The sequence below is a fragment of the Myodes glareolus genome, chromosome 10 (genome assembly GCF_982192425.1).
Source record: "Myodes glareolus chromosome 10, mMyoGla1.1, whole genome shotgun sequence".
In the NCBI taxonomy this organism is placed as follows: domain Eukaryota; kingdom Metazoa; phylum Chordata; class Mammalia; order Rodentia; family Cricetidae; genus Myodes; species Myodes glareolus.
Genome location: NC_142035.1, coordinates 48784827 through 48920836, shown reverse-complemented (window position 1 = coordinate 48920836; position 136010 = coordinate 48784827). Strand labels below are relative to the sequence as shown.

The 136010-nt window shown below is 43.9% G+C and overlaps 1 protein-coding gene and 1 long non-coding RNA gene across 3 annotated transcripts; one reads left to right on the top strand and one right to left on the bottom strand.

Annotated features, from left to right (window-relative positions):
- Positions 1–71424: 71424 nt before the first annotated feature.
- Positions 71425–81517, bottom strand: LOC146892561 (uncharacterized). Its single transcript, XR_015004016.2, has 2 exons — positions 78095–81517; positions 71425–77914 (listed from the first exon to the last, which is right to left on the bottom strand). It is a non-coding gene; the product is annotated as an uncharacterized LOC146892561 (long non-coding RNA).
- A 152-nt stretch (positions 81518–81669) lies between these two features.
- Positions 81670–114660, top strand: Stk35 (serine/threonine kinase 35). 2 transcript variants are annotated; one of them, XM_048459505.3, is made up of 4 exons: positions 81670–82170; positions 82734–83334; positions 92342–93090; positions 110037–114660. In XM_048459505.3, the coding sequence occupies exons 1-3, from the start codon at positions 81670–81672 to the stop codon at positions 93052–93054; spliced, it is 1815 nt and encodes a 604-aa protein (XP_048315462.2). In that variant the 3' UTR covers positions 93055–93090; positions 110037–114660. The 2 variants fall into 2 exon arrangements, with proteins under 2 accessions (XP_048315462.2, XP_048315463.2); XM_048459506.3 differs by lacking the exon at positions 92342–93090.
- The last annotated feature ends 21350 nt before the right edge of the window (positions 114661–136010 follow it).

Here is a 136010-nt window from a genome sequence, read left to right as displayed (position 1 = left end):
CCCTACCACTGGACAATAACCCACCCTGAGAACTTGGCTCTAGAATGTCCACCTCTGAGACTCAATTGGTTTGCCCAAACAAGGTAGACGAGCAGCTAATAACACTAGAAGTCTGGCTTTAACTTCTGCTCCTGCCACTCACCAGTGCAGAGTCCTGAGACAAGTTAATAGATTCAACCTCTGTTTGCTCATCTGTAGAATGGGGAAAAGAGTCCCCATTGGGAGCTTGCCATAGAGAAAGGAGGAAATGCCCAGAACGTCTGCCGTCGCTGGCACATGGCCAGCACTTCCTCACAGCTGCCCTCGTGGTTGCAGTGATTAGCTTAATCATGCTCGGTCTGATGCACCAGCCACGCTTCACGTTTCTCTGGGGCATCAGCCTCTTCCTGCTACTGGGTCATTTCATGTTCTCATACATTCAGGATGACAGAAGAGGCCATTTGGTGAGTACCTCACCACATCCCAGACATTGTCACTTGTTTCACCGGAGCCTCAGCAAAGCCACCCAGTGATGTGGTTGTCACAATGTAGCCGTGCGTGACTAAGCAGCTGCAGTGTGGTGTAGTGCCAGTCACGCAGGGAGGGTGCCAGATGCCCCTGTCCCCCGGCCGTGATTCCAGTCCCCCTGCTCTTTCTCATCTCCACCTTCAGCTTTCCTCCTGCGGGACTCCTCTCCCACGGTGAACAAAGGGCTGGCTCTGACAGGCAGGAACATAAACTTCCAGGCACTTGCCCGGCATCTGGTAGCCGTGTCTCGGGCTGTCTTCCTGCTTGTCGAGCTGGAGCTCCTAGTGTCTCTAGTCCCTGCTACCCGAGGATCTCACAGCCTGAAAAGGAGCTGTTTCTTCATCCTCAAGGTCTAACTCTCAAGTCCTCTGCTCCTATTCTCTTTAATTCCCCCTCCCTTCTCCTAATCTCTACCTACAGAAGCTCTTCCCAATAACCTTGGAATAGACCAAGAATCCTAGAAGAGATGGGGCGCCGTCACTCCCATAGCTGGAAGTCAGCAGATGCTAGAGAGAGAAGTGGGAATGCAACATAGTTTATAAAGAGATACACAGGCAGGCAGAGATGCTCAGTGTTGAGTAGCCTTCGCCGGAGGCCATCTTAGCCTCAAAAGCAAATATTTCCGGCATTTATTTTTCCTTTATTTGCAATGTCCTCTAAATACACACACACGCACGCGCACGCACACACAAACACATACACATACACACACACACACATGCATGCACATGCCCAGGCACACACACAATTATTGCTCACATGTTGCAGGAGAAGGCTAGAAACAGACTCTCCTTATCTTATCCCTCAAGAACCCTAACACAAAGTTTGTCTCCCTTAGGCCTGGGACACACACCCCTTCCACTTGAGGTTCTAATGCAGGACTCTGAGCACCATTGAAGGGGAAGAGGAAACCAGGTTCCCTGGACTCGCCTGTGGGCTGACTCTACTCATCACAACCTACAGACACCTCATTTAGATGCACAAATGCCCGAGTCGCCCTCTGAAGGCAGGAAGATAGTGGCAGCTTTATCTAGCTATCAGAACTGATCCCTGCGTTCTCTCCTGCGCCTTGCTGCCTGTCCTCCTTAAATGATGATCTCCAATTCTGATCGTGAAATGGACAAGAAACAAAGAACAAAGGGAAGGAAATGCTTGAAACAATCAACCCTCAAGTTGTACTGTTAGAAAGGTTTCAGAAAGATCACGTTAGAAACCAGAAAAGGAAAGGAAAGGAAGGGCAGCTCTTATTGCTGCAAACCTCACTCATCCATCAGCTGTCCTGTGATCAGCTGTGCCCTCGCCTTCCGCTCGCAGACTGGGAAACAGGCTGGGAGATGGAAAACAAACAAATCACCTTGGAGTAAACCCGTCCCAGGGTGAAAAATAATGAAGACTTTAAAACACCAAAGGAAAAAACCAGGAAAAGACACTAGAGGATGAAAAGACTTTCCAGGATCACTGATTGGACGAATCAATACTGAGAAAATAGCTATCTTATCAAAAAGCAATATCAGAATCCCGAGGTAGTTCTTCATGGCAACATAAAATACATTAAAATCCCTGTGCGAGCACAAAAGATTAAAAGAGTATTTCTTGGTGTATTACCATAGCTGACTTCCGTTATGTGCATGGGACTGGCGCAAACACCAACACGTAAATCTGAGAAACACAGTGGAGGACCAGTTACAAATGCGTGTAGCGACAGCCGCCAGATCCTTGGCAAAGATGTAAAAAGACACAGATCAAATGTAACACTTTCAACAAATGGTGATGGGAAAACTGGGAAGAGTCTTCTCTCTTACCCTATGCAAAAATCTACTTTGAATGCATCGAAGACCTGAGTATAAGACCTGCAACTCTGAAACTTGTAGAAGAAAATGTAAGGAAATGCCTTAGTTCCGTTTCTGTGGCTCTGGTTAAACACCATGACCAAGGCAACTTAAAGAAGAAAGAGTTATTTGGGCCTATGGTTTCAGAGGGACGAGTCCATCACAACAGGGAGGCTTGGGAGTAAACCATCAGGAATGTAACAGGAGCCAGAAGCTGAGAGACCACCCACACCTGTGAATATAAACACAAAGCAAGGCAGTGGGGAGCAAGTAGGAAATGGGGTGAGACTGCATAATCTCAAGGCCCACACCCAGTGATTTACTTCCTCCAGTAAAACCACATCCCCTCAACCTCCCAAATAACACCACCAACTGAGGATCAAGTTTGTAAATACCCAAGCCTATGACGGCCATTTCTCATTCAAACTGCCATTTCTCATTCAAACTGCCATATTGTTCATGGCCAGTAAAATGCATTTAGTCTAACTTCAAAAGCCCCCATACTCTTTGGCAGTCCAAACACTGTTTACAAATAACAAAGTTCAGAGTCTTTTCTGAGACACAAAACAATCTCTTCAAATTGTAACCCCCTGTAAAGTAAAAACATACAGTGGCATGGAATATATATTACCAGTCCAGAACAGAGGAATGGGAGCATAGTGAGGAAATGCTGGACCTAAACCCAGCAGGGCAAGCACCACATTCTGTAGCTCCACATCTGATGTCTAGGACATTTTAAAGAGCTTCGATGGCTCTGGCCCTCCAGGTTCACTGCCTGCAACATGCATCTCTCTCTTGGGGTGATTCCTCTCCCCGTACGGAGCGCTCCTCGGCAGATATCTATGGTTCCGACATCCCCAGTATCTTGGGGTCTCCACTGAAACCCAGGCTTTAGTTTCCCGGCTTTCCACAATGGCTTCTCATAGCCTTTCCCCCTCTCTCGGGGCCTTCAGGCAGGACTCCCCTGCCCCTGCTTGGCCTCAGCAGCTCCCCCAAGCCATAGAGGACGAACTCAAGAACCCCTTCACTCTTCCATTCTTTATGCCTTTAAAGCCAGCACCACATGGATGACACTATCCAGTTAAGCTACCAACTTGGGATGGGCCACTTTGAACTGTTAGTGACAGCTTTTGTTTGGTGTGGCCAAGGTTGTGTCCTCAGAGACCTGAAGGGTGAAAGAGTGGAGGGGGCGTGGCTTTTTCCTTCACAGCTGTGGCATCTCCAACATCATGGAGTCTCCACCACAACTCTGGATTCACGTTCACAGTTTCACACAAAGGCCATCCACATTCTCTCTCCCTGGCAGGGTCATCAGGCAGGGAACCCCTTCCCTCAGGCTGCCCTTCCTCAGCAGCTCTTCTTCCCAAGTTGGAAGCTCATTCAAACCTTCATACTGTTCTTTCCCTGAGGGCGCTTTTCTCCTACTCCAGTGCTGAGCAGATTTCTTTTTTGTTTTGTTTTTTCTAGACAGGGTTTCTCTTTGTATCCCTGGCTGTCCTGGAACTAGCTCTGTAGACCAGGCTGGCCTAGAACTCAGAGATCCACCTACTTAATGTTGCTAATCTTCTTAACAATTACAGGTCTCTTCAGCACAAGCCTCCGCTGTGATATTAAGCTTCTTAGTGTCTTTTGTGTCTCCAAACTGTGCATTTTACATTTCTTTGTGACCCACTTTTTTTTCCATTGTAGGCTTACATAAGGGTTATCAGTAATTACCATACCACAGATTTAATATCATAGAGTCTTGAAATTTCCTCTACCAGCAGGAAGATTTAATTCCAGCACTCAGGAGGCAGAGGTTTGTGAATCTCTGAGTTTGAGGTCAGCCTATAGAACAGTGTCTATAGAACAGAGTTCTAGGATAGCCAGGGATACACAGAGAAACCCTGTTTTGAGAACGTAAAAAGAAGTAAACAAAGAAAGAAAGGAAGGATGAAAGAAAGAAAGAAAGAAAGAGAGAGAGAGAGAGGAAGGAAGGAAGGAAGGAAGAAAGGAGAGAGAAAGAAAGAAGGAAAGAAAGAAAGAAAGAAAGAAAGAAAGAAAGAAAGAAAGAAAGAAAGAAAGAAAGAATTTCCTCTACCAAAGAAATTAGTTCATTGCTTTTCCATTTATTTTCAGGCAAGTTCTTAGGACATGAGCAAAAGGCAGCTAACTTTTTTTTCCTGTCAAAGTAGGCCCAGTTGCTGTTAAAATCATTGCTTCCTTATGAAACTTCTTGAGCTTGGCCTCTACAATCTATATTATTCTCAGAACTACAGTCTTCCAGCCTCCTGCTCTGCTTACAGTGTTCAGTCAGTTTTCTAGACCAAAGTTCCAAAGTCTTCCACATTCCTCCAAAAACCAATATGATCAGATTCTTTATAACATACCATCCTTGTACCAATTTAAAAAAGGTTAGCTTGCTTTCTATTCTTGTGATAAAACACTGGCCAAAACCAACTTGGGAAGAAAAGGGTTTATTACTCATTACAAGTTAGAGTTCATCAAGAAGGGAAGCCAGTGCAGAGACTCAAGCAGGAACCTGAGGCCCAAACTGAAACAGAACCATGAAGGAATTGCTGCTTACTGGCTTGCTCTTTAGGCTCACTTTTAGCTTCCTTCCTCCCTCCCTCCTTTCTTCCTTCCTCTTTCCCTCCTTCCTTCCTTCCTTCCTCCCTTCCTTCCTCTATCCCTTCCCCTCTCAGTCCCTCCCTCCCTTCCTTTCTCTTTAAATGGTATAACCTTTTAAAAGCAGATGTATTCACTTTTATTTTAAATGTGTGATTCTTTCGCCTGCATGGATGTATGTGCAGCGCACTCATACCTGGTGCCCGTGGGTGGCAGAAGGAGTTGGTTCCCTTATAACTAAAGTTAAATATGGTTGTAGCCACTTTGTGGGTTCTATGAACCAAACTCAGGTTCTCTGCAAGAACAGCAATTGCCTTTAACTGGGCCATCCTCTGTCTCTCCAGCACCCCACCCCTACCCTAGGCACTCTTTTTTTCTTCCTTCCTTCCTTCCTTTCGTTTTTCTTTCTTTTTTTTTTTGCTTTTTGTTTGTTTGTTTGTTTTTGAGACAGGGTTTCTCTGTATACCTTTGGTGTCTGTCCTAGAACTAACTCTTGACGAGGCTGGCCTCGATCTCACAGAGATCCACCTGTCTCTGCCTCCCAATCCTGGGATTAAAGGCATGTACCACCACCCAGCAAATTTTTCTCATACCTTCCTAGGACCACTTGCCCAGAGATGGCACCATCCACAGTGTGCTGGGCCCTTCTACATCAATCATTATTCAAGAAAATTTCCTTCAGACTTGACTACAGGCTAATCTGATAGGGACATTTTCTCAATAGAGATTCCGTCTTCCTAGATCAAAATACATGTGTCAAGTTGACAAAAGATAACCAGAACAAAAAAAATACTTCATAATATAAACATAAGCAGGGAGCCCTGAATAGGACTCCAGTTTACTGATCAGAAAATAATACTGGTAATTAACAACGAGACCTCATGAATTAAAAAGATTTTATACAGCGAAGGAAAGGTTAATTGGTGAAGAGACAGCTTACAGAATGGAAAACATATGCCATCTATGTAACTGTCAGAGGATTAATATGTAGGCTATACAAGGAACTGATAAAACTAAACAAGAGAACAACTCAATTTACTAGGCTAATGAAATTAGCAGACTCTGCAAAGGATAGCATAGAAATAGTCACTAAACATGGAAATTTTAGTTTAGCCTACAACCCCATGAGCCACTAGAGAAAGGCAAATCAAGGTTATAGTGAGATTCTATCACAACCTAGACATTAGAGAGCAAGTTGCTGGAGAGATGGCTCAGTGGTAAAGAAGAGCACTGGCTGCTCTTCCAGAGGACCCAGGTTCAATTCCCAGCACCCACATGGCAGCTCACAACTGTCTGAAGATCCGGTTTCAGGGGATCTGACACCTTCACACCAATGCACATAAAGAGAGAGAGAGACAGAGAGAGACAGAGAGAGAGAGAAAGTTGCAAAAGGTGCTGGTGAGGAGGTGAAGAGAGAAAAAAGAGGCCCGAAACACTGCTCATCAGCATGTGAACTAGCCCAGTCATTAGGGAAGTCTGTATGGAGCTTCCTCAAAGAGCTGAACAATTTTCCGCATGATCCAGCTGTGCCGCTCCTATTGGCTTCCCTAGCTGACACCACAGAGACACTTGCTCATCAACGTTTACCACAACACCATTCACACAGGCTAAACTGTGGAATCAATCTAAGTGTCCAACAGCAAAGGAATGGCTAAAGATAATGATATATATGCACAAGGGAATTTTTCAGTCATGCAGAATAACACAATTACGTTTTCAGGAAAGGGAGGCAACTAGGAGTAATTATATTGTGTACATTAAGTCTCAAAAAGACAAATATCCTGGGTTTTCTCTCACTTGTGGTTCCTGGATTTTTATACATATGCATCAATTCAGATATGACATGAAAATAAAAGCTAAATTGTCTAGAGCAACAAAGCAGGCTAATGCAAGGTGGGGGAGTGAAAAGGGAGAGTAAGGAATGTGGAGGAGTGTCCTCAATGCATAACGCAAACTTATATGAAAATATCATTGTGCAACACAGCATCATGTATGATGAATATATTTAATGAAAATAAGAAATAAAGTAGAGTTCATGGCGTGTCCGTGCCCACCAGCCACAGAAAGGTGTTTTGATGGGAGGCAGAGAGATCACTTAGGACTTGGGTAGAATGACGTGTCCATCCCTAGCCGGCTTCAAGTCTCTGGGTTGTAATAGGGTCAGTTTCCCTTCAGAGTCCTTCCATTACTTATGAAGAGTGTTGCCCTCTAGCGGAGCAACCCTGCTACCACATGCTGGTCACTGCCCCTCATCCAGCTAGGTCCATCTTTACATTTGCCCCTCAAGTGTGTGATGACTACTGGCGTCTGTGATAGTTGCCAGCTTCACCTCATCTAATATAAACCCTGAGAAGGCAAATGTATTGTCTTGCCGGACACCTAGTAGGTGCTTAACAAACATTTGCTGAGTTAGTGACCACAGGAGTTCCAAGTGGGTTAAGTGAGTTGAGTGGAAAAAGACAAGGCATGGGGAGAGAAGAGGCCGTGCAGGACCCTGAGCCCAGGGTAAAAACAGACAGTTTTCAGAACAGACTTGGGAAGCTGCCAAGGACTGAAAATGGTTCTTCCTGTCGACAAAGAACCCAGAGATCCAGAAACAACTTACTCAGCCCTTGAACAAGAAGCATGCCTCAGTGTTTTGATACCAGTTATTCAAATTCAAATTCAACATGATTCCCATCCTTATCAAGCTCATAATCCCGTGAAGGAAATGTGCAGGCATAAGAATATGAAAGAAAGAACCGCAAAAGAGAAGCAGCGTAAGAGGCGGAAGCGGCAGCGATATCTCTCTCCAGGCATGCTCAGGAAGGATCCTCTACCCAGGTAATACCTGGGTTGAAAGAATAGGAGCTCATCAAAGAAACAAAAATGGGTTTCCTAGAACGCCTCAAAGAACCAAGATTGAGGAAGCAGAGAAATGAAAAACTCACTTAAGATTACATAATTATTATGGTAAAAAAAAAAAGTTGCCTCAAAATATAAACATGAAATTATCATATGACCCAGCAACTCTACTTCTAGGAATAACCCCCAAAAGATTGGAACTGGGAATTTAAAAGGCTAAACACACACTGACTTTTTAAAAAGCAATCCCAGTGGTGAAAGAGTAAGACCTGACAATCTTCGCAGAGACCGCAGTACCGTTCGGCTCTGAGAAGGGGTGGGGTCCTGCTTTTTGCTGTGGGAGAGGAGTCTTAGCATCACAATGAGGCAAACCCAGAAGGCAAAGCCACACAGCAGCAGCCCTGCGGGTCCAGACAGGCACATTTGGAAGACAGCAGTAGGGTGGAACTAAGTTGCTCCTATGCAGAAGGGGGACATACGGGGTCGCTGCTCAAGTCTCTGGAATGAAGAAACAGTTACTAAAATGTACAACAGTTGTAGACCATCATGATGAACTAAACACACAACTTAACACTGATGAACTAAATGTGCAACTCATTACAATGGTAAACCTTGTATGTTCAATCAGTTGTGATAAAGAAACAAATCCTGACCTGATAGTGGGTTATTTTAAAGGATCCAGGGTCTCCTTATACTTTGTTAAAGACTCCTGCCTCAGCCCCAGGTCTTCCCATCCACTGTGCTCCCAGACTCACATCCGTTCATGTGGAGACTTGGGATCTGAAACAAGGACGGACTTGAAAAACTCATGGGATACGTCTTTCCTGCAAACAGAGGGAGCTTTCCTCAAGCAAGCCCTGAAGGTGTCTGGAAAGTGGCTGGTCCCTAGTCTATAATGAAAGTCAAGAAACACCGATTCTAATATCTGCAAAAAAGTAATCATTATCAATCACCAGGCAAATCAGCTCAGTGGAAAGAGAGAAGGTCAAGTGTGCAAATGACAAGATGGCCTCCCTTCTGCTACACTACTTTTATGTGGGCTGCTACCAGAAGGTGCTTCCCACATCTAGGTGGGTCTTCCCTCATGAACTCATCACTTCTTCAGTGAGGCTCTCTACTCAGATGATTCTAATTTGTGGCAAGTTGACATTAAAACCAACCATAATAGGTATCTTGGCGACGAAACAAGGTTGGAATGGCCAGGGCAGAGCCAAAAGTATCTACACCAAAGCTTCGCTCTCTCTATAGAACTTCAGGATGGCAACAAAGAACCCGGTTGTAAATAATCAGATGGTAAGAAATGGTCTCTATCTTTTAAAGCTCACTATAGCGGCAGGATGCTCAGGGCCATCACTGAGGAAGCAGGCAGAGCTGGCAGACATTTTCAGAGAGAAACATCCTCTCACCAGGCCAAGAGCTGGCAGGAAGCTCCCAATCCTGGCAGTGACTCTAAGCTTTGAGGACCTAATCACGCAGACACCAAGCTAGACATGACACACATGTGCTCTTGGCCTGAATTTATAAACGTCATTTTCCTAGAAGACAGGGGCTCTTGGGTAGCAATAAAAACAGAGCTGTGTGCATCTTCTGCCCAAAAATTCAACAGGTGTCAGGAACAGGGAGGGGAAACAGGAATGGGTTTCTCCTGGACAAAACTTCTCTCAGATTTTTGTCTCAGCAACGACATTCTGGCCCCTGCTTTATAATTATTTTTTTCCTACGTAGAGCCTATCACTCTGCTAAGTAATCTCTATGTACTACCTCATTTAACCCTCACAACAAAGTGGATGCTGTTTTTATCTCCATCTTTCAGAGCAAGAAATTGAACTTGGAGGCTGGGAGGTGGTGGCACACGCCATTAATCTCAGCACTAGGAAGGCAGAGACAGACAGATCTCTGTGAGTTCGAGACCAGCCTTGTCTACAGAGTGAGTTCCAGGACAGCCAAGATTACACACAGAAACTCTGTCTCGAAACAAAACAAAAACAAAGAAAAAAGAAAGGAACTGAACTTGGAAAGCAGTGGTTTGCTTGAGGTCACACCACTGTGCCTGAGGTCACACCACTGTGTGTGAGCCTGAGGTCACACAGCTCAGAAACTCGAGATTCATCAGTGTCTAAGTACCTTACAGAGGCAACCAGCACCCAAGAGGCCATGCTTGGCTTCTGTGACTCACAGAGAGGAGTCACTGTGCACCAGGCATAGTGACAAACAGGGACAAATTTTTGCATGGGAAGTTCCTTTGCAAATGAAGAAAATGAAATTCTGAGTTGGGAGCGGGAAGCTTTTTAAATGATGTATCGGGCTTGTGCAGAACCACAGTTGTGGCCAAGTCTGCTTGGTCTGTACCCCAAGTCCCTTTCTGTCATCTACCCACAATACCCTCCTTCCTTTCTAGCTACTGAGGAACAACCCCTGAACAAGACTGTGATCAGCAGATGGCCAGAAGAAGGGACACCCTGCTAACTGAGCACTTATCTGGGTTCTGGACGTAGCAACATCATTCATATTTATGACCACACGTCTTAGAGCGTGTTCTTGACTTCTGGTCAAACAACAGGCAAAAGGTAGTGATGGCTCCAGGCCAAGACTTCACTGAATAGTGGTGTGGAATACTTTGACCAGATCTAAAAAGGGCAAATCTCAAATATCTGAAATACAATCACATCATGTGTCCAGGACAGGTGGATGAGTCTTGAATTTACCCTTCTATACCCACCGGGGATATTTTTCCCAACTCAACACTGCCTGGGTCTTAGGAAGGTCACCCACAAGGACCTTCTTCCTATACAGCCCACACAGCCAGATTAGGGGAGTCCTATTGGGTTAAAATCCAGAGTCTCATTCTGTCACAGCAATACGGAAGCCCCTATAATGTCTTACGGCCACAGAGCTGATGGCAAACTGAGTCCAGAACCTAGTTTCTTCCTTTCTTCCCACCGTCTCCTGTGTCTGCTGCAGGCCACCGTGAGACCATTTCTCCAGATGGAGGCTGGTGCAGTTGAAGTGATGCGGCTTGGAGGGGTGGAGAAGCCCAGGCTCTGGGTACCACTCTTCCTGCCTGTGTGGCACTGGGCAGGTTATCCTTCCCTGAGCTCCCGCTGCCTCCTCTATGAAATGGACATCAGGGCAACACAGTACTGCTGAGAGTGGTGAGCATCTTTCTTCTCCTTGCAAAGGATTGGTCCTGAAACTGCTTCCATCATCCTAGACACCTTGCATTTGTCAATTCCTCACAAAACATCAGGGCTATGTCTCCTCATTGAGGTTCTAAAATAGACCTCGGAGACCCTCGGGTGCCCAGAATCTGTACATAAGACTTGAGACAAATAAGTTCGCATACAAATATACACCAATATGAGCAGATACACGCGAACAGGATCAATGTAGAGATCCTTGCCAACACTCTGTCGCTGCAAACTCATAAGCATGATTGCATGAGTGTACATATGCACACATGCTCACAGAGTAACCGCAAAGCACTATGCAAACACATCCTGCGGTGGACCCACCTCCCCCCCCCCCCGCCAGTCTGTGACACATTCAGGAATCTTATTGCAGGGAATGGGAGCTTCTGGATCCCTGTTCTTGATTGACCTTGAAGAGCTGCTCCGTTTCAACTCAGGACTCCTTGGAGGAAGGCTACTGTCGGTCTAAAGCTGGGGCTTCAGCTGGCTTCCACCTCTGATAAAGCGATTCGTTTTCCATTACAAGCTTCTGTCTCTCTGAGTCACCTTTACAAGTTTCTTGTAATAGTGGCATTTAAAAAAAGTAACTTTCTGAACACCCAACTCCCGTCAGAAAGGTTCACCTTCCGTGGTGAGGCATTTGCATGCTGGTGGAGGGCGCACAGAGCACTGCGATTTCCACATCTGAGAAGAGTGAGTGGGAGAGAATATCAGACAACTGCACAGTACCAATCACCATTTAAAGAAAACACTCTCGGGACTTCTTGGCATAGTTAAAATTGTTCTGTGCCTCTCCGGAGATGTCGCATAATAGGCTCTCTCTCTTCTTCTGCATTGCCAGGGAAAAGGACACGTGGTGCCATGTGGATAGGCTGGGGTTTCGTTTGAGGTTTAATCAAATCTATCCCTTGTAGGATTGTATATAATTTAGCATATAATACAGCAACTGAGAGCAAGGAAGGGTTCCTGCACACTGACTGTCTGTATCTGCCCCTCACTAGCTATGTGATCTTTGGCAAACTACTTAGATTCTCTCTGCTTTGGCTATCTTTTATGTAAATCAGCAATAACAAAATGACCCTTATAGAGCTGTTACAAGCCTGAAAATAATATATATACAGTAGTTATAACCCCGTAACCATCTATAAATGCCAACTGTTACTTTTCACTTCCTTGTCCCCTTTCAACATCTAGGTGAAGTCAGTTAAATAAGATGGTGCCACAAAGAAGCAGAGATAGCAGGTACTTCTGTTATCAGAGTTGATTCTTTCTGAGTAGGGGAGTGGCCTTTTTTAATGCACATGTGTGTGCCTGCATGTGTGTATGTGCACCATATGTGTGAAGTACCTGTGGATGCCAAAAGAAGGTGCCAGGTTTCCAGAAACTGAAGTTGTAAGCCACCTGCTATGGATTCTCGAACTCAAACCCAGGTTCTCTGCAAGAGCAGCAGATTCTCTTGACTCCTGAGCCATCTCTCCAGTCCCAATCTCTCCCTGCTCCTGCAGCCCCGAGTTAAAGTCATGAATTGAATGTTGGATAGCCTAAAGAAGATTGTGTCTTATTTTAGTTGGGTTTAGTATTGCTGTGATAAAACATGACTAAAATCAACTTGAGGAGGAAATGAATATTCTTGGCGAATATATCCTGAATCACAGTCTACTAAAGGAAGCCAAAACAAGAGCTCAAACCAAGTGGGAGCCTGGAGGCAGGAGCTGATGCAGAGGCCACAGAAAAGTGCTACTTAGTGGCTTGCTCCTCATGGTTTGTTCAGCCTGCTTTCTTATAGAACCCAGGACCACCAGCTCAGAAGTATCTCCACCCACAATGAGCTGGGCCCTTCCACATAAATCACTGGTTAAGAAAATACTCTACAAACTTGCCTTTCTACAGCCCAATATTTTGGAGATATTTTCTACTACTGGAGTTCCCTCCTCTAAGATGACTCTAGTTTGTGTCAAGTTGACATAAAACTAACCAGAACAGGTTAAAAATGGCTTTGGAGTCAGACAGAGTTGGGACTGGGTCCTATTTCAGCTCTTAGTGTTCTGTGAGCTGAGGAAAAATCACTTGAGCTTTCTATCCTTCAGTTTAGCACTTGTGAAATGTATAAATGGTGAGTCCAACCCTGGAAGATTCTGAGCATCCTCCAGCACACGAGGAGGGATAGCACAAGAAGTGATGCTTGTTTGGGAGATTAGTGTACAGAACTTTTGGGTCTGTATATGGATGGCAGTGCTCCCCCTCCACACACACACACACACACACACACACACACACACACACACACACACTGCATGGTTGATGCAAAGACTAAATAAGAGTCTTAGTGATGATACTGCAAATGTTTCTTTCTGTATGCCACCTGGCAGAAAGAAGCCCAAATTCTTTCCATTGAAGAGAGAGACTGATTTGGTTGTGGTGCTGCAGTCTAGAGGCTAAGACAGGAAGATCATAAGTGTGAGAGCAGCTTGGGCTGCATGGTAAGATTCTGTCTCAAAAACAAAAGCACAAAACTAAAGAAAAAAGAAAAAGAGGGATCCAAGACTCTGTGGTGGGGTCTGGGGCCCAGCTTCTTCTTATACTATAAAATAGTTCGTCAGGGCTGGAGAGGTGGTGTCGCAGATTAAGAACACTTGCTGCTCTTCCCAAGGACTTGGGTTTGATTTTCAGCACCTATATGGCAGCTCACAATCATCTCTAACTCCAGGGAAACCTGAAACCCTCTTCTGGCCTCCTCTGGCATCAGGCACACATGTTGTTCACAGACATACGTACAGGCAAAGCTTAATGTGCATATAATAAATTTAAATTACATTATTTAAAAAATCATTTTTATCAAATTTGAAAGTGTAATTGGGGGTAGAGGTTATAGCGAAAATAATAAAATGTTGGTCAAAAACATAATTTCATTCAGTAGATGGGATAAGTTCAAGAGATGTAGCATACACTGTGTGACTCTAGTTAATAACAATATCGTTTTGAAAATGCTAAGTGGATTCTAAAGCATCTTGTAGGTGGAGACTGCTCATTCGTTTCCTGGCTGCTCAGACCAGAAATAATTACACAAACATTGTATTAATTAAATCACTGTTTGGCCTATTAGCTTGAGCATATTTCTAACTATCTCTTACATCTTAAATTAACCCATCTCTATTAATCTGTACATTACCACAAGGTCTTGGCTACATGGCTTTTCTCTGACTCTGCCTGCTGTCCTCCTCTATCTCTGCTTGGAATTAATTCCTGTCTTACTCTATTCTGCCCTGGGATAGGCTCAAGCAGCTTCTTTATTCATTAACCAAACACAGTCAAAGCATACAGAAGGGAATCCCATATCAGCATCTCAATAAAAGCTATATGAGGTATTATGCATGCTAACTAGCTCAACTTAGCCATCCCCTTATATATGTGTTTTGTCGGTTACTTTTCTGTTACTCTGATAAATACCATGACCAAGAGCAACTTAAAGAAGAGTTTATTTTGGCTTACAAGTTCAGAAGGGCCATCCATAGCTTCGAGGAAGGTAGAGAGGCAGGTGTCTGGAGCGGGAAGCTGAATAATCACATTTCAACTGCACACAGGAAGTAAGGAACAAACTGAAAGGGCTATAAACCCTCAAAACCTGACACACTGGGGTAGAGAGGGCTCCAGCAAGACCCGACCTCCTAAAGGATCCACAGTCTCCCAAACGGTGCCACCAACTGGGGACCAGTGTTCAAAGAGAGGAACCTATGAATACATTTGTCATTCAAATCACAATGTATCTGTGTATTCATATCTATGATGTGATGCTTTGAGATATATACCACACATATATCAAGATAAATATATTCATCATTATTTGCCAAAAGCAAAAGCAAAAACTCAGATTGAGAAACACCTTAAAATAAATCTATAACAGTAATGGTTTCTTGTCATTCACCAAAAGACAGTAAAACAATGAAATACTTACGAAAGTTCTCTTAAAAGAACACCTTATGAGAATTTAGATTTGAAAAACTAAAGGTGAGGAAAATTAAAGATGTTTACTTACTGTTTTATGATTTATTTTAAATTTAGTTATAAAATTATTTTTTATTAATAATAAGTAATAACAGTATAAGAGTACTCCATTCATCCTCTAGATTTTAACTGCTAGGCACAAAAATGCTTTCAAAATTATTTCTGTTGTTGACTAGTGTTTAATTTTCTACCCCCTAAGATCTTTACTGCTATCAAAGAACTCATTATACTTATTCAAAATAAAACAGGTAAATTTGATTTGTCCTGCAACAAATGGGATATTTTCTAAATTCTTCAAAAGATGAGATTCCACATGACATAAATAACCTAAAATTTATTTTTTAAATTATCGGTACATTTATTTGTTTTGTGGGTGCATGAATGGCACAGTGCACACATGGAGGTCAGAGGACATCTTTGGGAGTTGGTTCTCTCCTCCCACTAAACTTGTTCCAGAGATTGAATTTGAACCATCTGGCTTGGTAGCGGTTGCCTTTACTGTTGGGCTCCCTTGCTGGACACAAGCCCGGCTTCTTAACCTATATTTTAGTACAATACAATTCAAAGATATGCTAATCCGATATTTACATGTTGAAAAATAATGGTAGGTTTATTTTCCACAATCAAATCATTGTTTCAAGTAGAGAAGAAAACTTCCTATTTGGGGGGGGGATCTCCACTGCAATTCATAACATATAAAACTCATAAATCTTAGCAGAAATGTTTTAGGTAGCTCAGGCTTAAGAGTGTTGTATGTACTCTGAGATTTCATCTTACACCTGTAAGAATGGCCAAGATCAAAAGCACTGATGACAACTTATGCTGGAGAGGCTGTGGGGTAAAGGGAACACTCCTCCATTACTGTTGGAAGTGCAAGCTGGTACAACCCCTTTGGATGTCAGTGTGGCAATTTCTCAGAAAATTAGGAAACAACCTTTCTCAAGACCCAGCAATACCGTTTTGGGGTATATATCCGAAGGATGCTCAATTGTGCCACAAGGACATGTGCTCAACTATGTTCCTAATAGCACTGCTTGTCATAGCCAGAACCTGGAAACAACCTAAACGCCCCTCAACCGAAGAGTGGATAAGGAAAATGTGGTACATTTACACCATGGAGTACTACACAACAGAAAAAAAATGACACCTTGAAATTTGCAGGCAAAGGGATGGAGCTAGAAAACATTATTTTGAGTGACGTAACCGAGACCCAGAAAGACAATTTTCATATGTACTCACTTTCAAGTGGTTTTTAAACGTAAAGCAAAGAAAACCAGCCTACAAATCACAATCCCAGAGAACCTAGACAACAATGAGGACCCTAAGAGAGACAAACATGGATCTAATCTACATGGGAAGTAGAAAAGGACAGGATCTCCTGAGTAAATTGGGAGCATGGGGACCATGGGGGAGGGTTAAAGTAGAGGGGAGAGACAGGGAGAGGAGCAGAGAAAAATGTAGAGCTCAATAAAAATCAATAAAAATATATATTAAATAGGTAAATAAAAGAGTAAAAGAGTGTTGTATGTTATGTTGGCATGTGTAACATGGTGATATGTTTACCCATGACACACACAGATGGTATTGTGTAACTGAATATGGGGCTTTGAAAATTTGGGGCAATTATAAAAATCCTCTGGATACAGAATGACCAATAGCTAATTGAAAATCTGAGGGGTTTCAAGGATACTTTCCCACATTGTATTGTGCAACTCCACTACACTTTTGGTTCTTTCTGGACACACAGCACAGACACATGCTATACAACATCAATACTTGCTATTTAAACCACCTTGACTCAGATTTGAGATTATTGTGTGTTATGAACTGAATGAAGTGTTTTCAAGTACATACTAAGTTCTCTGTTCTTGGAGGAAGATGGTGGTTTAACCATAGTAAACAAACAGTTGTAAATTTTCCCAACACCATTCCTAATCATGTATTAACTTAATGTATATTGAGATTGTGCTGCATTAAAATGTTTAGTTTCAAAATTTGCTATTTGAGTTGTTGATTTAGTCTTGTAAAAAAAAATCATTAAATAAATTTTGGTCTGAGATTAGGGCAGAATTCCCAACAATTTATTAAATAACCCTAAGCATACTTCTGCATTTTGTACTACATATCTGTGCAAAGTGGCATTCTCAGAATTATGACTATAAAATCAAGTATCAATTAACTCTGATAAACACCAAAGACACACTACATTCTGCAATATCAAATATTCAGCCAAGATTTATTTTTATGTAAGAAAAAGCAATCATATCATCTAAGGATCCAGTTTGTTCTTGTCTTTAATAAATAATAAAATTATACATATATTAATTAGCTATTTTAAAAATAGAAACATCCACTAGCTGAGGAGCTACCAGTGGTTGATGGCTGCTGGGGAAGGAATAATCTGTTTTCCTCAGCGATGCAGTCCTTAGTGGGTTTTCTATGCTCCGGTGAATGGTCCTACCCTTGTGCACACATGGACATAACTAATTCAAATAGGACTCTGTGGTTAAGAAAGAGAACATGAAGTTGGGAGGGGGACATGGTGGCAGGATTTTGGGAGAAGTTGGAGGAAGAAGAATGTGGTAGACGTGATTTAAATACATTGTATATATGCATGAAATTCTCAAAGAATAAATAAAAATTATATTTTAAAAAACAATTGAGGAGTTTCATTTACATTACAAAGTAATGATGTTATGCTGAATTTTAAAATTGATAAAATTTACTAAATCTGTTTGATATAATTAATTATTTTGCATAATCCCAAAATCATGTTTCTTTATGATTCACTGTGAGAAAATGGTTGGCTTGTTTACCTCTTTTGTATAGTTATGTACCTGGGGTTGCATTAAAATGTCTTGCCCTCAAATAGTTCGCAAGTGGAAAAGTTTAAGAAGACTTGCGCTCAAGCTCTGGTTTACTAAGATTTACTCCATTTTCTCTATTGGGTTCTTGGGCTGTAGCAATGGCCAGGCTGTTGCTGCTGCCTTTGAGGGTGGGAGTCTTGTTAGTATGACATGCGCATACTATAGAACTTCAACCACCGTAGGAAAGGAAACAGCTTGCCTTTGGCCTCCCTATTTTTTAAGTATAACGAAGCCTGATCCAGGGGCCCCGAATCCATCTTGGTCAGTCTAAGAATGTTGATGACTTGAAGAAATTGAGTTTTTGAAGGTCAGGATAATCGGAATCTCAGTATCATCTAGAAGGACTGGCCCGAAGATGTACTCAGTCAAAATTTGTGTAGTTGGGTGCTTGCCCCTAGTCTGGCTCCCCCTGGCGCCCAGGCCGCTTGCCAGTTGCTGTCCGTGGTTCTGAAAAGAAAAACTTTTGCTAAACGTCTTGAGTCTCAGGTGCGGAGGCAGAAAATAGAGCCCAGGGGAAGACAGTGGAGAGAAGAATAATGAGCCAGTCTTCCACTGGGCATTAGCGACATCTTCATTTTGCCATCTCTTGAAATCTAAGCTTAATATTTTTTTTTCTCCAGATGTCTCCATTTGGCAGTTCTTCTCAGTTGGAAACATGAAGAAGATATGTGTCCTCAATCACCACACATGGTCGGGGTTTCTACAGTGAGCATACATCTATATAAACCACCACTTGAAAATGTTCTATAAAAGTGGCAGTGGGGGCTTTCCTCTGCCTGCTTTTGGACAGTAAAAAGACAAAATTCACTGATGCCCTGTCAGGAGGTTTCATCCACATCTGTACCTAAGAATGTAAACATCCTTCAGTCAAAGCTAGGCGTGAGAATATAAGAGACAGGAGAAGTCCTGGGTCATCAAATTGGATCTGGATGAGCTCTGAAACTGGCTACGGATTTATTTTGACCACGATATACTGTGATACTCTTTTTATCTACTCGTTGATTCTATAAAACATTTGCAGAGTGCATAACACGCCCTGGGATAGTATAGAACTTTCAGATACAGTTGGGCACAATGGCAACAAGGTCTCTGGCTTCCTGAAGCTTCTATTGCAGCAATGCAAACAAACAGCCAACAGGCACACAAGCGAGCTCTCACATAGCTGCAGGCAAGAGGACATATGATGGCAGGAAACACGCTTATGGATAACATGATCATCCTTGAGGAGTGACATGTGAGTGCAGATGTAACAGAGTCAAGAAAATGAGACATACGGTGGTCACATGGTTGCAGACAACACTAGCAAGTCCCCAAAGTAGGAACAAGATGACGTGTCTAAGGAACAGCAAGGAGGCCAGTGTGAGAGCAGATGTACCAAGGAGAACAGCAAAAAAGCTTGAATACTGATGGCCCTGAGGAAGGCAAAGCAAAGTGACTGGAATAAACTAGTAAGTGACTGGAGCACCTGTAATGGATAGGCCACAATGTCTTATTCCAACAGGGTTCAAAGATGTAGAAAAGCTCCTGCCTTTCTAGAGCTTGCTATGTCCCCAGATCTACCAAGTGGGGGCCAACAGAAACTACACGTGTATTTACTCAGTCAAAAATGCTAGCATATGCTGTGTACCCAAGGACCATGTCTAGCACAAAGCTCAGGTCTAATTTCTGGGCAAAGGAGGAGCCATAAAATGGAAACAGAATAAATAAAGTAAAATGAACTTAAGAAAGAATCATCTGTAATTTTCACGCATCCAAACAAAATATTGACTGAGTATATCCTAGGGCCAGGCATGCTGGAGAACACAGAGGTTGATGTACCCTTGACTTTCAAACACTTAATCTCTTCAAGCCACCAGTATTCTCAGACTGACAAAGGTGAATCAGGACCCCGTGTCTCCTCATACCTAAAACACAGGGAGACCAAAGGAAAGTGGTTCCCCTTCCCATGGTCGTTAAATTTCTGTGACGTGTGCATGCCATCCACTTTACTAGCAAGACCATTACTCTCAAAGCCAGCAGCAACAGCCTCGTCATTACTATAGTCTGTACCCAGGATACAGCCTAGTACATAGTTAATCCTCAAGAGCTGTGATGGATGAATGAATCCTCACAAGCCTTGTTTTGCTCCATTTCTATTCATATTTTACAGGAGAGAAACTGAGGCTATGCGAGCTACCGTCTCACCACAGGTATAAGTGAGAGACTAGTGATGCAAATCCGGTCCCTTGGTTTTATGCTGGGCCGTTAGTCATAGCCAATATGTGCTTAGTAGGTCGCTCCTGAAACCTGTAAGAAATGCTAGCCTGGGAGAGGGAGGCTCAAATCTTAAACATTCCTCACTACTTCACATTAGGTAAATCTTTCTGGCCTCAGTTTACTCTATTTAAAATGAGGAATGGGGCTTGATGGCAGTGCGGTCCCCTCCCCATGCTCCCTCTGGCTATCAGTAGCTTCCCAGGGCTGGATCATGCAACTGTTGCTGTTGGAGAAGAATGATAGTGGGGGCACAGTGAAGTGAATTTAAGCCTCGTCCCCTTATCTCTCCAGGGTACCAAATGAGAAGCATATTGATATCCTAGCCAACCTCGGGTTCCTTTTTCATCTTCCTGCCACAATCAGGATGTGAGCAGGAGAAGTGCCGGCTCTGTTCTTTTTCAAGTGCAGCAAATGAGCATCAGCCCATTTTGAGCAATGAGTAAAGAGAGCCCCAGGACACAGAGACAGTGCAGTGAGGCTGTGGTGACTTATCACCCAGGAACCCACTTGTCGAGTAACTTTGAACAGAGCCTGGAGCAAGGATAACTGTTCAAATGGCTGCGAAAGCAGAGAAATCAGCTTGGCTGATTGATGTCTTGGGTTCCTAGTTAGTGGGTGGCTTCCTGCCATGGTTTTGCCTCAGCTCCCAGAATTACTCCAATAAGAGGGTTGCTCATCTCTAGCACTTCCTGGGCACGACAGAGGAGGCTGAATCAGCCCTCTTACAAGTGTGATTAGAATTTAATGGGAACCGGTGGGTATTGGCACACCGAGGGCAGTGTGGGGAGAAAGAGAAGTAGAACTCTCTCAGGCTTGGCAGAAGTGCCTGGCTCCTGCCTGTAGTGTGTGGAGGGGAAATCAGAAAAGAACTAATTGCAAGGCAAACGTCTTTCAATTATCTAGAGGGAATGCAAACCAAATGTGTCACTAGGATTGTTTATCTAGCCCAGCCCCGGTCATTGCAATCTATATAGACCAAGGGTAGTCCCCAGACTGAAGAACAGTAATAAGCAGCTTGGGAGATGCTAAAGACCTAATCCAGTAGGACACACTTGGATAACAGGGAGAGAAGACCCCGTGATAACCCAGACATTTCTGCAGCTCTGACTCTGCACTGACCACTTGCCTAATCTTTCTGAAACCCAGCTCAGCTCCTTCACCTTAAAGTGAAACACTGCTGAGAATACGTACTCTTCCATTTATCTATCACTGCACAGCAAACTCCATGAAAACAATCACTTCGTTACGCTCCATGTCTTAGACCAGGAATTCAAACAGAACACAATTGGTGTGGCTCATCTCTACTGCACATATCTGAGGCTCCCAATAAGCAAACCCAAATAGCCAAGGGTTGGAATAACCTGGAGCCTTCACTCATAGAGTCCCAGGTAGTGGTGACTCAAGGGCCGGGCTCAGTAGGAGGTGACCAGAGCATTTGCCTGGGGCCTCCCTAGCATAGGGGCTCAGGATTCTTTTTTTTTTTTTTAAAGAAAACAATTTCTTAATTTTACATACCAATCCCAGTTTCCACTCTCTCCCCTCCTCCCATTCACTTCACCCCCATACACTCGTCAGAGAGGGTTAAAGCACATTGCTTTGAGGAAGGACAAAAGCCCTCCCTACTATATCTAGGCTGAGCAAGGTATCCATTCAAAAAGAATGAGTTCCAAAAAGCCAACATGAGCAGTAGGGATAAAACCTGGTGCCACTGCCAGTGGTCCTGCATTCGGCCCCAGCCATACAGATGCCACCCACATTCTGAGCGTCTAGTTTGGTCCTATGCTGGTTCCTTATCTGACCAGCCAGAGTTGGTGAGCTCCCATTAGCTCAGGTAAACTGGTTCAGTGAGTGTCTCCATCATGGTCTTGACCTCTTTGCTCACATTCTCACTCCTCTCACTCTTCAATTGGATTTTGGGAGTTCAGCCCAGTGTTCCGAAGCAGATCTCTGCCTCTGTTTCCATCAGTTGCTGGATGAAGGTTCTATGGTGATATTTAAGATATTCATCAATCTGACTACAGGACAAGGCCAATTCAGGCATCCTCTCCACTATTGCTTAGGGTCTTAGCTGGGGTCATGCTTATGGATTCCTGAGAATTTCTCTAGTGCCAGGTTTCTTGCTAGTCCCATAATGGCTCCTTCAATCAAAATGTCTCTTTCCGTGCTCTCCCCATCTTGACTACCTCATTCCCTCATGCTCTCCTCCCCACTTCCCTTCTCCACTCCTCCGCCCCTTCCACCCTCCCTTCTCCCCCACCCCCATGCTCTCAATTTTCTCAGGAGATTTTGTCTATTTCCCCTCCCCAGGTGGATCTATGTATGTTTCTCTAAGGGTTGACCTTGTTACTTAGCTTCTCTGGGGTCATGGACTATAGGCTTGTTATCCTTTGCTTTACAGCTAGTATCCACTTCTGAGTGAGTACTTACCTTGTTCATCTTTCTGGGTCTGGGTTACCTCACTCAGGATGTTTTTTTCTAGTTCCATCCATTTGCATGCAAATTTCAAGATGTCATTGTTTTTGTTTTTGTTTTTGTTTTTTTACCACTGAGTAGTTCTCCATTGTGTAAATGTACCACATTTTCTTTATCTATTCTTCAGCTGAGGGGCATCTAGGTTGTTTCCAGGTTCTGGCTATTACAAATAATGTTGCTAAGAACAGAGCTGAACAAATGTCTTTGTAGTATGATTGAGCGTCCTTTGGGTATATACCAAAGAGTAGTATTGCTGGGTCCTGAGGTAGTTTGATTCCCAATTTTCTGAGAAACTGTCATACTGATTTCTAGAGTGGTTGCACAAGTTTGCGTTCCCACCAACAATGGAGGAGTGCTCCCCTCTCCACATCCTCTCCAGCATAAGCTATCTTTGGTAGTTTTGATCTTAGCCATTCTGACTGGTATATGATGGTATCTCAGAATCATTTTGATTTTGCATTTCCCTGATGGCTAAAGATTTTGAACATTTTCTTAAGTGTCTTTCAACCATTTGAGATTCTTCTGTTGAGAATTCTCTGCTTAGATCTGTACCCCATTTTTAAAAATTGGATTATTTGAAAATTTGATGTCTAATTTCTTGAGTTCTTTATATATTTTGGAGATCACTCCCCTCTCTGATGTGGGTTGATGATGATCTTTTCCCATTCAGTAGGCTGCCTTTTTGTCTTATTGACTGTGTCCTTTGCTTTACAAAAGTTTCTCAGTTTCAGGAGGTCCCATTTATTTATTGTTGCTCTCAGTGTCTGTGCTACTGATGTTATATTTAGGAAGTGGTCTTCGGGGCTCAAGATTCTTAAAAGCTAGTTTTCCAGAAAACAGGTTTAAACTCTATGACTTCTTATGACTTAGCCCTAGAAGTCATACAGCATTGCTTCATTTGAACTCAATGTGCCAAATCCATCACAAGTCCACCCAGATTAAAAGGAAGAGACACATATCCTACCTCTGTATGGAAAGGACATATCTAGCCAAGTTTTTTGTAATTGTGTTGTGCCTTATTTAGGACCAACTCCAGATTGACTATGTCACCAAAGATGACCTTGAATTTGTGATCCTCCTGCCCCTATCTCCCAAGTGCTGAGATTATTTGGTGTGTACCACTGGTTATGACATGCTGGGATTAAATCCAGGGTCTCATGTTTGCTACAAAAATACTTGGTTTTATTTAAGTAGGTAGATGAATTCAAGAGTAGCCAGTTCTGCTATGACCAGAGATCTCCTTAAAATCAAATCTCTGATTTAGTCATCTTTATCAAATCCACCTTTCCCAGGGGTTGCCTTAAAATGGTTATAGTTTCCTTGCCTGGATCTGCTGTGCGTAGCATACAAAGTATGGTTAAAAAGAAATCCTAAACTGATGTTCTCATTGGTCCACGGAATGAGGGATTCTCAGCAGATGCATTGAAGACATCGGCTTTCCCTTCACTGCCTAGCTGATGAGGTGGTTTCTGGAGCTTCCTGGGGGCTGCTGTGGCTAAAGTGGGGCCAAGGTATGTTTGAGTTCTGTTAAGTAAGATTTACTGATTGTGCTCAAAGACTGTCAGTGTGAACTGAATAGATGATTTGAAAGAGCAAACCAATAACAAAAACAGAACAGGTGCAGCTTCAGACAGATATCATCATCATCATCACCATCATCATCGTCATCATAAGAGGAAGGCTCAAGTACTACGTAAGGAGCAGGACTAAGGATTGAAGGGCTGGGGGAGCCAGGTCTCTGCAAGCTGTAATCTTGAATTTGCCACCTCCAAAACAAATCAAAACATGAACAAAAATTAAATATTTCTTTGTTTCAATATCTTATTCTGCAGAAAGGGGCACAGAGCATGAGGAGGCCAAGGACTCTTCTAGTTTGGCAGACACATGAACCTCCTTGTTGACAGATTCAAAGGATCCTTCTCAGTTCTTGTCTCGACTGGCCCCTAGTAAGGATTTTATGCTGTCAATTACTCTCTACTTTTTTGTTTTAACTCATTCATTTTCTGGGCCTTCAAAAACAACTTTTTGTCTCTCTGATCTGAATGATTTCTTCACCACTTGTCATTTAAAGAGGGTCCCTTTTCCTTCTTACTACTGACACATTCGTATGCTAAAGTTTCATCCTCACTGTGGCTCTCATACCCTCTTGATGCCCATATGTCAATCAGAACTCTTTCCCTAGTACCATAGTGTATTAGTTACTCTACTGTAACTAAAATGACCCCACAAAGACAATTTAGGGAATAAAGTTTGTATTTTGGCTGACAGTTCCAAAGGGTTACTGTCCATCATGGTGGGGAAGGCGTGTCCACAGTCAGTAGGAACAGGAAGCTAACCAATCCCATTTCCATCCACAGCCAGGAAGTAGCCAGGGAGGACTGGAAGTGAGGTAGGGTTATAAATCTTCAAACCCCGCCCCTGGTGGTGTGCTTCTTGCTGTAAGGCTCTATGTATGAACGCTTTGTTGTATGGCATTTTTCTCCTAATTGAAACATCCCCTCTAGGAGGGAGAGGGATGTTCATGGTATCCTAGAAGGAAATAAAAATTCACATGTCTGGAAAACAGAAACTTGGAAAACTTTTGAGAGCCCCTTCCCCACAGTGTAGAAATGAGTCAACAACTGTCTGGAAGAGGATTCTGGCCAACTGAACTGCACAGAGAAGGGATTGTCAGCTGGGCAAGCTGCCTGCAAACTATGCTGAGGCCTCTGAGCTGCAGGGCTTTTTGTTGCTGCTTTTTGTTTGAGTCTTTGTTGTGCTGGGTGGGATTTTTAGTAATTCAGCAGCTTTTAAGTCATCTCTGCTCCTCGTAAATAATCTCTCACACATACTCGTCATATTAACTCCAATAAAAACTCATCAGTTCCCCAAGCTGGACATTGATACAGTTCTTAATTTGGTCTATCATGAATTACCTTTGTGTGTTGAATAGTAGTGTGTATGTGTGTGTGTGTGTTGCATCTTCCCAGAAAAAGTTTGCCATATAACAATGTTCCCTTAAATAACCTCCCTTAAATATTACTAATCATTTACTCCCTTAAATGATACTGTCAGCTGGGAACCAAGTGTTCAAATACATGAGTTTATGGGACATTTCTAATTCAAACTGTCACCCATATCATACAAGCTAATATGATCTAGTTTAGCATACATGGTGTCTTAGGGTTTCTGTTGCTGTGAAGAGACACCTTGACCACGGCAACCTTTATAAGGGAAAACATTTCATCGGGGTGACTCACTTACAGTTTCAGAGGTTCAGTTCTTTATCATCATGGCAGGGAGCATGTTGGTGTGCTAGAATAACAAAGAAAGATAGAAGACACAAATTCCCAGTATGCAGGTGAAAATCAGAATGCTGCGACTGCAGTCACCAACCAGAGAGAAAATGCCCTGGTGGCCAGAGAAATGACTCAACAGTTAAAGCACTGGCTGCTCTTTCAGAGGACCTCGCTATGGTTCCCAGCACCCACACAGTGGCTCACAACCATCTGTGACACCAGTTCCAGGAAATCTGATCTTTATGAACGCCAGACACACAACGTGCACATGCATACATATCAGCAAAACACTTGTACACATAAAACAAACATATTTTAACTTAAGGAGGAAATACCATGAATTTAGTATTTAGGTTTATGGCCACCGCACTAGAGGTGGTTGGGATCTGGGAGAATGAAGTGGCTTAAAGTCTCATGCCATAGCCAGCTTTATTCGGAGCCTCAGACAGTTTATAATCTGAGGGTTAAGGAAGGTCACATGAGGAAAGTTCTCATGAGTTCAGGCTGTACACAGTCACAAGGACGAGCCACGCGTGGCGAAACGTGTTTTTCCATAGAGGCGTGAAGATTTAATTGAATAACACCAGCAAGCAATACCGAGTAATCTGAATTGAGCTCACTCCTGTCCATGGCATCCCAGAGGAGCATGAGGACACTCCAACAACAATTCCATGTTTTGAAGACACTGAAGCCACAGACGCCCGTCATATTTCCTTGGAGAGCCCTCATAGGCACTCAGCATTCTCCCACACAATGCCACTCCTGGACCGTATTCTGACAGTTTGTGACTTAAATCTACAACTTACTGGAAAGCGATGGATTTCTTGAAAGTCACAAATTACCAAAAACTCGCCCAATAATAACTGAAATATTTTCAAGCCTACTAAATAAACTAGTATCAAGGAGAATATGTTTAGCCAGTATGAAAAAGTTTAAGTATAAAAATAAAATGAGTAGTTAAAAATATTCCTGACAAGTATAACTGTAGAGCATGCCTATGAGTCCAGCAAAATATTGGCAAATCATTCATGAATATATGCAAATCTCCTTCCTCTCTTTTCTTTCTCTTCTCTCTGCCTCCCCCTCCCTTTCCTCTTTTTCCCCTTTATTTCCACTCCCCCATTACCCCCCATATGTCTTGGCCTAGCCTCTGAAAAGTACAAAACTGGCTCAACATATAAAATCAGTGCAATTCATCACATTAACACAGTAGAAGAAAAAAAAAAACCACAAAAGTCATTTAATTGATACAGAAAAGTATATAGTTATACTCAACATCCAGTCGTAATTCATTTTTAAAATCTTTTGACAAACTGAAATTAGAAGAGCACTTCCATAACCTGAACGGGGTGTCTCTAAAGAATGCCACAGCTAACATCTTTCCACACCAATCTGGAGCAAGACCCACACGCAGTGCGCCCACTCTAGTGTTCCACCGGTAGCCTTCGCCACTGCGACAAGACACATCAAAGAAATAGAGGACGTACGAACTAGAAAGTAGGACACCCACTGCCCATATTCACATATAATATGCTTGCCTATATAAGAAATCCCAAGGATTCTATAAAAAGAAAATGTTCCTGGAACTAGCAGGTGAGTTTGACAAGGTTATATGATCCAAGGCCACTGTATGAAAATTAATCTTATTTTTGTATACTACCAATGAATAGTTAGAAACTGAAGATTTTAAAATAGAACCATGAGGCCAGGAGAGAATGCTCAGCGCTGAAGGTCATGTACTGATTTTGTAGAGGACCTGAGTTTGGTTCCTGGCATCCTTCCATGTCTGACTGCTCACAACCACCTGTAACTAAAACGCCACGGGAGCCACACTTCTGACTTCCACAGTCATTGCACATGTATACACACTCATTCAACAGAGGCTCACATGTATGCATACTTTTAAAATAAAAATCGCCTTATTATAATTTTAAAATGTGCGAATAAAAACCATCACACAGCTAATTTAATGTAGTTCCTCAAACAAGGACTTGCTCATATCTTACGTCAACACATCTCAAGATCTTCCATATACTTGGAATAACTATCAATTCCATTTTTATGCACTTATCTACCGGACACAAAAGAGAAAAATTCATGACAAAGTTAAAACTGGAAAAAGCATTTCATTTTTTTGTAACTCATGTACCCTTTGCCTGCATTTGATCCTTCCTCATCATCTACTATTAATCATTTACTTCTCTCCTTTCTACATGCTAGACTATACACACGTGTGCATTAGATTGTGTATATACATGCATTATAGTCTAGATGGTCTAGAATACACACATGAGGAGAAGCATTTGGGGTTTTTTATCTTTCTGATATGGGTGTGCTCACTTAGTATAATACATTCTAATACCATCCATTTTCCTGTAAATTTTGTGATTTCACTTTACTTTAGAGATAAATAGTATTGTTTTATATGGTCCAGATTCTTACTGTTAATGGACAACTAGGCTGGTTCCATTGCCTTGCTATAGTGAATAGAGCAGCAATAAACATAGGGGTGTAAATATTTCTTTGGTAGGATGTAGGATTTTCTGGGTATATGCCCAGTTGCAAAATATCTGGTGCACTGTACTGGTTTTTTTTGTGTTAACTTGGCACAAACCAGAGTCATCAGAGAGGAAGGAGCCTCAGCTGAGGAAATGCCTTCATGAGATCCAGTTGTAAGGCATTTTCTCAATTAGTGATCAATGGGGGAGGACCCATAATAGATGGTTCCATCCCTGGGCCTGTGGTCCTGGATTCTCTAAGAAAGCAGGCTGAGCAAGCCATGGAGAGCAAGTCAGTAAGCAGCACTCCTTCATGGCCTCTGTATCAGCTCCTTCTTCCAGGACCCTGCCCTGTTAGAGTTCCTGTCCTGACTTCCTTGGATGATGAACATTGATATGGAAGTGTAATCCAACTAAACCCTTTCCTCCTCAACTTGCTTTTTGGTCATGGTGTCTCATTGCAGCAACAGAGTCCCTAACTAAGACAGATGGGTCATATGGAGATTCTATTTTCAATTTTTTGAGGTATCTCCAAACTGATTTCCATAATGGTATTTTCACCTCCACTAGCAGTGAACAAGGGTTCTTCTTTCTCCACACACTCTTCAACATTTGTCATAGATTTCTTTTTTTTTTTAATTTGATAACATGGAGGAAATGTATTGGAAAAGGTGAAGCCAATCCAAGAAAGCTGGCTTCTGCCACAGTTCTCTGAGAGGCATCATCCCCGTCAGTTCTCTTCCTTCGAGTTTGTCGTAGATTTCTTAATAATAACTCTTCTGACTAGGGTGAGATGGTATCTCAAAGTAGTTTAATTTGAATTTTCCGGATGGCTAGGGAAATTGAACACTTTTAAAAATAAATTATTGGCCACTTATCTTTCTTAAAACTGTCTATTTAATTCATTAATCCATTTGATGAGTGACAGTTTTATTTCTTTTATATTTAAATTCTATAATTCTCTATAAATTCTGTGTATTAACCCATTTGAAGTAAAGCAGGCAAAGATTTCCTTCCACCCCATGGGCTACCTGGTTAGCTTCCTTTGACGTGCAGGAACTTTTCAATCTCATAGAATCTTGTCTGTTGACGCTTGAGATCGGTTCCTGTGGTGCTGGAGCTCTGCTCAGAACATTCACGCACACCCCAAGGTCTCAAAGAGTAATCTCCATGTCTTCTTGCAGCAGTTTCAGCATCTCAGCCTTTAAATTAAGGCCTCTGATCCATTTAGAGTTGATTTTTATACAAGAGGAAAGATGCAAATCTATTTTTCATTTATCTGCAGGTAGATACTCAGTTTTTCCAGCACCGGTTTTTGAATAGCCCATCTGTGTCAAAAATTAGGTAAGCAAGACAATGGGGAGTGTGGGGGGAGGGACTGGAATTGGTATGTAAAAAAATAAATAAAATTTTAAAATTAGGTGAATTACATACAAACATGTATTAAAAGATTAGGTGAGCATAATTTTATGCAGTTTTGCATTCTTTGTCAAAAGTGGTGTAGACAAATCTTTATTGGCTACTTTTCCAGAAACTCCATTCTATCCACCGGACTAGATTTTTTTTTTGCCAATATCAGGCTGCTTTCATCACTTAGTTATACAGTGTAATTTGAGGTTGTATATTGTAACAACTCCAGCTGTGTTTTCACTCCCTAAAATTGGGTATTCAGGCTCCTTTATGGGTCCATATGAACTCTTCGATTTTTTTCTAAACTCTCTGAATATGACATTGTATTTGAATAGGTATTGTATTAAGTCTGTAGATTAATTTTGGTAGTATAGTCATTTCTACAATATTAAGTCTGCTAATCCAGGAGCATGGACGATCTTTCCTTCATCCAGTATCTTCTTTGATATCCGTATTCAGTGTCTTGACATTTTCATTGTAGAGGGTCTTCTTTCTCTTCTTTGATGAGATAGATTCCTAGACATTTAGTTACTTTGCAGTTATTTTGAGTGGAATAATTTTCTTAATTTCCTTCCCTGAGAGTACATCTTGGGATATATGAAGGCTACTGGTTTTCACATTGATTCTATATCCTGCAACTTTACTGGGTTTATTAAATCTAAGTTTTCTAGTGGATGCCATAGGGTATTCTAAGTAAAGACAGATGCATGCCGAGAGCAAACAGGGACAGTCGGACTTCTTACTTTCCTGACTTTACTCATTTTATATCTTTGCCTTGTCTAACTGCTATAGATAAGACTTCAAGCATTAGTTCAAATAAAAGAGAGTGAGCATCTTATTCCTGATTTTAGAGGAAATACTCTGTCTGTCTCCTTTTAGTGTAACGCCAGCTATAGGTTTTGGGATTGGCAGTTTGTTGTTTTGTGAGCACTTTGAGTAGTTTTGGGTCGTTTATTTGATATTTCTCAGATTTCTCTAATGTGAGTGCTTATCACTATAAACATTCCTCTTAGTGGCAACCTCTTAGGCCTTGGTTGTATCCCAAAGGTTCTGATAGATTTTATTCTCATTACCATTTGTCCTTAGAAATTTTTAAATTTACTCCTTGATTTCTTGGATAACCCAATTAACCTAAAAACACATTGTTTAGTCTGCAAGTATTCTGTGGTGTCTGTAGTTCCTCATATTGTTGATTCCTAGTCTTATTCCATCATGGTCTGATAGGATATAAGTAACTATTTCAATTTTTATTTTTAAAATTATTTTAATCTCATTTCATGTATATGAATGTTTGCCTACAGGCTTGTCTGTGCACTACATGTATGCCTAATGCCCTTAGAGGTCAGAAGGGGCATCGGGTTCCCTGGAACTGGAGTTACAGATGTGTTGTGATCCAGCTGCCCTCACTCCCCCTTGACTGACAGGGGAACTTCCTTGTGGTCTGTAATTGACAAGGATGTTTGGGTTCTTTCTGGCTGGTGGTTTTCCACAGAAGCAGTAGAGGTATAAAAAGCTTTAGCTGAGCAAAATAAAGGTAGCTGTTCTTCCACCTGAAAAGAAGCCTCCCTGTCTCCATCCCGGCACCTCCCGCCAGTCTCAGCTATCCAGGCCATGCATGGGCGGCTAGTGGAGGTTCCATCGAGATCTGGAAAGTGGGGATTTGTGAACAGAGTCGCTCCCGTCTGCTGGCTAAATCAAGGAGTGTATTGGGGAACGGCAATGTGTGTTATTTTTCATCCCCAGCGATACTCTGAGGGACATCCTCCAAAAGACTAGCAAGTATAAAGAAGAGGCAGGAGGGTGAATTGAAGGCCTCAAAAAGTAACTGAAACTCTTAAAGCAACAAAGCATGGAAATAACAAGGAAGACAGTCAAAGATTTCATACAAACAATAGCTCAAGTTAGCCCCCTGGTTTATTATGGGAGGGGGTTTAAATGTTCCAGACTGAGAACAAGCCACGTCAGATTAAAAGGAGTATGTGTTTTTTCATCCCCAGAGATGCTCTGAGGGGTACCCTCTGGAAGACTGGTCAGTAGGAAAGTAATAAAGAGGAGACAGGAGGGTGATTGAAGGCCTCAGAAAGATAGAATGTGTACAGATGTGTTATTGTGTTGATTGTGTTGTCTTTTGTGTTCTGGACTAGAGAAGGACATTTGATTCTGGGAACTGCTAAGAAAGGTATTTCAACTTTGAAATATGGGCCTTAGGATTTGATGCTTTGGAAAAGAGGTTCTGCTTTTGTCTCCACAGAGGATGAGAACCTGTGGATTCATTGCAAATTTATGTGGTTCGATTCACTGAGACCTCCTGAAATGTTAATGTAAAATACCCTCCAGAATGGAGCACTCCCCCCCCCCCGCCCCTCTCAGGAGGAAGTAGCCAGACAGGTTGACGACGTCCAAATTTCCTAAAAGATTGTTAAAGTGGGGCCCCTTTCAATGGTTCCGGAGCAGAAGCAGCGAGTCTGCTTCCCTGAGTTCTGCTCCCCTCCATGCAGCAGTTTGGACCCAGAGTGAGTGCGGTTGGGGCCAGAAGGCAGCTGGAACAAGCTTTGATAGGTGGCTGCGGCAAAAGGTGTGTTGGCCTGGCCTAGTCGGTGCCCCGCCTGGGGGACACCATGGTGGTGTCAGGAGTATTAGCAAATATGGCAACAAGTGCTGGAACCATAGAAGATGGACAGAAGAGAGACCTTGGAATCACCGCAGCTGTGATTGCCACTATTGCTCTCTCTTCCACCGCAGATACTGCTGCCAGAAGTGTTCTTTCCCAGACAGTGCAGACGGCTGAGACTGTCGACCAGCTGACTGAAGGAGTCAGCAGTGCTTTGGACAATCTTAAAGGACATCTCTTTGGACTTTTCAACGGCTAACATGTTCTAGCTTTTATCATGTTATGTGTGTTACTCATGGCACTGTATTGCATGCTTCTACTACTGTTAGGGAATTCAACAGTCATATGAGATGTTGTGATCCAGCTGCCCTCACTCTGACCGACAGTGGAACTTCCTTGTGGTCTGTAATTGACAAGGATGTTTGTGTTCTTTCTGGCCGGCGAGTCTCCACAGAAGCAGTAGAGGTATAAAAGGTTGCTGGGCAAAATAAAGGTTGCTGTTCTTCCACCTGAAAAGAAGCCTCTGTGTCTCAATCCCAGCACCACCACCACCCCCGCCAGTATCGGCATCCAGGCTATGCCTGTGGCAGCACAGATGGATGTAGATTGTGAGCCACCGTGTGGGAGCAGGGAATCAAACTTCGATCCTCTAGAACAGCAGCCAGTGCTCTCAACCACTGAGGCATCTCCGTATCTCTTACGTTGCGTTTTTTTACATCCTGACTATGATGTGTCATGGAGACTTTCTTCTCTGGTCATGTCTATTCAGAATTCTTTATACCTCTTGTGTTTATCTGTCTATTTCTTTTCTAAGTTTAGAAAGCTTTCTACTATCATTTTAAAATAATATTTAATAATATTTTATTTATTTAATATTTAAATAATATTCCTATTCCATTTTCTTTTTATCTGTGTTCCTTCTATACCACGAATTCTCATTGATTTCTTAAATTGACATTTCTCTAAATTTTTTTAACATAGGCACTTAGTTCTATAAATTTTCATCTTATAACTGCCATCATTGTGTCCCATAGGTCACGGCATGTTGTATTTCCATTCAGTTCTAGGAATTTCTAAATTTTCTTCCTGATTTAATTCTTGACCCAATTAGTATTCAGTAGTGTATCTTTAATTTTCACAAATTTATGTATTTTCTGTAGTTTCTGTCACCACTGATATTCAGCTTTATTTCACTGTGGTCAGATAAAATTCAGGATATGATTTCAATTTTTCTATATTTATTGAATATTGCTTTGTGTCCTAATATATAATTGTTTTTGGAGAATGTTCCTAGGGCTGCTGAAAAGAACATATTCTTTAGTGTTTGGGTGGAATGTTCCATAGATATCTGTTAAGCCCATTTGATTTATAATGTCACTTATTTTTATAGTTTTTCTTTTAGCTTATTTCCAGATGATCAGTTTGTGAGAATAGGGTATTAAAATCACTCACTATCACTCTTTTGGGGTATAATGTGATTTGTTAACAGTTTTTTTTTTTAAAAAAAAGTGAAATTGAGTGCTCCTGTGTCTACTGCATTTATCTTTTGACTAGTTGTGATTTGAAGTTGATTTTGTCAGATATTGGAATAGCTACACTTGCTTCTGTCTTAGTTCTGTTTGCTTAGAATACATTTTCCCACCCTGACTGCCCTTAGGGACAAAGAGGGAGGGGGGGAGTGGGAGGGTGTTGGGAAGAGGGGCGTAAATGGAAACTTTTAAAATTTAATAAAATTACTTTCAAAAAAAAAAGAATACATTTTCCCATCCATTTACCCTAAGGGGATATTTGTATTTGTTGGTGAGGTGTGTTTCTTTGAGACAACAAAGAGGTGGATCCTGTTTTCTTGCTGTAGGATAATGCTCTTGTATGCTGTAAAGATTTGTCACTTGTATTGGGTTACTGGCTGATTAGCCAGTAGCCAGGCAGGAAGTATAGACAGGGCAACAAGTTAGGAGAATTCTGGGAAGAGGAAAGGCAGAGATGCAGTTGTCATCTAGAAGCAGAGGAAGCAAAATGAGAATGCCATATGAGAAAAGGTACCAAGCCATATGGCTAAGCCTAGATAAGAATTATGGGTTAATTTAAGTTGTAAGAGGTAGTTAGTAATAAGCCTGAGCAATAGGCCAGTTTATAACTAATATAAACCTCTGTGTGTTTATTTGGGACTGAATGTCTGTGGGACCAGGCTAGACAGAAACTTCTGCTCTATTTTCTAGTCCAATCTGTTAATCTCTATCTTTTTACTGGGAGAATAAAGGCCATGAATATTCAGAGTTGTTATAAAAACATATATTTATTCCTGTATTTTTTTTTTTTGTTCATGACACCTTTCTTCTTCCATCAGAGGTATTTCCCAGCAGACTTGGAGTCTCCATTTCTCTGCTTACCTGGTATTTGGGGCTATAGTCTTTATCAAGGTCTTCAGTTACTCAGGAGTTTAGTCAAAGAGCCTGAAACAAGTTTCTTCTGGTAGTCTTTAAAAAAAAAAAAGAGAGGGAAAATTGGATGATGGGAGGGATAATAGGTTGGTATTTGTGAGTTATTGTTTACAGACAATTACATTGGTATAGATTCTTGTATATTGATACAAAGTTAAATTATATTGAATATTGTATGCATACATGCCTCTACCTTTGTTTAAAACATTTTTATGTATTGATATCTATATATCTATATATATTTACCATATTGCAGTGTACATTTCTACCTCTGATCAAGATACTTATACACTGTTTACATTTGGAGGTCATTGTCCCCGTTCATTGCACAGTTGTTTATTGTCTTAGTCTTTAAGTTAGATAGGTATTAAGAATTATAGATCAATAGTCATCTATGTTTGTCATACTTATAGTTAAACTAATCAGGTTCTTTAGATACATAGAGATTATATTCTGTATAGATAGATAACCTAAAACCACTTCAAGGATCTGTGGAACATGGCATTTAAATAACTTAGGGTTTTGTTGACATGAGACATGATTGCTCCTGGCAGCACCTATCTATTCCGGAGAGAATATTGAGCACCAAAGACACTCCACTTGGAGCCTGTTTTCTTCTTGGCAAAAACTGGCCTTTGGGCAAAGAAATGCCCATGCCACAACCACTGATAAGAAATGGTACCCAGAAATGGATAAACAGGACTGTCAAATCTTGCCAAGACAGGGTAAGATAGTTTTGAAAAATGTCTTGCCTTTGAAAATGGTCTGTCAGTTATTCTAGGCCATAGCCAAAGTTGGTTGCTTCAATGTTGCAAAATGAAACTTTCAGTGATTGCTCAGGTAGCTAATTGTCTCTGTCATATATTGCTCACTTTGGAAGCTACTTGATTGTACTTCCTGCCTGCTCAAGTAATATTATCTCCCTTCTCAGGCCTTTGATAGGGTTGAAGATTAGATAGTCATAGTTACCATCCTCTTATGATCTAGCCAAGCCATTTCCTATACAAGACTTAGATTCCATAGGATAGAATGTTTATTAAAACATTTAGCATATGTTCCTTGCTTAATATTGTTTATGATGATTGTAATTCTAATCTTATACTTAATATCTGTTCCTAATGTATATTGTTTTGTATTGGGTTTAGAATTATCTTACTTAAACAAAAGGGAGAGGTGCTGCGGGAGCTCCTTCTGCTCCTTCAGCCAGTAGCCTTTAAGATACCAGTCCACTTGGGCATGGTCTTGTTTGCTTTAAAAAGTAGCAGTACCTGTGTGCTCACTCCCTTGCTTCCGGCTACTAGACTCCTTTCCTGATCATGCAGAGGGCTGTTGTCTAGGATGGTGATCTGTAAGTTTTTTCCCTTTAAATAAATAACCATTCTATTAATCATAATTCCAAACTGATGTGGGATTGTTTGTGACTTATGCCTTCAGGTTATGGTTTTCTTTTTTCTTTTTTTGTTACTGTTGTTGTGGTTGTTGTTTTAAGACAGGGTTTCTCTGTGTATCCCTGGATGGCCTAGACCTCACTCTATAGACCAGGCTGGCCTCGAACTCCCAAAGCATAATTGCCTGGCTCTCTGGTTGTGGTTTTCAATGCTGGATAGTATAACTGGAGGGTCCCAGTCAGGTGAATAACAAGGTTCTTAGACACTTGGTCACACATGATAACTTTTGGAAACTGAGCTGAGATCTGATGAATTCCAGAAGAAGGGAGATGGGCTGAGAAAAGGTGAATGATCCTGGTGAGCATTCAAGGGACATGGGCAACTCTAATGAAGGGGAAAATGAGATAGAATGCTGGTAGTCTACCTGGGTCTATGCCACAAGATGGTAGCTACAAGGTCCCTGGTACCAAGTGAGCTGGGATCCAAAAACGAAATCTTTTAAAAATAATAATAAATAACAAATTGCCTTTCTTATTTAAATCACTTACCTTTGAGTTTTTACTTTCAAACATAAGCGTCCTAAGTCATGTACCACATGCTGCCAAATTGTTTTTCAAAAGATTTGCCAACATTTGTAATTAGGGAGAAGTTTTTAACTGGATAAGACAGCTGCTTCTGAGAATTCAGTGGTTCTGTACGTTAGATGCCATAAAGATACAAAGATATTGACTTACTCTGGCCTCTCACTGAGAAGTAAAATATGAAATTAGTCATATCTCCCACCCTACACCTACCTGGAGGAGCATGTAGACAGGAGAGAAAGTTCTGTTCCAGGAAGGAACTTTTCCCCGTGGTGCTACTTCCTCTTGGGTCATTCCATGGGAGGCAGGCTCTTCCAGATGGCCACAAGAAGGACATGACAACCTGAGGCATGTATGGTCAAGCCTGTGAGTTTGAGGCCAGCCTGGTCTTCAGAATGAGTTCCAGGACAGCCAAGGCTACACAGAGGAAACCCTGTCTTGAAAACCTAAAACAACGGCAACAACAAAAAGCTTCTGTTTTCGTGTATCTTCCTACTCATGCCCTCTTCTCCCTGCCTCGGTCTGCATTTTCCTGCATTATAAAATAAATTAGCAGGCCATAGTCTCCTAACATCCCAATGTCTGCTGTCCAAATAGACCATGTTCCTGACTTCCACTTAGGAAACAGAGCTGAAGAGATCTTCAGTGCGGGAGTATAGCCACGCCCACATGGAGTCTAACGCAGGTAGGACCTTGAGAGCCCTCTCTCCAGCCTTAGGAAAAGGAAGACTCGGGCAAGTCGGGAGCAGGGCCCAGCCACCCGAGGCATAGGCAGAGATGAGCCTGCAACGCAGTTGGCAAGTGACTCATTCCTCCAACACTTTCCTAACCCCCACCCGGGCTCAGGAGGTGTCTGATGTGAACATGCTCTCCCTCTTTGTTTGCCTGCTGTTGGGGGCGAGGGCTTTGGATAGATCTTGAAGAGCAATTATGCTTATTACTAGTTAGGATTTCTCTGTTTGCTGAGTGCATTAATTTTCAACACTTTCCGTCAGTCGTTCATCCTGACAACCTCGTCAGTTAGAAATGTGCAGGTGGAGAGCAGTGTAGTGCAAAGCTGCACTAACAACAACAAACCAACCAACAACCGGGAAAGAGAGACCCAAAGATGGAAGGAAAGGTCGTCCCACGAGCTACCCGTGAAATCCCCAAGGCCTCTCTCTGGACCTAACAGTTACAGAGCCTCTGTCCTTTGAGCAGTTGGAGATAGCTTTGTCTTCCTCGGACTCAGAAGGCTTCCCAGAGTAGCACCTAAGGAATGTGGCATCTTTAACATTAAGATAGATTTTTACTCTATTTTAGTGTTTCACGATCTACAGACTCATCTTGAAAACCGACGTCAGACCAAACTACAGAAACTATAGGTTTAAGATTAAGTGTAGCCAAAGACGCCCTCGGTTGCGGCTGTACCCTTTCACGTTTTTTATTGTACAAGTTTTCTATTGACTTGACATTTTCCACAGGAAAAAGCCAGGGAGAAAGGGGAGTGTGAGCCACCTGAGCCACTTGGGCAGGTGACTCAAGCTCTCCGAGTGCCTCGTCTTCCTTTGTTGAGGTGGGATAAGAATAGAACCTATCCTGTGAGGCTGTGGAATTAAGTGAGATGAGGCCTATGAAGCACACATGTCCTCACTCCTGACACAGTAAATGGGGCTGTCAATGTCACCTACAGCTGTCTCTTTAATGGATGCAGACTTACATTGTCTTGAGTTTCTCCTGGTTTGGCAGCAACAAGCTCAGCAATCCTTTAAAGAATCGCTTATTTTTTTTTTATTTTATTGCATGAGTGTTTTGCCTGCCTGCATGTGTGTATGTATGCATGTATGTATGTATGCAAGTATGTACACTAGTGAAGTGTCAAATCACCGAGAACTGGAGTTACAGATGGCTGTCATTGCAGTGTGACTGCTGGAAAACTAACCTGGGTCCTCTGCAAGAGCAGCAGGTGCTCTTAACCACTGAGCCACCTCTCCAGCTCCTAGTTCTGCAGTTATTTAGTCAAGACCAAAAAGTGGGCAGTGGTTGCTTGTGTTACCTCCCATTGGTTGGAACGGAATGAGAACCTGGCTACTGACTAGGGAACCTGGCCAGTGGCATCTGTGCTTAGAGTCCTTCTCCTGCCGCTCAGCAGACTCCTCTCCCAAACCCAGTCAAAGTTCCCATTCTTCCTGGCCATAGGGGTTACTTTAAAATTCTGGCTTTATATTTATTCGTGTTGTGTGTGTGTGTGTGCGCGCACGCGCGCGTGTGTCATGGCACATCTGTGGAAGTCAAAGGACAGCTTATGGGGATCATCAGGGGTCACCAGGCTTGACAGCAAATTCCTTCACCTGCTGAGACACTCAGAGCTCCCACTGGAGTTACTGAACGTTCAGGCATCATCCCGGACAGCATCCTCCCATAAGACTATGACTCTGAGAGAGCCTTAGGAAAGGGGAGGCAGACAATATGAACATCCAAAGCCTACAAGTATCCCCAGAAAAATCAATCAATGCTTTTTTTTTTTTGGCTTCTTTGTCATCTTTTTGAATAAAATACCAAAATTGAATGTCTCAGAACCTGCTCTGTCTGCCAGGGCAGAGGTTTAAGAGTCACCCAGAACCACTTAGGGGAGTAATTTCCTCTGAAAGTATCACTGGATTCTCATCAATGCCATCCCTTTGAGAAACGTTTAATGGAGGGCAGATGGTAGTAGATAATCATGTCAGAGAACCGGCGCTATGGAATAATGTCTGGAAATCCCCGAGGTTTAATGACAATGCTTTTCCTTTGAATCTCCAACTTTTTTCATCTTTTTCCGCCCTCTCCAGTTATTTCATTCTATTGCGCTCAGACCATCCTTTGACGCAAGTAGGACAAATATAGTCCTATCCATCTCTCTGATGGGAGAGGAGGTGGGCAGGGTGTCACTGAGAGAAGCACGGGTTCTGGCGTCAGGCTCCCTGCGCTCTCTCTTGGCTCTGCCAATCATCTGGCTGACCTCAGAGCCAGTCAGTCACTTAGTAAGCTTCGGTTCCCTCGTCTGTAAATTGAGGGTGAAAATGGAGTTACCTTATGATATGGTGGTAAGACCGAGGTGAGACAATAGACCTGGCACTTGGTAACTACTTGGCAATAATAGTACTGTCATCGACAGACCCGAGCGACAATGGCATGCAGCAGTGACAGAGGACGGCAAAAGCACAGGTAAAAGCACATGACAGCAGGCACAAAGACCAAGAGAATTATCCATGCTCTCAAAACTCTCACAGCTAGGTTAGGGAAAGGGAACAAAATACATGTTCAAACAAGATATGCCTCTTAAGACACGGTCAGACTGCCACCACTATTCAGGACTGAGTTGGGACCTTTGATGGAACTTCACAAGTTAAGGGAAGGGTCTCATTACTTTATCTGTAGTCAGGAGTCAATACAGGATACAGCCTAAGGAGATTCTCAGGTGGCTATAGAAAGGCGCAGATACCCAGGGTGAGAACATTGATTGATTGATTGATTGATTGACTGATTGATTGGTCTTTTGAGACAGGGTTTCTCTGTAGCTTTGGAGCCTGTTCTGGAACTCACTCTGTAGATCAGGCTGGCCTCGAACTCAGAGATCTGCCTGTCTCTGCCTCCCCAAGTGCTGTGACTAAAGGCCTCCGCCACCACTGCCCAACTTGAGAACATTTCTTAAAGAGAGCCACAGTTTGAGAAAAGAAGTCATGTTGAGGTCAGGGAGTTAGTTTGCTCTAGGATCTAAGTCTGCAGGATGCCAACCCTCCTCATAACCTTATGAGGAGTGGCAGGGAAATAGAAGGGGCACAGGATGTCTTTGTACTTAAGGTCTTATAGGGTCTATAATTTAGATACCATGTGGGGTGAAGGGGGGGATAAAGAAGTATTGAAATGTCGTCAGATATTTCAGAGCTCAGTTAATCGGTATTACAGTAACAGCCTAAGTGGGGCTGGAGAAATGTCTCTGTGGCTAAGAACCTGTGCTGCTCTTCCAGAAGAGCCAAGTTCAGTTCCCAGCACCCACACTGGGCAAATCACAATCACTTACAACTCTGGTTCCAGGGCATCTGACACCCCCACCAGGCCTCCAAGGGTACCCAAAGACTCATGATACGCACACACACACATACACACACACACACACACACACACACACACACACACGACACAAATAAAGCTAATTTAAAAAAAAAAAAAACGGGAAGGGCTGTGACTCAATTGATTGTGCTTGCCTATCACACAGCAAGCCCTGAGTTTGGTCCCCAGCACTTACATACAGGGTATGGTGGCATATGTCTGTAATCTCAGCATCCAGGAGGAAGAATCAGGGGGACCAGATGTTCAAGATTAGTCTACCTTACACAATGTGTTCAAAGCCAGGCTGGGATACATGAGGCCCTGTCTCACCCCTATCCTGCAAAGCTCAGCTTCTAGATGGGGATCCTAGGAGGAATTAGATGAAGGTAGTGGTGGATGGATGTCAAAATACATTGTATAAATATGTGAAACAAATAGAAATATTACTCAAAGAACAAAATGGTGGAGCTAGAAAGATGGCTCTGTGGCTAAGTGCCTTGGCTGCTCTTGCAGAGGACCAGGGTTAAAGGTCAGCACTGCATGGCAGATCACAGCGGGCCGTACCTCCAGTTTCCGGAAATTGGATCCCATTTTCTGGCCTGTGTGGACACTTCACACACATGGTGTGCATACATGCATGCAGGCAAAACACCCATGCACACTAAATAAATAAATATTAAATCCCAAAAAATAAGATAAGAGCTTCCAAGTACTGGTCATTAGGAACGAATACTATAATTCAGCTCTTATTACAGGCCAGGGTCTGTGCTTTCCAGGAACCTGTGTCCACCATCACCACAAAACTCCTCGGACCGTTCTTCTCGTACCACACCAGAGAGGCGACTCCACGAGCAACGCAGTCAGAGTTAGAGCTGAAACCCAGACTGAAGGAAAGCCGACGTGTTGGTTCTTCCCTCTGTCAGACCTCTGACACTTACCTTCATCTTCACAGAAACAGCTCGGGACATCGCCTACAAATCAGGGGGGATCCCCAGAGGAGATGCCCGAACTGAGTCTTTTGGATCAAGAGGGCAAGGATGCCTGATGCAGAAGAGCATTCCCAGAGCTGGGGACCCTGAAACAGGAAGATTGCAAGTCAAGGCTAGCCTTGGCTATAGAGGAAGGTCCTCTGGGGGTGAGAAATGGGAGAAGACTTCTAAGGCACAAAGAACCCCAGCACTGGAGTACGTGAGAATAGGGTAGGAGTAAGGACAAGGCTGTATTCACAGGCTCAGAGCAAATCCTGGTGGGCTTGAGTGTCATAGAATAATTCATAAAAATATTAACCATGATGAGTACTGAGTCGAGGGACATCCTTTCATTTGTAGGATTGCATCCAACTCTCTCCATCGTGGAAAACAGATAATGCTCGGCTCAGCTGTGACTGTGGAGCATCTTACTGGAGATGGTCAGCGAATAATTGTAGAGCCAAGACTTGAGGCCAGGTTTCTTTGGCCCCATAGTCGGTCACTCTGCCCTGAACAAGCTTGAATTTTCTACAACGCACAAGGTTTTCTTTACTTCATCCATCAAACCGGAAGTTGTGCAAGCCTTGTAAACATGAAAATAACCTGACAAAGTGTAAGTTATCAGGAGTATTCCCATTGGCAGATGACTGTGGAAAGAGAGCAGAGGACACAGGACTGGTCCCTTCTGTGTGTCCAACTTTGCTGAGACAAAATGAGTCTCAATTCCTAGGTCCCTGAAGAGTCCAAGATGCTTGGTTCACTGTAACCAACCTTTGACAGGACCCAGTTCTCACCGGGCCCGGTTGCTGGGGGAAGTAAGAATAATGCAGGCTCACAGATTCCCTAAGATCCTGAAGATCAATGAAGAAATGAGGAGGGCATTCAGGAGGGGAGTGAAGGGCTTACATTCTGGTTGTGTGTCTATGAGCATGCTCTCTGTGCATGTACGTGCCCTTGCCCCTGTGGGCACATGTGGTGGTCAGAGGTTGGTGTTACAATGTCTTCTTCACTCACTCTTCCACCTCATATTGGGGGTGTGCAAATCTCTCAGTGAACCCAGAGCTCATGGTTTCAGCTAGCTTTGTGGCCCTCTTGGATCTGCCTGTCTCCACCCTACAGGGCCTGGATTACAGATGCCCACCACAGCCTACAACATTTGCATCGGTGCTAGGGACCCAAAATTGTACAGCAGGCGCCCTACCCTCTGAGCTAGACCCATAACACACATTTGAAGTCTTGTTTTGTTTTGTAAGAGCAGCCATTCAGAAATTCTTAAAACTTGATAGCTACGGAGAGCGGGAGGGTCGGTTTTGTCGGAGGACGTCACCCGCACCAGGTTGACTGTGCTCCAGTTGAGGAATACACATCCAAGAACGCACGGGCAGCACGAGTTACACTTGGTCGGTTTAAAAATAAAGACAGAAGGTGGGAAGGGAGGGGATCTGGGAGGAGGTGGGGGAAGAGAGTGCCTATACTCGAAACACATTTATGAAATCCTCAAAGAAGCAATAAAAAATAATCATTCTAAACTATTGCAAATGCAGACGAGGCAGTGGAGTAATAAGGTCTCCATGCAGGGTGAGTATTACTTCTTTGAAAGACTATTTTCCAGTTGTCAGTTGAGGTTAGAAATGCTCACACCATCTGTGATATTTCATCTTTATTGTCAGCTTGAGAGGGTTTAGTATCACCTAGGAGACAAACCTCCGTGTAGGTCTATAAGGGCATTTCCAGAGAGGTTTAGCTGGGGTGGAAATACCCTCCCTAAATGTGGGCAGCACCATCCCAGGGACTGGGGTTCAGGCAAATAAGCAGAAGAACATACCACTGTGGTGGACGCTCTGGCAGGCTGATGCGGAAGAGGTGGGGGTAGACGGAGCGTGAGTTCGGGGCCAAACTGGGCTGTGCAGTTTTAGAAAAGGAAGGTAGGTCCAGCAGCATCAATCCCTCTCTGCTTCCTGACTGTGGATGCAATGTACCCAGTGGCCTCACACCCCTGCCACCGTGCTCTCCCTGCCTTGATGGACTGTACCCTCCAGACATGAACAAAACCAAATCCTTTTCTCTTGAAATTGCTTGTGTGTGGCATTTTGTCACAGCAACAGAAAAGCAGCCAGGCAACCACACAACCCAGCGATGGATTTCTAAGACTTTACTTGAGGAACAGCAAATGTGTGTTCACACATTGCACGCACATACTAGAGGCAAGTGTTTGTAGCAGCTTCCAGAACTTGGAAACAAGTGCAGGTCGTTGACTAGAGAAAGAATCAGCAAACTACCCACTGACTCAGTGGGGTTCTACTTAGCGGCAAGAGGAGCAAACAGTGCATGCAACAACAGAGTGAGTAGAAGAGGACTCATCGGGTAAACGCACGAGGCCAGCTGTAAAGCACTCGCAGCCGTAAAGAGAGCCTCGCTGTATAATTCTATCTCGTGTGATATTTTTTAAAAGGCTAAAACTATGTAGATAGAAAACAGATTGGTGGTGGTCAGGAGCTAGAAATGGAAAGAGGCACTGGCTGCAAAGAGTTCCAGGGGAGCTTTTCGGGGTCAGAGTCAGGCTCTCTGATGATTATGGTAGTGTTTATATGACTGTGCTTGTCAAAAGTCACAGAACTGCACACCAAAAACAGTGAACTTTCTGTACATGAATTATATCTTTAAAAACAAAACAAAACAAAACAAAAACAGTTCTGCTGTCTGGAGGCAAATTTGTTAGAGGACAACTCCATCCAAGCCCTGCTGTGGGACAATGGTCTGTACCTTGTCACTTGTATTTTAAATAAATGCTGATTGCTCAGTAGCCAGGAAGGAAGTATAGGTGGGGCAACCAGGCAGGAAGTAGAGGTGGAACAATGAGAACAGGAGAATTCTGGGAAGAGAAAGATTCAGTCTGCAGTCATCTCCCATCTACAGAGGAAGCAAGATGTGACTGCCTCACCCAAAAAGGTGCCACGTGGCTAACACAGACAAGAATTATGGGCTAATATAAGTTATAAGAGTTAATAAGAAGCCTGTGCTAATAGGCCAATCAGTTTATAGTTAATGCAGGCCTCTGTGTGTTTATTCGGGACTAAATGATTGTGGGACCAGGCAGGACAGAAACCTCGGCTAACAAAGCCCTTTGTGGCTAAGAGACAAGATGGCAGACAGGCAGGTTGGAACAGGATGAAACATGTCTTTACCAGCAATTGGAAGGCAAAAGCTGTAAGATCTCTGTAAGTTCAGGAACAAGCTGGTCTACATAGCAAGTTCTAAGCCAACCATGAGTACACAGTAAAACCCTGTCAGGGAGAGAGAGAATGCGACCTTGTGTGGATCAGGTAATAAGTGGGCCACTCATTGAGTAAGTGGAGATGGGGCCAGAGGCAGATTTGGGAGCTATTTGGGAGGTAACTATGATACAGGGAATACCCTGCAGCACAGGCTGCCAGCTCGGGAGCTCACACTCACAGAAACCACTTTCGCATTTGTATGTCTGCAGCTTCAGCCAATTACAGGAGGTCACTACCTTGTATTTTCACAAGGGAAAGAGCACAGAGACATTAGCTATGTGAACAGAGACACTCCTGGAAACTCAGTGGAATAGAAATCAATTAGTAGGGGTCTGAATAGATGGCTCAGAAGTTGAGAGCACTGGCTGCTCTTTCAGAGGTCCTGAGTTCAATTCCCAGCAACCACATGGTGGCTCACAACCATCTGTAATGGTGTCCTCTTCTGGCCTGCAAACAAACATGCAGACAGAACACTGTATACACAATAAACCTTTTTTTTTTTTGAAAAAAGAAATTAATTAATAGGACCACAAGGTAGGCTGGAATCTAAGCACAACTAAGGCATGAGCAGGGTCCCAAGTAACAGTTGCAAAAAGACAACCAACCAAGCCCATCTCCATAAATAAGAGGAGCAAGTGATTCTGCTAAACTTGTTGAGGCTGTGAGATGCCTCCTCTACCTGACCTTCTCATCCCTATATTTAGAATTCAGAAGTGAGCCATGAATCACAGTTAACTCTCTGGTCTAATTACTTCCTTGGGTGATGTCACCTTTGTATCTTGAAGACAGGCAGTAAATCCTGTGCTGTGACACCCAGAAGAGGAGTCATGAAACCTGCGTCATCATCTCAGCCAGGATTCTATGTCTAGAAGTGATTGGTTTCGTTATTGGACTTCTAAGTTCTTTATTTGGAAAATAAGAAAGTTGATTTGGTAAGGATCCATTCAGCTTTCAAATGAAGTGTGCTTTGCTTAGTTTAATCTTGAGATGCATGTTTAAAGATGAGATTTACTGAGAGGAAGTCACAGAGAAAGCAAGCAGACAAGGCAGCTCTGATTAAGGAAAGTGAAGAGATGCTGAGGGCCTGGAGCCTACTAGAGAGTCACCTTGCTCTTGGCCTTGGAGCCTGATGTGTCTGTCTCCAGGCTTCTCACCGGCCAGAGCAAAGAGGCAAGTATGAGTTGTTAGATGAACAAGGAAGGCAACTGCACATTCTAATACAGTATCCACTGCCTACATGAGGCAGCTTAGTTCTTGAAAAGTGGCCAAGTGTGGCTGGCTATTAAAAATATAAATGCTCACTTAATTTTATTGAATACAATCTGGAATGGCCACGCAAGGCTAGTGGAGCACAGTACCGGACAGCTCAGTCTGAGATAATTCGGTGTTTGCTCAGTGTGTCAATCATCACTTTATTGTCTCAGATGCAAACTTATCCTTTTCTGCGGGCTGTGTACTAGCTCCGCTGGGCCTTATAATTACTTCTCCTTTGCCAACTGATAAAATCTAAAGTCTGTCTGTTGGGAGCCTAAGAGAGGCTAGGAAGGGGGAAGCTCTCTCTTCCTGCTTTGCCTAAGCCTCTCCTCTAGGCTGCTACAGTTTATGCATCTCCAGGCTCAGGCGGGCAGGAGACTGTGGGCACCAGATGCAGCAGCATTCTGAGATGCTCCAGTGTGTGCTTTCTGCAGCACCCAATCCCAAGTACCTATGCAGCTCCTCCCACATCCAGATCGTGAAGGGCAGGCACCAGGTCCTCAGAACGTTGCGACCAAAGGCAAGCCGATTCCTCCAAACTTCTGGTGCCGTCAAAAGGAAATACCAAATAAGTACCTTCTTGTGAGCAGCCTCCCATGGTGTCATGTCAGACAGTTTTAAACAAATTTCAAAGCATGGCATCTCCATGCAAATGATTCCTTGGAAATCCTACAGGACAGATTCCCCCAAGTACGAATGGTACAGTACCTTAAATACATACCTCTTTTTCCCGCCAGCAAACCACCATGCTCCCTCCAACGGTCTTGCCTGTAGTCCCAGTCCTGGGCGTTCTTTCTTGGGCATGATATTTCAGTTCTAAGGGTAGTGAGAACTAAATACAATTTCTACTTCTGCATTTACAGTTTTACAATTTTTTTGCTCCTTGTTAGAACAAATCTTCATTTCAATTCTATTTCAGAGTTGATCATTTTGATTTTAAACTTTTCTTGTGCAAATTGCTACACTTTTGCAAATACTTATTTGTTTGTGTACATCCATGCCATGGTGCATATATAGAGGTCAGAGGACAACCTGCAGGAACCGATTCTCTCCTTCTACCATGTGAGTTCCAGGGATTGAACTCAGAACATCAGACTTGGCAGCAAACTCCTTTATCTGTGGCGCCAACTCATCAGCCTGGCTATCTGTGTTTTGTCTTTGAGTGAACTCCAGCTGGTTGAAGAGTCGGCTCAGGGGACAAACCTGTACAGGCCAGGTTTGAGCCTTGGCTTGGTCAAACTACTGAGCTTGAGCACAGTAACAAGCTCTTTCCCAGTAGGAAACGAAACTGGTGTAACCCACGACATGCGGTGTCCATCAACTGATCGCCTGTGCGGGACTGGGATCCAAAGCCCCAGGGAGCCCAGGTAGGTGCTTTGCCCAGCTTCAGCGGTGGCAATGACAGCAGCAAGAGCTACGGGGCAGCATCTGATCTTCGGAGTGTACTTGAATACTGACAGAGAGAGACTGTCAAGTTGAACTCACACCGTGAGGTGAGAACCCCAACTGTTAAAAAGAATGAGTCGATTTATTATAGATACATGACCGATACCGCTGAGAACAGAGGGAGAATTTAATTCTGCAGATTGCTGACTTTGAGTGTCAGTTAAATTATCCTTAGAAGTGCATGTGAAAATTATTAGGAGAGAATGAGGTGACTGAGTATAGGGACGTCTGATTGGACCTAAATGAAACTGATCATCCCCAAATCATTACAGGTACCCGGGAGAAGCAGCCGCTTTCTGCCGCATTAGTACACCAACCTGTCTTTGCTTGCCAACCTAAGGTCCCCCTATCTGAGGCACATGGTTTGACGAGGACATAGTTCATTTTGTTTAAAACCCACCACTGCACTTATCACCACTGGACTCCAAACTACTGGCAAATGTCAGTATGCTTTAAGAGACAGGCACATAAGGAACTAGAAGGACACAGTGTGAGTCCTAAGAGAACTACAGAAATTTTCTATTATGTAGCAGCACAAACCCGAGGACTTGAGGAGGGTATTGGAGGGGTATCGGACCTGCAAGGGTGAGCCATAAACACTACTTGGAGGAAATTCACCGTCACGAGAGAACTCACCAGGTACTCCCGATTGCAGGTTATTTTGTGTGGCTGGAGGTTTGTCTAGCTGCTCATTGGGTGGTTGACTAAAACTTGAGAGTCAGGTGATTACATCTAGTGAGACTGAAATTTGGGGAGTTCCTGGGGCTGGAGAGATGGCTCAGTAGTTAAGAGCACTGCCTAGTTTTCCAAAGGTCATGAGTTCAATTCCCAGCAAACACATGGTGGCTCACAACCATCTGTAATGAGATCTGGTGCCCTCTTGAGGAAGAGACCTGGTCAGTCGTCCTCATCAACTTAGACCATGAAACCCAATATGGACAAGTTCAACAGAACCGCCATGTATGGGTTGCCCATGCATGCTACAGCATTGCCAGGGTATAAATTTCATATTTGGGGGGAATCATATAGAGGAAGAAGCTCAAATGCCTGAGGCTAAGATTAGAAGGTCCAATTCCATCAGTGAACTTCCAACAGTCATTGGTGACAAACTGTTGTGAAAAGAGGTCTAGGTATTTTCCTGGGCAGGTGCTGCCTCTTGAAGGGGCAATGAGGTAAAGGCAGGAACACATAGGCAAGGACCTGGAAGTGTGTGATGCTACAGTTTCCTTCTCTGTGACAAGACAGGCCAACCCAAATGAAGGTCAAAGTTGGCTTTGGTCTCGGTGTGTCCTGAGCTGATTACAGTCTTTTTAGAACGAAGCCAGGTATGGTGGTGAATTCCTTTAGCTCCAGCTTGCCAGAGACAGGCTGATCTCTGTGAGCTCAAGGCCAGCAAGAGCTATATAGTGTGAGACCGTGTCATAAAAACAAACAAACCCAAGCAGTGGTGGCTCACGCCTTTAATCCCTTCACTCATGAGGCAGAGGCAGGCAGATCTCTGAGTTCGAGGCCAGCCTGTCTACAGAGTGAGTTCCAAGACAGTCAAAGCTATGCAGATAAATATTGTCTCAAAAAACAAAAAACAAATAAAAAACCGCCGATGGAAAACAAAAAACAAACAAACCAACCAAATGAAACAGCTTCTGGTCCCCTAAGGCCTTGGTCAGAAGATGGCCCAACTTCCCCCTTGCTATTATTAGTTAGGCAGTCACTGTGTCTGCCCAGCTCCATAGGAGGAGCATGCACCCTCTTGAATTGAAAGTGGACAAAATACCTTGCATTCATTTTCATATGCTACAGGTGTTTTGTGTTCACCCTCCAGGTCACTGGTTCTCAGTGCCCTACTCAGACTTGTTACTCTGCTCCTCCAAGTCTAGGAAGAGCCATCCAAAGAGAATAGAGGGCCCTTCACCTAGTCAGCCAGATCCTACCTGTAATTAAGATTTAACAGAGCAGAGCGGGATCTGAGGGGCCATCTCCAAAGATCCCTGAATCAGGTACCTGCTCTCATCCAGGTGTCCCCGCTTCTCTCTCCCTGCAGCTGGTCAGGGGTAGATAACAGCTTCCTCTAAGTATGCTCCTGCATAGTAGCTATAAAACCGACTGCTATTCTGGGAGAAACTGTAAGTTAGGATAGAGAGAGAGAGAGACACAGGCTGCGGAGCCACATGTGGTCTTCCCAAACTTTCAGTGTTTCCCTGGCAACAAAGTCATGACATCCGGCATGATGCTAGATGTCTTGTCATCTCAGCACTCAGGGAGTTCACATAGCCAGATCCTGCCCAAGGAGGCAGGGGTGGGCACTCCAACATGTTAAAGTCATTCAGAGGATTGAGGTTACAAATAGTTGAACAGAAGCAAATCAACAAGCAACATTTCAGATGGAGTTTTAGAAAACACAACATTTTTGTTACAGAATCGGAGCACCCTTCTATCCCAGTAGGCTGTGGTGAGTGAGTAGTGGTCAGGAGACTTTAAACGACCGTGCAAAATATACCTGAGGTAAGAAACTCCATGCATACTTAACATGATTTCAGTCATGTGGAGAGCAAGGACTAGAAAGAAAGCCACTTGGATGTCAACAGTGGCTGCCATTAGAGGGTGGAGCCACAGGCAATTTTCCCCCTACTGTTGCTGTAGACTTTTCTGGTACATCTTTACATTTCAGCAACTTATGTGCAATTTTTATAATACAAAGATATAAAGGATAAACACATGATAGCACCTGGGTGTGTACACCCACACACTCCCTCACAAGTACGTCTTCCTACAAGGCGATGCTATAGAGTCCTGGAAGACAGTTTGACCTTGAGATGGAGTGGCAGCAGGCTGCAGAACATAAGCTCTCTGCCCCTCTGTTAATGTCAATAACAGTCCCCAGTTTCAACCAAGAACGCCCCATAGCATGCAGGACCATGTGGTCGCCTTTTCAGAGATGCCTGTGGGGGAGATGTCAGGGTGTGTGTGATTTACTTTAAATTTCTTCAGAAAACAATTGAGGCGTGGGTATCGGCTCTTTGCTGTCTTCTTTCTACGTTCCTGCTTGAGCAGTTTTCAAACATACTTTGAAAATATGCATGGTGTTGAAGAGATGGCTCAGTGGTTAAGAATCCTGGCTGCTCTTGCAAAGGATCTGGGCTCAATCCCTAGCACTCACATGTTAGCTCACAGCTATCCAATGTCCTCTCTGACGTTCATTGTACTGAATGTGTGCAGAGGAAATACCCATACACATTAAATAAAAGTAAATAAATCTTTTTTAAAAAATATCTCTCTCTCTCCCTCTCTCTCTCTCCCTCCCCCCCCCCTGTGTGTGTGTGTGTGTGTGTGTGTGTGTGTGTGTGTGTGTGTGTGTGTCCTCAGAGGCCAGAAGAGGGCATCAGATCCTCTGGAGCAGAAGTTACAGGCTTTCTGAACCTGGCTGACATGGGTGCTTTGTTCAATGTAGGAACAGAAAACTCACTTAATTGATGAGCTGTCTCTCCAATCCCTTAAGTATGGTGTATGTGCCCATGTGCGTGCACATGCACACATATATACAAAGAACAAACACATTTCTTTGTTCAAGATGACTGGCAGAGAACGTTGAATCCCTCAGAGCTGGAGTTACAAGTTTTTGTGGGAACCCACCTATTACATGGGCAATGAGATCAAAACTCCAGTCTTTATGATTGCATAACAAGTGCTCTTAACCACTGGACAATTTCCCCAGCCCCTGTTTGAGTAATTTCACAATTTAAGAAAGCAGTGGGAAATGCTAGAAGTGCCACCAAATGTCCTCTGTTGGTGTGGTTCTATTGGTTGAAGTCTAACTCTTCAAAATTGTGTATGGCAATCAGTTTGCAACACTTCCAGACAGCAGGGGTGATGGTGCATGCCTGTCATCCTGCCACTTGGAACTGAGACAGAAAACTTGAGGCCAGTCTGAACTACATATGGAGAATCTATCTAAAATAATAATAATTAAAAAATTTAAAATCCTATAGAGCAATGGTTCTCAACCTTCCTAATGTGTGACTCTTTAATATAGTTCCTCATGTTGTGGTGACTCCCACCATAAAATTATGTCATTGCTACTTCATAACTGTATTTTGCTACTGTTATGAATCATAATGTAAATATCTGTGTTTTCCAATGGTCTTAGGCAACCCCATGAGAAGGTTGTTCAATCCCCAAGGATCACGACCCACAGGTTGAGAAATCCTGCTATAGAGGCTATTTGATTTTTCTCCAAAATGTCTCCTCCCCTGCTTCCTTATCCCTAAGACAACATAAGGGAAATATCCTCACGGCAATGTAAGGACGTGGCCCTTGGGCTGCCTTTTGGGTTCTGGCTTGTTTCCTGAGATACCTCTTGTCCTGTCCAATCAGCAGTGCCAATCCAATTACATCACCTGCTGAAACCCACAGCCGCAGAAACTGAAGACTTGCTCTCACGGGCGCTGGCTCAAACCCATCGTTCTCTTGGGAGTCTGAGCCCTTCTGAGGCCCAGCTGGTTGTTCACTGAGACACAGGCTCACCGTTCCCCATCACTCTCATAATACCCCCATCTTCACAGGAGAAACGGGAACTTTGGGATTGCTCCTATGTCATGGTCGTCTTAAGATGAGCCCAAATCCATGCCAGGCAAGGATTGGCTAAGAAGAGAAGGGTGAGGACAAACACCTACCCGTTGTTTGTATGCAATGGCATCCTTCTTTTCAGTAGACAACTCTGCTAGGTTTCTTTGTCAACTTGACACAAACGGAGTCATCTGGGAAGAGGAAACTTCAATCGAGAAGATGCCTCCATCAAATTGGCCTGTAGGCAGGTTGGGGGGGGGGGAGCATTTCTTGATTGATGGAAAGGGTCCAGCCTTCTGTGGGTGGGGCCATCCCAGGGAGGTGGTCCTGGATGGTATGGGAAAGCAGGTTGAGCAAACCATGGGGAGAAAGCCAGTAATCAGCTCTCTTCTATGCTCTCTGCCTCAGTCTCTGCCTTGAGTTCCTGTTATGTCTAACACAGTTCCAGGGAAGGGAATGAAGAAAAGACAGACAGACAGACAAATGAACACACAGGCAGAAAGCTGGGTTTGGGTGGTCTGGACTCTCTCCTGGAGAAACTGGAACATCCTGGAAGTGCAAAATGTCTATTATATAGAGGTGAAGAGAGAGGCAGTTATTGCATATGGCTGAACAAGGAGGTGGGTTTATAACAAACAGATAAATAAGGAGGTGGGGGTTATCATATACAGATGGACCAAGAAGACAGGTTTAGCTGATCTTGGCAGGAGCAGTCTCTGTAGGAAACCAGTCTTAAGTCGGTAAACATCCAGGCCCACATGATTAGATCCTATAAGAGAGAAAGGAAAAGGACAGAGAGGGGGAAAGAGCCGAAGGGCTGGGAAGGAGGGAGCTGAGAGACTGAACCAACCGACTGTCTTACCTATCAATAGATAATCACTTGATCAAGAAGATACACCTCAAAGGGTTTGCCTCTCTGGGGCCATCAATCCAAAGCAATCAGTCCATAAACTCTGCCCAATCATACTGCTCTTTGGGTTACTCACCTTTAAATGAACCCGGTGCAGCCTTGTAAACATCCTTCCTTAATGTCTCCGCTGTCAGAATTCCAGAAGTTGTCCCCTGACTGCAGAAAACGGCATATTAGCTTTTTTTGGACAATATTTGTTTTTCTGCTGGGCGGTCTACCAGCTAGCCAGTGAAGAATAGTCATAACTGACTATGCACAGAACACTTGCTCAAATGTTTTACACACTGATACTACTGTTTAGTGACAGCTTTAATGTTATTGCTCCCATTTCACACATGAAGTTGAGGAACAGAGTTGGACCAGCTTGTTAACAGTCACACAGGGAGTAAGTGACAGGTGGCACACTCAAACCTTGAGCTCCAGAGACGATGTTTCACCCTCTCATATTGCCCCCATTGAGGTCGTTAGCCTGGTAACAAATTACACAGAACCTCAGTGAAAGACCACGTCTTTCATCTATACACCTTTGTTTCGGTAGGGCTTCGTGGGGATAGCTTGTCTGTCCCGCAGCACCCCTGGGTGGTGGAACACTAGCCTGAATTGCCCGGGTGAATTATTCTTTCCCTTGGCTGGCTATTGTTGCAGATCAGCAGCTGGGATCTCAGCTGGGCTATCAGCCAGGACATTCACATGTACTCTTCATGTGGTCTGGGCTCCTTACAAGGTGGTTGCAGTGGCAGGCTTACCAGTGTGAGCACTCCAAAAGAAAAAAAAAAAATCCAGGGAGCCAAATTACTTTTTTTCTTTCATTTTGTTTCTGCTCTTTGAGGTAGTATCTCATTATGTAGCCCAAACTGGACTGAAACTCGCCATGTAGCCCAGGCTTACCTTGAATTCATGATCCTCTTGAGTTGAGAACCCTCTTCGGAATCATCAGTGCTGGGAAACCAGGCATAAGCTACCATGGCCAGCTCCCGTTATCTTTCGTGATCTTAGAATTCCCACTGCTTCACATCTGCTGCTACTGTCTGCTGAGGCAGTCACAAAGGCCCTTTGCGAGTATTGGCTACTCTTTGATCGCTATGACAAACACCATGACCACAGGCATCTTAGAGAAGAAAAGGCGGGGCTGGAGAGATGGCTCAGTGATTAAGAGCACTGACCGCTCTTCCAGAGGACCTGGGTTCAATTCCCAGAATCCACAGGGCAGCTCACAACTGTCTGAAGACCCAGTTGCAGGGGATCTGACACCTTCACACCAATGCACATTAAATAAAGTTAAATAAACCATAAAAATATTTTTTAAAAAAACTTGAAAAGAAAATGCTTGTTTGGGTTGGTGGTTGCAGAGATAGCAGGCAGCGGGCAGCAGGCACAGTGGCTGGAGCAGCCAGCAGAAAGCGCACATCTTGAACTGCAGCTATGATATCCAGGCTTCCCATGTAAACAGCATTATGCTTTAGGGAGGAAGAGGCCTACCCCCTTTCCAGTGTCTCTTTTTAAAAGATTTATTTATGATTTTTTTTTCCTGCATGTATATATATCCACCACATACATGCCTGGTGCCTTCAGATGTTAGAAGAGGGTACAGTCCCCTGGAACCAGAGTTATGGATGGTTGTGAGCCTCCACGTGGGTGCTGGGAGCTGACCCTGGGTCATCTTCAAGAGCAATAAGTTCCCTTAACCACTGAGTCATTCTCCAGGCCCCTTTGGATGTCTCTTTGAAAAGCAAAGAAATATTTCCTAAAACTCCAGCGCCTGCCAGTGGGTGTCTGCTGACGTTTTATTGGCCCAAACTGTGTCACACGTCCTGGTCCCCACCAGTGCCTGGCAGGTGGGGTAAGTCTGCGTGGTCATAGTTCCCCTCTCTGCTGGCTACACGGAGGAACACTTGCCAGAGCCAACCAAATGCTATGATTTCCTGAGCAAGGATTAGACGGCCCCGTAGAGGTTCCCACATGAACAGAGCACAGCTCGGACCATCTGAAACCTTTTCCTGAGGGATCTCTGATTGTGCTTAATTCATTGCAAAATTCAACTAATGATAGACACTCGCCTGATATTAATCGTTCCCCTTCTCTACAAAGGTAATCACTAGTAAAAATTCAATCTAGTTTTCATTTTTCTTCATATATAATTCAACTTATATATTGTCCTAGTTTCTGTTTACATATTCTGTTACCTATTGTTATCTTCTGTTACATATTGTCCTAGTCTGGTTTCTGTCCTATTCTGTTGCTGCGGCAAACACTTTGACCAAAAGCAACTTAGGGAGTAAAGGGTTTATTTTATCTTATACTTCCAGGTAGCAGTCCATCTCTGAGGGAAATCAGGGAAGGAACTCAAGACAGGAACCTGGAGGCAGAAACCACAGTGGAACATTGCTCATTGGCTTGCTTTTCCTGGCTTGCTCAGTTGCCCTTTTTATATAACCTGTGCCCACCTTCCCAGGGGTGGCACTGTCCACTGTGGGCTAGCCCTCCCACATCAATCAGTCATCAATAAAATGTCCCACAGACATGCCCACAGACCAGTCTGATAGAGACAATTCAGTTGAGGCTCTCTATTCCCGGGTAATTCTACTTTGTTTTACGTTGACAGAAAGAAACTACTTAGCATACATATCTAAGCCTACAGAAATTGGAACATGCTGAGTATGTCCAGCGTGAGAATTTGCCTATATGACAAATATTTGCTAGTCTTTTTTTCTAATAACCATGATAGTCTTCAGGTGTTTAGCAGCCAAATACTTTGAGAAACATGACCCTCATTGGCTCCTGGCAGTGAGCTATGATTAATGCAAAGAGTGGGTCTGCCCCTGCTGTCTATCAAAAAAAACCTACAGAATTTTAAATGCCTGCACAGCCTTGGTCCCACCGGGAGGTGTGCACTGTGCTGCTGGGTTCAGGAAGAAAGACATGACAGATATTATTAGCGTTCTGCTGGGTTGAGATCTACTTGCCACAACCCTTTTGGATACTAATATTCTCCTCACCCCTGGCCTACTTGATAATGGGGCACATGACCCTGGGCTGGCTGCAAGCGATAAAGAAGAATCTGACAGATGATCTAGGAAAGTTTCCCCAGTCTCAAAAGGGGACGCAGGTAGGGTCCTGTTTGAATGTATTTGGCCCCCTTAATCTCATAGGAAGTGGCACTATTAGGAGGCGTGGCTTTGTTGGAGGAGGTATGGCCTTGTTGGAGGAAGGGTGTCACTGTGGGGGCAGGTTTTGAGGTTTCCTATGATCAGGATACTGCCCAGTGTATCAGTCAACTTCCTGTTGCCTACAAGATGTAGCACTCTCAGCTCCAGTACCATGTCTGCCTGAACTTCACCGTGCTCCCTGCCTTGCTGATAACGGACTGGACCTCTGAAACTGTAAGTGAGCCACCCCAATTAAATGTGTTACTTTATAAGAGTTGCCGTGGTCATGGTGTCTCTTCACAGCAATAGAAAACCCTAATTAAGACAGGTCCTTTTAGACTCTTTATATTGCCAGGGACATAGGATTGCTGCAACAATGGCTGCCATTGTGGACTAAGAAGATGACCCTGCAGCCTATGGATAGCAGGCAGAAATATAGGAAGAACTTGACTCTTTGATAATAGGCCATGAGGCTGAATCAGCCACCTCCAGAAACACTATTTCTGTTCTTGGGTGAAAGAACATTTCAATTTCATTTTCACCAGGTGAGCTGTGCACAGCCAAAGCTTGCTAACTAAAATAGTGTGCAATTTGTTTATGACATGCTTTGTAACTTAGTTTAAGTGTCTCCCATTTAACACCATTCAGGTATTTTTTCTTTTTAAAAAAAAAGTATGTTCTTGGTGAAAATGCCAGAAGGGGGCCCATTATATTAAATAAGAAAAATTATAATGTATTACACATCAGTCAAAAATCCAGCCAATTTTTTAAACCTTTACTGATATTCAGTAATATACCTATACATCTTAAAAACAGTTCTCTAAATCACAGAGGAGTTTCAAGGCAGTGAAACTACTCTATGTTCCTACCGCATAGGCAAACCTGAAAGTGTGCAGTCCCAACATTAAAGAGTAACATGAACAATGGACATCAGTTGATTAGGATGTCTCAGTGCAAGTTCGGCCATTATAACAAATACATCTCTCTACAGGGAACTGGTGATGGCGGGGTGAAGCTGTAAATAGTAGAGGCACAGGGTACACAAAACTAAAGGTTTTCTAAAAAGTAAAGTCTATTACGTAAAAGCAACTTATCCTATAAAATGGAAACACCAAGCTGGGGAGGTGGCTCAGTGGGTAAGAGAGCTTGCCGAATGAATGGGCATGAAGACTCAAGTTTGGATTCCCACAACCCATATAAAAAACCGGGTATGGTTACACATGCCTGGAATCATAACACTGGGGACCTGGGTGGGAATGGAGACAGGAAGATTGCTGGAGCTTGCAGTCAGCCTAGCTGAAAAATGGCAACCTTCAGGTTCAGTGAGAGATCTTATCTCAAAACAAAAAAAAAGAGAAAGTGATAAAGACATAGATGTCTTCTGACTTCTCTATGCATGCACATGGGCACATGTACCCACCTACATGTGTAAACATGCATATAATTTTCATACACAAATACGCACACACATATATATATATAATGCCTATCAATATCATGTCTGAATTTCCAATAATTGAACCGATTGTTAAACACTTGCCTTAAGGTCATGCATGATGACACATGCCTATAATTCTCTAGGCTTTGGCCAGAATCCTCCCTATCTATCCCTCAACCCACAGCCTCCCCCCCCACCCCCATCCTATTCAGGTCATATCTAACCTTTCTGCAAAGACAGATCTACCCCATACTCCAGAACTGAACCAGGAGGCACATCCTTACACCAGCCCAGTCCCCTCTGTCATCTGACTTCATTTTTGAGCTGAGGTCCAACCCATCTGCACACCCTCCCTTCTTCCCCAACCTGCTCTCTTTATCAGACACAGAACTACAGAAGAAGTCCACATGCCCGGATCTCATTGTAAAAAATCCAGGCAATATGATAGATCAAGCTAGAATCTTTACTCCAAAAACTACCAATTCTGTAAAAATTTTAGCCAATGAGAGAGACCTAGGTGAACCCTAGGACACAGAATTTAAAAGAACAATCATAAACTTCATCAAAGGGCTTAAGGAATATACAAAGAAACAGTTCAATGAAATTAAAAAGAAAGAGTATAAGGAGACTAAAGACCAGACCCAAGTGATGCCCAAGAACACACAAACTTAAGGCTGATGGAAATGACAAAGACAATCCAGGACTTGAGAAGAGAATTCCATGAGGAGATACTGACCTTGACGAGGACTCAAACTGAAATGAAGATGGGATTGGAAAGCCCAGTAACTCAACTAGAAGACATAAAGGGAAGTTTCACAAGTAGAAGGAATCAAATAGAAGACAGAACATCAAGACTCAAAGAGAAAGTAGAAGATTGACATCAAATAAGAAAGGATTATGAAAACAAATTAAACACAAGAAAAGAACATACACGAAGTGTGGGACAACATGAAAAAGTCAAACCTTTGTATTATAGATATAAATAAGTGAGAAGAATCCCAAGTCAATGGCAGAGAGCAGATCTTCAACAAGGCCACAGAATAAAATGTCTCCTGCCTCTCACTGACTGAATCACTCAGGAGAGAGGGCCCTACACCTCACCTGGAGAGTGCAGGGCAGGGTCTGGCCCTGAGGGTATGAAACTGGGAAAGCAGGTCATGCCCTTCTCATCTGCAGTGTGGTGGCATGGATGAGGGAAAGATGCCCTCCTCCCCTCTCCCCTCACCTCCTGCAGCAGGTGGGGAACCTGACCCCACCCATCACCAGCTGCAGCACTCAGCAGAATGGGCCCTGTGCCTTGCCTAGGCAGTAGAGTTGACCCTGTAGACAGCGGCATGGATGAGCCAGCCCTGAGGGCACGAGAGGGGCATACCTCCCTTGTCTGTGGTGATGGTGGTGGGCGTGAGGAAAAGATGCCCTCCCTCTGGCCTCTACCGCCTCCAACTGGCAAGGGAGCTAACCCTCCTCTTTACCAGCCACAACACTCAGGAAAGCAGGCCCCGCACCTTGCTCAGGATCTGACCCTGTCCATGGAGTACTGGTGCATACTCCCAAGAATATGATTGTGGGAGATTTGGTTCAGCCCCTCATCAACCATACAATGGCATGGGCAGAGAAGAGAAACCCCCCCTACCTCTGCCCATCTACACCTGAGGCAGGTGGGAGAGCTGGCCCTGAGGTAATAAGAGCAGAAAAGCTGGCCCTGGTGGTGCAGGTGTGGGCGAGCCGACCCTGAGGGAGTGAAAGCAGGAGAGCTGACCCACCTCTTGCTCATCACTGCAAGGGCTGAACTAGCTGCGGAAATGCTGGACAGCTCACCCAGGTGGTAAGGACAGAGCTGATAGACTGACCAATCCTGAGCAATTACCTAGGCCCAGAACCAGGGTTATGAGTTTTCCCACCCCAACATCTACCCCATCTATGATCTGCTGGAACACATGAAGGGTCTGATCCTTCAAACCCAAAACTGCAGGATCTCCACAACACAGGGCAACAACAGGATATCCAAGAGGAGTCCCAGTGAGGGCCCAGTATCGATGGTGTAGTTAAAACCAGAGGCCTTGAACCAGACCATTGACTTCTGTGCAATGAACACTTGCAAGTAAAGATCTATGGATAAAAGAGTTTACTGTGTGACTCACTACGTCACACTGCAACTTCCACGATGAGATTTTTTATTTTTCTCTTCCTTTTTTTTTTCTCTTAAATTTTATTTTATTTTATTTGGGGGCAGGGAGGTTGCAAGAGCAGAGGACGGATATTAATGGAGGGGAAATGAATGCATGATGTGAATAAATAAAAATAAAATTTTAAAAATCAGAATGCATGAATAAATGAGTGAATGATGAAACTCAAACTTAATGATGAAACTCAAACTTTTGGAAAAACAAACCAAATCCAAATCTAGTCAACAGGAAGAAATAATAAAAATTTGAGTAGAAAACAGTGAAATAGAAACAAAGAAAACAATACAAATAATCAATGGGTCGGAGAGCTGGTTCTTCGAGAGATAAATAAGATTGATAGAAACTTACCCTAATGAAAAGAAAGAGAGGACCCAAGATAAACAGAATTAGAAATGAACAAAGAAACATTATGACACCAAACCTTTAGAATACTATAAGGAAATAATTTAAAAACCTCTAATCCATTTATCTGGAAAACCTAAAAGAAGTGGATGAATTTCTAGACTCAGTCAAACCACCAAAATTAAACCAAAGCAGAAATCAACGACCTAAACAGACCTGTAACAAACGAGGAGGCTGAGACAGACGTAAAAAGCCTACCAAATAATAATAATAATAAAAAGTCTAGGTCCAGAAGGATTCCTATCAGAATTCTACCAAACATTCAGAGATCTACAGTCAATCTTTTTAAAACTAGCTTTAAAAAAGAAAAGAAAGGAAAAGAAACAGAAGGATCACTCCCAAACTCCATCTATGAAGCCAGTATTGTTCTAATGCCCAAGTCAGGCAAAGACAAAACAACAGAAGCAAAAGAAAACTACAGGCCAATATCACTAGTGAGCACAGATTCTGCAAACAGAATACAGACGGACAGACACCAAAAAGATTATCCATCATGACCAAGCTAGCATCATCTCTGAAAGGCAGGGATGATTCAACATACTTAAGTCAATAAATTTGGTAGACCACATAATGAACCTAAAAAATCACATGATCATCTCAGTAGATGTATAGAAAGCCTTTGACAAAATCTGGCATGCCTTCCCGATAAAGGTCCTAGAGAATGCCAGGCTAGAGGGAACATACCTCTACATAACACCTACGTATGAGAAACCCACAGCCAACACCACGGTAAATGGAGAAGAACCTGAAGCAACGCCACTGAAGCCAGGCACAAGACAGGCATGTCCGCTCTCCCTACTCCTTTTGAACATTGTGGTGGAAGTACTCTTTGGAGCAATACGGCTAGAGAAGGGAATTAAATGATACAAATAGTGAAAGAAGTCAAACTATCCCTAATTGCAATGACATGATACTATATAAAAGAGCTTCCTCCAAAAAAGTTAAAAAAAAAATTCAAATGTGTACAATAACATGACCTCTCAAAGCCTGCCGAGCCACAATACACAGTCTGTTTGTTGTTGTGAAGTTTACTTCTTAATCTTTCTTTCATATAATTCATTCAGGTATTGCCTATTAGCATGTGATACATTGTTATCATTTGGTTTTAGAATGAAGGAGAAAGGGAAAATGGTACCAACCAGACTAGGAACCATGTCATAACAAACTGCATCAATAAGTAAAAGCTGCCATGCCTCCCGTCTGAAACAGGGCTCCGCTTCCCTCTGTTCCTCCATGACACAGTGTGAGTATGCTGGTCTTCGGGCCTTATACCCTTCAGTCGTGTAACGCTTGCTGTGCATCTAGACAAGACGCTAAGTTCTAGACAGGAAGAACAGGGAATGGGCGTCAGAGCCAAAGAAGGCAAGCACAAGGGTCCTCCCCAGCTTAAAGGGGCCCGAGGAGTTTGATCCAGTTCAACTATACCTTCTGACCATAATCCTCTGAAATTGAAAGACATGGGTCACTTGAGCTGTTTTTCTATAATTCTACAAATAATTGTGATTTTTCTTTTTCTTGAAAAATAACTTTTAAATTTTTCTGTAAGTTTAAGAAATATGCTGTCTGTGCAATCATTTATCAAAGAAAGGTATTGTTATCCTCTCTCTCTTTCTCTCTCACACACACACACACACACACACACACACACACACACACACATACACGGCGGGTGAGGGTTAGGTATCATAGATTAAAAATATTAAAAGTGACCACACAGATACGCCTGAACACTAGAGACGTCTTTCTTTCCCAAGTTCTACCTTACTTTATCAGCAGCTGCACAGCAAGCACACTGCTGACCAGACAGACCATAGCTGGCATGTCCTGTCCCCTATTTTGGGACGCTTAAAATGTTTTAAATTTTTCACCATTATCAATAAAGCTGTATTGAACACCTTTACACAAATACTTTTACCCATTTGTTCAATTGTTTCTTTCAGATAAATTAAGTCCTTGACGTTCAAACCAGTGGAATGTAGGATCTACAAATTTAAATGTTCGAGACGTATCGCCAAATTGCTTTCCAGAAAGATTGTACCAATTCCACTAACTTTTCCATTGCTGGGATGTGAGTATGCATCACGGTGACACCTTGGCCCGCTTACAAGGATGGATGGCTCTGTTCGCACAGTCTTTAGAGGCCAAGAGCTTCATAATTCAGGAACCAATTACATTTGGAAATAAGATTAGTTGAAGGAATCTTCTTACTCATCTCTCCGGCAGTTTCAAGGTTCCGTTGCTGAGCATATGAGACAATAAAGCAAAACCAGTGAGATGAAGTCAGTGTGGACCCAGAACATTTACCTTGATAGATGTCTCCATTTAGGACCAACTTTCAGGGTAATTTGCTTGCTCTGGCTGGAAGAAGCATCGCTGGGCTCCATCCACAGCCTCTCATTAATGATCTTTATCTCTGTAGAACATACCTTGACGTTATCAATTCTGTCTTCTCAAAAGTAGTCATGATCCTCTCGCTGGTCAAAACACATGCTTAAGGATAGGACCCAATGTCTAATTAGAAAAATTGGGGGAACAGGCCAGGAGAATTGCCTCAGCGCTTACTGTTCTTGCAGAGGACCCAAGTTCAGTCCCCAGCAGTCACATCAGACGGCTGCAACCGCCTGTAACTCCAACTCCAGAACATCAGACACCTTCTTCTGGCTTCTATGGGCACCTACATACCCACACATAGACATGCACGCATCATACATACATCCTTAAAATAAAAATAAATCAGGGCCTAGAGAAATGGCTCAGCAATTAAGAGCACTGGCTACCCTTGCAGATGGCCTGAGATCAGTTCCAGTATGCACATGGTGGCTCACAACCATCTGTAACTCATGCTTCAGGCGACCTGACACTTAATCTGGCCTATGAGGGCACCAAGCACACATGTACCTGCATCCAGGCAAAATAGTCACACCCAGAAAATAAAAAATAAATAAATAAATAAAATTTAAATATATATATATATATATATATATACTGCAATTTTAACGTTAAAAGGTTAGGTGTTGTGGTGCAAACCTTTCATCACTTTCAGAACTTGAAAGGATCTCTATGAGTTCTAGGCCAGTGGGGGTTACATATTGAGACCCTGTCTCAAAAAAAAAAAAAACCAAAAAAAAAAACAAGTAAAAATCTTGAGGAATAAAAGAAAATGTGTAGTTGTTTACCACATAATAATGATCAGTAATCAATAATACTATAAAGCTGGTGTTTACTGGGGAATTAGTATGGAGCTCTAAGTTCCAGTTTTGGGTGATGGTAGTCCCTGGTGACATCACTGAATTAGGCACTTCAAATAGTTAAATGGCAAATGTTTATGGTTCATATTTACGTTGAATGCTTTTAGAAATGAAAAAATAAAATATGGGGCTGGAGAGATGGCTCAGAGGTTAAGAGCATTGCCTGCTCGTTCAAAGGTCCTGAGTTCAATTCCCAGCAACCACATGGTGGCTCACAACTATCTGTAATGAGGTCTGGTGCCCTCTTCTGGCCTTCAGGCATATACACAGAAAGAATATCGTATACATAATTAATAAATAGATAAATAAATAAATATAAATAAATAAAACTCACTGACTCTGGTTTTCAGTGCTGCAGGTAATCCTAATCACCAGTGATAAACTGAGCAAACTCAGAAGTCAGCTACTCTTCCTAGAGAAGGGAGAGCATGACAGACCACTATCCCAAAGCTCAAGCGGCCCAGTGTAGATACAGTGAACCAGGATTCCTAAAATAACATCTCTGAGCACAAAAAACGGTAGGATTGCCTGGGGTGGGGGGTGGGGGGTTCACACCTTGAATCCCAGCTCAGGAGGCAGAGGCAGGCAGATCTCTGTCAGTTCAAGGTCATTGTGATCTAGAGAGTGAGTTCCAGGATAGTTAAGGTTACACAGAAGAACACTGTCTTGATAAAACAAAAAAGAAAAAAAAAAAAAAGAGGAAAGAAAGATTGAGTGCCAGTGCCAGGAAAGCCTGTGTTGTGACTGACAAGTCACTTGCTGCAGGCTCAAGCTAGACAAATAAGAGTTAAAAAAATTCCAGGGGGTGGGGAAAGGATTTTTTTTATGAGTTTCTCTCCAGGTTCTTGTGACTACTGAAGAAGAAGAAGAAAAAAAATCCCTTCATTATTCCTGCTTGGGGATGGAGAAAAGAACCATTCTGAAATACATTCAAATGTTCTTTTCTTTACAATAAAACCTGCTGATTGCCGGGCGGTGGTGGCGCACGCCTTTAATCCCAGCACTCGGGAAGCAGAGGCAGGCAGATCTCTGTGAGTTTGAGGCCAGCCTGGTCTACAAGAGCTAGTGCCAGGATAGGCTCTAAAGCTACAGAGAAACCCTGTCTCAGGAAAAAAAAAATTGCTGATTGATTGCTTACCTGTGTATCATCAATGAATGGGTGGATTCTGAAATTTTTCTAAAATGCAGTACTATTTATATTAACCTTAAAGTATAGTAATCTAGTAAATCCAACAAGGTGTGTGTAAGACATATGTGAGGGACATAGCGAGGTTGGAGGACAAAATGCAAAAGTCGCCCCTCTCCTACACGTGGGTCTCAGAAGTTGAACTCAGATTCTACCTGCTGAGCCGCCTTGTGGATCCGATAAAATAGTCTTTATTTTATTCAAGGTGGGGTTAGGCTACTTGGAAGGAATACATGTCTACAAAAGTAAATAATACATTGGTACCTGTCAAAATCACCTAACATAGGGAATGTTAGGGAAGTGGGAAGGATCTGGATGGAACTGGCGGAAGGGAAAGAAGAAGAAAAAAAAAGAAATATATGAGGAAAATACAGAACTCTGATGAAAGAAACCAAAGTACGAAGACTGTGGAGAAGCGGCCTATGTCCATGGTTAGAAAAGCTCAATATTGGCAAGGTGTGATCCTTTTCAACTTGATGTATAGATTAAATGCAATAAAAAAATTAAAATTAGAGCAAATAGTTTTGTGGATGTCAACAAACTAAGAGGCAGAAGACTCAGAGAAAGCGACCCTGTGTTGAAGGAGAAAAACTAGAAGACGAACCTTACTTGATTTCAAAATTTACTATGAAATGAAAGCAATTGAGACATTTTGGTGAGGATTTAAAAATATACAAACGAATCCATCGATAGGATCAGTAGCAGGGAAGTAGGCCCACATTGCTGTAATTACGCTGACTGCTCTTGCAGCCGGCACAGATTCTGTTCCTAGCACCTCCATGATGGCTTACAACCATCTGCAACTCCAGTCCCAAGGGATCTGATGCTATTTTTGGACTTCTGTGGGCACCAGGCACGCACATAGTACAAACACACACATGCAGACAAAACACTCACATACGTAAAATAGAAATCTTAAGAAGAAAATGGTTTTCAACAACTGATACTAAGACACTGAGCAAGCCAAAACAAAGTGAGTTTAGACACAGAGCTTACAGGCTTCACTGCAATTAACTCAGGGGGGAGCCTCTGCCTGAATGTAAAACACAAAGCTAGACAAGGAAGTCAGGATGGGGGGAGGGGCGACCCTCCCACTGAGACAGTGTGCCTGAGCTAATGGGAGCTCATCAAAGCCAGCTGGACTGGGACAGAACGAGCATAGCATCAAACTCTCTGAATGTGAGTGACAGTGGGGGCTGACTGAGAAGTCAAAGATAATGGCACTGAGATTTGTCTCTATTGCATGTACTGGCTTTTTGGGATCCTAGTCTGTTTGGATGCATACCTTCTTAGGCCTGGATGGAGGGATAGGGGAGGGAAGACCTTGGACTTCCCACAGGGCAGGGTACCCTGTGGGGGAATGGGAGGAGGGGAGGAAGTGGAAATTTTGAATGATATTATTTATAAAGCAATAAACAACATCAACAAAAAAAACCCACAAAGCTAGAAAATTCTGAAAAGGAGTTGTTGACCTTGGGCCCTCAGACATTACAAGTAACTGTTGGCCCTTTCAAACTCGATGGTAAGGCCCTATTGCTAGACCCCACATCCTGGAGTCACAGAATGCACAAAGGTCACGCTGGTACCGACTTGGAGTCCCGATCCCTACTAGCTGGCTTTCATAATGCTGGAAGGTGCTATGCGTGCAATCTGAGGAGAAAACTACTCACCAGTCTTACCAAGGTGTGAGCCCTGTGAGCTCTAATGATGACTGGCCAGACAAGACAAGCCCACTGGCACCACAGTGGCATGACCATCGTAGGCATAGCAAACCACTTGCTGGTGAGATTTAGGTCCCACTCCACAGGATGAAACCCATGCTTGGCACCATGGATGAGCCAATAACCCATGACTAGATAGGTCATGAAACCTAGGAGAAAACTTACTAGCATTATTCTGCTAAATGGACACCATAATAAACGGACTCCTAATGACACTGTTGTGCCTCTCCCAACCTTCATTAGAGACGTTTCTATTTCAGGTAGATGGTGATTAACCCAGCGTTAAGTAGTTGTGATTAGCACAACTGGCCAAGGTATAGAGAATAATATCCAGCCCTAAATGTAACATCTATAGTCCACCCTTTCTTCCTTACACCCAGGGATCACTGGGGAAGAGGAGGTGGGAAGACTGCACGAACCAGAGGTTGTGGATGACCACAAGGACACAGTGTCCTCTAGGTGATGCAGGGTAACTACACATATGAACTCACCGTGGTTATGACATGTACGAGACCAGTGCAAGCTCAAGCCAAACCAAATCCCAGCAAGGAGAGCGGAGGTGGAGATGAAGTCCCACCCTAGCTGAGACTCTATTGGCAACTGATAACTTCTGGGAGAGGGAGAGTCAGTGTTCTTTAAGAGCGCTGCCCATAGTCAGCTGACAATACTCCAGAAGAGATAGATATAGCAGACAGTAGTAAGAGGCAGAAGATGCAGTCTTCTAAGGAGATGGAGAAAGGACATAGCTATCTGGGGTGAAGGGGCACTAAGGAATCCTCTACTGCAAATTGAAGTCTGAGTACCAAGAAAGACTTCCAGAGAAATCAGATGACTAGCAGGAAGATCAGAAATCAGCTCGACCTAAGAGAGAAAATCTGGCCCCTTAAAAGTATCTACGTGTGCAGGGGACAAAAGGCACAAGAGGACAACCACACTTAAGAAGCACACACGGGGTGGGGGGGGAGTGCACAGAGACGCAGTTAATAAGCGTTCTGTCAGAGACGCAGTTAATAAGCGTTCCGTCACTTCTTAAGAGTTCTCAAAGAATCATAGCCTACCCCAGAACTAAGCCCCCGTCACAGAGACACAAACACAGGCCCCCATTGCCATGGGGTGCAGGAGTTGCAGGTGAGCAATCCACTGCGCAAATCAGTCCACACCCAGAAGCAGCAAGGGGAGAGGCAACCGCTGCAGACAAGCACTCACTCCCAAGGATGCTGTATGTGGCTTCTCTCGCTCAGGTTGGATATTTGCCTGGAGTGACTGACAATCTTTATTTCTAAGGGAAGCAAGTAAAAGTTGATTGGAAGTTGTTCAAATAGGGAGACGGAATGACAACTGGCACATGTCATTGTTGAGTAACTTGACACCCAGCAAGCTCTTTCATGAAGCAGCTCCAAGGGCTATGACTACTGATCTTTCATCGGGAGTTGTTCAATTTCTTCATAAAAATGTACTTCAATCCATTGCCTGTGGGTGCCTATGGGAGCCTAAATACGGTGTGGATGAGCTTAGATAGAAACCTTCACACTGAAACTCTGCCCTTCTCACCAAAAATGTTCATAAATCTCACCAAAAAGTACACGGAATCCAATCATTGAGAAATAGCATCTGGATCATGGAGGCTCTTTTGGGGGGGGGGGGAGCTGCTTGAAGGTCACTTAAAGGTCACTGAAGAGTGTATTCTTGGGACTTTATCTTGTTTTTGTTTTGTTTTTTCCAGACAGGGTTTTCCTGTGTAACAGTCCTAGCTGTCCTGGAACTAGCTCTTGTAGACTAGGCTGGCCTTGAACTCACAGAGATCTGCTTTCCTCTGCCTCCTGAGGGCTGGGAGTAAAGGCGTGCACCACCACCTCCCTGCAGGACTGTATCTTGTTTTGTGTTCCTATTTCTATGTGACCTGGTATCATGAGGTGAGCAACTCTGCCCCACCGTACACGCTATCACTGTGATGTGCTACTTCATCACACCCATAGCAACGGAGTCAACTGACCCCTCCAAAGTTATGACCCACAATAAATGTTTCCTACTTTCACGCTGTTCTCTTGAGTATTTCACACTGCAATGAAAGTCTAACTAAGACAGATGTAAAACTTCTGGAGCTGGTCTTCTAGTATCAGGGCCATCACTATTCAGTAGCGGCACATGAAACCTGTTAGGCTCCACTAAACTTACTGCCTTGGTTTCTTTTCTTGTTATTGTGATAAAAAATACTCTGACCACAGAACTTAAAGCAAAAATATCTATTTGGCTCACAGTTCCAGGCTATACTCCGTTGTTATGAGGAAGTCAGGAAGGAAGGAGGAAGAACTTGGAGTAACTAGTTATATTACATTCACAGTCAAGCGCATAGTGCAAGGAGTTAATGCCTGCCTGTTAGTGTCTAGCTCACTTTCTCTGATTTTATACAGTATAGAATCCCCTGCTTAGGGTATGGTACCACCCACAGTGATCAGGTCTTCCAACCTCAATTAATGTAGTTGAGTGTTTCGCAATGCAATGAGACGTCTAACACAGACATGAACCTTCCGGAGCTGGCCTGTGAGTACCAGGGCATCATCATTCAGGACACAGCACTTTAGTTAACTCTGACGTTTAGTTCTACACTCATAACGTCCCATTTGCTAGGACTGTCTGTCATCACTGAATCTGTAAACTGTGTGCTAAGTTCCTAGTGATTAGCCAAGAATGGTGTCATATTCTAGCTGAAGTAAGAGTATTTCCACTATTTCAAGGCCAGCTTGGGATACACTAAAAGATACTGTCTCAAAGAAACAAAAGTTCCTAGAGATTAAGCCCGTATGGCCTATGGGGACAGAAATAGCTAACTTCATTGTGTTGAGATGCCCCATCTCAAAGCCCATCCTGTTGTTCGGGTGCCCTACTTTCCCTTTATCTTCTCAACATCTGGCTCTGCCAACTCCTGAGTCTCATAGCATTCTAGATGACCTGGAAGTTTCCCAGTATCTTCCCTTCTTGGACCATCAGAGATGTTCTTCTTTCACTCTGACAGTGTTTACCATTCCACACAACCTGGCTCCCATCTTTATCCATACTGCTTCTGGCTGAGTAATTCCCACTACCTTTGTCAAGGATGGAAAGGGTGACTCTGTTGCATGCCCTTATTGCCGGAAGTGCATTTAAGGAGAGAGTGGCGGAAACAAGGCTCAGTCATGTTTTTTATTTTTTTAAATTATATATGTGTGTGAAAGTACCAGTTCGCCTGAAGGCCAGAAGAGCCAGATCTGCAAGAAGAGTCTGTGCTCTTAACTGCTGAGTTCTCGCAAATTCCCCAAACTCGAGCAGTCTTAAATGTGCTTAACACTACTGAACTGTAACAAACAATGATTAAGATGGTAAAATTTATGTTCTGTGTTTTTAAATTATAATTAAAAACAAAACAAACAAAAAATCTGCCATTTAAAAAAATACTCCCATTAAATTTCTGTAAATTTCAGAAAGCAGACACAGTAAACCACGTCCTTTTGAATCCGTTTCCACACAGAATGCGTCACCACTTTCCTACTGCTGTTTGTCACAGCACCTGACAAGAGCAACTTAAAGACAGCACTTAGCCAGTCGGCAGTGGCACACACCCCTAACTCTAGAGCTCGGGAGGCAAAGTCAGACAGATGGACTGTGAGTTCAAGACCAGCCTGGTCTACAGAGCGAGTTCCAGGACAGCTAGAGCTACACAGAGAAACCCTGTCTTCTAAAAAAGGAAGGAAGGAAGAAGGGAGGAAGGGAGGGGAGAAAGGGGCTGAAGAGATAGCTCAGTGGTTAAGAGCACTGATTGTTCTTCCAGAGGACCTGGGTTCAATTCCTAGCACCCACATGGCAGCTCACAACTGTCTGTAACTCCAAGATCTGACACTCTCACACAGACAAATATGCAGGCAAAACAACCAATGCACATGAAATAAAAGTTGATATATTTTTTAAAAAAGAATATTTACCTTAAAAATAATTTATAAAAGAAGAAAAGAGGGGCTTTATTTTAACTGATAGTTTAAGAAGAGGCAGAGTCCAGCATGGCAGGGAAGCGATAGTGGCGGAAATGTGAGGCAGTTCCACCGTCACACTGTGTCCCGGTCAGGAGTCAAGGAGAGATGGATGCTGTCTCTCTGCTTGAGCTCTCCTTTTTACTCGGTTTAGGATGCCAGCCCACAGAGGCGCCTCCCAGATTTAGGACAGGTTTTCCCACTTCAGTTAAAGTTCTCTGAAGACACCTCCATGAACAATACCCATGCACATACCGTGCCAGTTTTTCTGTTATGTGACGCTAACCAATCAAATTGGTAACACCACTGCAGAGAGTTAGCACATTTTAATCCCGTCTACACCGTTTATTCAAGTTATTACAAGAACTATCAAAAGTGGAACTTCTCAAAATGTGATTGTGTTGAGTCATGGTGACAAAATTCTCAGGTAAAACGGCAGAAAGGGGGAAAGTCATTTTTTCCGACTCATCATTTGAGAGGCAGGGAGGGTGTGGCGGGGTCGAGCCGCTCCCGGTGGCAGGGAACAGTTATCCTGTGTTCTGTCCTGTTATCCCCCTACCCCCAAATCCCTGACCTATGGGATCGTACCTCTCCATATTCAGACCGTGTTTTTTTTTCCTTAGTTAACTTTCTCTGTGTCTTCGTGGACACACCCAGAAAGCGCTTAGACATCTATTTAACGGAGCAAAATTCACCACCAATGCAGCTCCTAAACCAGCAGCAGCAGCACATGGAAACTTGTCAGAAGAGGGAAGTATTCGGTTTCTCCCCAAGCCCACTGTCTTCATTTCTTTCCTTGTTGCTATGATAAAATACACTGACCACAAAACTTAAGGCAAGAAGGTTTATTTGGCTCATAATTCCAGGTTATTCTCCATCATTAGGGGGAAGTCATGTGACAAGAACTTGAAGTAGCTAGCTAGATTACCTGCACAGTCAATGCATGAGAGCATGCACGCTAGTATTTAGCTCACTCTTTTTTCTATTTTTTAAAAATTAACTTATTTTATGTGCATTGGTGTTTTGACTGTACATATGTTTGTGTGAAGGTGTCAGATCTTAGAGTTATAGACAGTTATTAGCAGTCATGTGGATGCTGGGAATTGAACCTTGGTCCTCAGGAAGAGCAGTCAAGGCTCTTAACAACCCCAGGTCTCCATGCCTAGGGAACAGCACCACCTCAGTGTAAGCACAAAACCTGTTCCCCTAGGTGATTCCACATTCCTGGGTTACATCATCATACCCCCTAAGAGTCAAATCAGCAACTGAGTTTTAAGAAGCCCTCTACAGTCTGAACCAACAACCAGGGAGTCTGTTCATTCTCGATGTACTCGAAACACCTGAAGTTTAGGGAAGGTAGGTAAGTTAGCTAGTTAAGGAAAACTAACCCATTAACCCATGAGTAGAACCAATCACCTCCCCAAAGGTCCCACAGATCAAATACCATTAATATGTGACTTCCAGGAACTTTGAACTCACGGAGTTCGAGGGATATATCCAAACCATAGCAACGTTCATAAATGAATATAAACTTCAATTTAAACTTCAAACCTTGTAAAAATTAACTCAAACTGCATCAAAGTAAATTTGTCACTATGCATAGAAAACAATGGGAGAATATGAAAGTAGTTAGATGACTCCAAAAGCATAACCTGTCAAAGAAAAAATGATGAAAATTGGCCATTCCAAGTGAAAACCCTTTGTTCTGGAAAGATCCTGTGAAAGCGTTAGGAACAAAGGGAAAGCATTTGCAAACCACTTATCTGACAATGTACTGAAATGGACACAAAGAATTCTCAAAATTAAAATAAAAGGCAATCAAAGCAGAAAATGGACAAAGGCTATAAGAAGTTACTACCCTGGAAAATATCCATAGCTGCCGAGTAAGTGTGTGGAAGGATTCTCAGCACCATTACACATTAGGGCAGTGCAAATCAAGGTCAGCGAGGGATCTGCTATCGCCACCAGGACTTTCTAAAAGACAGAGATAACTCCAAATGCTGGTGAAATGCGGAGAACAATGGGGAACAGGAGACAAGTAAGGAGGGCTCTCTTATAAACAGCTGGGGATGTTAAGTGGCTCAGCCAGCTAGAATAAGGCATTGTCTCGTAATATGACCTGGGTATTCATAATACAGCCAGCGAGGGAAATGAATTGTTGAGGAGTTGTTGAATATAAGCACACACACATATTGATTCCTGTTCAACATGAACCTGGAGAAGGTAGGTGGGTTGCATCCGTGCCAATTCTGTGGTAGTGGTATTGTACTAAATGGATGTAAGGTGTTAGTTCCGGGGCAAACTGCTCCACAGGACTTCCTGTCTTGTTTCTTACAGTTGCATGTCAGCGTACAGTGGTCTCAAAAATCAAAAAGATCTTAAAAAATGTTTTGAGAACCTCAATGATATTTACTATATTAGAAATTAGGCTGGGCGGTGGTGGCACACGACTTTAATCCCATCACTTGGGGGGCAGAGGCAATCAGATCTCCGAGTTTGAGGCCAACCTGGTCCACAGAGTGAGTTCCAGTATAATAGCCAAAGCTACACAGAGAAATCCTGTCTCAAAAAAAGGAAAGAAAAAAAGAAATTTAGTAACTTATTTTTCAATTAATAATAAGTACTTACATATTAATTCAAACATTTTTATGAACTATAATTATATTTGGTATTATTCTGTAGTTTTTAAGTCTGTTTAATGTCTGATTTCACAAAGAACTGGGTCCTCCTTTTCCTTCCACAAAAATCCATGCCGAGCAGCCTAGAAGGTTCTCTGGGGATGCATATACGGTGTGTAGTTCTGGGATAGAACGAAAGGTAAACAATGCCTTATCGTTACTATAAAAACAGTTTTCAACCTCAAAGACCCCTTCAAACAGCCTCAGAATGTCCCAAATCTGTGGCATCCACGTTGGAAAGCCTGCATTACTGTGACTGTTTGTCCACATTTGCTCCTGCGTAGATGGCGAGTGAGGCAGAGACAGTGAGCTTTCATTTCCTATTCCAAATGCCTTATATAATTCTTGCTGTTACGTAGATACCAAATAAACATTTGATGAACCAATGAAATATTAATGACCTGTTTGCCAAGGACAGGGAGAGAGGGGGAGAGAGAGAGAGAGAGACTGCCAATCTGGTTGACAGTTTATTACTGTAGACTTCTAGTTCTGAGACAGAATAAAGGTCAGAATGTCCTGATCGAGCTTGATACAGGGAACAAACATTGTTCTGAGAGGCTCCTAGGTAGAAAGAACAGGGAATGTAGACTGAGTGGCCTTTTGAGAAAGGTCTCCCCAGTGGTTTTCAGTCTTCCTGTTATGGCCTCTCCGCACCATTCAGAACACGCACAAAGAAAAGGGATTTAGCAGTTTCTGTAGAAACATCAGGAATAGCTCTCTCTGTTATATACCTCTCTGATACTCCTGATACACTGGGATGCCCCCCAAGGATTCATTAGCAGCCAAGCTCAGTTCACTGAGCCCATAGCAGCTCTAGGAAAAGAATGTTGGGATGCAGTTCAATTTTGAGTTTGTTATTTGTTCTCATCTAACATATTAACCAAAGTTTAATCCAGCTAGGGGCACAGGTGAGGGTGATGGCTTAGAACAACACTTGTAGGCACCCACTCTGCATTGGCTGGTGAGAAGGTCCTGTGGGAAAAGCATCAGTCAGGCTGGCCAAGTTCAGACCCTGCTTCAGTGAAACCCCATCCTCTGAGGGTGGAGACTCAGTCATGTTGGCTGTGATAAAGTAATCCCCACAAAGAGCAGGGTGGTGGTGGCACATGCCTTTACTCCCAGAACTCAGTAGGCAGAAGCAGGCAGATCTTCAAGTCTGAGGCCAGCCTGGTCTACAGAATGAGTTCCAGTACAGCCAGGACTACACAGATAAACCCTTCACAAAACAAAACAAAAAAATTCCAAGAAAAGTAACTTTGGGGAGACAGGATTTACTTATTTTGTTTGTTTTTTCCAAGACAGGGTTTCTCTGTAGCTTTGGAGCCTGTCCTGGAACTAGCTCTGTAGCCGAGGCTGGCAACAAAGTCACAGAGATCCACCTGCCTCTGCCTCCTGAGTGCTGGGATTAAAGGCGTGCACCACCACTGGCAGGCTTATTTTGATTCTTAGTTGGCAGGTAAAGTCCATCATAATGAGGAAGTCCTGGAGGTAAGTGCTTGTGGAAGGCAGTCAGGAATCTAGAGTGGGGAGGCAACTTGACTCCTGCTGTCTAGTTCCCTTCTCTCCTTTTAATGCCATCCAGGACCCAAGCTCAGGGGAGCTAGGGGGGGGGGCATGCTTTCTCAAATCATTTAACCCAATCAAGGTCATCCCTCAGGACATGCCTAGGGCTAACAGCCTAAACCGCCCTCCCAGGTGTGTCTGGAGGCTTGTCTCCTCGGTTACTCCAGACCCTGTCACTTTGGTAATCAGCCCTAACTATCACAAACTCTGAAAGCTTGGATAAGCACCTGTGGAAGACAAACTAATTCTTCTGGATGGAGGAACAGTGGCAGATTTGATTTTTGTCCTGGAAAGGGAAAGATTGCCATGTTGTAACTGGAGGTTTCTCTCCCACCCGCCAGTTTCTGAATAACCATTCTGAGGCTTACTATTAATTACAAGCTGTTTGGCCGATGACTCAGGCTTCTTACTGACTAGTTCTACGTATAAATTAACCCATTTCTAATAATCTGTTTATTGCCATGTGCCCCATGGCTTACCGGCAATGCTCTGGCATCATACTCCTCTGGCGGCTGCTGGTATCTCTCAGACTCTGCCTTCTTTTTTCCTGTATCTTTGCTTAGATGTCCCACCTGGCTCTATTCTGTCAGGCTATTGGTCAAATCAGCTTCTTTATTAACCAATGGCAATAAAACATATTCACAGCATACAGAAGGACATCCCACATCACCATGTTATCAGATTAAAAATAGCCAGATAAATCAGGTGTTGGTGGCACATACCTTTAAACCAGCACTTGGGCGGCAGGGGAAAGAAAATCTCTTTCCAGGTTGGTTGAGGCCAACCTGGTCTACAGAGTAACTGTACGAAAAAACCAGGGTTGTACAAAAAAAAAAAATCTGTCTTGAAAAATCAAAACAAACACAACACAACACAACAAACAAACAAACAAACAAAAACCTGTCTTTGTCAGTGTTCTATTGCTATAAAGAGACATCATGATCAAGGCCCTTCTTACAAAGGAAAGCATTTAATTGGGACTTGCTTGATGTTTTAAAGCTCAGTCCGGTATCATCACTGTGGGGAGCATGGTGGCAAGCACGGCACTGGAACAGTACTGAGAGCTCCATCCTGATCTGCAGGTCCAGAGACTGAGACTGGGCCTGGCATGGATTCTTGAAACCTCAAAACAAAACGTACCCCAGTGACACACTTCCTCCAACAAGGCCACACCTCCTAATCCTTCTAATCCTATAAACAGTTCCACTCCCTGGTGACTATGCATTCAAATATGAGCCTGTGGGGGTCGTTCTTACTCAAACCACCACCCAATACTAAGGTGTTTTGCAGAGAGGGCGAAGAGTCATCTGCTCGAATGCACATGCAACGTAGCAGTAGGCCAACACAATGACAGCTTCTTTCTTCCTTCCGCCCTTTCCTCCTACTATGGCTCCAGCCAACACCCTGTCATACCCGCGATCTGGCCTGTGTCTATTTGCAGGCTCCAAACATCATCATGTATGTGTTCCAGCCAGATGGGAAGGGAGAGAAGAGCGTGCTCTTCTCTCCTAAGAAAACAATTTCAAAGTTGCACACTTCACTTCTGCTCACATCCCAGGGGACAGATTACAGCTGCAAGAGAACCTGGAAAACACAATTTTGAAACGTGGGCTTCATTGCTAATTATGGTACCACATACCTGTGAAGTCAGCACTTAGGAGGTAGAAGCAGAAAGATCACAGGCCAGCCTGAGTGACAAAAGGAGATGCCATCTCAAAAACAAAAGCAAGGATTTGGACTGTATAGTTTGGAGGTAGATGGCTTACCTACAGTGTACCAGGACCTGAGATCAATTTCCAACACACACACATGTATACACACTTAAGAAACTTAGTGTTATCTAGGCATAAAATGCACTCCTATAATCCCAGTACTCAGGGAAGCCGAGGCAGTAGAATCACAAGTTTAAGACTAACTTGGGACCCCAGCACAAAATAAAAGTGAGAAATGGACTAGGGATATGGTTTTGTCTTCAGTGCTTGCCCAGCACTTACAATTCCCTTGGTTCAGTCATCTGCCATCTATCTACCTGTCTGTCTGTCTGTCTGTCTGTCTGTCTACCTGCCTGCCTATCTATCTATCTATCATCGATCTATCTATCCATCCATCCATCCATCTTAAACTATGGGTTTTCATTGCTGAGGAACAACTGGGGGTCAACTGGAGACGTCTGCTTGAGCCTAGATGTGAGAACACAGACTGTTTCAGAAAGCTGGAAGCCAGAGCATGCTCAGAACTTGAGCCATGGAAGAACAATCTGGTGGGAAAGGAAAGTCCAGGCACCTGATGGGAAGTGGCCAGCTGAAGGTTGTATTCTAGAAACCATCTGCTTCCCCTGAAAGGTTATTAGAGCCCTAATGGCTGGGCCTATGCCCAAAGTCTCTGACTGAGGAAATCTTCAGTAGATCTGAAAATACACATTTCTTAGTTCCCAGGAACCGCAGGTACTCAGGTCCAGAAAAAGCTGGAAGAAAAAAACGGCGGGGGAGGGATGCAGAAAGTTCTGGAAAGGAAGGTAATGTCTGTAACTTAGAAAGCGGAATCTGTAACTGACAATATGCTGTACTGCAGCCTCCAGGGCTTCCTCTATCCTCGTGTTCCCATAAGCGAGCACTCAAGAAAAACACGGTAAATGACGAGCCTGCAAAGAGCGAGCATAAAAGCCTGGCGTCTGAGGTCCTCCCCCACTTCCCAGCAGGGTCACAGTGCTAGGCACCACCTCTACCTATCACTTATTAGCTCTGAAGGAAAGCTTATTAGAGACGAGTAGTGTTGAGCAAGTCCTGTCCCCACCACTCCCAGGTTTCCCCACCAGTAATGATGCTGGAGTTCAGTTTAGGTGTTCAAGGTGCCAACTGCTATCAGGCCCCACAGAACAGAAATGTCTCATGGCCAGAGGAACTCAGACACTTACCTAAATTGGAGTGTAATCTAACACATACCCTGGGAGGAAATCTGACAATCAAATCAGAGTTTAAAATGCCTGTATTCTTTGATTTTGTAGCTCCATATCCAAAACTGAGTCTGTAGAAACATTGATTGTTGGGCATGGTGGCACAGCCCCTGCAATCCTGACACTCTGGGAGCAGAGACAGAAAAGATCAAAACTAACCCGGGATACACAGAGCCTGTCTCAAACAAAAACAAAAATAAAATACCCATGCTTCTGTGCAAATATAAGGTTATTCGATGTCTTAATAAGCTTTCTATTACTATAATACCCAATACAATTAATTAATAAAGAGAAAAGAAAGGTTACTTTGAAATCTACTCCAAGATTGAGGGCCTTGTGGCTTAGGCTTAGTCTCCAGAGGGTGACATCATTTGGGAAGATTGTGGAACTTTAGGAGGTGAAGCCTTGCTGGAGGAAATGGGTCATACTGTCTCTGATGGACTGGCACTAGGAATGCACAGAATGATACATGCACGTCAAACAGTCCACACATACAGAATAAAAGGAAATCGACCTGTTTAGAGAAAAGGAAAAGAAAAAATAATGACTGGGGGAGGGATTTTTGCTAAGTGACAACTTTACAAATTACCAATTTCTTTAAAAACAGCACTTCCGCTGTCTTGTTTAACCCTTTGCTAGAAGAGGTGGCACATCTCCTTCACAGTTCTGATGGGTAGATTGTTTCTTTACTGTTACTGATGCCCCATCTGGAATGAACAGATGCTTGTTCACATATCCCCAGGAAATGTCACACTATAGCTCCTAATACCCTTCTTCTGAATGATGAAATGTAGACTGGGGAAGACCACATAGATGCCACCTGTTGGAGGAATATTATTTTAAGGCTCCAAAGCTACAGAAAAACCCTGTCTCAAACAACAACAACAAAAAAAACCAACAATTTTTTTAAGTAACCAAGGATTTAGCAACCACTATTCAGCAACAAATATTCAGACACATGAACTGCAGATAATATTTGTGCTGTCATCAGATTGGAAGGGATGAAACGTTGGTGTTTCATGACCTTTCTGGTAGCAGACATGGAACAATGTTTGGGATTAAAATCATCTGAGTTTGGAAGACCAGTGGCCGCACCTACATCTTTCTGTTTTCTGTGACAGGCACACTCATTTAATGAAAAAGAGGCACTCTCTGTAGAGTCTCACTAGTAATCTCTTTAGCCTGGTGTGTGATAAGGGTTGCCTGGCAGTCCCAGCTGTACCTCTTGGCCAGAAGCTGATCAGCATCACCAAGTGGGAAGCCTACTTTATGGGTAGTTAAGGCTTGTACACATTTCTTAAAGAATGGGGGGGGGCACGTGTGTGTGCATGCATGTCACAGATGTGCGAGTGCTGGAAGAAGCCGGAAGAGGCTGTCAGAGCCCCTTCGGCTACACTTAAAAGCAGTTGTGAGCCTCCTGCTGTGGATACTGGGAATTAAACTGGAGTTCTCTAGAAAACCAGTAACTGCTTCTGACCACTGGGTCGTCTCTCCAGCCCCTACCTTTATTTTAATATCTATTTTAACTCAATGAATGACCCAAGCAATCCAATTTGGAGAAAGGCAAGGATTTCACTCACTCCATCCCAGTAAAAAGCTTTAGCTTTGCTAGACAAACTTAGACACCATCTTTGGGTTCCCTCCTTATTGGGGGAACCTGTCTCTTGTGTGCTTTGAGGGGTGTGTGTGTGTGTGTGTGTGTGTGTTATTTCTTTAAATTTTTGTAAGGTTTATTGTATTTTGTAAGCATGAGTATCTTTCCTGCTTATATGTATGTGCACTATGTGTGTGTCTGGGCCCTTGGAGGTCAGAACAGAGCATTGGATCTGTTGGAACCAGAGTTACAGATAGCTCTGAACCAACACATGAGTCTTAGGAACTGAACCTTGGTTCTGCAAGAACAAGTGCTCTTTTTAAAAAATATTTATTTATATATCTATCTATTTATTTATTTCTTATGTATACAATATTCTGTTTGTGTATATGCCTGCAGGCCAGAAGAGGGCACCAGACCCCATTACAGGTGGTTGTGAGCCACCATGTGGTTGCTGGGAATTGAACTCAGGACCTTAGGAAGAGCAGGCAATGCTCTTAACCTCTGAGCCATCTCTTCAGCCCCACGTGCTTTTTTTTTTTAACAAAACAAAACAAAACAAAACCAAAAACAACATGGTTTCTCTGTATAACAGCTCTGGCTGTCCTAGAACTTGATTTGTAGACCAAGTTGACCTCAAACTCACAGAAAGCTGCCTACCTCTGCCTCCTGAATGCTGGGATTCAAGGCATGCACCACCACCAACCGACTTGCAACAAGTTCTTTTAACTATAGAGTATTCTCTCCAGCAGTATGTGCTCCTTCTACTTTCAATAAATCTTGGTGAGTCCTGAGCCCTTGTTTTCCCTGCCTTTTTACTCATTAAATTGACAGAGAAAAGGAATTCTTAAAGCATAGATAATCATGATGTCATTATTACTCCAAAGCTAATAAAAAACAATCCTGCAGCAGGGTGGTAGTAGCACACACCTTTAATCTCAGTACTCAGAAGGCAGAGGCAGGCGGATCTCTGTGAGTTCGAGGCCAAGCTGGTCTACAAGAGCTAGTTCCAGGACAGGTTCCAAAGCTACAGAGAAATCCTGTCTCGAGAAACCAAAAAAAAAAAATGAAGCTGTTGGAATAATACTAATCCAAAAGGATGGGGACTGATGGCTGGTATCATATTGGCATATTGAATTAGAAGAGAAAGGAAATGCATATTATTATTATTTTGGTTTTCCGAGACAGGGTTTTTCTCTAGCTTTGGAGCCTGACCTGGAGGTAGCTTTTGTGGACCAGGCTGTCCTCAAACTCACAGAGATTCGTCTGCCTCTGCCTCCCAAGTGCTGGGATTAAAGGTGTACACCACCACCACCCAGCAGGACATGCATATTAAATAATAATATGGTATTGTTGACAGGTGGCAACTCAGGAAATATAGCAAAACAATTTAATTCTGACAGAAAGATAAGACCTCTCTACTATTCTTACATTTTTTGTGTGTGTACACTTGACACACACAACAGTGAGAGCTTTTCGGTGTGTGTGCTGTCTTAAGTTTCTGTCTCAAATTCCAGAAACTCTAGTCCATTCTTTTATGGTACATTTAATCTATCTTGTTTAACTATAATGTCTACCATTTATTTTGCAAATAAATGTTCTGTTCTTAGTACTTTAACTCTGTAACCTCTATGAAGACACAGGGTTGATTGTCTCCTCCAGTGGCAAAGAACAGCAATTAAAGCAAAGAATGTCAAGGCCACTGCTCTTTCCCTAGACTTAAAATAGCATGAAGCAGAAACTCTAGTTATGCTCTTCAATATCTGGAGACTCAGCTAGCAAATACTGGACATCTTGTAGGCATTGGGGTACAAAGCAGGGCAGAAAATATTTAAAAATCCGTGCCTAGGGCTAAGTGCCTGTCTAGCATCACAAAGTCCTGGGTTTCATTCCTAGTAATGTATAAACCGGGTGTGATGGTGCACGCCTTTAATCTTATTACTCAGGAGAGAAAGGCAGGAGGAAAAGTTCAAGATCATTCTTAATTATATAGACATGGTGTGCTCCCTCCCCCTACAACGGGTGGCCGGAATCCAAAATCCAAGCCCAAAGCAGCTTATATCGGGGCACTCAATTAGCCAGCCATCATATTTCATTTGGTCCTTTGCAACCTGGGAAGTGAGGACCACCCGGTTTGGCAGAGAAGGATACTGAGGATTACGTGAGGCTGAGAACACTAGGATCATTAGTGGGCGTGAGGATCAGCATTCTAACCCAGGCCTGAGCTGTGAACCAATTAAACGAAGCCATTCATGCAATCACCATAAAGTGCCGGCGAGGAGCTACTATGCAGGTCAGACGCCGAGCGGGGTTTGCGGAGTGCAGACGACTCGCGAGGGCCCTCTGTGCAAGTCGCGGGATTTTGGCGCGCTCTTTTTGTTGGTTGGGTGTTCTCGCCGGTGATTGGCTCCGGGCTGTCGCGGCTGCTGGGTCGACCTCGGTTGTACAGAGGCGGCGCAGCCTTCGGCTGGCCTCCTGGGGGATGGGCCACCAGGAATCTCCACTGACCAGAGCTGCGGCGGGAGGTGCAGCTTACATAAAGAGGTTACGTAAAGCGCTCAGCTGCCGCGAACTCGAGGACGGACACGGGAATCTGGAAGCCGAGGCCTCCCCCGGGAGCGTTGCTGTCACTCCAGGAGCAGCGCCGCGACCGGCATCACGTCCTGCCCGGTTCACCGCCTCGCGCCCTACTCGGCTCGGCAGACAACCCCGGCTCGGAACGGACCATCCTCCGGCGGGGGCTTCTGGGGGGAACCGGTCCGCCCGGAAGTGGAGGAGCGCCGGCCAGGTAAGAGTGAAGGGAAGGTCGAAGCGGGAGACCCCAGCACCCCACAGCACTCGGGGACGGCCGTCGGGGTCTCGGCTGCTTCTCGGAAGCCCAACTTTTTGCCAGTCTCCACCCGCTGTCCCCAGAGGCTTGGGTCGACCCACTGGGCTCGGTTGGACTTAATTCAAAAGGACTGTTTACACCGGGAAAGCTCCGGGTAGGACGCGGGGAGGGGCTGCTGGGAGGGCGCTGAGCACCGGGAAAGTTTAAGCAGGCCGAGCTGCCTCGGAAGACGCTTGTCCTAGATGGTGAAGGCCCTTACTGCTTTTTTTCCCCCCAACTTTTTGACGGATAAATCAATGGAGAAAGGGGACGGTTTGTGTTTCGGCTTCCGGTCCTCCCTCTGTACTTCCCGGTGGTTCCGTCTTTCCCGCTTTCCTTTCCCCTCCCCCGATCAATCCGAGGCGGTGGCTCCTTCTTAAAGGGACCGCGACCGGTGGCGGCGGAGGTGGGACGCTGGACACTTTCAGGTCCTTGTCTGCCCTTTTCAGCCTCGTGGTTTTAACTGATTCTTTCGCCCTCAGATCCCAATCCAAGGTACCGCTCCTCCGCATCTCGGGGCTAGACGGAGGGATGAGGCAGGGGGGGCCCGGGCGGCGCCGTTGCTGCTCCCCCCGCCTCCCGCAGCCATGGAAACGGGGAAGGAGAACGGAGCCCGCAGAGGGACAAAAAGCCCGGAGCGGAAAAGGCGAAGCCCAGTGCAGCGGGTACTCTGCGCGAAGCTGAGGCCGGCGGCCCAGGCCATGGATCCCGCTATGGTCGAGGCCCCGGGCGAGGCCTTCCTGGCCCGGCGGCGGCCAGAGGGAGGCGGCGGTGGTGGTCCTGCGCGACCGCGCTACAGCCTCTTGGCGGAGATCGGGCGCGGCAGCTACGGTGTGGTTTATGAGGCTGTGGCTGGGCGTAGTGGGGCCAGGGTGGCAGTCAAGAAGATCCGCTGCGACGCCCCCGAGAACGTGGAATTGGCGCTAGCAGAATTCTGGGCCCTGACCAGTCTCAAGCGCCGGCACCAGAATATCGTGCAGTTTGAGGAGTGCGTCCTACAGCGCAACGGGTTAGCCCAGCGCATGAGTCACGGCAACAAGAACTCACAGCTGTACCTGCGCCTGGTGGAGACTTCACTCAAAGGTAGAATACAGTAGGGAGTCCTGTCCTCTCCTGGACCCCCTTGTTCTGAGAACCGCTCAGCCCCAGTAACTGTCTCTGGCACACCCAGGCCCTTACTCTGACTTTAGGACCTTCTCTGCTCCGAATGCTGCAAACTCAGTCTGTTTACTGTCATTCCTTAGCAAGCTCACTAAGTGCTCCATAATCGCTCTAGTACTCACTCAGTAGGTGTGAGCTGCAAGTCTAGCATTTTAAAGAGGAATGAAGAGTAGGATTCAAAAGTTATTGGCAGAACTGCAGAGCCCCCTGATGCCTTTCAAAACATTGAGGAAAAAAATCTTAGCGGACCCACCCACCCTGGGTTTTAGTTTCCTGACACCGTCCAGCTCCATTCCCAAACTCTTGCTTCCAAGTGTGGTTTCCTCTGAGAACCCCAACCCTTCACCCCAGGGCAGACAATCATTCAGTTGATTCTCACTTAGTCCCGGAGGTATGCAGGTAAATAACTCAGAGTAATAACCCCCACAGGTGGGCCAAGAACTTCGGATAACAAAACAGGTTACATCTTTTCCTGCCATTTTTACCATCTCGGCAGTTTTCATAACCTCTAGGGCTGACAGAGAAGTGGTTTTGTAGAGAGTCTTCCTGGGTGAACTGCAAGAGACGAGGGGCAGGCAGTGGACTGGGTAAGGCCGAGGCTTCCGGTGGCGAAGTTGCCTCTAATCTGAGCTCTAAACAGTTTAGTTGCTCTCTGTAGGAGTGCGTTCTGTTTCCACTCTAGAAATAGAGAGACTAAAGCTTAGGGGGAACGACTTGATTAGGGTTAATCAGCTTGGAAGGGGTGGGGCTCCTGAATTCAGGTTTTTGTGTCCCTTGAAGCAGAAAGGTTTTGAACCCAGACTGATTTGTCCTGAAAGTACTGTAATGCTGCCTTCCCTACCGAAGATTGACCTTAAAAGAATGGGCAGGACTAGATAGGGGGATTTCCTAACATCTTTATGGAGCGTCTGTCAGGTTTGCTGTAAGACCCCAGGAGAAGCCCTTGTAGAGTTTTGAAATAACTTAACAGCGAATTGGATGGTGAGATCTAATTCTCTGGGGCCCTTTCCCATCCTGTTTGTCCATTCTGAAAAGGCCATCATTTTCCAGGAGGATGGATGCCTTTTCTGTTTTAAAGACATCGAGAGAGTTTTCCACTTTGCCTGCATTCCTCATCCCTTATTTTCTTAGTCTTTTTTTGTACACCAATTTTTGATGTGTACAAATGAATGAAACACACTTTGTGAGTGGTTCATACTTCAACACCCTGGAGTTTGGGGCTTACGTGCAGTCCTGAGTTGTTCTGAACTGATATTTGACACTGGACATGAAAACCCATGAGAGTCCCTTTAAGATGGGTATCTCTGTCATGAGGTTGTTAAGCGTGCTGGGGATGTCCATAATATTCCATAAGGAATTCACTGCCACATTAGCTTTGGATGACTCTGAATTTCTTCCATCTTCATCCTCTTAGAGATTTGGTTCTTATTGAAGTTTCCAAACCCTGACTATGGACCACATTTCCTTGTGGTCAGAATAGTAGGTTGAAGGCGATACTAGTTATTTCAACGTCCATTGGTGAGCTAAAACTAGAGAAATTAATTTTTCCCCTTTTGGACCACATACTTAATATTGTTCGTTTCAGTTTGGAGTCTTAATATGCATTGCCTCTGTTTATTATGAAGATGACAATCAAATTTAACGTCATATCAGCTTAGCAAAGAAAATAGTACTTGGCTAGCTTTTGCTTGCTAACACTGAAAGTATCTGTCCTATGGCCTTAGGTCGTTAGCATGCTACCCATAGATATCAGGGCTGAAAGGAATTCCAGAGATAACCAGGGATGACTTTCCTTAAACAGAAAAGTTCTTTACAGCCTTTCATTGCCCTGTTTCTTGTAATTCAGAATTATTTTGAGATAGACCAAATGATTACCTACATTGACATTTTGTTTGTTTTGCTTTTTGAGAAAGGGTTTCTCTGTAGCTTTGGAACTTGTCCTGGAACTCACTCTGTAGGCGAGGCTGACCTTAATTCACAGAGATTCACCTGTCCCAGCCTCCCGAGTGCTGGGATTAAAGGCGTGCACCTTTAATCCCACCTTTACCACCCGCCAATTGGCATCTTTCAAACATACTTTTTTTTTTTTTTTTTTTTTTAAACTGCATGCCTCTGGTAGTATTGAAAGGGGAAAAAAGACAAAACACATTATGGATATTTGAAAAGTTCGAAGGCATAAATAGTGATCAGGGTCATTCTTCAGTGTGAAGTGTTAGCTCATTCACCGGGGCTTTGTAGAGAAAATGAAGAGAAAAAGAAAAGAGTTAGCAGCAATGGCGATCTTAAAAGGATCTTGAAAGTGAGTGGCCAGGCCTTAAATGACAGAGTACTAGACCAATAGAATAGTTATTTCCCCCTCTTCCCTCAGCTTCTAGTGAATACACAGAAAGCAATTTTATAGTTTACAGAAATAACATGATATACAAATAAGTACCCATAATAAATTTTAAAAAATAATTAGAAAGAAAAACTATGTTCTTGGTCATATCCTACTCTGTTAGCTTCTGTGTATCAAATTTATCTCTTCTGAGCATGGACCGAATGAGTGTTATCCAGAATTATAGTATAGTATAGTCAGAATCTCAAATCCCTCCTTTAGCCTTTTGTGGGCACACACAGTATGGGGGATCGAGTCTCAGGTAGCTCAGGCTGAGCTCAGATTTACTATGTAGCCATGACTTTGAACTAGGTCTCTGCCTTGAGGACTAGGGCTAAGGGTATGTGCCATCATACTTGGTTTACATGCTGTTGAGGATTATACCTAGGGCTCTGTGCATACTGGGTAACCTCTCCCAACAGCGGTCTATTCCCAGCCCTTAGCCTGTTTCAAAAGAAAGAAAAAGGAGCTCTGAAAGGAGGGCAGGATTTGCCTAAAATAAATAATGGCAAATACCAACCAGCTTTATGGCTTTAGAAATGTATTACCAGCCCTGTAAATTGATTGGGTTGGTAACTGTGTCTTCTACTTTGAAGTCCTTCAATGAAAAGGGAAACTAAGGCATCAACAGTTGCTTTTACCACCTAGTTTTCCTTTTCCATCCCTAGAACCCCGTCCTGTTATACCTAAGACAAAGCTTAAGGTTATTGCCACTTAGAAGATAGCAAGCAAGCCTCACTCCTTTCCGCACTCAGGAATGTGCTGTCCTAGTCTAAATTCTTCTGACAAACAGGTAAAGATTGACCCCATGTATACTAAATACTTAAATTCTGCATTAATTCTCATAGAACTAGAAATTTAGACAAGCTGGGAGGCCAGCTTGTTGTGAGCTCTGATGTCTATTCCAAATGCTTTTGGTAGCGCAAGGTAGGTTTGACCTGGGCCTTTGGGCAGCAGTCCTTGCTGCATACCAATGCTGCTGTAAGCCAGGCTGCTGTTTAAGAGGCTTTTGCAGGCTTTTCTTTATAAGACCTGTACACCTAAGTGATTATGCTGCAAGGTCACAGTGGTGGCTTCCTAATAAACAGGTTCTTGGTAAGAGTTTCATTAGTGACCTAGTGAAGCAGGAACTGAAGTAGCTGACATGAGACCTAGTGTAGGGGACCTGAGTCTGGAAATGAATTACTGCAAATTTCCTGGCCGCTGAGTGCTCAAGTAAACCAACCTAAAGGGTTCTGAGCAGGGTTGTCATCTTTTGCCCAGGCTTCAGCAAAGCAACTCAGAATTCTCTACTTCCATGGCTTGACCTTGGAATTTATTTATTTATTTATTTATTTTGAGGCAAGGTTTCTCTGTAGCTTTGGTGCCTGTCCTGAGACTAGCTCTTGTAGTTCTGCCTTCCTCTGCCTCCCAAGTGCTGGGATTAAGGGCGTGTGCCACCAACGCCTGGCTTGACCTTGGAATATAGAGACCCTCCAGGTAGACAGAATTGATGGTCTTTGGCTATTTAGATAAAAGTGACATTGGAGACTTTCAGAATTAATGGGGTACAATAGAATAATGGATCTAATGTCTAAAGGTTTCTTCTCAATTTTTACTAAAATTTACTGGATATAGCCAGTTGTAAATTTCAGCACTTGGAGAATGAGGTAGGAAGATTACTTTGAGTTCAAGGTCAGACAGGACTACAGAGAGTCCTAAAGCAGTTTGGACTGAGCAAGGCTCTGTTTAGAAACAAATAAAACCTTGCCGATGTTTGTCAAGGGCTATTGTAAAGGCTTCATACCGTAGCTCATTTAGCCTTCATGGCCAACTTTTGAAATAGATACTATGAGTGTCTTTTGCAGGTGATGTGTCCAAAACTAATGAAGTAGATGAAGTTGTATAGTGTAAGGAGCTAAACAAGTAACCCAACCCAGGGTTCCAGTACAGACCTGACTTGTCTTTTAATTGCTAAGGGGTATGCTTGAGAATGTAGCTTCAAGTTCAGATTGTGTTTTGTTATTGTTTTGGTTGTAAATTGTGTGTAATTATACTTTACTAATAGGATTTAATACTAATGTATTCATACATCCTAATTGCTGCTGTTTGTGTTGAATTATGTCTTATCGGTGCTTATTGCACTACTTTCTCTTGGTGCCTTCCACATATCTCAGCAGCCAAAGACACTGCACCTGCTTTCTGACCTGTTCTTGGATGCCTTGGGGCAATGGCACAGACTTTTCTCTTGCTTCTGAGTGTTTTCCTTCTATGTAGGGATTTTAGGAACCAGCCCCAGGAGATAGAAGCCACCCTGTCTTAATTGAGAACATTGCTTAATTGGGGTTGCATTGGGTAAGACTTTTTATAGGGTAAACTCTCAGGGAGAGCTTACCTTCCCTCGTAGAGTATCAGTTCACCTTGAATTTGCCCTTCAGCCCTATCCTTAGGGCTAGCGATCCTCTTGAGTGACTCAAATTCTCCATCCTTATTTAGTTGCATCCTGTTGAGGAGCTCTCACAAAGCACATTTAAGCTCATCAAAATCCTGCACCATAAAAAGGAATCTGTATTTTCTATAGTTGGATAATCCAGCACTAGGGACTTGATGAAGCCTAAGTTGCTTGGTATATGCAAGAGCCTGCATACAAGGAGCTTGTGTAGCGAGAAGAATAGGATATTCAAGTGTGAAATTGCTGCTACCACCGTGAAACAGTAGAGCTTTGAGTGAGGACTCTGAGTCTTCCCCGAGTTAGCTGTAAGACTACAGACAAATAGTTAATCTCTTGAGCCTCAGTCTTCTCACCTGAAAGTAGGGTGTGTAATTATCAGGATTAAGGGCGTAGTTATCAGGATTACAGTTTGGAGCAGAAACAGTTGGAGCGAATGCTTTGAATTCTTCGATTATCACAGGAGATTAGTTACTAAATTCTGTGTAAACCTTCAAATCTTTTTCCCTGTCCCTTTCCAGCTTCCTTCCTTGACAGTCCTTACTCAGTTTCAGAGCCTCCTGATGACTTCTTAGCTGCTCATCTGTCTTCCCTGCCTCTCAGCCTTCATCCATTGTCCGAGATAGGTCCTTGCACGACTTCACCTCTGGTCCAGCTAGCGTGTAGACTTCAGCTGTCACAGCCCCAGAAATGTGGTGTATTCTAAATTTCCTATTTTGCCTTTTTTTTTTTTTTTAAAGCTGAGGACTGAACCCAGGGTGTTGTGCTTGGCACTCTACCACCGAACTAAATCCCCAACTAAATTTTCTATTTTGGGTAACATGTAACAATCTATGGCCTGTGTAGTACTGGGACACAGTGATTTCTAAGGTGAGTGTGGCTGCTCATCTGTAATTCCAGTAATGCGGATAAAAAGGATACATATCAGGACTGTCTCAGAAAAAAAACAAAGATCAGGGGCTGGAGAGACAGTGCAGAGGCTAACAGGATTCCTTCCGGAGGACCTTAGTTTAGTTCCCAACATCCATGTTAGGTGGCTTATAACTGCCTGTAACTCCAACACCAGGGGACATAATGCCCTCTCTGGCTTCTGCAGTTGCATGCCACCCTTCCCAAACCCCTATTATTATTATTATTATTATTATTATTATTATTATTATTGTTATTATTATTTTGAGGAACCTGAGTTTGAATGCTAAGGAGGATGTTAGTGATGGTCAGTAGATAATTCTCCAAAAATATTTTATAATCTGCAAAATTTGTTTCATACCTGTGACTTAGTTCACTGGAACTGTCAGGTAATGTTAAATAATCAAATTTGATGAGTAAGAATTCTGAAGCTCAGAGTTCAGGGATTTCCCTAAGGTTCTGGTTGCCTACCATTTGTGCTAATGAGCTAGTAATTCATTAGACTAGAGGGTCTAATGTTGGGGTCTGCAGTCACTCAGACTCTATTCCTGGTCTCTGCTTGCCTTGTTCTCTTTATTCCGACTTGCTTCTCCATAGACATTCACTCAATACCAAACATGTTTGAGTCTTGGTTATGAGTTAGCAGAAGCCTAGGTAGGTAGTCTGCTTGAAGGAAGGTGGAATCCTAATATGTCTCTTCTGTGTTCTGGTGAGCAGCTGGGACTTGTGCATGAAAAGATGCTGCAGGAAAGCATGCTTCCCCTGAAGGAAGCCCAGACCCTTGCCTGCTCAGAAAAGTAATCCTGCGGTTTTTTTATGTGTCTTGGTCAGTGATGTTGCGCGGGTTCTGAGAATGCTGCTTCTTCCTAGCTTTTCTGTCAAAGAGCTCCTTTCGTGTCTGCATCTTCAGGCTCCGTCTGCCCCATAGACTAGCTTAGGGCACTTTTTACCTAACGATTTTCTCTCCCTGGATTCTTTTGTTTTTGTTTTTTTGTTTTTTTTCAAGACAAAGTTTCTCTCTGTAGCTCTGGCTGTCCTGGAACTCTGTAGACCAGGCTGGCTTCAAACTTGCAGAGCTCCACCTGCCTCTGCCTACTGAGTGCTGGGACTAAAGGCATGCGCCACCACTGCTTGGCTCCGTTTCCTAGATTCTTATAACCTAGAACTGTGTTAGTTCCTTTGGCCAACTTGTTTTCATTTATTCCCCTTAGTTACCATAGTTACCAGCTTTGTGTATTAAATAATAATTTCACTATCCATGTCTCTTATTAGATGTTTTGTTGCTATCTGATGTGGTCTTTGCAGGAGGAATGTGATGGCTTCCTTCCCTGGCTGTACTGTCAGGGAACATTTCTTGCTATCCCTTTTCTGTCTGTTTCTTTTACCATCTAGATGGGTTTGAGCTTCAGATGGTGGCTTTATTTTTCATTTTTTTTTTCTTTTTAGGTAGACTCAGCCTGCTTGCGAGTGACCAAAAAGAGGATTAAAGAGCAGGGGGTTGGGGTGAGGGAACAGTTCAACACAGATTGTAAAATGAAGCCATATTCCCTGAACTGTTTCTTTCAGTATTATTTTGATTGTGACTAATGTAAACAAATTATACAATTACAAGGGAAGTGAGATCTGTCAGATTGTGGTTAAAACCAACAGCTTTTGTCATGTATTCTGTCTCTCTGGCTTTGGTAGACTTTGCCTTAGTCACTTAAGGGCCATTGGGGAAGCAGAGACTGATCTGGCTTATTGAGTCACTGTAGTATGATACTGTAGCAAATGGCTAGGAAAATGAGCCTCCTTCCAGACTCTGAGGAAGTGTTAGCCTTGTCTTTTGGGACATAGCATACTCTGAGCCAGGGGACCTGTTTTAAGGTCTTGACTCACTTAACAAATTACCAGTCTGTAGTCTGTCTTCTTTCCTCCTCTTTTTGTTTTGTTTTTGAGACAAGGTCTCAACTGTGTAGCCCTTGGCTGTACTAGAACTTGTTATGTAGATGAGGGCCTCCTGCCTCTGCCTCCCAAGTGTTATGATTAAAGGCGGGTGTCTGCACACATAGAATGGTCTTCCTTTTGTCAAAATAAGACGCCTGCTTTTTTGGACTTAGCTGTAGGGCATTTATCATCTAATAACTTTCACAAAAGGACTCTTTCATCAGTTGCTTTATAAAAAATGTTGGGCTTGATTGACATGTAAGTGCCAGTCACCAGCTTTCCGTGAACCACACAACTCAATAGTGCCTGTGCATCTGCTCAGATCTCACTGTACACAACTCAATACTGCCTGTGCATTTGCTCAGATCTCACTGTTTCATCAGGTTATGTTTTCCTACCCATAGCTCCCATTTATTCAGATCTTCCTGGTCCACTTGTCCCTGTGTCCATCTGGAGTTCTTGCATGTGTGCTGATCTTTGGTAGAAGGTGACCTTATTACCAACATTCCACTTAATGATAATTGCTGTCAGAGCCAGAGGCTTGATACAGAACTAGCTTGGACTAGGCATATGATGAATTAGCAGAAGATGTGAATGGGTTGGAGTGTACATCTGAAATAAAATTGTAATGTCATTGTGTTTGTGTTAATACAAATACTTAAATATGTCAGGAAAGAAGAGAGCAAAGAACATGTGCTGGGTGTGGATTAGCAGTCGGAAAAGTTGGCCCAGTAACTAAATGGTAGTAGCAGAAACAGCCCCTTCACAAAGCTTTTCTGTATGCTTCTTATTCTTAGTATTTCAGCATCCCTACAAAGAATGGATAAGCTTGCCAGGTCGTGGTAGCACATGCCTCTAATCCCAGGAGTTAGAGGCAGGGTCTCAGTGAGTTCGAGGCCAACCTGGTCTACAAGAACTAGTTCCAGGACAGTTAGGACTGTTACACAAAGAAACCCTGTCTCTACAAAACCAAAAAATAAATAGATTTTTAAAAAAAGATAAGCTTGTACACTAGTTTGAAAAAATATAAATAAACAAAATGACCTCAAAATCAATTAGATGACAGTAAACTTAAGTTCTTCAATTTGAACCCTAGGTGCTTGACACCAGGCCCGAATGCCTCTGCCATACCTTGACTTGTTCTGTATGGGTAGAAGTGGACTGTGTGTATAGAATTTGCTTGGTGCCAGTTGGATCGGTCCTCTCGGCACGGGTACTTATCACCGTCTTCTTTCTTTACTCTAGTGCTGTGAATGTCCACTCAAGCTCTTTCCTGTCCTTTGGTTTAGGAGAAAGGATCCTGGGCTATGCTGAGGAGCCCTGCTATCTCTGGTTTGTCATGGAGTACTGTGAAGGTGGAGACCTCAATCAGTATGTCCTGTCCCGGAGACCAGACCCAGCCACCAACAAAAGCTTCATGCTACAACTTACAAGCGCCATTGCCTTCCTGCACAAAAACCACATCGTGCACAGGGACTTAAAGCCAGACAACATCCTCATCACAGAACGGTCTGGCACCCCCATCCTCAAGGTGGCAGACTTTGGACTGAGCAAGGTCTGTGCAGGGCTGGCACCTCGAGGCAAAGAGGGCAATCAAGATAACAAAAATGTGAATGTGAATAAATACTGGCTGTCCTCAGCTTGTGGCTCAGACTTCTACATGGCTCCTGAAGTCTGGGAGGGACACTATACAGCCAAGGCGGACATCTTTGCCCTGGGCATTATCATCTGGGCAATGATAGAAAGAATTACTTTTATTGACTCTGAAACCAAGAAGGAGCTCCTGGGGACCTACATTAAACAAGGGACTGAGATCGTCCCTGTTGGTGAGGCGCTGCTAGAAAACCCAAAGATGGAGTTGCATATCCCCCAGAAACGTAGGACTTCCATGTCTGAGGGTGTGAAGCAGCTCTTGAAAGACATGTTAGCTGCTAACCCACAGGACCGACCTGATGCTTTTGAACTTGAAACCCGAATGGACCAGGTCACATGTGCTGCTTAACTCCAGGGCTGAACGTCTTGGGTGTTTTTAAACTAGGTGAGTGCCTTCTTGTTATTGTGCATACACACTCCCTGGGCTGGTTGTGTGTCCTGTACTGGGGTGGACCCTGCAGCTGTAGAGAAAATGCAAGGCCAGGAAGAAATAAGTCTTGTTGCTGCAGGTTGGCCCCCAAATCTTGACGAGTGTAGATAGTTCAGATTATTTGAGTGTAGAATGAGAAGTGAAATCTTTAAGAGGAAATTACATGAGGTGGGATTTCCCGAGATCTTTTTATAACAAATAATAAATTCTCCATGTAAAATGATGCTGAAAAGAATACAGTTTTCAGAGAAAGAACTTTGTCCCACCTGTGTTTTTGTTGGTCATCCATCAGTTCTGTCCACATGGGACCCGACTGATGCTGGAGGACTTGGAGAGAACAGACCAGTTGGGTTCAGTGTGAAATACAGATCATAGAGATGAGAGGATGGACCAGCTAGGATGGAGAGCAGAGCATCCAGAGAAAACAGTTAGACCAGACCAGAGGCTGAGGTGTGGACAGGACAGGGTGTTAGAAATTGACCACCATATATGTGAGACATTACACATACTCTAAGTCATTTTTCCCATTTCCCGTTAAATTAAGGGTAGGTGTATCTTACCTGAGTTTATCTGTCCTCTTGCCCTAGATTACCAAGATGACAAGTAGAAATAAGCTGTACTTAGAGTTTGCTGATGTCTTGAGATTTTGTGGTGGGGAAGTGCTGGTTTCATCATCACAGGGACAGGCCAGCGGGCACAGGCATGGCTTCTCTGTTCCTCCATACCTCTGCAGGCGATGACTTGAACTGAGCCGAGCAGCTTGCACCTGTCTTGTTCTCAGTGGAGTTGCTGACTAGTTAGTGCTTTCATTGTGTTTTTTACCGTAGCTTTCTGTTTCCATCTTAGCCTTTGCGGTTCAGAAAGACCACCTGGAATTCAGATTTTCCTCATGAGAGAAAGGATGCCATTGGGAAAAGGACCTAAATTTAAGTTAGGATTATGTTTCGTCTCAATTGAGATCTGGGCCCTTACTTGGATTATTAGCACATGAGATTTGTACTGGTTTACAGAGCAAAGTTTTATAGGTAAAGAGAAGAGACTTCATCTAAAAGAAGTAAGTGACCCTGAGAGGAAGGGGGAAAGGTTAGGGACTTGGTTTTGGGTGTGTGTCCCAAGCTCTTTGGTGACTAGTCATTGCTGTCGTCATGCCAGTTTGACTGGGCTGTTTTGCCCTGTCCTAGCAGAACACTGTGAGTTGTGGGCCTGGACCCAGCTGTGTTACTGGTGCCTTGGGTTTCAGTCATGTTGTTGAGCCATATCTGCATAGCTAAACACTCAGGCTAGAGCTAGAAAGGCCTTCCACCTAGTTCCCCCTCCCATTGCCAGACTAATGCCAGTGTTGTTATTGAGAAACATTTTGCTAGCTAGATACTGTTTCAGGCATAAATGATACAATAATGGGCAAAACCAAAACTTTACACTTTCAAAGTTTACATTTCATTGTGAAAACGGACTGTGAGCACAGGACTTCCTAAGTGTTGTGTATAGGGCAGGGTGCTTAGACAAGGTCAGGTTCACGCCCCCCGCATTTCTTCTCCCCAGCAGTGCCCTCTGAGCACATGAGAATAGTTGAGAGAGCATCTTGAGGACTTTGGGGGAAGGACTATCTCAATGATATTACACCGATCTGAAAACCGAATAGTGAGCTAGGAGAGGAGGGTGTATGTACTCAAAGAAAACGGAGTCAAGTAAGCATTTTGTGAGTCAGAAGAGGGTGATGGGCTCTGGAAGCTGTGTGGGTACCTGACCTAGGTGCTAGGACCCAAACTCAGTTCCTTGGGAAGAGCAGCAAGTCGCTTAACTACTGAGCGCTCTCTCCAGTCCTAAGAAACATTTTTTAGTTCTCTTCAGGTGAATGATTGGATTAAGAACAATATACCAGTTAAATTTGTCTTAATTATGTTTTATGAAAGATAACTCTTTTCAAAAACTGAAGGTGACTAGCATGGTTTTTGCAAATCTGTTTAATTCTTGCCTTGATCATCACATTGGCTTCTTCATTATAACATGTTATAGACAGCTTATGTAACTTCTGGAAAACTCCATGAAAGTGGGAAACACATGCCGTCCTATTGTCCTTACGAGAAATACAGCTTCATAAATTCCCAGACTAGACGGCGGGAAGCAGCAATGCAGATGGCTCTTGCTGAGGAATTTTGCTGTGAAGAGGAACTGAGAAGTATGTGGTAGTTAGAACCCTACAGAGAAAGGATTTGTTTGTCCCAAATGAAGGGACAGAACTTGAATACCCTGGTTTCTAGGTAACTTTCTGTTAGACTTGTCATGGCTGGGGAATTTAAGTATGCTTAGCCCTAGTACCAACATGAAAAGATGTTATTTAACGGACACTCAGGTGCTGAATGAGGAGTTAATTGTTGCTGTTTCTGTGACAGTGAGCAGAGGGAGAGACTGCACTTTGGTCTGGAAAGGTAGAATTCCTATGGAGAGAGACTTGGCTACAAATACTGTAGGGATTTAGTCTTTTTTTCTGTGGTTTATTGGCTATATGATCATTAGACGGAGTATTTTGCCACTCTGAGCCTTGGTTTTATTACCCACAAAATGAAATTAACCATGCCTATTATAGGGGGTGCCCCAAACAAATTTTTTTCAGTGAAATACTAGGTTTTAGGTGTGTACTCAGCTGAGGTGGAGGTTCGCTGGTAATTAGTAGCTTTCTTCTGTAAGAACATTGGGTGGTTTGCCTTTAAAACAAAGCCAGCTTGTCTTGTCGATTGTTCTAAAAAGGCACAATCTGTATTTAACAAGTGCTCAATAAGGTCTGTCTTTCTCCCTTACTTGTCTCTTTTAGAAGAGTAATTTTAGTGGATCCTATCAGCTGCAAGGCTTGTCCCAAGCAGGAAGCCAGCCAAACTGATATTCCTGGTGCCACCAACCACACTGTACCAGGAAGGTGCTGTGATATGAACACCGCTGTATTAATAACCAAGCCCATGGTCCAGTACACAAATGTTTTACTAGGGCCTTTTGAAGCCAAACTCTTGGGTGACGTATATTTGAAATGGACAGCTAAAGCCTGCTGAAGGAAATCAGATACTGATGTGACCCAAGGTGCCTGTGAAGGGTGGGGTCATAGAAAATACTCTTCACTTCATCTGAGGTCATGGTAGTTGCTTAGCATCAAAGAACTAGTCCTGGTTTTTGGTTTTTGAAGGTCATAGAGCTAATAAGGTGTATAGATTTTGACTCAAGTCTTAAGATATCTTCATAGTTGAATTCAGTGAATAATTTAGCATGGACGAGCCTGACTTTGGCTGTCTAGCTCTAAGCATTCTGAAGTGCAGGCAAGGGCTAGAGAACTTAGTAGTTTTCCCTTGGGAGGTAGTTTCTTCTGTGAGAGTTGGTGTCCTGATCCAAGTCAGGCTCAAGGAAAGGTGTGGTTGCTAAAGGGCAAAGGTTTCTGTCCCAGAAGCTGATTTAGACACACACACACACAGCCTCTGGGGTAGGAGCAGGAGGAGAGACTTGCCACCTGTGGCAAAAGTAGATTATTGCCTCCATAAGAAGTATGAGGCATTTATTTAAGTAGAAAGAGGATTCATTGATTAACTTTTTTTTTCCTCTTCGGTGGGGTTCAGGCAGACTTGGAACTTGTCTTTTCTGTCTGTCGTAACCTCTTTTGAATCGCTGTCTATATAGCAGGGGTAAGGGCTGTATCTTAACTGGGTCTCACTAGCACTTCACAGAGCTGTGCCAAGAGAAAACTTTGGGGGAAGTTGCCAATTTTGGTTCTTTTTTTGTTCTAGGAAATAGAACTTGCCTTTGATTGTGATGACTTTGTGATTGCTTAGGTACCAATGCACACACATGTCCCTTGGGGCCTTATCTTTCTAGGTGTTTTGGAGTTTTCCTTCCAGGTGGGGAAGGCTGGTATCAGGTCCAGGCAGCTTCCTGGGGCATCCTGTTGCCCCCTCTTGATGGCTCCTGCTCTCAAACTGGAGGAAGCTGAGCTGTTGTAGACCCACCCGGGGTGTCTTTTGTTCCCGAAAGCTAGATGGACATGCAAGCGTCTGGAAGGAACAGCCTGCCCTGGGGCTGGTGGTAGCAAGGACCAGATGCTGCTCACGTGGCTCTCTCTGGCATCCTTGATTCAACCCAGCAGAGATCGCATCCCTTGGGCAAATCTGAGGGACGCTGATAATCATCCAACTGCCAGTAAAGCTGCCCGAAGGTTTAGTTTTCTTCCAACTCTCATCTTTTGGGACCCCAGGGACATGAAGACCCTCCAGCTGACTGAAGTAATAACTTCATGTTATCAATGAAGCCTGCTTTGGGGGGTGGGGGTGCTGTGAGTTAGGACCAATAGCCCTTCCTCTTCATTTATATTCCTGAATCAACTTATTCAGGGAGTAAGTTTTCGTTGTTAGGTACTTAGTGTTTTCCATCATCTGTCTAGTTAGGTGTTTGTCCTCATTCTGTACATGAGAGAGCAGCAGTAAGAGTCAGAATCTGATACAATGTATGTGGTTGGAGGGTCCATCCTTCCATTCTTCAGTCTCTTGAAAACCATATTTATGTGGGTTCATGCTTTGAAGGAGGTAGTGGCTTCTCTTCCAGAAAGCACTGAACTGAGAGCCCTGCTCTTGGCTCTGCACACCACAGCAGGATGACAAGCCCAGCCATTGCTTTAGGTTAGGTCTGCCTATGTACGGACTTCAGGTGACTCTGACACTGCCCTAAATATTGACAGGGGAGGCAGGCAAGGATTGAGACGCCCATATAACCAAGGAGGGTTCTCATTTAAGTAGTACAGTAGCTCCTTAGGAAAGAGAGTCCTAGCTGAAGCCTATTCCCAAGATTCAGCCAGAGATTTCAGGTAAATGAGGACCCAAAGCAGAACGGCAGTAGTGTTAATAATTCTCAGCGACAGACAAATCTCCCAACTCTATCAAATCCCCACCGAAGCTTCGGATGCCATCATTTTTGTCTGCTCTGATGGGTGGGGCTGCCTGCAGCCCTGTGTTGAAAGATTCTGGGGCCAAGTCAGGTTTGGTAGGGGAGTCATCTTAGTACTTGGCAGGCAATTGCCCATTGGTGACATTGGTCATTTAGAATTCAGTGTTGTCTCCTGAGAGCTTGCAGTTTAGTTATAGATGATGGCTCTGGAGATCAGGGAAGCCTTTGTGGAGCAGTCTTAGGGCTGGTTCTTGAGGGAGTTTGGGAATGTCTTATCAGAGTTGGATGCAGAGCGATCGCTTGGGCACCTCCGGAGGAGGCTTTGCTCTCTCAGGATGCTGCTGTGAATGGAAGGGTGCAGTTCCCGAGTGGTGATGCCTGGGTTCAGGCCTGGGGAGAGGACCCGAGATTTTGTCTTGACAAAGTGGGCAAGAACAGATAAGTTGCCAGCCCCTCTTTATTTCACCTAATAGCTCATGATATTCCAAATCAGACGAAATAGCGATCTCTTTCAGCATTTCTAGGGGCTCAGAGGCATGGCAGGTCTTAAAAATGCCAACCAAGTTTAAAATAAATCAATACTATAAAACACTGCCATGAATTTCCCAACTTTAATGGAATTTTGCTTTCAGTAAGAGGTGCCAGGGGAAAGCTGTAACTCAGCCTGCAACATAAACAGGTCAGAAAGAATTCTGTATTTTGCTTCTTTGTTAAAGAAAATGATGTCTAGGGACTTGGGAAGAATGTATTAGAACCACCCAGGTACCCCATAAGGCATAGTAAGGAAGACAGAAGTGCTTGTTTTCCGGCTACAAAACTAATCTTGATTTGAAGCTGGGTGAAGGAGTCTTGTGAATGATGGCTGAATTTTTTTAGTTTGTTTTCTGAACTCAGAGGCATGGTACTATAGCAGCGATAGGAGAAACAGATTGCCAATATCATGTTGTGTTTTAGTATTTATCATATTGTCCGGTAAGTAAAGCTACCAAAATGATGTGAGTCTACTGCTTGATTGTGCATCTCTGTCCATTCTCTGGGGAAAAGAACACCCTTAGCAACCAGATAGAGCTAGCGCCCCTTTGCTTTTCCTTTTCTACTTTTTGGACATGCCTAAGACATGCCCTTCTAGAAAGCTGAAGTCTAGGACAAGCCTCAGGCGTTTAGGGGTGTGCTGCTGTGAGATCCTGGCAGACTGCATAGACACTGCCAGCAGGACCCAGCCCCTTGTACCAGACATAAAGAAAACTGGAAGTCACAAGTAAGGACTCACTCTTTTGTTGTTAGTAACCAGATTGCCTGTTTGGATCTGGTAAATGTTTGGAAGGAATTCTCAGTTTGCATGGGGCAGCAGAAATGGGTGTGAAAACTACCACACCCCAGACAAACAGGGTGACATTTTACCTTTCTACTTGTTCTGGGGTTTAAGCCAAGTACCTAAAGTGAAGTACAGCTGCCACCACTGACACAGTCCAGATGTCCTCCTCCCTCCCCAGACCATCTCAGGGCCAAGGTTCATTCTAGTGTGGTATAAAAAGCCTTTGGAGAGCACACAGCTCCTTCCCACTGTTAGAGAAAACCAGAACTCCACTTAGTTAGTCACCTACTTGTAGAGATGAGATGGGGTTGGCGCTGTGGGAAGACTAAACAGGAGTCTCCTGCAACCCCATTCCTTGACCTTGGGTTCATGGAGCTGTGTGGAAGGTGATTCCAATTTACAGTTCTTGCCACTGCTAAGACGCCATAAGCAAGGAGTTTCCTACTAATCAGATTATAATTCTGATCAGATAGAGAGCTTCAAGCCGTCACAGTCCTCTCAGCTGTCTTTAGGACACTTAAGTACAATTATCAAAAACGTAGGGGTACCTCCTCCGCTAGCTGGTGAAGAAGAGGCGTCTTTCTGTCTGTCTTTCAGACTTTGGTGTGAATGATACACGATACAAAGGAGAGGCAGGACTTGGCGGTAGAACCCAGGAAACCCTAGGTCCTTTCTCTTTGCACTCATGAGCAAATGCATACTCATGGTCCTGCATTTTATTGTTTGCTTTTGCAGAGGAGCAGGCCTGGGACAAGCTCACTTCTTTATTATCACCTTGCTGAGCTTGCCTACTCAGTATTCCTTTGTGTCCTTGGTATTGCTGTCCTTTCTCTAGGTTCTCACTTCCATTCCAGAGAGGAAGTGATTGAACGCTGGCCCAGGCCCTCCTCCATTGAACTCCCCAAGAGAGGCCAGGTAGTCAACCCCAGGGGGATCCTGAGTTCACTCAAGGCCAGTAGTAGCTCACAGAAAAGATTGCTGTCTTTTGTTGAGATGAGTGACAGCAACATTTGCGACTCACTCACCTAGCTGTGCTTAGAAGGGCATCCTGAGCAGAACGCAAAGTGAGCAAAGAGTGCCAGAGTGCCGGGAATCTAAAGAGCTGTCCTTGAGCCACCAGGGGCTTTGTCAGCCTAAAGAAGAGGAACTTCGACTTGCAGATAAGGTGGGGCTTGAGAGTGGGTGGAACAGTGCCTGTAGCATTTTAGAGGGTGGGTCAGACCTGGGAAAGAGCTCCAGTAGCACACCTGGCAAGATAACCTATGTAGAGGGCGTGAAGCGGTTCCGTTCGGGTTCGGTTCGCTAAGCATGGAAGCTTGCTTGCACAGTAGTGACATTTAGGGACATGCTAGGGAATCTTCATTTAGACAACACTCCACTTGCTGTATCAGTGGCTCTGGGCAGCTCTTCTCTCCTGGGCTGGTTCCCTGTGGGCAGTGCAGCCTGGTGCTCACAGTCGTCTCCATCGCAGTTCAGCAGAAACCACAGTGGCACTGCCACATTTTACCCCTGCAAAACCTTCACAGACTGTCCATGAGCTTCATTTTCTCTCTCGCTAATAACGTATGGAGACTTTCCCCAAGAAAGCCATAGACTCCTTAGAAAGAGCCCCAAGAGTTTCCCTTGGCATGCCTGGCTTTGAGCTGTAACTGGAAGACCATATCTTTTAGACCATACCATTCTGGCCTTGGGTCTTTCTTTTTGTAACCACAAATTACGCTGTCACCACATGGAAGAGTAACCTTGCCTTTAGTGACAAGGACTTAGGGACTTCCTAGTGGGAAAGTGTCCTTTGGGGAAATCCCAGGATCCCAGACTTTCCCCTGGATCCCTTTTTCTGCTAATCATAGCCACTACAGTTGAACCTGGTTCTGCGGAGCCCACTGAAGCGGTTGACAGTTTTTATTTCAGCCCCACACTTTAAAAGCTTGAGGAAGGGTATATGATATCTACTTATCTAACTGCTGATTTTATTAGTTGTTTCTAGGAACAAAAAATTGTTTCTCCTTTAGTCTTATTACATTTAGGACCTGCATACTAGCTAAAGTGTTGAAGTAAAACACTAGCCCCAGCCCCAAGACCTATTGAGTTAGGCAGGGCCAGATCAGAGGTCTCAATGAGTCAAGTTGTCAGGCATATTCATAAGCGGGTAGCTCTGCCTACTGTTAGGTCGCCATGGAACCTTTTAAATCTAGGCTCGTCCATTATGGCCAGTGATTTCTTCTTTTTGTACACTTGGTGAACTTTTTTAAATACTATTAATTTTGGCAGCACATTTTAAGGAATCAGATGACTTAAAATAGTATTGTCAGTAGTACGAGTCAATGTGACCACTGCCTTATTATGACGCAGTCTTCATGTGTAAGAGCTCCCTGATTGTGTAGTTGCCATAGACTCGCTTAGTGCCCCTGCGGAGCCTTCTGACACAGTAGAGGAAAAGCTGATGTGTTTTCAACCGCGTGCTATCCTGGCTTAAATTCTGTTCATGTCCTTTTCTCTCACCGACTCATGCCCTGACGTCTATTGGGCCTGGCAGCTGTGCTTCAAAACTGTGTTTCTTAGGGAGTAAGGTAGCTGTGGAACCAGCTTCAGTGCTAAGAGATAGAGCCCACGTCTCTCAATGGTGTCGTATCCGTTAAGAAGGGTCTCAGGTTCTGCTTGAAGACTTCAGAGAAAAGCAAAGGCTCTGGCCTGTTGAGTTGAGACTGGCCTCACCCTTTCTCACTGACCTGCTTCCTCAGCATCTCGGCCACACAGATTGTACTGTTTACCTACCTGTGCCTACCTCCAGAGCCATGGGCAGTTCCTCTTGGCATTCCTAGGCTGCCTCTGGTTAGTTGTGAGTCAGGCTCCTGGCTGTCATTATCCACTGTGTCATGGATTTGTCTCGGTGAGTAGTGGTAAGTCCTCCAGAAAACTGCATATGACTTGCTGTGAGAGTTTGAGGCCCTTCGGGATTCTAGAACTCCTACATTCCTGAGATTAGAAGGGCCTTGGATTAAAAATCCCCTCCCTGTTGTCAAGTTCTTCATTGAGCACTTGGAAAAGCAATGAAGTCTCTAGAGAAAAAAAGGTGCGACACTGGAAGCCAGGTCCCTTTTCTCTCCTTCTGTCACCCTGTAGAGATGTCGCTCCTCTGCTGCTGCTGAATAGGCTTCCACAGCTAAGTGCAAGAGTAATGTACTGCTACAGCCTAGGTGGTAGTATGGAGGCCACATCCATCCCTCTGAACAGGGTGGGTGTGTGGGATCTAGAAGACGGGAGAAAGCTGCCGTCTGTCCATGGCCACCCCTCTGACATCGTGGATTACGAATGTGGAGTTCCAGTCCTTCTAGCACTGCCAGAGCTCTGTCATTACCTCCCGAGCTACTTGCTAGCCTGGGCAAGTAAGCCATTTCAGAAACTAATTACTATTTATTTACTTGCCGTCTTACAGATAGATAGTTGCCAGTTTCTAATTTTGATCTTGTCATGAACCACGTACTATGCCTGATACAGGCTCCAGGGACATAGGCTGAAACCAGCTTTGCCACACTGGGTTCCAGGAGCTCTTTCCATGTGAGCGTTGTGTGGAATCTGCTTTCTCTTTGAGGGGATTTCCCCTGATGAGACGTTGGAAAGAAAAGGTGGAGCCAGGAGCCTCTTTCTATAAGCAGTAGACTGTCTAAATGTTAGAAGAATTCATGGTCTCCATATGCTTTGTTTCTCCTATTCAACTCTGATGGTGAGAGAGCCAAGGAATGGTTTAGCTTGGTTCCAGAGTAGCGCAGGCGTCAAGGTTGAGCACAGTCCCAGCTCTGTCCCTCACCAGATATCAGAGCGTGGAGAAGTAAAGTAGCCCAACCATCATAGGTGTGAATAAGCTTCCCTCCATTCGCTGGCTGCTCAGATGCTTGTTGTGCATGTAAGCACTGGGCAATGGACTAGGAGCTTAGTCACAGGCAGAAGTTCTTATTACCATATTTTCCCCTTAAAATGCTGTTCTGTTGAATGTGTCTTAGAAGTACATAAATTAGTTTTATATTGCCATGTATACTAATTTGAAAGTTTCTGTCAGCCATTCAGTATATGAGCTTGTAGCATCCATCACCACCTGGTAATTTGACAGCCCTAAGGGAATTGGCAGACTCTCGTCTAAGGATTGTGAGGTTGAGCCTCACCAGTGTGGGTAGTAGAGGCTGACTGTCAGGCCTACAAAGATTGTTCTTTGGACATGCTTTCCAGGAGGAGATACAGAAAGGGACCCAGATGGCTCGGGCTCGGTGACAGCTAGATGGGGGGGACGGGGGAGGACAGAAGAGTGGGAGCTAAAGCCTAAAACAGAAAGACTCTCACCTCAAGGGAAGGCTGACTCCAGACCAAGTTGTAAATTTTGCTTTAACAAAATGACTATTGGGAAACTGGACATCATAGTGCCTGCCTGTAATTCTAGCACTGAAGAGGCAGAGGCAGGAGGATTGTCTCTGGGATCATTATGGCAGAGATGTATATGCTCTGAACAGAGCTCACCACCGTTAATTCTCCCAACAATATAGAAGATGTAAGATATAAGATAGTTCCTGAGTTAAACCTTGATGAGTGAATTCCAGGCTACTCATGATGACTCTTACCTGTAATCCCAGCACTCAGGGAGGATAAGGTGAGAGGATTGTCTTGACCTAGAGACCAACCTGAGTCTAACCCAGAATGAGATCCTGATTCAACAAAACAAAAAAAGTTAAGTTCTAGGTTTTCCGGTCTGATGCCCTAAGAGCCAAAATGACCATTAATGCTTGAGAGCATGGTAGTTTGTGAGCCTGCTCTGCCAGCTGAGCAGTGAATAGGCGGGTGTAGGTAGACAGGATGGACCGCTGGCAGTCTATTGGAGTTCCCACTCCCCACAGCAGAGTGTAAATTGTACTGTCTGCATTTCCAAAAGAAGGGAGAGTGGGAGACAGCGATGACTGTGACTAGGGAGAAGCCAGCTTCAAACCCTCAGGTGTTTCCTGGAAAGCCTGTGCCTTTCCTTCATGGAGTTTGGGAATGAGAAAGCTGTATTTCACATGCCATGTTTTTAAACATATTTCTTAAGATAATGCAATTTATTAATAAACTAGGGGACAGTGGAGGGGGTCAGTTTTTCAATGTTCCTACTATTATCAACAGTTATTTAAAGAAACAATGCAGACATATGGAGAGAAAGGCTGTGCTTTTAGATTAAGAGACATCCATTATTTTGTGTGTGTTTAGGAATAGGGAGGGACAGGAGATGGACATCTCTAGCTACATCTTTCCATTCCTTGCTCACCTCAGCTCTTTCTAGTTTCTGTGCTCTGAGATACCAGTGGTTTGAATGGGAGCAATTTGTTTCCCCACCTCATTGAATAGAACAGTTCCTCTGTTCAGCTGGCAGAGGAACTACTTGAGAGCCTGGTGGTAACACATCCTTCCACTTGTACCCCACGCTTAAGGTAGTTGTCTACACTAGGCTTTTTGCAAGCTCTTTGCTAAGTTCTCTATATAAATGTAAGGATTAAATGTAAGCAGTAGCACTTAGCTCTTGTGTCTCAAAGAATGAATTTTGCACTACAAAGTTACATGATAAAAGTAGAGGCTTTGGAAAGAAACTGTCATTGGTATAGACCATTTGCTCTGGTGCGTAGTGACTAAGCCTTTCTCTGAGCCACAGTTTGTCTTTCCGGCCAGGATGATACTACCTCCTACCTCACAGAGTTGCTAGAAGATGTAAATCATGATTGGAAAACTTTGTAGGATGGTTGAAGGTTATGTCACTAAGCTACTTATAAAGTTGCAAGTACTCACTAAGAGTTTGTTGTGATAAAGAGAAATGAGGCTTACTGTGGGAACTTAGTCCAAGATCTGAAATAACAGAGTAAGGGTTTGTTGGGAAAAAAAACAAAACAAAAAGCCTTAACCTGACAGATCACCTATTCCAAGGCCATAGCTACCATAAAGTCCACTACAGATGGTTAGTTACCATTAGCAGGTATATGCCATTGACTTTCAGGAAGGCTCTGTGCTTAGGGGTCCCACTGAGAGCAGCAAGGAAAATCCTGGTTGACGCTAGGTATCAGAATCAGACCCACATGCTATAGCCTGGTCAACAAGGGAGCCACGGTTTTGGCATCTGCTAGGATGAAAGGTGATGAACAAGAGCCCACCAAGGCTGACCTGCACTCTTCATCATCATCTGCATTAATAATGGGCTGGCTGCTTTGACTCCAAACCAGATAGTCTTTACTGTTCTTGTTGAGGTAGTAAAAAGTGCCTCCTCCATCTTCCCGTGAGCACACTGTACTGTGGCTTCCCTGGGGAAGGTGTACTTGTCTGTCTTCTGCGTCACCTGCTCATCTGCAGAAAACACAAGCAGAAAGCAACAGGGAAAAGCTACACGAGGCTGGAATGGCTGCCAAGTCATTAGGGAGTACATGAGTTTTTCCCAAACTGAAGGCTGGGAAGAAGTTCCCAAATGAATCTTTGGGGGAATCTTTTAATTCCTATTGCTAGTAGGGGAGCAGAAGCATCCAGTGAAGGAGTAGGCCTCAGAGATCTGAGACTTTTTCTCTAGAGTACATGCTTTTTATCATAGATTTTGGGTCTGGTTAATTTTGGTGCATGCTGGTTTTGGTTTTGATTTTTTTTTTTGTTTGAAAACTTTTTTTCTTATAGTTACGATCATGTTTTTCCTTCCCCAACTACTCCTAGATTCTCCCCACCTCTTCACCCACCAAACTGCGTCCTTTTTTCTTTCTGTTCTTAAGAAACAGACACATTTTTAAAAAAAGACAAAATTTAATTAAACACAAAATAAACAAAAAACCAGGAGAAACACATATGTACAGAGATACTTACACACAAAACACACACACACAAATTCCCCAAATTGGAAATTAATGTGCAAGTGGAAGATCAGTAAGGTACAAAAAAACAAAACAAAACAAAAAAAAAGAGGCAAAAATAGTCTCCAAAAGTACTACTGATTTTGTTTTGCGTTGGCCATCAACTGCAGGGTGTGGTAGGGGAGGGGGCCTGCCCTTAGGTGTAGTTTATATACTCAAACTTGATTGGAGAAGACCAGGTTTTCTTTGGCAAGCTGTTGTCACTTGAAGATAACTTTCTGGTTAGGGATAGAAGCACTATCTGGTTCTCCCTCGCAGCCGTGCTGGGCCCTATCTGACTTGGACCTATGCATGCTAGCACAGTCTGAGTTCATATGTGTATCCTATGTCCTGCTGTGTCTAGAAGACCTTGTTTCCTTGGTGTCATCCATATCCTGGCTCTTTCACCTCATTCTCTGTGCATGGTCCAGTTGTAGGTCTCTTTGTTGGGTCCCATCTACTGGAGAAGAAAGCTTCTCTGGTTGAGCAAGACACCAGTCTACAGGCACAGAAGAAAGTTGTTAGGAGTCATTTTGTTTTGCAGAACAATTCGGTGTTTGGTTTTCGTCTAGCCCCGTGGTCTGCCTATCTGGTCTCAGGTTCTTGGCCACCCAAGCAGTGTCAGGCATGAGTCATCTCATGGAGTGGGTCTTAAATCCATTCTGATATTGGTTGGTTATTCCCACAGTGTTTGTTCCAGATGCTCCAGTGTGCTATGCAGGCATTCGTAGCTGTGTTTGTAGTTCCCTTTCTCCTCTGGTAGCACCAGGTTGACTTCTCTGTGTTTACAGATATCTAAGCAGTAGAGCCTTACCATTAGCCTGTAGAAGTAACCAGTATCCTTCACAGTATCCTGAGTTGTGAGTTTTCCATGGGTCCCCTTTAGTCAACAGCTCAATTAGAGCTGTCCATTCCTGGCACTGGACGTTTTGTTTGGTGGAGAAAAATGTCTAGTGAGGGCATTTCTCCTCCATTAATTGGTTATTACATTTAGATGTCTTTCATATATGTATATGTTATAAGAAACTTCTATAGTAGTAAGTTTCTATATGAAGCCCTCCAATGGTCCATAGTGTTGGTCGTCCCTCCCCATATTCCCTTCCTTATTGCCCTCTTCCCTCCACCCCCCCACCCCCCACTTTCAGTCTAATCCTCCCATCCCATCCCCTTCCCGAATTTGTCTATAACTATATATTCCATTTCCCCTTGCTTGGGAGATGCTTCCCTTACTCTGTACCTAACTTCATTCCGGAGTGCATGCGTTTATATATAGACATTGGGTCTGGTTAATTTTGGTGCATTCTGGTTTTTATGTACAAGTTTTTTGTTTTAATAATAGTTTATTAAAAGTAAAGAAAAAGGGTAATTCTTGGTCTTGGGTCCTAAGTCAGAGGTCCACCTCTGAGGCCTTTCTTGCTGGCTGTCTTTTGAGGCAACACAAGGGGCATCATATATCAAGAAGCCTGTGTGTGTGTGTGTGTGTGTGTGTGTGTGTGTGTGTGTGTGTATGTGTCTGTGTGTGTGTGTGTGTGTGTGTGTAGGATCTCCCTCTTTTTTTTTTTGATTTACTTATGTGTATGACTGCTTTACCTACATGTATGTATGTGCATCATATATGCCTAGTTTCCATGAAGGGAAAAGCGTATCAGAGCCTATGTAACTGGAATTATAGATGGTTATGAGCTGCCATGTGGGTACTGGGACTCAAACCTTGGGTCTCTGGAAGAGCAACCAGTGTTCTTAACCACTGAGTCATCTCTCCAGCTCCTAGGAATTCCCTCTCAAACAACCACCAGAGCTTAATCATGGGATCCCACCCAAATGACTTATGTATTCCTAATTACCTCCCAAAGGCCTCATCCATGCAGACACCACAAGTTTTCACCCATTCCCCCTATCCTGAGCTGTAGAGACAAACTATATTTCTGCTTTCTACCATGCAGTTTGTAACGGATGTATCCCACTTGACTCTAACAGGCTTCAGACTGATGCAGCAATGCCACCCATCTCTCATTGTTTCACTATAACAGTGAGCTGATAGATCAGTTAGTCTGTTAGTTTTGGACATTGGAAGTAATGTCTCATAATTTATTCTCATCTTTATTTGTGAATTCTTTTTCCATGTTTAGAGTTAGCAGTGAAGCTAAGATTCTAGAAGTGGAGCTACCAAGCTCTCTAGCTCTTAGCATATCTGAAGTTGTGAAAGCTCTCCCAGCTGCTCCCCATGGGCTGTTTGCACTCCTCCGTCAGTGTCGGGGATGCCTTCCCTGTGGCACCTACGGCCGCTTGTGGTGGCTGAATGACTGAAGGCACATTGAGAGTGTGTGTGACTGGAGACACAGGCAAAGGAGAAATGGGCTTACTGGATATGTCAGAACCTTCTGTAGGCCTTATACTTTATACTTATTCTACTCAGAGCCCAAAAGAGATGGAAGACAATCGAGGAAGAGACAGAGGCAGACAGGCCCAGCCTGGTGTCAGTTTGTGAATGAGCTAGGGCACCTGCAAGACTTGAGATTATGGGGCCAGTGTTGTCTGGCTGGACTGACCACAGCTCCAGTGAAGAGGGTACTCTGGGCTGGAACCAGAGCATCCTTCTCAAGCTGTAGACAGTGGACTTGGTGTGTCCATGGAACAAGGAAGTCACTGAAGGGTTGCAAGTGTACAGGGAAGGGCTTGTGTGGGACAGTCATTTAGAGTGAAACTAGGCACTTTGAAAACTTTAGAACATTACTGCCCAGATGACCTGCCCTGCCCAAGACAAAGCTATACTAAGCTATGTGATTAAGTAACTCAGAATATAGAGCTGCCCCAAGACTAATCTCTATAGACTTCTGTGTGCTAGGTTTCTTTGAAGGGCAGCTTCTTGTCTTATTTCCAAGGCCTGGCACCAAAGTAATTCCCAGGTAGCAGCCAGTGCTCACAGGACCAGGCATTCTTCTAAGTAGTCTATGTACAGTTAGACAGAATGATGTTTCAGGAAATAGACAATATACAGCAATGGTCCCATAGAATACTGTCATGTTCAAGCAGTTCTACATTTCTTATATCATTGAGCCATGCACAACTGAATTTATGTAATCTCAAACAGCTTGTGACATAGGTGTAGATTATGAGACCAAAGAACATAGTCAACTGGTAGGGCTGTTTTTATTAAGATAGTTTGGTCTCCAGAACACTCAGTTACAGCCCCAGTAGATGTTGCTGTGGGCAGAGTGGGACCTATCACTTGCTTCTGGGAAACCTTGCTCTGGGTCCACCTGACCTAGGAGAAGAAAGTGATGTCTCTTTAAAACTTGTTGGCTAACTTAGTATAAGTTCTCCGATGCTGAAAACCATTTTCTCATTTGTAAAGAATAGGGAAATTATATAAGAGTTGTTGTGAGGCTTGTGACGGTAGCTACAGATCAGAGGGGAGAAGAAAGACTAAATAGAACCAAGACCATCAGGGTCCGTTGGGAACATCCTATTTGGAATGGGTCCTGTGTAATAACAGAGAAGCTGGAATGGGAATAAGGTATAGAATTTGTGATCAAATTGGTAGCTGGACCCAGCATGCCGCCTTAGCTCCCTCTTCCAAAGTCTGCCCTTAGTCACTGTGACCTTGAACACATCAGGTTTCCTTGCCAGAGAAACAGGAGTGTGTCTTTACAGGTGGCTCAGCTTCCTCCACAGAAAGTATTTAGAAAACCTGGCACACATAGCTTTAGGGTCAGTTTGGTTTGGGTGCTGGCTCTGTACCCTCACCCACTGATCTAATGTCCACTCCTTGCCTACTTTCTGTCTTCCAGGTCGATCCTTCGGGACCCACAGTCTCATCATGTCTCGGACAGGATGGCAGAGGGTACAGGTGGTGGCGATCTCCTGACAGCTGGACCTCCCACAATGTGAAGCTTTTGCTTGGGTTTCCCACGCTACCCTTTTGTTTTTCCTTTATTATAATAATAATAATTATTTTTTTAAACATTAAACCATCAAGACTTCTGAAGAGCAGAAGGCTACACTCTGGACAGGCACCTTTTTATTGTTTGGGTTTTTGTTTCGTTTTGTTTGTAAGAACATTGAATGTGGGCACTGCTTATGCATGTATTCACCGTTCGTCCGTTAATTTCTTAGGTAGGAAGCAGTTTTGGTTTTATCTTTCATGTTCTGTTTCTTTCGTACACATCTCTCAGTTGCGCTCTAGCATCCCACTTCCCAGAGAACTTCTTTCTACCCAGAGTTTGGTGTCTCTCCTGCAAAGGGATACGAAGATCTAAGGAAGCAGCCTCTGAGTTACTTCCCTGCCAGACGTGGGAGCTCTTGGACTCCTTGAGTGGGCTGGTCCTGGCCAGCCCCCAGGCCTCAGTCAGGATCAGGAATGAAGAACCTTTCAGAAGAGGAAGACCAGGGTTTGCCAGAAGTACTCTTAGAGAAGACGACCTAAACCGTGGTCTTCTTAAGTTCTTAGGAGCCCCAGGTCATGCCATGACTCACTATAGTTGGAATTGCTTCCTTCTACCCTTTCCAACCAGGCTCTCTGAGGAAGGAGACCAAGAGTGATCACCCCACCACTTGGGGATAAAGACACCCCAGCCCACTTGCACAAGCCTATCTTCTATTAGGACTGTTGTGCCAACTCTGTCAGACTTGGTCTTCCTTGGCCTCTTGTCACTACTATGAGGCCATTACTTTTTACCTTCTGCCTCCTGGATTGTCTTCCCAGTGCGCTGCAAGTCCAGCTGTCACAGAGACCACCTGGCCCCAGGGTCCAGTTTTGACCATTGCAGATTACCCTCAAATGGCTGCTGCCATCATTTCCTCACAATAAAAGGTGTGCCCTGTGTACCAGGATCCATGGTGTCACCACTGGGTGATACTGTCAAGCGCCATCTCTTACCCCCAGGGACTTCATGTTAGGCGATCAAACTCTTTGTAACTGTTGTCTGTTGAGAAAGGACCTGCCTTGAATAGGGAGGTATGAGGCAGACAGGGATGCCCATGTGGCTAGCAGAGGGCCCATATAGCAGCTAGCCGTTTTAAAGCATCCCCAACCTAGATCCCTGTGACTCTGCTGCCTCTGTTTGCATAGTCTTTCACTCTTAACTCCCTTGCAGTGTTCTTATAGCCTCTTGAGGGAAAATACCCTTCTTTCAGCTCCTTCTTGATGGACCCCATCATTCTCTCGGGTGCATTCCTCTACTTTGATGCACCTTTGGTTGCTCCAGTACTTTCTCAGATTTTTTTCACCCTGGCCACATGGGATGGGGTCTCTGGATAAGGAAAGAAGGTATCTATATGTTCATTCTTGTTTATTCTTCCTAAACTAGCATAGGATGGATAGGGAAATGAGAGGCCAAGGGGAGCTTTCCTTCAAGCAGCTGTAGTGTGGGGAAGGCCAGCACAACACTGAACCCTGCTTAGCTCTGTCCACTTCCATTTTCCAGCCTTCTCTCAGGCAACTCAGCACCAAAGTTTCTTTCTTCTCTTGGCCAGAGGTCAGCTGCTGTTCCTATGATGCGCGGCTGCAGACCCCTGGGTAGGCGACTGCAGCTGGTAATGTAAGCTCTCACCTTGTCGCACTGTGGTAGCATCTTGTCTTCTTGAGTTGTTAAGCAGCCCCCTGAGCTTAATCAGAGTGGCACCTGGGAGGGGGATGGGAACAGCAGCATCCCCTAATTGCAAAGTACATTCCATTTCTGTCCCCCACCCCTTCCCCTGGGTGCTGCTGTCTCTTTGTGCCTGAGCAGATGGGAAAAGCAATCTCTGAGCTCAGTACCCCACTCTCCGTGCTATAGTCCTGCTAGGTTCCTGGTAAGGGCTCAGGCCTAGCAAATCACTATTCTACCTACCTTTTTCTTTCTCTTCTCCGTTTCTAAGCTCTCTGCAATCAAGACTTTCCCACCATACTTTTCTTCGTGTCAAAGTAGCCCCATAGGTTGCAGGTGGGTAGCCTGTTTCCCTGCACCTTGTCTTCCACGACTCCCAGCTGGTTCTGGCCTGGTGATTGCACCTCTATCTCTGGCTCAGATGAGAGCCAGGTCTTGAGCCCCAAGTGCCTGTTCCTGTATTTTTCTTCCCTCCCTCTCTCGCAATCTATGCTATCACCTGCCAGCCAAGTAGATGGACACTGGCCCGGTGACATTTTTGCTGTGCAGTGGCCAGTGAGTCAGCCCCTGGCGGGCTCTCTAGTCTTCTCAAAGCTCAGCTGCCTGTCCCTCTTGGGAATCAGCATCCTTCTCCTCTGTTATTTCCGCTCTGCCTCTCTGGGTTGCAGGCCTGCAGGTCGCTCTGTGGGGTGCCATCTCAGGTACCTCCAGTTTGCTAGACCTGTCGACCACTTTCTAGACGCGTGCGGAACTTCTAACATTTGTCCTTTTCTTGGGTGTGAGGATTGCTGTTGGGAGACTGTCCTGGCCTGAGTTCTCCGCGCTCAAGAGCTCAGCTCCCTGTGACTGAAGGGAGTCATCAGGACAGATCATAGTGCCTTATTCTTTTGCCCTCCCTGTCCAGACTCTGCCAGAAGCAGGTGGCTGTCTTCTCTGTGTCCATTTGTCACTGGTACTCATAATCTCCCACTTGTATATAGCCACAAGGGAAGGAAGACTCTGAGCCCCCACCCACCTCCTGTGGGTTGTAGCCAGACACACCTCCCTCTTGCCTCTGTGGCCCTCACAGCAGCTCTAGACCAGGACCAAATGCTGCTGCCCACATATGCACACTGCCTTTGTTCCTCCCTGTTCTTACCTCTAGCCAGGAAGACACTGACTGCACCATCCAAACTGGCTCCCGCTAACCCCCTCCTGGTCACAGGAGACTAAGGTTCAGGCTTTAGCCTCACCTAGCTCTAGTGCATTGGGGCAGGGAGTAGGAACTCTGTTCCCACCTTGTAGGGTTTGTCCTTTGACTGCCTGAGGGATGTTTTAATGTTTACTTAAAGAAATAACCTGTTTACAGCTGGAGGAGAAGCACACCCACACTAGGTGAAGATCTGACTCTGGGTAGGGCCTGGCCTCCTTTGTGGCACTGCCAGTGGGAACTCCAGTGGCATTGAAGGCAGACGGACACCTGGAGTGAGCAGAGGCCCTTGACTCACTCTGCTCCCTAACCCAGTGGTGCTAAGACCACTTCCTCGCTTCCTCACCTTCTTGCCCCAATAGTTCCCACCTCCATCATTCCTTCCTCCAAGATTCTCAGCTCTTTAACATATCACTATTTTAGAAAACCAGTGTTTGCAGCAATAAGGTTATATTGTTTTTGGTGAATATTTTTCCAAGAGGACAAGAGCACTGTAGGAATCTGTTTATGCTATTAGCTGTTTACTACTTGAGAAGACAGCTTAAAAGGATGGATAAATGTGGGTTTTAACCTTTAGGTATCTTTTGGAATCTTGGGAAGAGTGAGAGAGAGTCTGCCTGCTATCCTCCAAGGAGGGAACGTTCCTACCCTGCCTTACTCCATTGTCCTTCCCAACCCCGGTATCCCTCCCCGCCCTGCTCACCATGAGCTTCTTTCCACCTTGTCTCTTCCTTGTGTGCCCCTCCTTCCACATCTGGGGGCATAGTGACTTAACTCTCGGTGGATCTCTGGGTTATCCCTCCCTGTCTGGCAGCTCCAGACAACTGCTGGAGTCTACCTCAGAATTGGCTGAGCTTGGTTCCTTAGCTCTCCAGGCCAGCAGACTGGAGGCTGAGGCCTCTGCGCTCCCTGATTTCTGAGCTCGTCATACAGCCTTCAGGTCTGCAGAGGTCTGACTCTGAGGACAGGAGCCTTGTCTGGAAACATGTCTGGGAGGGAAGCCCTGCAGTAGGGGCTCCGTAGCAGTGGCTGATGTCAGCATCCACAGCCACCACTGAGGGACAGGTCACTGCCATTGCTTGCCTAGGGGCCCCTAGGATTAGGGAGAGTACCAGAAGGCGTGAGCCTTTTTTTTTTTTTTTTTTTTTTTAATTCAGATGAGATCATAGGAAGAAGGAAACCTACTTAGGGGATATTTAAAAAAAAAAAAATTACATCCCAAAGGCTGCCTGCCATCAAACCCGGAGGATATTTCAGTTATTCATAATGCTCATGTGGATCAGGCTTGGTTTTGAGATTGAAAGCCAGGCACAAGGTCAGTTTCAAATACTAGTTAATCTAATTTTCTCTTTGTTTCTTTTCTTTTCTTTTCCTTCCTTCCTTTCTTTCTTTTCTTTTTTTTTTTTTTTTTTTTTTTTTGCACAGAAGCTGGTAATATAGGACCTATGTGTGAACAACTTTATATGAACATTTTTTTTGTACTTGGCTTACTTGGGTTGGTATGATACATTATATTTAAGTTCTTTGAACACTGTGGATCCCCTAATGTGTATGAATGACTGAAGCTTTGTAAATTAAGGGACGTTTGTGTGAATAAAGTTATTTGATGGGATCAAAAAGCCATATACTACTTGCAAATGAGTGTTTTGTGATTTTGTTGCTACCGGTTTGGACAACGTTGTTATTGGGGTTAGGGTTAGAGCCTGGGGCCTGGGACACCTAGGACAAGCCAGACTTACTGACCTGCCCTCAACAGACCAATTGAACTAATAATGAAAAACTTGCCAGCTGGGACAAATAACAGCCTTGATGCACCACCATCTTTACTGAAGAGTCAGCTGTGGGATTCTAGTAGAGTCTGGAAAGCTGAGCACTGTGCAGCGCCTGTCTAGTAAAGGTTAATGTTTGACATACAGCCTACCAGTGTGGGTCTTTCCTCAGGAGGGAGACCTGTGAATCCCGGAAGAAACAACAAAACGAAAGAAAAGAATTAGGACACTGGAAATAGTGTTAGAGGAAAAGATCTCCGATACAAACTTGAACTGTAGGGACAAAGCAAAGGGTTCTTTTGTCCTTGACACTTGAAGAGGGTAACCCACAAGTTTAGTGGGTAATGTTTGTGTTTCTGTGTTTGTGTTCTAAGATTTTACTTTTGTTTTATGGGTATGAGTGTTAAGATTCTTTTTTAAGAGGCATGCACCGCCAGACCTGGCTTTTGTCAAACTTTCAAAGAAGCTATGCCATATGTAAATTTCCAATAAATGCATTTTCACCATATCCCCCTGTCGTTAGTTGAGCAGGCATGACATGTCGACGCCTACTCCATTGTCCAGTGACAGGGAGGGAAAGTGGCGAACAGAATCTTTAGATTATGACTCACTGACTTAGGAAGTAGGTGCACAGCCCACGCCTAGGATTAAAGGGCCGCAGATCAGCCTGCTGTTTACTAGCCCTTTAACCTCGGGGCCCTTCTCCAACTTCACTTTCTCACCCTCAGAGTAGGAAATAACCACATAATAGCGTGATTAAAGGGACCAAGAAAAGCCTTTTTTTACAGGGGGAATATGATGATGCCCTTTCTCTCCCATGGGTGTTCTCTCCCACTCTTGTACAACACAAATAGGGCAGTATTTAAAACGGAAAGCGTTGTGACACGTGTTTGGGCGTGGCTAACATGAAGCATGACACCTGCAACACAATAGTAAAGCACTGTGCTCCAGGATTAGCAGAGGTAATTTAGATCTATCCCCCAAAAATACCCAGTATCTTACTTACTTGGCACTTTGATAAAATACCCAAACAGAAGCAACTTAACAGAGTGTGGTGGCACACACCTTTCATCCCAGCACCAGGGAGACAGACAGCTGGGTTTGATCTAGCCCAATCTGCTTAATAAGTTCCAGGGTAGCCAGGGCTACATAGGGGAAGGAGAGGGGGTGGGGCACAACTGAAGGGGGGTGGCTGTTCTGACTTAGCTTAAACTTTAAAGACTGAAAGTCAAGCTGCGAGAGCTTCAAGCAGCTGTCAACATCTACAGGTGTGGGGGCGGGGAGCAATGGATGTATTCATGCATTATTTTCTCCACTTAGAGCGTCCAGGATCACTAGTCCACAGGGGTGCCCAGACTCCCATCTTAGTTGATTCTGGAGTCTGGCAAGTCTATACTGACCCCATCTCTACCCCTTGCCAACTTAACACCTCACTGTAAAATGCATTCGGTCCCATTTGAAAAGTCTCCATAGTTTTTAAAAATCTTTTGTGATTGTGTGTTTGCACACTTGTGGGTACACACACATGTAAATATGTCTGTCAGGATACACGTAGAGCAGGTAAAGACCTACTAAGCTACCTCATGACCCCCCTCCACACAATCCTTTAACAATGCCAATGCTTTAAAAGTCTAAGTCTTAACTGCCCAACTAAGAATGACATAGAATAAAAATTCTTCCATAAGGGAAAAATCTGGGCATAACAAGGAATAGTCATGCCAACGCGAGACCTAAACCCAGCCCATCAAATGCCAATTCTGCAGCTTTCTACCTAGTATCCTAGGCTGGAATGACATTGGCTGATCTCCAGAGATACAGGTAGCCACACCCCTTCAGTTCTGGCTTCTCCAATTGATCCCAATCTATTTTTGTAGCTTGCCTTGGCTGACATCCCACAGTCCTGACATCTCCAATATCCTGGGGTGTGTGTGTGTGTGGTGGTGGTGGTGGTGGGGTCTTCATTGCTTTGCCTAAATTGCAAACTAATGTCCATTGACCTCTTTACAGGGATTCTGTCTGACACTATTGGAGATTACCTGGCCTCAGCTGCTCTCAGTGAAAAACCCTTCCTTCAGTCTTGGCCTTTTCATGCCTTCAAAACCAGTTGGACAGTAATGCCCACAGCCTTGTTGGGAGCTCTGATGGGACACCTACACTGTGGGTCCAGTGCAGCAGAGGTTTCTGTTAATGGCTCTTCTCTCTAACAGCTTCAACATTCTGCTGTCCACATATTCTCTGCCCAAACCTTGAAGCTTGCTCACACGTCTATCCTCTGCCAAACAAACAAGTACATAGTCTTTACATTGCACTTCATTCCGCTTAGGATATGGACAAAATGAAGCCAGACTCTTGACCGAAATATCACATGAAAGACCCCCTAGCCCTGTTCCAAATGAAGTCCTTTGTTCCCCTCAGAACTCATGTGGTTCTCAGGATTTTGGTCTTCTAGGCTCCCATCAGAACAGTCCATTTTGCTTTCAGTACTTGGGGGCTTTCTGGTCCAAAGGCTGCAGTTCTTCCACAATTGTTCCCTGAAACAGTTTCAAAGGCCCGAGAACCACCGGATCAGGTTTCCTGCAGTATTGGCCGCACTGGGTACCAGCTTGTGTCTTAGTTTTTTTTCTATTGCTGTGGTAGAATACCTTGAGAAAAGAAACGTAAAGGAGGAAGCTCACAGTTGAGAGCAGAAAGTCAGGGTGGCCAGAGAGTGAGGCAGCCGATCACATGATCACATCCCATCCCCAGCCAGGGGAGGGACAGTGACTGCATGCACACTGGTGCTCAGCTGTTTCTCCTGCTCAGAGAACAGCCCCACCCACCACTAAGCCGGGCCTTCCTACCTCTACCAACATAAAATAATCCCTTAATCTGCCAAGTTAACACCGGTAGCCATCACACCCAACTAAGTCATGCAAATGTCAGTAGGAGTCACCCAGCACCTCACTAATCCTGCCCCTGCCCCAGTTCTGTCTGCTGGTCAGCTTCAGCCTCTGGCTGCCTGTTCACTGCTGTCCAGAGGATGAACCTGGGAGAATACAGGCGTATTGGTGTGGCAGGCTGGGTCAGAGGAGACAGAACTGAGGCTCTGGAACATCTCGGGGCATGAAGGAGACAGGGCTCTGGGTGACTACTCTGCCCACCCTACTGCCTAATCCCACTTCAGACCCTGCTGAGCCTGCAATCTCAACGGCCCAGGTCTCCCTTCCTGTCTTCCATCTTAGGGCTGTGCACCATATCCATGCCTGAGGTTCCAGAGGAGTTCCTATGTCGTTGAGACCATCTTGGTCAGTATCCACACAATTTTCTTCTAAGTCAACAGAGCAGGCCACACAGTAGCTTGTATCTTCTGTTTACCTCCCTAGCCTTGTCACCCAGCATCCTCTGTCTCTGCTCCCAAATCATCTTCTTTCCTGCTGTCCCTAAGCACAGAGAACATTTCTACCCTGAACCTTTACACTGCTGTTCCCTCTACCTGGAATACATTGGTAGTCCTGCTTCATACAGGAGGTCTGTTCATGTCTCCTAAGACCCGTCCTGACTATTTAAAGAAACATGTCCCCACCATCATTGACTTTTTAACATGCTTCATTTTCTTTTCTTAAAATATATCAGTACCACAGTTTACAACATAATGTACATATCTATAATTTATACACAAATGTATATAAGGCATCAAGATATAGCTATAAATATGTATATGTGGAGCCCAGTCCCAACTGATATGTCTACAACACAGCCTTTTGAGCCTAAGTCTCAGGGGTCACTGTGGAAGAGAGGGGAGAAAGATTGGAAGATCCAGAGAAGAGGGAGTTTGCTGTAATAGTGTGTCTTGAAGCTATACCCATACAGCCTCACCTGTAACATGAGGCCTGCTGCTTGTTGGGGTTTTTGTCCTGCCCAGTCCCCCAGCCGTTTAGGTCCCAAAGATAATCACACAGAGGTCTTCATAAGATTAGAAACTGATTGGTCCATTAGCTCAGGCTTCTTATTAGCTCTAATAAGTTATGTTAGCCTATTATTCTAGTCTATTTTAGCCACATGGCTCACTACCTTTTTCAGTGGGGCAGGTCACATCCTTCTTCTTGGTGGTCTGGGCAGGAATCCGAGGAATGGGCTTCCTCCTTCCCAGAATTCTCCTGTTCTCATTGCCCTGCCTCTACTTCCTGTCTGGTTGGCCTGCCTATACTTCCTGCCTGGCCAATCAGCGTTTATTTAAACATGATTGACAGAATACAGACAATTCTCCCGCACCACTCACCAAATGATTGCCTGAACATGAACTGAACACGGACAACAGTACAAATGCTAACACTGGTGCAAGAAGGCTCATGGGACCTCAGCCCTACACAAGAACAGACAATAAGGCATGCTGAGTGACGTGAACACTATTGGCTCAGGACACCCAAGACCAAGTTCTTAGCACAAAGGAGATGTATTTATGACAGAGGGCAGGGGGATAAGAGACAGAGACAGGAGACAGAGGATGAGGGAGTAGGGGGAAGGAATAAGAGAGAGGGGGTAGGGGTATTTGCCCTGGAGGGGGGGAGACAAAGGACTGCCTCTGGCTTGGGGGGAGACAGATGTGGCAGTTTAGAAAGGTAAAAGGGGAAACCCTGCACTAGGATGAGGTGTTTAATTCTATTTATTTACTTATTTATTTAGTTAGTTTTTTTTTTTTTTTCAAGACAGGGCTTCTCTGTAGCTTTGGAGCCTGTCCTGGAACTAGCTCTTGTAGACCGGGCTGAGCCTCAAACTCACAGAGATCCGCCTGCCTCTGCCTCCCGAGTGCTGGGATTAAAGGCGTGTGCCCACGCAGCTGAGGTGTTTAATTTTAATTGGGCATGTTAATTAGGTAAGCCAAAGGGGGTTTCTGAAGGCTGGTCTTCACTACTTTTGTAGTTGAACCTTGGTAGTCAGCCTCAGGAGGAGGAAGAGACCAAATAAGGGAACAGACCTTGGTGGCTAGCAATAGGGATGTAATCTAATGGCTGTTAGGAAGGCAGAGGGGATTGGAGAGAAGGGCAAGGCCTGCCAGAGCCCTGTTTTCCGTGCTCGGGCTGCTAGAGTCCCTTCACTGAGAGAGAGAGAGAGATAGACTTCCTTAGGAAAGAGCACACCAATCGATCATCTAATTACGTACATATAAGTAACATTATACAGATTGAGCAAGCTGTATTTGTGAATTCAAGAATTTATATGTACACATACATACATATATATATATATATATATATATATATATACATGTGTATGCATGTAACAACAATGTATGGGAAAAGGCCATGGATTTGAAAGGAAGCAAGGAGAGGTTTCTGGGAGGGTTTGAAGGGTGGAAATGGAAGGGGGAAATGATATAATTATATTTTCCAAATAAAATTTCTTAAAAATATGTGTATGTCCTTAGTGCCTGGTAAGGCACATAGATAGCAGTAAGTGTTAAGTAGATGAATGAGAGAGATACTGTGTAATCAATCTACTTATTATTCCACAATCTAAAGCAAATAACTTGCTGGGGAGCCAGCAGAGCAGACTGGCAGTGGGAGAGGACCCTGGGCCTGTGAGCCCTCTCCCATCCTCTGCCTGGCTTCATTCCAGCCAGCCCCCGAGACATGGGCGTGAAACTTCTCAAGGATATTACCAGATGCAAATAGTGATACTGCACTTTAATTTCTGTTCTGAATAGTGGATCAGCAAACTTGTCAGAGGCCAAACAGTAAATATTTTAGGCTTTGTTGGCCATAGGGTCCATTGCCGTTTTTCAGCTCTAATGCTGGGATGCACGTCTGCCATTAAGAATGTGTACACACCTGGTCTACAGAGTGAGTTCCAGGACAGGCTCCAAAGCTACAGAGAAACCTTGTCTCGAAAAACAAACAACAACAACAACAACAACAACAAAAAGAATATGTACACAAATGAGTGGCCCGAGTGCCAGTAGGACTTTAGTTTTGAACGCTGAAATGTGAATTTCATATTATCTCCAGAGTGTCTGTTTCTCTTACTGCAGCTGCTTAGAACCATACGCCTACTAGGCATGGTGGCGCATGCCTTTAATCCCAACACTCGGGAGGCAGAGCCAGGTGGAACTCTGTGAATCTGATACCAGAGCCTGGTCTACATAGTAAGTTCCAGGCCAGCCAAGCCTACGTAAGTGAGAACTGGTCTAAATAAATAAATGTAATAAATAAATACATATACAGATCAAATCACACGCCAGATGGTCCAGGGGCTGCTTTTGTGAGCAGAGTCGGTAATCTACATAATGGCTTCTCATGAGATGGGGCCAGGTCGGTGACTCAGCCATGTGTCAGGTTCACAGGAACGAGGATGGTGCCTGTGCCTGCTAAAAGTGGGGAGGGTGATCCAAGCCCTGAGATCTGCTTCATGCCCACCTGGCTCCTTGGTACAGCTCTGAGTAGGGACAAGGGAAGTAGGTGGCAGCCACTATACCAGCTTCATTCTGTGTGTGGTCAGTACCATGGCAAAAGAACAACTTGAGGGAGGGAAAGGTTTGTCTTCTTAGACTTCTAGGTTCATCACTGAGAGAAATCCAAGCAGGAAGTTGAAATAGAGTCCATGGGGAACACTGCTTGCCAGCTTGCTCACTGTCTCCTACTTAGCTGGCTTTTTTATACAACCTAGGAACACATGCCCAGGGAATGCTACTGCTTACAGTGGCTTAGGCCCTCTTATATTAACTATCAAGACAATCCTCCACATGGGAGAGTCAGTAATAATAATAATTCAAGACATGCCCAAAGGCTAATCTGATTTTGGCAGTCTCTCCAAAGAGATTCTCTGCTCAGATGATTCTAAGCTGTAACAAGTTGACAGAGCTGTAGCTGGTCCTTTTTTTTTTCTTTACTCATTTGGGGGTCCTGCCACCCAGCTTCCAAATAAACACACAGAGGCTTATTGTTTCTTATGAATGCCCGACCTTTGCTTGACTTGTTTCTAGCCAGCTTTTCTTAAATTATCCCATCTATCTTTTGCCCCTGGGCTCTTACCTCTATTTCTGTATACCTTTCTTTACTTCTTACTCCATGACTTGCTGGGTGACTGGGTGGCTGGCCCCTTCTTTTCTCACTTTTTGATCTTTTTTCCCAGATTTCTCCTCTGCCTGCCAGCCCCTATCCTTTCTCCTCCCAAGCTATTGGTGGTTCAGTTCTTTATTAGACCAGTCAGATGTTTTAGACAGGCAAAATAACACAGCTTCACAGTTAAACAAATGCAACATAAGAGAATGCAACACATCTTTGCATCATTAAGCAAATGTTCCACAGCATGAACAAATAAAATAATATTCCACAACACAAAGCTAACTAGGGTTCTTGCCGTCTGACATGGCCTTGTCTAGAAGAAGTAAAGTGGGAATAAAAGCAATTGGGAGAGAAGTTAATATTCCCAAATCTAAATCCATCAAGGCCTCCTGGGAACTGTGTGGGAAGTGACAGGCTCGCTCTTCTTTGGGTCTTGTAGTGTGGTGGATTCAAAGACCAGGAGTGGGTGTTTAGGTTACCACTCTTGACTACACAGTGTTGGTATCTTGGGTCTATTACTCCTTGGCATGATTCTTCTAGAAAATGACAGCAATTCCACTTTGCTGATTTTTCTGAGGAGTAATGAGACAGTGCACATATAATTCATAGTATAGGATTGGGCGTGTGGTAATTACCCATACAGGGCCTCTATTGATAGTTATATATTCCATACATACATACAATTCATCTGGCTCATATCCATCCCTGTTCCCTTCCTTTTGCCCTCCTCAGTCTCCTCAACATATCTCCCATCTCTTCCCAATTTCTTGTCTTTTTATTGTGATAACCCACTAAGTCCAATTAGTGCTGCCTCTATGTGAATGTGCGGTCATCCACCAGGACAACGGGCAATCTACCAATGGCCACTCCCTACTCCTAAAAAGAAAAGGGACTCTCCTTACCCCCACACCATCAGCTACCCACATCCCTGCTTCCCAGGAGGGAGGACATCAGGAGATCCTCTCTCTTTCATGATAAAATGTCTAACTATTTTTATCTTGCTAGATACTACTCATTCAGATAAATACAGCACTGCAAGCTCATGCAATACCCACGTCACGGCCAAAGGCCAGCCCTTCACGGTCTCCTCCTGCCCTCTGGCTCTCGCACTCTTTCCATCCCCATTTCTGCAGCATCCTCTGAGCCTTGGGTGGGGTGGTATAGGTATTCTACATGGCCGATCACTCATACACACTTACTCCTAACTTTTCAAATTGTGTGAGTCTCCAAATTAACCACTATTCTCTGCAGTACGTTTCTGACTAAGGTTGAGAACAACTCTATGGATAGAAACATAAACATTTAGAAGAACGTTTGATAACATGACCATTTAGCAGGACGTTAATAGGTCCTTCCGTAGGGACTATGACTTCCCTAGCCATGTATTTTTGGCCATGTTTACGGTACCAGGCATGAATTTTCTGAAGCATGTATCAAATTTATTCAAGGGAGTCGTTGGTTGGGTCCATGAACCGTCTTGCCATTATTGCACCACTGGACACATCTTGCCTAGCAGGTCATTACTGTAGCATCAGGATCCAGCACCGGATAAAACCATTGATGTGTTTCCACCCTAGCAGCCTGCATAGCACTTCCATCAAAGTTAGGGGCAGAGTTTGCTGGTCAGTTCATTTGATTTCTCTGTCCTGCATCCAAAGTGAGTGTGTCTTCGGCAACGGGATCTTAGCATCTAGTTATGAGGGGTAATCAAGAACAATGGCAATAGCCTATCTTATTCTGGAAGACTCAGAGACCCCCTCCCCAAGCAACTCATAATAGGGAGGTAACCTGTGCCTGGTGTATCACTTTATAACCTATGTTTTCCGGGAGCAGAATTGCATGCTCCCATGTAGCCTCTTCATGCTCACTTCCATTTGGCTAATCCTTCCCGTCCCCTCATTTCCCATCCCCATATGCCATTACCTGCTTGAACCTTTCTACCTCATCTCTACTTTCATCCTGCCTATAATCCCCCCACCCATTGACCTAAGATTAATTTTCTGACTTCTGCGTGTGCTCCACACTAAAACACAAGTCTTGAAGCTAGCACCACATGAAAGAAGACATGCAATGTTTCTCTTTTAGGACCTGGGTAACATCACCAGGTAAAAAACTTCCCAGTTCTATCCATTTACTTGCATATTTCATTATTTCATTTCTCAAAAGCTGAGCAATCGTCCATCATGCATATGCACCCTATTTCCAGTTTCCATTTATCATTGATTAGCATCTAGGCTGGTTTCATGCTAACTGTTGTGAGTAGAGTGGCAATGAGCATGAACACGTAAGCATCGCTATAGTCAGATAGGAGGTTGTTTGGGGCTATACCCAGGAGTGCTATATCTGGGTCGTCTGCTGATTTTCCAGACTGGCTTCCAGAATGCCTTTATAAGCTTAGACTCCTACAAACAATGTCTAAAGTTTCTGCGTCCCCCACATCCATGTGTTTGTTGTCATTTGTACTCCTGATGGTGGCCATTCTGACTGAGGTGTGATAGAATCTTAACATCATTTTAATCTGCATTTGCCTGAGGGCTACGGACGTTGAACACTCGTTAAAGAATTTCCTAGACATTGTATTTTTTCTTTTAAGAATTTTCTGTTCAGTTTTGTAGTCCAGTTTTTAAATTAAATTAAGTAGCTTGTTTTCTTGGTGTGTAGCTTTGTGAGTGCTTTGTATGTTCTAGGTGCTCATCCTGTGTTACATGCATATCTGGCAAAGATTTTCTCCCTCTCTACAGGCTGCCTCTGCACTTGATTGGCAATGTTCTTTGCTGTAGGGGGCTTTTTGTTTCATGGAACCTCATTTGTTAATTGTTGATCTTATTTCCTGAGGTGTCAGAGTTCTGTTTAGAAAGTCCTTCCCTGTGCCTAGAATTGAAGTTGCCTCCTACTTTTTATCAGTAGCAGGTCAGGGTATTGGCCCTTATGTTGAGGTCCTTCATTGAGTTGGAGTTGAGTCTTGTGTAGGGTGAGAGGTAAGGATCTAGTTTCACTTTTCTGAATGTTGACATACAGGTCTCCCAACACTACGACTTAGGCAACTTAAGAAAAAAAGTTTATTTTGGCTGATGGTTCCAGAGGGGCAGAGTCCTTAGTGGTGGGGGCACCACGGTGGCAGCTAGATGAAGGGAGAAGCTAAGAGATCAATATCTCAACAGCATAGATGAAGCAGAGCAAGTGAACTGGAAGTTGGGCACATCTGTAACCCTCAAGCCTGGCCCCACGAACATGCTTTCTTCAGCAAGGCTGCACCTCCTTCCATAATCACCCCCAAAAACCACATGTTCAAATACGTGAGCTTATGTGTAGCATTTCTCATTCAAACTACACCTTTATTTCATGAAATTTGAATATCTAAAACAAATGTACAAATTACAAGCCGCATACAACATACCAAAATTAAACCCAGATAAACAGATCCACAACCAGCAATGAGAGTGAAGCAGTAATAGTCTCAAAAACAAACAAACAAAACAGTAGGACCAGATGGAAAGTCGCTGCAGAACTCCACCAGAACTTCACAGGAGAGCTAACATCAACAGTACTCTAATTATTCCATGGAAGAAAAAAGGAAGGCAGACTTCCAGACTTTTTTTTTTTAAATGAAACCAGCATTACTCTGGCTAACAAAGGAAAACTGACAAAGGAAAAAAGAAAGGAAGGAAAAATTACACCAAACTTCCTGATCAACATAACAGAAACTCTCAGTAAAATACTGGCACACCTAGTTTATGTTCATCCAAAAAAGTTTATCTACCATGATTTAGCTTCCCAGAGATTTAGGGAAGGGTCTACATGCATAAGGCCACAAATATTAGCCATCATATTCATGGATTAAAAGGCAGGAAAACATGATCATCTCATGAGATGCAAAAAAAGTCTGTTACATTGGTTGCTGACAAAATCCAATTCCATGAAAAAGTCATGGGAAGCCGGGCAGTAGTGGTGCATGCCTTTAATCCCATCACTCGGGAGGCAGAGGCAGGCAGTTCTCTGTGAGTTCGAAGTCAGCCTGGTCTACAAGAGCTAGTTCCAGGACAGGAACCAAAGTTACAGTCTTGAAACCCCTTCTCCCCGCCAAAAAAAAAAAAAAGTTACGGGAAAGCTAGGGATGAAGGGATTATTAACTAACATAGAAAGGCTATGTACACATCGTGATAAACAGGAGAAACCCCAAAGCATTCTCACTAAGATCCAGGCTACCATTCTCTCTCTTCAATATAGCATTTAAAGTCTTAGCTAGATGTGAAAGGAATACATAATAGGTGATCAGTTTTGAAGAAAGTTCTAGATGCTGCTGAGAAGAATGTGTGCTCTTTAGCATTTGGGTAGCATGTTCTGAAGATGTCCGCCAGGTTCATGTGAACTGTGGTTTCTTTTCTGCCAATGTTTCTCTGTTTAGTTTTTGTCCAGGTGACCTGTCTATTGGTAACAGCGTGGTATTAAATTTACTGACTGTCACTGTGTTGGGGTTAATCTGTATTTTTACACCTTGTAGTATTTCTTTTATGAAATTGGGAGCACATGTGTTCGGTGTGTATATATTTATAACTATAATATCCTCTTAGTGCCTGTTCCTTCTGTGAATATAATATGTCCTGCTTTGATCTCTTCTGACTAGTTTTGGTTTGGGAGCTATTTTGTCAATATTAGAATAGCTGCACCTGTTTGTTTTCGTAGTTTTGTTTACTTGGGATATTTTCCCAACTTTTTACCCTAAGGTGGTGCCTACCACTGATGGGGAGCTGCCTTTCTGGGAGGCATCAAAAAGGCGAATTGTGTTTTCTTTTTAAAGTTTAATTGGATTTAATGTTGTCTGTGAAGCATGCACATGGCTGGTCCCCGAAGAGGCCAGAACAGGGAGCCCTGTCCCTAGGGACCGAGCCACTTTGTGGGTGCTGGGAATCAAACTCAGGTTCTGTGGAAGAACAGCTAGGGCTCTTAACTGCTGAGCCATCTCTCAGCCATGAATTGTGTTTTCTAATTTAATCTACTAGGCTATCTTTTTATTGGGGGCTTAAAATCATTAATACTAGGGGTTATTATTGAACTGTGTATTAATTCCTGTCATTTTCTTAATTTTGTGATTTTTTTTCAGACCTCTTTTTGTCCACTGTCCTGGTATTGTTTATTTATTTTCTATGATCTCTTGGGTGTGTATATCCTTCCTTCCAGCATCCTCTGTGGAGCTGGTGTGGTGATCATAAGTCCATTTATTCTGTTTTTATCATGGAATTCTTTTATTTCTCCTTCAATTTTACTGGATAGTTAGGCTGGGTTGAATAGTCTGGGTTACAGTTATGGTCTTTCAAAACTTAGAATATATCTTTCCAGGCACGCACTGACTTTAGGTTTCTTAAAATTATCAAATGTTGCCCCAGTGGGCCTGCCTTATAGTCAGCCTGCAACCTTACTCTGTATCTCTGATGTTCTGACTGTGTCGTGGGGAGTTTCTTTTGTAACTCCTGACTAGTTGATGTTCTATGTCATGGGGAGTTTCTTTTTTTGCTCCCATCTAGCTGATGTTTTATGCCATGGGGAGTTTGTTTACTCCTCTCCAGTTGATGTTCTGTGGACTTCTCAGACCTGGATGGTCATCTCTTCTCTAGGTGAAAAATTTTTCTAAGAAATTTTTCTTCTATGATTTTATTGAAAATATATTGTGAGCATTTAGTGCAGTGTTATTCTCTTGCTTCTATGCCCATAATCCGAAGATTTAGTCTTTATAATGGTGTCCCAGGGCTCTTCTATATTCTGTTCATATTTTAAAGAACTTATCCTTGACCTTTATTGTATGCTCCAATTCTCTACCTTGTCTTCCAGCTCTGAATCTGCTTTCCACGCGATCCATTCTGACTGTGGGGCTTTCCACTGAGTTTTTAATTTGATTTATTGAATTTTCATTTCTAGCACCCTTTCAGTTTGGCTTTTCTTCAGTTATTCTCTTTGTGGAATTCTGTTTTCATTTCTTGTATTAACGTCCTTGTTTCATTTTTTTTTCTATTGGATTGTACTCACGTCTTCTTTGAACTCTTTGGATAGAGTTAAAAATCACTCTTTGAATTCTCTGGATGTTCTTCCCAGTCATTCTCACTGAGGCCCATTACTACGGGATTGGTAATTTTTGGAGAAGTATTATCTTGGATTTTTGCGTTGTTTTGTTTCTGCACTGGAACTTGCACATCTGGACATGGTTGAGTGACAGGGCAGCCCAGAGACCGAGTGTCTGTGATCGCTTACCTGCAGGTGCTGGGAGTGAGCAGGTGTTGTCAGTCTCAGGCCTGGGAACACCTTAACTGTTGGTACTGGGAGTGTAACGTAGAAGTTTAGGTCAATTTTTTTCTGGGCCTCCCAGATGATCAATTCTTGGCTCTTGGGAGAAAGACATCTGGGCTAAGTGCTCATGGTCCAGGGACCGCTTCTTTCTGTGTCCTAGTTTTGTTTTCTTTCTTTTTTTTTTTTTGTTTTTTTCCCTTTCTTTTGGTTTTTCAAGACAGGCTTTTTCTGTGTAGCTTAGAAGCCTGTCCTGGAGGCTGTAGACCTAGGCTGGCCTCGAACTCACAGAGATCCACCTGCCTCTGCCTCCTGAGTGCTGGGATTAAAGGCGTGTGCCACCACTGCCAGGTTTGTTTTGTTTAAGCCAATAGGCACCCTGTAAAATGCTCTTCAAATAAAAAGTTCTAAGTTCAAATAATGTTAAAGAATACTGTTGCTTTCATTTCTTTCTTGGAACTTGCCCTGTGCAGCTTCAAGGTTCTGAGGAGTTCTGCACTAAGTGGATTGGCAATTCAAAATTACTAATCCCATAACATCCCACTAAGTGCAGGACTTCTTCAGGCTTCTCAGACCACTGCTCACACATTGAACACCACCTGCTAACATCTCCTCACACTAAACTTTGTGAGAGAATCCGTTTAGAGTCCATGTTGGGAGATGCTGAAGCACATCTCTGCACCTCTAAGACCCTAATTTCCTTCCAGGGGGTGTTTGCTGCCCCACCCTGTCTCCCTGAGACTGCGATGATATCCCTCTTACGAAACCTTCAGTCATTTCCTCTCCTTGGTCGTCTGGTCCCCTGAGGGCAGACAAATAATATTGGGAATTTAATAACCACGATCCAGGTCTCCTGCCCAAATGCTCTGTGAGTACTGACCAGACAATTTGAATGTGGGAAGAACACAGAGTGGTCGCTCCGGACAGCATACCAAACCCGCACATTCCTGGCCCCACACTGGCAGGGTCTGGCTCTTACCTAGTGCATACCTAATACCAACACATCCCATTAGCCTTTGCTAGGAGGCCCCTGTCGTTTCGTGGTTCTACACACTGGCTCTACTATGAGACTGCCTGGGTTCTAACCAAGTCGCTCTACCTTTCAGGAGCCCCGTTTCCTCGCATACAAGCGAGGCTAATAACTACCTGTTTCTCTGAGGCTCGGTCACTGGTGCACAGACAGGAGAGTCCCAAATGGCAATTGTTGGAACAAGGCAAAACTTGTCTTCTTTCACACACAGAACAAGATGGCACAAGATTCCTATTGAGTGGGTCAAGTCAGGGGAGCTTTGTTTTCTTGTCTGCAGTCCACGGCTTCCAGTGCAGGTAACCGTCATGGTGGTGCAGGTAATCGTCATGGTGGTGCAGGTAACCGTCATGGTAGTGCAGGTAATCGTCATGGTGGTGCAGGTAATCGTCATGGTGGTGCAGGTAACCGTCATGGTAGTGCAGGTAATCGTCATGGTGGTGCAGGTAATCGTCATGGTGGTGCAGGTAATCGTCATGGTGGTGCATGCCTAGAATTCCAGCACCAGGAAAACCGAAACCTGAGGATTGCTGCAAGCTCAAGACCAGCTTGTGCTGCATAGTGGGTTCAAAACCACCCTAGTCTACATAGAAAAACCCTACGTCAAAAAAAATTTACAGATTTAGCTTTGAAACAGAGCAAAACAATTTAAAAGCAACCAAAAGGTTTGAGGTAGGAGTAAAGAAGAGAAAAAAGATATATCTAGACCACATTCAATCTCCAGGACTATTTCTGGTTGCACACACAGTGTTCTGGTTCAGCCTGATGAGTCTTCCTGACCCTCTGTGCCAACCCAATCCACTGAATCCACTCAAATTTATCCTGCCTGCCATATCCAGGCCTAGCCCAAGCCATATATCCAACCTGGTGAATCTTCCTGATCCTAGTCTACCTGCCCTCCCATTCCTGGACTACCCCAGTTCTCACACCTGCCTGCACCAGCCCAATCTAGTGAGTCCTGCTGGCACCCTTCCCAAGCTCAAGACTTGGCCCCAGGGATACGCCTAGCCCAGCCCGCTGAGTTCACCAGACCCTGGAGTACTCACACCATATTCAACCTCCAGGCTTAGCCCAGGTAGTGCATACTATTACTGGTCTAGTATGGAGAGTCTTCTGGACCCTAGCCAACCTGCACTACACCCAATTTTAAGATCCAGGCCAGGAAACACATTTGTGTACCTATATAGCCTCATGAGTCCCTGGAAACTTGGATGGTTTCTTAGTTAGGGTTTCGATTGCTGTGAAGAGACACCACGGCCATGGCAACTCTTATAAAAGAAAACATTTAATTGAGGCTGGCTTACAGTTCAGAGGTTTAGTCCATTATTGTCATGGTAAGCATGGCAGTGTGCAGGTAGACATGGTGCTGGAGAAGGAGACGAGAGTTCTACATCTGGATCAACAAACAGCAGGAAGAGAATGTCTTGCTGGACCTGGGTTGAGCATCTTAGACTTTCAAGCCTGCCCCAGTGACACACTTCCTCCGATAAGGCCACACCTACTCCAACAAGGCCACACCTCCTAATAGTGCCACTTCCTATAAACTTGGAGAGGCCATTTTTTTTTTTTTAGAAAAAAAAAAAACCACAAACCATAGGTGGTCATACCTCAGTTCTAACCTCAGACATACAGCCTGTATGCTGACCTGTATGCTGACCTGGTAAGTATTCAAGACACTGGTCCACTCACACCATCCTTACACTCTTGGGCGAAACTTAGCACAACCCAAGCAAACCCAGTCCTTAGTCCCAATCATCTGTTGTCTTGCTTACACTGGTTTGGAACTGCCCCGCCCCTTTCCTCCAATCCAAAAGCAACACTGACCAAGCTTTCATACATGATCTGAAATAAACCAGGCTTGAACAAGAACACAGTCACCTTTCACTCTGTAAAGACAGCCTAGAACCTCACATCAGACACACGACCAAGAAGTGCACACGTCCAGGTCTGAGCATACAAACACAGATATGAAGGGCCAAGATGGCATGCCCTTCATCCCTGACCCAAGTCTACCAGTCCTGTAGAAATGGTGTCCAATGAGCGTCACCTATGTGAACACCAGACAACAGGACTTAAAAGAAGAAATCATAAACTTCATCAACAAATTCAAGGATTTTAAAGAAGACCCCACTTCCAGCAGCTTGTGATAGCTCACACTGGTTCTTAATTTGACTGCAAATGCAAACTAGGGGCTGGAAATGACTCAGAAGAACACTGGCTGCTCTCCCAAAGGCCCCATGTGTGATGTCCAACACCCATATGGATGCTTGCAACCGTCTGTAATTCCAGTTCCAGGAGATCCACTGTCCTCATCTGTCCTGCAGGTGTCAGGCACATTAATGGTGCATGGACATAGGTGCAAGTAAAATGCCCATGCATATAAAATTGAATTAAATTTATTTATTTATTTATTTGTTGGGAGCCACCTGGAGGCACAGGTGGTCCTGCAGTTTGGAGGTATACCTGGCTTGGCCGCGTGGGGCTGAGCACCCTTGCCTGCACCCTTGCTTGCACATGCTCAGACCAGCAGAATGGCATTAACCAATCAGGACAGCGTTCAAGCCTCTCCACCGTTTAAAAGCAGCTGCCTCGGGACTCTACTTCCTCTCTCTAAGCTTTCTCTTGTCCCTGCTCTATCTTCCCTTCCCCCAATTTTCCTCAAGGGAATGCTCCAAATAAAGACGTGACCAGGGAAGGAATTCTCGTTTTTAGTGGCGTTCATTCCTGCTGGTCAGGATGCGCGCCGCATTTATTTTTATTTTTTTTCTGAGACAAGGTTTCTCTGTATAGTCCTAGCTGTCCTGGAACTCACTCTGTAGACAATATTGGCCTTGATTGCTGAGATCAGTCTGTCTTTGCCTCTTGAGCACTAGGATTAAAGGAGTATGCTACCACCATCCAGCAAAATTGAATGAGATTAAAATTTAAATAAAGAAAATCTAAAAGAAATGGACAAGTTTCTAGAAGTTTCTAGAGGCATATATACCTCTCAAGTTAAATCAAGAAGAGATCAATATCCTAAATAGACTGATAATTAATAGATATAAGAAGATATGTGTGTATAAATATTGAAATAGGATAGATGATGGTGGGTGCATACCTTTAATTCCAGCACTTGGGAAGCAGAGGCAGGTGGGTCTCTCTGAGTTCGAAGTCAGCATGGTCTATAGAGCAAGTTCCAGGACAGCCAGGACTACACAGAGAGATCCTGTCTCAAAAAACAAAACCGAAATAAACAACAACAACAACAAAAGATTGGAATAGGATTAAAAAGCCTTCTAAACAAAAACAAAAGCCTGGGCCCAAATGGATTTACAGTAGAATTCTACCTGATTTTTAAAAAAAGATCTACAACCAAAAATTGTAAATTATTCAAAAAAGAAACCAAAAGAATACTTCAAAACTTATTTTATAAAGCCATTATCTAACATAAAAAGCAGATTAAAAGCCAGGAGGTGGTGGCACACACCTTTAATCCCAGCACTTGGGAGGCAGAGGCAGGCAGATCTCTGTGAGTTTGAGGCCAACCTGATCTACAAGAACTAGTTCCAGGACAGGTTCCAAAGCTACAGAAAAACCCTGTCTCGAAAAAAAAAAAAAACAAAAGAAAAAAGAAAGAAAAGAAAAAATAAAAAAGCTGGTTAAAGATACACATGTGTGTGCATACACACACATATACACACAAATACTACAAGACATAGATGCAAAAATCCTTAATAAAATTATTGCAAACAAATACAGGTATATATCACAAAAGTTATCCACCATGACCAAGCTGATTCTATCCCAGATGCAGGGATGATGGTTCGACATACATAAATCAAAAAATATAAGCCATATAAATTTGCTTAAAGTAAAAAAAAAGATCACACAATCATTTCAATTGATGCTAAAAAGGCCTTTGACAAAATGCAACGTGATTCCATGATAAAACAAAACCCTAGAGCAGTGGTTGTCATCCTTCCTAATGCTACAACCCTTTAATACAGTTCCTCATGTTGTGCTGACCTCCAGCCATAAAATTAGTTCATTGCTACTTCATAACTAGTACTGCTACTGTTATGAATTGTAATGTAAATGTCTGATATTCAGGATATTTGGTATGTGACCCCCAAAGGGGTCATGAACCACACACAGGTTGAGAACTGCTGTCCTAGAGAGAGTAGAACTAAAGGAAACATAACTCAACATAGTGAAGACCTAATGGGGAAAGGCTTGAATCAGTCCTATTAATCAGGAACAAGACAGGACTGCCCACCATCCCCAATCTTTTTCAGTGGAGTTCAGGAAGCGCTTGCTGGAGCCACAAGACAGCAGAATGAAATTCAAGGGATACAAATAAGGACAAAGTATCACTGTTTTGCAGACATGATAATATATATTAAAGATCCCAAGGACTCCACCAGAAAACTTTTAGAAATGATCAACTATTTCAATAGACTGGCAGGATACAAAATCAATTTTCAATCATCAGAAGCCTTTCTGTATTCCAGTGACAAACATGCTAAGAAACAATACCATGAAAGCATTCCATTGACAATACCCTCAAAAAAAATGATGAAATAAACTGTCTGGAATAAACCTAGCCAGGAACGTGAAAGATCTCTTCTGAAAAGAGAGGCTGAGGATGACATCAGAAGATGGAAAGGCCTTCCGTGCTTGTGGATTGGAAAGAATAATATTGCAAAAGTGACCGTCCTATTGAAAGCCATTTGCAGATTAAATGCAGTCCCCGTCAAAATCTCCATGTCCTTCTTTGCAGAAACAGAAAAAAATAATCCTGAAATTCATGTGGAACCACAAAAGACCCCACACAGCCAAAACAATCTTGAGCAAAAAGAACAATGCAGAGGGATTTCCAATCTAGATTTCAAGATTTACCACAGAGCTATAGTAATAAAAACAGCATGGTACTGGCAGAAAAAGAGACTTGTAGGGCAATGGGGCAAAACAGATGACCCAACATGAGTACACACAGCTACAGCCATCTGATATCTAACAGAGACACAGAAACACACACTGGAGAAGACAGCATCTTCAACAAACAGTGCTGGGGAAAATGTCTGTCTACCTACAGATGAATGAAATTAGACCCATATTTATCACCTTGCACAAAAATCAACTCCAAGTGGATCGAGATCTCAGTATGGAACCTGACGCTGCAGAAGGAAACACAGGCCGTACCCTACAAGATATATGTGTAGGAAAGAACTTTATGTGTAGAGCTCTGTTTGGCCAGGAATTAAGTCCAACAGTTGACAAATGGTACCTCACAAAACTAGCAGGCTTCTATACATCTAAGGAAACATAACCAAAGGAAGAGGAGGCCCACAGAGTGGCAAAGAGTCTTTGCCAGCTATGCGTTTGGAAAAGGATTAATATCCAGGATGTATAAAGAATTTTTAAAAAAATGACAAGAAATCAAATGACCCAGTGGAAAAATGGGCTATGGATTTGAACAAAGAGTTTTCAAAAGAAGAAATAAAAATGGCTATGTGTGGCGATGTAATATTATGAAAATATCTTTTAGAGTCTAACAACTTTGCTGGACCTCATAGCCTGAGTTAATGATACACTTCAGGTTACTTAAGACCTAAGACTGCTATTCCACTGTGTACTCTGCCTGTTTATTCACCTGCTTTTAAAAGAACAATGCAACAATCAACCTTTCTTGCCTTGGATTTCCTGTGTGATCAACTTTTAAAACCTAAACTAATGTCTAACTATAATCTTAAACATGCACTCTTCTGTGCCGTTGACCTAGATAATGCATGTGTATCATTTGCTGAAAGCATCAAATACAGAAGTTGAGAGCAAGTTCTAAAAGCTACCACAAAGGTCGAAAGCAACCATTTATGGATAGTGGTTGATAAACAATGGTATTTATCATCTGGGTCAATTGGAATCCCTGTCCGACTCTGTTCAAGGTTTCCGTGAAGTATTCCATTCCCCAAGTGATGCGTTCTGTTCTACGCTGTTCAGTAAATACAGGGGGAAGTCCTTTGTTAGAGACAGACAGACACACAAAGACACACAGGGACAGGGACAGACATAGGGACGAACAGATTCACAAAACCCCCTTTAGGCAGTAGCAGATTCAGATTCATACAAACAGACAGAGTGGAAGCTTAGGGAGTATAAAGTAGAGAATTCAATTCTAGACTTATTCTGGGGGAAGGGTTTTGATTTCTTTCTTTATATGTGACACCTGTGCATTACTGGTAACTCAGAGTTAATCACTAATGTGTATAATTCATGCAACTAAGAAGTATTTTCAGAAATGTACATCATTCTTAGCAATTACGGAAGTGCAAATCTAAAACACATTAAGACAAAAACAAACAAAGAACTTAGAACAAATACGGGCAAGTATGCCGGGAAGGGAACCCTCATTTCTTAAGCGGCTTGCAAGCAGGTGCAGCCCCTCTGGAAATAAGAAGTGTGGAGAATTCTCAAAAAGCTAAAAATAAGTCTACCATATGGCCCAGCTGTGCCGTTTTGTGATATAAACCCAAAGGACTTTCCATCCTACTCCACAGATACTTGCTCAGCCATGGCCATTGCTGCTCTAATAGCTGGGAAACGAAAACCTAAATACCCCTCAGCTGATGAATGGGCAATGATAATGTTGTGTGTAAACACAAAGGTGTACTATTCCCCCCCATAAAGAAAATGATAGAACTAGAGTGTATTCTACTGAGGGGGGTAACCCAGACCTAGAAAAACAAATACTACATGTTCTCTTTTACTTTTGGATCCTACCTTCAAATATTTAGATGTGAGTATATAGAACCTGGAGTGGTCCCAGAAACCCGGAAAATAAAGAGGAACTGGGTGGAGTGGATGAGGAGCCGTAGACGGGACAGTGTTCACAAG

What these genes read in the sequence shown, in the direction of transcription:
- Stk35 (XM_048459505.3), top strand. Translation starts at nt 81,670, where the DNA reads ATGCAGGTCAGACGCCGAGCGGGGTTTGCGGAGTGCAGACGACTCGCG. An exon ending in AGTGGAGGAGCGCCGGCCAG is followed by an intron (nt 82,171 to 82,733) that starts GTAAGAGTGAAG and finishes TTTCGCCCTCAG; the next exon opens with ATCCCAATCCAAGGTACCGC. An exon ending in GGTGGAGACTTCACTCAAAG is followed by an intron (nt 83,335 to 92,341) that starts GTAGAATACAGT and finishes CCTTTGGTTTAG; the next exon opens with GAGAAAGGATCCTGGGCTAT.